Consider the following 144,179-nt stretch of genomic DNA (forward strand, 5'->3'; position numbering starts at 1 on the left):
TCTTTCAAGCTTTTCATTTAAAATTGGCCGTCTTTATTTTGCCCTTTATCGTATATTTATAAAGTTAATGAACATTATTTTATGGATATTAAATATTCATTAAATGACTCTACATTTACTGAATTATTAATTTCGTCATTACCCTAATTTAATGAAGATTTATTTTTTAGTTGTTCTTATTTAATGTAAAAAGGAATGTTTATTATTCATAAAAAATAGTTATCATTATTAAAAATATTTCACAATAAAATAATAAATAAAAATTGCCAAGCTTTTTTTAATATTCTCATAAATCAATAAACATTTTTAAATTTTTCATATTCTGGTACTTTTGACCATGCTTTTTTTCTTAGTGTGAAATCTTGAAATACACAAAACCATCTTTTTTAAAAATCCTAAGTTTCTTTAACGTTTCAAATCAATTTATTTCGAAATTTATTTATAATCATTGTACCTTTTTAAACTATTTGACATAAATAACATTCGAATAAATAACATTTTCAACTTTATAAGCTTCCCTGTGTTCAATAAGTAAGCATAATCTTTCTATTTTGATATTGTTTTTTTTTCTATTTTCTGCTTTCATTGAACAAATTTTCATTCTATATCATATTATAGAATACAATTAGATCGTTTAAAATACGAAGTAATTAAAATGTTGGCATTCGTTTCATTTTCACAGTCAGCGTAAATTTTTCTTGTACACAAACTACATATATACACATTTTAAAACTGAGATTTTTGCTAACTATTGCAGTATTTACGATTATTTCTCTATAATTATTTCTTTACAATTATTTTTATTATTGCTAATGATTATTACTAACGATTATTGGGACGTTTATTGTAGTTTCAAAGTACAAAGTGTATTGTAGTATGAAGTAATATATAGATACTGTCACATTAATAATTATACAGAATAAAGAATTATACAGAATTTTTGAACCTAATCTAATTCAGCCGCGTTCCGCCACAAAAAAATCAATAATATCGTGAGAAGATATTATATTACTAAGTGTTAGCTCATAAAGTATACTTCTTCCATTATTTGTGATTTATAATATACAAAGCCGCGTGCATAAATGAATTGAGGGTGTAATATGCTCAATAATGGTTTGAAAGACTCCTAATTATAGAGACAGAGAAACCAAAGGTATCATTATTTTCTATTACTTTCGCATAGTTCTGCATGAAAAGGAAAAGATTTCGACTGCGAATAGGCTTGAGTGGGCTGTTACTGGCCCAGTAGAAGTTACTATGGTTACTAATGTCTGATCACGCATTGAAATTAGAGGTAATAAATAAATATTAATGTTTGGAAATGATTATTCAATTCTTGTTTTGGCATTACTGCGCAATCAACTAGATATTTATTTCTCGTAATTAATGCTTAAATTTTCATAGAGTTTCTAAACAACAATTTATTAAAATTTTCCTGGTAAATTCAATTTACCTTTTCTCTAAAATGAATGAGATAATCTTATAATCTTTCAAGGCTTTGTTGCACTTGTTATATTTTATTTTTAGTGTTCCGTTAGCTTTTGAGTGTGAGAATGCAATAAACACTAAATTCATTTTATTAATATTTAAAGTAAATAATTTTAATTTTAAGCTAGGCGAACTTTATTTGCTTTGAAGCTGCATTGAAAAATTTGATCAACCTTGAAACGTATAGAATTGAAACGAATATGCACTGTAAGAAAACACAGAACAAATTACCGTAAAAAGCATTAGCACTTGGAAATTTCAGTATTTTTTACCGTAAAATCTATTTTTACTGGAACATGCTACGGAACAAAAAATTACCTTAATTTTTACAGTTATAATTACAATGAAGTCGCTAAATCACTCAACTGAAATAAATAATACGATATTACGATAACAATTACGATATATATTATTCTAAATATACTTTTAAGTACAGAATTGTAGTTATCATGCGAAAATTTATGTAAAATTAACAAAATAACAATTGTTTGGAAGATTTCGTACCTATCTATATATACAAAAATGAATGTGTGTCTGTCTGTCTGTCTGCCCTTCATAGACTCCTAAACCAACCGACCAAATGCTATGAAACTTGGCATGCAGATAGTTCAAAGCACGAGGAACGTCACTGTCGACATTAGAACATTCTGCGAAAAGCCGTTCCTTTGATTGTTTATTATTACAAAATTTTCGAATTCACATTCATTTTACTTCTTTCATTTAAAAAATAGATTTTTGTTTTAAATTTTATCATTTTTATATTTCTTATTTATTTCATTTTTATAGATCCTTTTATTATTTGAAATATATATGTGAATTTTCGATTTAGCAAATTTGCGACCACTGTCAACTTTTAAATTTCTTTTTGTTTGAGAGAGAATATTTGCAAAAATATGCCGCCTAAACGCAGGGCCCGACTTAGCCTAATTGGGGCCCGGGGCAAAAACTTCTTTGGGGGCCCCCCCTCAGCTTCACAACTTTAGTAATGAAGAACCGAACTTTATGGAGGTATTTAAATTTTCACCTCATTCTACACATATAAGCAAGAAAATTAACTAAAATCTTAAAAAAGCTATTAAGTCCCCCCCTCCACCAATGGTCTGACGAAATATCGTTCTGCCCATTTTAGTGATTTTTCTGACGATTCTATGTCCATTATGCCGAATGCAGTTTTCTAATTGTAAATTTTGTCATCTAGCTGCGAAAAATTTATATCCTTGCTGACATTAGGGCGGAATTCAGTTAAATTTTTGCAATTACGATGGCTCAATTACGCTAATCAGAATCCTGTATTTTCGTAAACATATCCCATTTTGCGATATGTAAGAATACAGTCTTTTGATTGGCCAAATTTGTCCATCGTAATGGCGAAATTTACTTAAATTCCGCGGTAGAAAGCCATGGATTAACGAAAAAATTCATTTTTGTGTTCATACGATAGATTAATGAAGAAGCTAATATAAAAATGACGGATTTTACACTGTACTGATATTTTGTTTAAAAAAAGTTCATTAAAGAAGGAAACCTAAAATAAACTTTCTATTCTATTTGGGGGCCCCTCATATGTGGGGCCCGGGGCAACTGCCCCGTACGCCCATGCCTTAGTCAGGCTCTGCCTAAACGAATCGTTCTGAGTCGATTGGCATCTCAAGCACGAAAAAAGAGAACTGCCCGTGTTTCGGAAGCATCGGAGCAACGGGAAAGAGGACTTGAAACTAATCGAGAACACAATGCTATATCCCGTTCCTTAGAAAAGTCTGGGCGACAGGAAAGAAGACTGTTAACAAATCAACTACGCACTACTCAAGCCCGTTCGTTGGAAACATCAGAGCAACGGGAAGCAAGAATGAAAATCAATCAAGAACGCACTTCGCTATTCAGACGCTCAGAAGAACACATTCATTTAAGGCAGTGTTTCCCAAAGTGTGGTACGCGTACCCCCAGGGGTATGGGAACAGTTTAGCGGAGGTACCAGAGATGCCAACTGCTCCGGACACGCCAAAATAATTAAAAAGACGGTAAATAACTACAAAGTAAATTTTGCAAGTATTTGACTATTTTACTTACTTTTTAAGAGGTACAGCATGACATAAGTACAATAAAGTGGCGAATTATATAAGTCTACGAATTATTTAGAAATAGTGGTGGATAAAAATCTACTAAATTGAATTTATTAAACCAAGAATCACAATTGATAAACTACCACTTTAAAATATATATTTGCTGTCCGGAGCAAGTTGGCATCTCTGGGGTACGCGTTCTTATGCGAAATATCTTGCAACAAACGAAAATTTCACAAAATTTTATTTAAAAACAAAGCTAGCTATGAAAATTTACGATTACGTATTTTTCTATTGGCTATTTTTTGCAGAGTTAACAGTTAATAATGAGTGGTGTCAACAGCCAGTTGTGATTTTTAACTTTTGGCAATTTTTTTACAGTAAAAAATACATTCATTTTGTATTAGTGGTACACAGCGTTATTAGTGGTACACAGCGTTAGGAAAAATTTAGAAAGGGTACACAAAAGTCATAAGATGGGAAACACTGGTTTCAGGGATGCAATAATTAATGATGGTAACGTTAATCTCAATGACGTGGGGAAAATAATTATACTGCCGGCTACATTTACTGGGAGTCCAAGGCACATGTATGAATTCTCGCAGGATGCAATGACATATGTTCGCGCATATGGGCTCCCGGATTTATTTATTACATTTACATGCAATCCTGCTTGGGTTGAAATTAAAGAGCTTTTGTTACCAGGAAAATCATCATCGGATCAACATGATATTACCACACGTGTGTTCAAAAAAAAAATTTAAAATCTTTACTACTTGATTCCATTGTGAAGCGTCATGTTTTTGGAGAGACACGGCGTTGGAATGGTAAAAAAGAAGATTGCCACATGCACACATTCTGATTTGGCTTATAGAAGAAAATCACACCATGCCAAATTGGTCAACTCATATCAGCAGAAATACCTGATGTCGCCATTGATCCAGATTTATTTCAGATCATTATCCAAAATACGTCTCCTGGTTCGTGTGCATCACCATACATCTCTGTTTTAAAATGCACTAACGATATCCTAGAGAATTAACTGCTGAAACTATCACTGGTTTTTTCACCATTAAGTAAAATTATCATTTCAAATCATAATCGCAAATCTCATTTACACACTTAAATACAAAATTAAAATTCAAACTGAAAGCGTTGCAACGTACGCAGGGTACAGCTAGTATATTACAAAAAAGTACTTGTTTTTTAAACGAACTATTTTTGCAATGAACCCATTTACTAGATTCTAATGCGAATGTAAATAACCAAAAAAGTTAATAAATAAAGAAACTATAACAGTGAAGAAGTAAATTAATAATGAGACTAAATGCACTGTAAAAAGTTAGTGAAGTTAGTTTTAATCACTAGTTTAAAAGGGGCAACTATATACCAAAACTTTTTACAGAACTGAATGAGTTCTACATTCTGAAGAATAGTCAGCCTTAAGAAAATTTGTCTTAAACCAACCTATATACTCTATGGTAACCTCTGGAAACCATTGTAATTTTTATGGGAATTATGTGGCAAGACACTATAAGCGTATGGTAACTATAGAAGTCTGTATAACATTTTTGTGGTAACGCACCATAAGCCCACGTTAATCATAAAAATTTCCACGGTAATTGTAATACCATAAACTTATGGTAGCCATGGAAATTTGCATGGTATTTATGTTGCAAGCCACCATAAACCTGGTAATTTTATCCTGCGCCTTCAGGTTATGGCGAGAGAACCATTTTTCTGAAAAATTTATTTTTCAACTTTAAATTATTAGTAAATGTGTGGGAAAGAAGAACTTTAATCACGTCAACTAGAATTTTTTATATAAATCGTAACCATAACGAACATAAAAAAACATAAAATAAATGACTTAAATTCCGCAAACTTGGTGTTTTACTTCCTGAATTCCGGGTGCTTTTTTAATGAAAAAGAGCTTTATCATACAGACATATTTTTTTAAGGAATTTTTTCTCATTGAAGTGATAAACTTTTGCAGTGTTTTAAATATAAGTTAACATTTTCAAAATTATTCTTTTGATAATAAAAGAAAAGGCTTTAACAACACAGAATTAGCGTTTATATTGACGTAACATAATTATAGATAAAAGTAATTAAATCAACTTAATGTATTATTTGAAATATGTGTAACCATAACGAACATAAAAAAACACAAAATAAATTACTTACATTCAGCAAACTTGGGGCTTTACTTCCTGAATTGCGGGGGTTTTTTTTAATGAAAAAGAGCTATATCATACATATGAATTTTTTTAAGGAATTTTTTCTCATTGACGCGATAAATGTTTGCAGTGTTTGAAATATAAACCAACGTTTTCAAAATTATTCTTTTGATAATAAAAAAAGGCTTTAAAAACACAGAATTAACGTTTATATTGACGTAACGTAATTATAGATAAAAGTAATTAAATTAATTTAATGTATTATTTCAAATATATGTGAATCATAAATATTTTCTTTTAATGAAATAAATGACAGATTTCATTTAGCGTGTTGCACAATAAATTAGATAAACTAACGTAAAGGTATGAAAAATATTTAATTGATTTGAAAATTAAATTTTATTGCTTTAGAAGTAAACTTGAAAATAATGATCTTCAGAAAACGCGTCGAATCTGCTTCAGGAGTTTAACTTATCAATAAATAAAATAATATGACGAAACTATTTTCATTGTCGTAAAAGCATACTGTTGTTTTTCAAATATTATAATAATAACACGATTTTAGCTCATTTTGAGTTGTTATTTCGTGCATATAACATACTTCCTTTGCGTGTTTTCCTTGTACAGAAATAATTTTAAACACAATGGCAATAATGTTGATATTTAATTAATTGTTAAGATCCTCTACAGTATTTAAATCATCTTTTATTTTAAATAATGAAACATTCCTCCAATCACATTTAGAAATTAATTAATTGAACTAATAAAAAATTATAATTATAACGCAAAATTGAAATTTGTAATACCCCATTTACGAATGAATTTCCTACGTCGGTTGAAATCCATCCATTAGAAATTAATGTAGATAACGCATTTAAGAATTTAATTAAGTCATGCTGTGCTTTAAAGTTAAAGGCTTAAAATTATTGAGTATTTTAGTATGGAAGAGCTTAATTAAACGAGGGCAGTTTAGTAAAACTGTAGATTGATAATTGATTGCTTATAAAATATTAATATTTTTATAAAGTAAGCATAACTACATTTTTCATTATATGTAGATTCACTTTATGTAAGTCAAATTAAATTTGCTTCCTCAAATCCGCGTCTGTCGACATAAATTTAAATTTACGGACAAGAGGAAGGTAGAAGCAAGGGAAATTCTGAATTATATCAAAAAATGTTTTTTCGTTCCTAAAAAAAAACATTAATAAAATTAATAAAATATATCAACGTCTAGAAAATCGGGCCACGCCTCTTTACGACGGATATATTTTAGAGAAAACTCAATTTTAAAATTATCAAAAAGTCTACAAATTTTGATATAGAATCATTATAATGTTCTCGACTTGGTCTAAAGTATACAGGAGCTACAAAATAAAATAAAAATATCTGAATAATTTTTAATATATTAGTCACATTTGTACGTACTAAAATTCCCTGTTAAAGGCTTGAAGAGTAAACAGTAAATATTTGAATTATTTAGAGCGAAATCAAGGAAAAGATATATTAATTTGACCTGAGATGAGAGGTAGCTACCATCTGGAAAATATGAGACTAATATTTTAGTCACAAAAGCTGTGGGAAGTTTGAGCAATAATTGTNATGGATTGGTTCGAGGAACATTCCAGTGACTTTCAAGTCATGTCTTGGCCCCCAAATTCACCTGATTTTAATCCAATAGAGCATTTGGGGACCTACTTGGAAAACCAAATTCGTGCTGCTACGCTACCCCCTCGCAATATGAGGGAATTGCAGGACCAGTTGATGAGCGCTTGGAACCAGATACCTCAGACTACCTATCAGCACCTTGTGGAATCAATGCCACGGCGGGTGCTAGCAATTTTGAGGGTTAAAGGTGGTCCTAAATGTTATTAGCAGGGTGGTCATAATGTAACGGCTCTTCGGTGTATGTAGATTCACTTTATGTAAGTCAAATTAAATTTACATCCTCGAATCGTCGTCTCTGTTAACATAAATTTAAATTTACTGACAAAATTAGGGTAAAAACAATGGAAATTCTGAATTATACCGAAAAGTGCTTTTTGGTTCCAAAAAAAAAACATTCATAAAGTTAATAAAATATATCAAAATCTGGAAAATCGGGCCACGTCTCTATACGACGGTCATATTTCTGAGAAAACTCAATTTTAAAATTATCATTAAGTCTACTAACTTTGATATAGAATCATTATAATGTTGTCGACTAGGTCGAAAATATACAGTAGCTACAAAATAAAAATAAAGACTCTAAATAATTTTTTATATATTAGTCAGATTTGTACGTACTAAAATTCCCTGTTAAAGGCTTGAAGAGTAAACAGTAAATATTTGGATTATTTAGAGCGAAATCAAGGAAAAGATATATTAATTTGACCTGAGATGAGAGGTAGCTACCATCTGGAAAATATGAGACTAATATTTTAGTCACAAAAGCTGTGGGAAGTTTGAGCAATAATTGTTAACTCTACTTTTTACGCATTTCGATTTTAAACTCATTCATCTAATAAATGGAGAGGAAGTTATTATCAGTTTTCATAAATAATCACATAACATCTTATATTTAATAATTATTAATTATTTGTCTTTAAGCTTGCTCGAACTACGAGTGGACAATAATTTATAATTTTAAGTGACTAAATCAAAAATGTCAGTAGGCGCAGTTGAGAAATATCTGATCAGTAAAATTTCTTACATGTCGTAGTTTTTGATTTTCGGAAACTACACTATAAAAAAAAGATACTCAAATATCGCCAATTTTTTTTTCATTTTTGACGAAACCGTTTCCTGGTATGTGTTCCGGACAAGAATTTCGTCACGGTGATTTCTTCAAGAGAACGAATTTCTTCAAGATTAAAGAAATGTCTCGTACTTCCATTTTTTTCAAAAAGTAAAAACCTCTTTGTACCTAAAGTATCGAACTTTTCGAATAAGCACTTTTACATGGGCACCATTTAGGTAGTACAACACAATAAAAACAAAACAGGGAGATAAATTTCATCCATGCCCAAGACGGGATTCAAACCCCGGAACTTCTTGGTATGAGGCCGATTCCTTGATCACCGCACTGGTCTGTCGGCTTAATTCGTCACTATATTTTCGATTGTCTAGTCTTTATTCAAGTTTCGTCATTCTAGTAAACAACCTCCCACAATGCAGTACGATGAGGCTTCTAGTTGGGGAAACATTTTCGTCGTGCATTTGAGAATTCGTGAATTCACAAGTCACGTGAATTCATGACGAAATGATTCTCAAAATTAACAAAATACTGCTCAAAGATAGCTGAATCATCAAAAGTGAGAGTTTCATTTCTGAAAGTGTATACCATCAATTATATCTAATTTTATATCACTTCAATTATCGATATTATATGCATAATTATATATTATACAGAGATTTTTTTAATTTTAAATTTAACTCTATAAATCTCGATTATATAAATAATGTAAAAAATTACTCTTAAATTTAGTGATTTGGAGATACCTAAGGTATGTCTAGGATCACATTTTGTGGGTTGGACTCAAATGAAATTTAAAAAGCAAGTAGACTCAAGAAGTTTTTTCACTCTATTTACCACACCGAAAATTCACAAGGGGTGTCCAAATTCACTCATCGTTGATGAGATCTAAATAAAATTTAAAAACCCAATAGGCTTACGTAGTATATTTTCAGTATATTTATCATGAAAAAGATTCAGAAAGTAAGTCCAGATTCACAAATTGTTGAAAAGACCGACATAATTTTAATAAGTCACTAGACTTACATAGTTTTTCCACATACTATTTACCACACAAACGATTAACTATCTAAGTCCAAATTCACAAATAGGTAATCAGATCTAAGTGAAATTTGAAAAGCTAATAGATTACGTAGTTTTGCTTTACATTCTTTACCAAACAGCCCAGCCAATTCACTATGTAAGTCTAGATTCAAAAATTGTTTTCGTGACATCCAAGTGAAATTTGAAAAGTCAACAGATTTACGTAATTTTTCTCCATACTATTTACCACACTGAAGACTAACTAAATATGTTCGACTCATAAATCGTTAGTTAGATCTAATTAAAATTTGAAAAGTTAGTAGACTTACTTAGTTTTTACCCACACTGTTTACCAAACTGAAAGATCTAATTTCATATCTCTGGCTGGGCTTTTCACAAATCGAAACAAGTAGATTGTTCACAGCCAAAAATGAGATGAAATGAAAACGAAAATGGTTATTGCACCAAGCTCCTCATTTTAAATATCTCACACTATAAAATTAAAAAATAAAAACATGTTTTTCCTAATAATTTATTTTCATAAATTTCTGAAACCAAAAATGAGGTACAAAATGAAATTGCTGAATAAATGAGCAAAAAGTTGTTTTTTTTTTCTTTCTCCTTTACGTATTTCCCTTAATACTATATGGGGAACTGTAAGTTCATATCTACTAAAACTAGCATTAATATCATCAATAGTTGAAGAATTGTTGTTTCAGTTTTCTTCACAAAGACGAAACTACTTTATTTAAGTGGTCTTTTCTTCTAAAAATATTTCTGAGTTTCGAAGCTTTATCTTTAGAAGGTAATTAAATGATTGATAAAAAATATTTTCATCTTCATTTACTTAATTACGAAATTTGGATTTACTGATATACACCGAAGAGCCATTACATTATGACCACCCTCCATCTATAACAATGCTCTCACCCAGGTTTTCATGGTTTCTCGCCCAGGAACATTGTTTTCATGGGGTACATTAGGACCCATAATCCTCATAAAACAATCCCTGACGTCTGTAAGCTACTTGAACATAGTTGCAGACCAGGTTCGCCCATTCATGGCAACAGTTTTTCCTGCGGGGGATGGTCTTTACCAACAGGATAATGCACCATCTCATAAGGGTTGAATCGTCATGGATTGGCTCGAGGAACATTCCAGTGACTTTCAAGTCATGTCTTGGCCCCCAAATTCACCCGACCTTAATCCAATAGAGCAATTGTGCTCCTAATTGGAAAACCAAATTTGTGCTGCCACGCTAGCCCCTTGCAATGTGAGGTAATTGCAGGACCAGTTGGTGAGTGCTTGGTACCAGATACCTCAGACTACCTATCAGCACCTTGTGGAATCAATGCCACGGCGGGTGCTAGCAGTTTTGAGGGCTAAAGGTGGTCCTACATGTTATTAGCAGGGTGGTCATAATGTAATGGCTCTTCGGTGTATATGCTTCCAATATTTTTTAAGTAAATATAAAAGATCCGGATTTATTTTAAGAGTAGAATCAATTTTTTTATAGTTTAATAGTGAGAAAATTTTTAAAAAGAAGATATTTCTGCCAATTGTTTTTTTTCGGTGGAGGGGGGGATTTTGTTTCGATTGTCAGTGCATTAGCACTCTCCGCTGTTATACTCTTGCACGGAATATTTTCAGACCTAAATTTCAAATACTCTTTTCTTTAAATTTTAATACGGTTGGTACTTATCAAGCATTTAGTTGATACAGATTTTTTTAATTTTCAAATTCAACTCCGTAGTCGTTTCTAACTATCTCCAGAAAAAAGTACTACACTTATTTAATTCTTTATAAATTAATTAATTTGAATTTGTAGAATATTTTAGTAGAAATTGTGCAAATTTTTTTGGACATTGAAGTAATTTAAAATTAATTGTCTATGAAATTTTAAACTGAGTTTTAAAATTTATATAAATTTTTTGACTACTTAAAAAAAGTTTTCGTGTAAAATTGCATTAACAATTTTCTTGTTGCTTTCTCTAAATTTAATTTGTAAAATATTACTGAAAAGATTACAACTTTCGCGTTTTAATAGATTAATATTTCTATTTTATTTCAATGTGGGTATCCAAATAAATGTAAGAGTCCTACGTCAACGTATTTAGTCTTTAGAAGAACTACAAATATTTAATTCTAACAGCAAAAATAAATAATGAAATCTTAACTTTCTATTATTTTTGTAATTATTTCTCATTGAGAATACTGATGCTGAAATACTAATGATAAACTTTGCAGAACTTTAAGTGCATGTCAAATACTGGTAATTGACACTGATCACAAAATCAAGAGCTAATCGAAGTGGAAGAAAGCGTGTTCACTTGTAAATCTTCTTATTGAGTAAAACTAATAAAATATTTGCTCAATCATTCAATTACTCAAATATGATACTTCTGCTATCATTATAAAGTATTTACTTCCTCAGCTTTCCTCTTGTTATAAATTAAGAAAATAGAGTAAGTGACATTGTCTTTTATAACGGGCTTATAGGTTGTTGAAATAAAGAGTTATTTGTATGATATTCTTCATAAATTATCCTTATTTTTATTCTTCAGTTATTGAGTTTACTTTCACTGGATTACTCTTCAATATTATTTTCACTTCAATTATTCATTTTCAGGTCATTTCATTGAACTTCAATAATTTAGTTACACTTTATAATTCCATTAATCTTAAATGCATTAAATTGCTATTTACTACTCCAATAATCTCCAACTACTCAAATTTTCTGTTTATTTTTCTGTAAGTCTTCAATCATTAAATTACTGTTAACAATTCCACTAATTTTCAATTATTAAATTGCTGTTTATGATTCCATTTATCCTCAATTATTGTATGTCATTCTGAATCAATAGAGATTGCACAGTATTGTAAAATAGATTGCATAGGAGAAATTATGAGGTCGGAAAGATTACTTACAAGGAGGATCAGAGGGAAAGAATACAGTACTCTCGTTGCGATATACAACGAAGAGCCATTACATTATGACCACCGTGCTAATAACATATAGGACTACTTTAGCCCTCGAAACTGCTAGCACCCGCCGTGGCATTGATTCCACAAGGTGCTGATAGGTAGTCTGAGGAATCTGGTACCAAGCGCTCACCAACTGGTCCTGCAATTCCCTCACATTGTGAGGGGGTAGCGTGGCAGCACGAATTTGGTTTTCCAAGTAGGACCGTAAATGCTCTATTGGATTAAGATCAGGTGAATTTGGGGGCCAAGACATGACTTGAAAGTCACTGGAATGTTCCTCGAACCAATCCATGACGATTCGACCCTTATGACATGGTGCATTATTCTGTTGGTAAACACCATCCCCCGCAGGAAAAACTGTTGCCATGAATGGGTGAACCTGTTCTGCAACTATGTTCAAGTAGCTTACAGATATCAAGGATTGTTCTATGAGAATTATGGGTCCTAATATGCCCCATGAAAATATTGTTCCTGAACGAGAAACCATGAAACCCTGGGTGAGCCCATTGTTATAGATGGAGGGTGGTCATAATGTAATGGCTCTTCAGTGTAAGGTATCTGTGCTAGACCAATACTGCAGTGAGTACAGAATTGAATGAGCAAGTTGATTAATATGAACGTCAAGGATAAAATATAAATATTTTGTTTTATTTTCTCACAAGTGCCTGAATTTTAGTGGATCTTCCTCTTAATTTTCAACAGAATGCCACTCTTGTGAAATAAAATAGTTCAAAATTAAATCATTTCTCATACGCTTTAGACCAGCTTAACCAGATGTGAATGGTGGGCCTTGAGACTCTCTTCCTTGCCTATGATATATCCTTTAATCCTTTTGGTGGTGTTTCGGTCATTATGAATTGTCGTTGAGATTATGTTTTCTTTTCTTTAACAGGAATTATTCATAAATTTTAATGTATATTTACACCACATTTCTTCTGTGGAATAAAAGCTTTCTTAAGGAATGACAGTTTTAATCTTTTACTTTTTTTCAGGGCCAGCAATGTTTCTAATTTCTTTTGCGAGAAAAATTCACCAAGTTTAATATTAATTTTAATTTGGAGAACACTACTGAAGTTTGAAATTATTATTGGGTCAAGTTTAAGACACTTTCAGAGGATTAATAGTGACTTTAACATTAATAGACAAATACGTGTATTTCAATTCTCTGTTTTGTTTGGAGAACAATCACTAAAGTTTTAAATTATTATTAGGTCATGCATAAGACACTTTTAGTGGATTAATAGTGGATTAATACACAAACACGTGTTTTTCAATACTCTATTTCGTTACACATTATTTGTACATAATTAATTTCATGCTTTTTCGTTACATATTATATTGTATAATATGAAAAAAAGTCTATAGAAGTCTTAAATGTACATATTATTGTCCTTAGGTTCAAATATTACTCATCTATAAAAATACTTCTCTTAAGTATAATAAAAAATCATAATTTATAGGATATTATTGCATCGTAATGGCATTCTTCCCTGCTCTAACGTTGTAACAAATATAAGATACAATAAGCAAATGATACTGATAATTCTGGAATAAGAAGACGTGTGATATTTTATTACCTATTGTTCACTGGTTCGAAATATATAAAAGTCTTGAATAGTAGTAAAATTGTTCTTTGAGAATGTTACCTTTTGTAATAGCATGGAATGCGCTACCAAGAAGTTAAGTACATTTCTTCATCGAAACCACCTTGAATTATCATATCAAAGGTAGATAGCTTTAATGTCTTTAAAAATATTAAAACTTAATGGAAAAAATAAAGAAATCAATAGAAAATCAAGAAAAGAGTCTAATGTTCATTCATAAAAAAATAATGAACATTACAGTCTATGATAGAAGCGCTAAAACAATTGCAAAATCACAAAAGCCTTTTCGAAAACGGGACAATTTCAACGGATTAAATCATTTTCAATGTGTGAATAAAACAAAATTGTAAAAAAAGGGGTGGAAATAAACCCTTTTCTTATTTTTATTAACCCTTTATTTTGAATTAACCCTTTTCTTATTTTATTCAAAATTTAGGATAATATCCCACAAACCAGAACTGAGTTAATCACCAAATTTTATTAAAATTTAATTTTAAAAATCACTATTTATTCATTTTAAACGGATTTCATAACTCAACAATCCATCCCGAGCATGTCGCAAAAATAATATCTTACATCACAGTTCTATTTTCTAATAAAAAACTTGGGAATTCAAAAAGAATGAAGATAACCTTGCATTTCTTAACCAATTTCCATAAAAACATTTCACGGACTGGCAGTTTTTATTGATTTGTTTCACAATTCATTATCATTCCATTATCAAATTTAATATTTCAATTTTAATTTATTTAAACGTAAAGTAATTAAATAATATTTTTGGTTTTTGATGTTGTATAGATTTGAAGTGAATCTAGTGTAATAGAAAAAGGGAAGATTTCATAGACTGAGGAATAATTGAACGTATTATTCTTGAATTAGTGGAGTTGTTGTGTTTTGCTTTTTAAAATATTTAATATGGGTTATTTGTTGATTTCAGTACCTTAGAAACGTATTACTTATGGTGGAGTTTTTTTACTGTAGCATCAGTTACAAAGTCCAACAATCTTCCAAAAGCGAAGTTAAACTCTAGAGACTGTTACAAAGTGTCCAAAATTAGCATAAATTTAATTTTAAAATTTAATGTTTGCTTGTCAGATAGTAAGAAATTGTCTGTTTCACTAGTGGAAACATTCCATTAACCATGAAATACCCCTCTAAACTGTTAAGAAATTGTATTAAGTAGGCTTTACTTAGATAAATTACCAAGTCTAATATGTTTTATAAGTCAATAATTTATCTACTCATGGCCTAAATAAGCTTTGAAGAACTTGAATGACACGAACTTTACTTATGGCAAATTGCCATGTCCTATCTGCAAGCATCGTATAAATAGAGTTATTTCGATGTCTGTGAACTGAATAAATTTTAAAGCACTTTAATAAAATCAGCTTTACTTATAGTAAATTGCCATATCTTATCTGTATTATGAAAAGAGTCAGTCAATTACCAGCAAACTTAATAAATTTTGAAGAACTCTAACGAAATAAGCTTTTCTTAAGGTAAATTACTGCTAATATGCTTCATGAATAGAACCCATAGATTGCTCATACGTTTCGAAGAATTTTGCTAAAATAAGCTTTACAAATTGTAAATTGTCTGTTTTATTTTTCATGAGTAGAATCACTCTCTTGCATGTGAACATTTACAAAATTTTGTCAAATAACCTTTACTAATTTTCTGCCCCGTATTTTTTTTATGAATAGAAATACTTCGTCACCCATGAAATGTCGCAACAATTTAAGAATGGTAATCGAATGAGTTTAATCAGAGTTAATTACGCTTTCTTTCTTTGAAAAGAAATATTTAAAAATCTTAAAAATTTCGAAAATGAACACAGCTTAAATTGCGTATTTATGAAAGTAGACAAAGCTCAAAATGCGTGCTTATAAAAGTGGACAAAGTTAAAAATGCGTGTTTATGAAAATGGTTGTAGTTGTAGTTAATTTACTTCGCACTAGAGCTGCACGATGGGTTATTGGCGACGGTTTGGGAAACACCCCTGAGGAAGATCCGAAGACTTTCCATCACAATTTTGATCCTCTGCAGAGGGGATGGCACCCCCGCTTCGGTAGCACGACCTGCACGCGAAGTCGACCACTTTACGGTAGAACAGTTTAACGAGGACCCATACCGCACACCCTCGGTCCCTACGCAGACTGATCCAAGTGGTCACCCACTCCACACTGACTGTAGCCAGTGATGCTTGACTTCGGTGATCTGCTGGGAACCGTGTCTAAACGATCAGTCCACTTCGGGACCTATGAAAATGGACATGGCTTAAAATGTGTATTTTAAGTTATTAACTTAAAATCAGCAACTGAAAGGAGAGTTGCGTACTAACTTTTTTATACTTATTTAAACGGAACATAATCGTTACAGAGATAAGTCCCGGACTTCGGAGTCTTGGTGGCTAGGTATGATACAGATATGACTTTCTCGGCGATGCCTTAGTATTTGGAATTCTAATCTAGGGTTTCTTAAACTTTTTGGTGTGGGGATTCCATAATGTTTACCAAAACTTTGTGGGACCCCATAATATTTATGATAATTTTGTGACAGCCCATAAGCATTTCACAAATCAGACACATGCGTGAGTAAAACTGTCGGTTCTTTCACTTGTACTGCAATATACTAATGCATTTTTTTTTGTCATTAATTTTAAATTTAAGACATAGGACTATGTGAAATTTTAAATAAAAGTAACAAACATTAGTACATAATACATTAAAAATAAATCCAGTTATTTGAGTAAATTTCGATATATTCTGTAAAAGTATTTGGTAATTGTAAAATTATAATTAAAAGTTAAGGAAATAACAAAACTTCTGAAAGTTTTGGTGCCCCTGCTGCAGGCCCTGCGACTCCAATTACATACGTGAGCAGCAGTTTAACAAATTCTGTTCTAAACGATAAAGTGAGTTTGAAAACACTAAATTCCTAAAATGTTAATTTACAATGACTATTATAAGTTTACCTTATTAAAACATCAGTTGAATTTTTAAGTCTTTTTAACGAAAGACTAATTTAATAAGATGCATTAAGTGATTTCTGCATATGCACGATATAACTTCACGAATTCATTTTAATTAATTAATTTATTCTTAAAAAAAGAGAAAATCGTCATAAAAGAAGTTTGAAAATTGAAATTAAGTACTGCATCCACTTTCGTAAAGTGTTATATCCGTTTTTGCAAACATGTATTTCGAGCTTTGTTGAAATTTAAAAAGTTACCGACATTTTTCTTAAAATAAAACAATAATATTCATTACTTTACTCTACTTCATTATTATTAAGGTGAATACAAAATAAAACTCCCTAGACTAACATCATTGTTAGCATCATTAGCTACAGATCTATACGTCTTAGAAAGCAATAAAACAAAATATAAAAGCCAAGCAAACAATGCCTTTAGTGACACTTTCCATTTTAAAACTGCTCAGATAAAACGCTGACAGAATATATAATTAGATATTAGCATACAAATACACGAAACTTTCTACTCATTAATCTCAGGATATAAATATATCTTAAACTCGTAATTCCTTTCTTTTTGGAAAATACATTCGCAAAGTTTGTTTGTTTTTTTTAGAACAAAAAAAATTGCAAGCTTTCTTAATGTATGCCACGTGCATACTTACTTTTTTATGAAGGCAAGTATTAATTACATTAATCTTAAACATTTTTAACTCTTTTGTTAAATATTCATGCTTAGTAAATGGCTTTGAAAGAAAAGAAAAAGGAAAGAAAGAAAAATGATGTTGCGTCTAGTTAATATGTTTCTTTCTTGAACTAAAGGATAAAAAAAAAATAGTTCATTTAACAAACATATCATAAACCGGATTTTGAATGACAGTTCGTTATTATATTATTGGTTTTTACTTTTGTTAATTATACAGTGCATTAGGAAAGAATTTAGATCCGTATATAGTTACAAGATGAATAGATATACACAGTGAAAAATTTCGGATCAAATTCGGGTAAAAAAGGAGCAGGTATTTTTTACCGTAAAACCCATTTTTACCGGAACATGTAACGGAACAAAAAAAATCTGATATACGGTAAATTTTATAATAATAATTGCCGTAAAATCACTGATTCACTGTATTTAAATAAATAATGCTGAAAAATTTATACGGTATGAAATTTAATGGTAAAAATGGAATTTACGGTAAAATGGATTTCATGGATGGGGCACAAAAAGTTCCGGTACTTTATACCGTAGTTTAATGCAGATTTTTTTACAGTTTAGCCATAAGAAATTGTACAACTTAGCTCTTAGTAATGAGTTTCGTTTGTAATTTAAAAGAATTCTGAATAATACATATTATGATAATAGAATCAGCTTTTCTTCGTTCAATTAAATGCTAAACAATTTTCACATTATTTGAAACAACTAATTTTGTAATATTTTTGGAAAACTATCGTTTATCACATCAACAAAATACATAACTTGTGGATCAAAAGTTTGAATCAGTGTTATAGACGTTAGTGAGCGATTCAAGGGAAAGAGAGTAAATATATTATGATTCTTTAATAAACAGAGGGGGGGGGGCTTTCTTCTCTTCATGCAGTTGTCTTGTGTCTTACACTCGAGACAAACGATTCTTTTAAACTTTATATTCCATCTTGCTGTAAAAAATCATCTGGTATTTAGGGCGAGCAAATAACTTAAATATTTTAAAAGTTATACTTTTTCAAAAGTTGCCATTTTGCCAGGTACACGAAAAAAAAACATGGTTACTATAAAATACATAAGCAAATAATAAATGTAAGTTAGGTATAAAACGTAAAGGAGAAAGAATCATATTTCAAAAAATTCGATGTGCGATACTGTGCTGCATTTAATTAACTTCAAGTTAATTAACCTTCTAACTTATGAGTATAAACTAAGCTTAACTTAAACACACCATTTTGCTTATAAATATCAGCTGCCGCTGACGTCATCGGTCACATGTCTGGGTATCCGTGATATCTTTTCCTCTTGAAGTGCAAGTACCCAATAATTTTTGGTCTAGAAATTACATAATTTTATTTCATATTGTTTCGTGCTTTTCAAACCTTTAGAAATAGTCTTTAGTTTAATTATTATTTTACTAAAGCTTTTTCTCATTTCGGAATTTATTACATTTTTATAAAACTAAAATCTTATAAATTTATCATTTTCAAAACAAATTCTAAAGCTTGAGAATTAGTTGTTCAGGTACAACCTACTAAAAGAATGGCCATAACCATGACACCCCATCTCAAAATATTACACGCATAGTTACAGCAACTGTTTTCAAAGTGTGTCATTTTATTTGAGTGAAAAACATGTTTCTGAGTAAAAGCTAAGATTGAGATTCTCGATAAAATACATGCTCTGAGCACTGTTAAAAATTACACAAAAATTTGTTAATGAACTCTTTGTTTAGTTGTTATTTTACTATATTAAAACAAAACAATCAAATAACCCTGAATAAGATGGTAATCAAACTGTTAACTTTGAGAAAAACCATTTATAAATTACTTTCACCTAATACGGTTAAATAACCTGAATTTTATAGCACCAACTAGGCCCACCCTTTAATGAAGAAACTTAGTTTCTTGCAGCTGGGTACATATTATCACCGTGAGGGCTAATCTGTCATACTCATAACCGACAGAACGAGGATTCAAGTCCAAGCGTCGATATCCCAATATTTTCTCTTGGTAAACCACAACCTAAGTCCAATGCAAATTACTTAACGAAAAGAATGGCTCCATTGTCCAGTTAATTCTTTTACTATTTTAAAACCATTCTAGTTGTAAATGGTAAGTTGTAAATCGTAGTTTTATATTCATAGTTTTTTAACCATACTCATAGTAAACGGTTTCAGGACCGTAAAGGAAAAAAATGTTCTTTACCGTAAACTTTTCTGTTAATTGCATGGACAGACTGCTGCGGGATATTTTACCATAATTTTAGAATGCAAATTCTAACAGTCTGATATATTGATCTCTTTGTTATGCTACAGAATAATTCCTTTCTTAATTAAAAGTGCTCACAATAAAACTCGTATTTGGTTTAGTTGGACTATAAACTAGGAAATTACTGATATTATAAATGACTACCCCATTAAAGAGCTTTCGGCAGTCGACCCTAACTGCATTCGTCAGACGAGAGAGGAAATAATCTAGCATCCGATTCAATAAACGGTAGAAATTTTTACGTGGGAATAAGAAATTTATAATCTGTTATAATTCATAATCTGTTATCTAATATAGATAATTCTCTTTAGTGGCTCCCAAATTTTGGCTGTATTTCTTTTCCGCTGGTGGCAACAGTTTTCATTTTTGAAGAAGTACTTTGTACAACTAAATAAGATTCTTTTAACCACACTTAAATATTTACTTTATTTTCCTCATATATACAGAGAACAGTCGGCAAAGAATTCTGTTAGGTTAAAAAACATTTTGCTAAAAAAAGAACAAATTCTAAAATAAATAAAAATAAACAACTTAAAAAATAAAAATGCTGTTGCCAGCCGTAGAATTTTCTGAAAGTTAACTTAGCAACATAAATCAAAATGACATAGAAGCGCAACTAAATCAAAATTATGATACCTGGACGTAACAAATCCTTCAATTCTATAAGTGCTGTATCGCCAAATGCCCAGATTAACAATTGTGTTTTTAAAGAAATTCTATAAAAAGTTTTAAATAAAAAAAACTTCTATCCAGCTACTTCTACAACTGCTTCTTGAAGAACTTGGCTCATTAATTAAAAATATTGTTTTGATTTTACAGTACTAACTTTACTTCTACTAACATTATTGCTATGACCCTCTTTCATTACATTTTACAACTTCCTGCTAAATTTGAGGACTTTAAGTTGTTCTGTGGTTAAATACTAACATTTAGAAATGTGTACATAAAAAAAATAATATTTAGAGGTTAAGAGTTGCCTCAGAAACATTTGAATTGTTGACACTGAATTTAATAATGGAAACAATCGCTTTTGTGAAAAATAGAATTGTATTGCTGACATCAAAACTAAAAATATTGTGTTTCAACTTAACAATACTACCTTAATTTTACTGACATTTTGAACAAAATTAAGGTTTAGAATTGCCTCTGAGAAATTTGTATTGTTAACAATGACTTAAACAAAAGTTTTATTTTAATTGACAAATACTATATTATAATTTTAACTTTTTCTACGACTATACTCATTTTCTTACTCTTTTCTTTGTTTTTTATACATTTTATATCTTTGTGATAAAATAAAAAACTTATAATTGTTCTGCTTCTAAACACTGATGAAAACACAAAATGAGGGGCTTCATCAACAATCAAAAATATATACATTTATTTTACAAATTCCATATTATTAGGGTGGCGCCCTTCAGAGAATTAAAAATACAAAATTATCTTTATCGAAGCCGATGCTTCACATCCGGCGTTCAGTGGCAGACTACTATTTCATATTGTTTTACAACACATGGCTTTAGCCCTCTGGTAGGAAAGACTTTAAAACAAAACTTACAACAGTTACTTTTCTCAACAACTGAAATTTAGAATAGTGTGATGAAACAAAATCTGTGAACTGTTTGCAATTTCAAATTAATATTGAAATGTACAGGTTTAGAATTTTCTACAGTGAAAAGTTTTCGGAACTTCTGTATTCAAAAAAGTATACAAAAGCTAGACGTTAAGAACGTGTCCAATAAGCGAGCAAAGCGACCATTGGATTGCGAAGCAATCCGAAATGAACTGCGAAAGCAGTTCCGGGGGAGGGCGAGCGCCAGCGAGCAGGGGGCGAAGCCTCCTAGTAATTTATAATCATTTTGTAGGAAAAAGTCCAAGATTTGCGATGGAAAAAAAACTGAAATTCTACGATGTTTCGTTTAAACGTCATGGGCAGAAATAGTACTCAAGTGCAAAAAACAAAGCTATATTATCTATTACATTTACACATACACAAAGGAATGTTTTATTCCGTCATTCTGGATTTTGAATCCAGTATAGAAAACCGAACGTGATGTCCAAGTGCAGAAATGTAGAAAATATAAATAAATAAAATGCACCTGCAATCCGGTATGCAGACATATACAACTACAAACACATACACACACAAATACAATATTTTATTGTATGTGTATATAATTTAATTACTTGATATTGTCTTACTATGCAGTATTTAATAACGAAGATAATTGATTACGATCTTACCACTATTTAACAATAGTTTTATTTTTTCTATTTTTAAATAAGTGACATTTACTTTTAATATTTTTTATGAAAAAAAGTGTTCAGACAGGATCAACTAAAATAATATACATAAAAAATAACTATTTAAAACTCTGAAATTAGATTAAAAAGATTATTGCTAAATAATCTCTTAGGCGGAACAAAATTTAAGTAAACAAAAATTAAATAAGAAGTAGGAAACAAGTTTTCATAGGAAGTTGTGATGTTAACCGAACAAAGCAATTGAAAAGACGAGTTCGGAAACAGGTCATCTACAGTGGATTTCCTATAGAGATGACTTGTTTTGGATCTCATCGATTCAACTATTTACAAATTTTATTCCATTATAAACAGAAGCTATAAACCTATGGTATCAAATATGAGTTTATACTATTGATAATTTCAATAGAATAATTTCAATTTTTAATGTTACAATATGCTTATCAATAAAAAATTTAAATTGATTGCGAATTAATAGATGAGGTTGGGGCTCCATCTTGTAAAACATATGTTCATGTGAATAAACTTGAGAAGATTCTTATTTCAAATTGACGAAAAGAATATTTTTTAAGATCTAAATGATACACTGTTTTTTTTTTTTTTTTAACATTCTGTTTATATCTTTTCGTAACAGTAATACATAGTTGAATAATAGACAACATCTGATCCATCGTTACAGTGAGGTGCAAAACGGCTTCCAATTTTCTGACTTGATCTTAAAAGTCGGAGAATTCTCGTAACCATGACAACGATCGATTTCGTGGTTCCTTTTTCAGACACCTTCACACCTGTGCCTCTCGAGGACCCTTTTGAGAACGATAGGGGTTGACATGGGTGCTCCAATTGTTTTCTGGCCACTGGGTTTTTCATCTTCTTTTCCGTCAAAGTCTCATTCAGTCAACGTTCGCCGCCAATCTTTTAACAAAAGTGAATAAATAGACTACTACTATTTTTAGACACTTTGAATGAGTGCTTAGAAAGCCAAGTTAACTTCATGGTTATTTCAATTTTATAGTCATGAGGATGTTATCTATCTAATATGGTCAACATAAATATTCTTTGATAAGTACAGAGAAATCGAAAAATATGTATAATAATAAAAGGAAGAGTTTCTGTTCATACCCATTTGGTATGGAATTATCAAAGAGTGTAACACACAAATCTGAAGCTACCTCCACTTTATTTGTTATTTTAATTGCATGTAAAGTTATTTTAATTGCATGTAAAGTTATTTTAATTGCATGTAAAGTTTTTAATTTACATGCTGAAAGTTAGTTTCATTTATTAGAATAGCAATTGTTCTTAAAGCGTAAAGACAAATTTAAATTAAGAAGTTTCTGAAGTACACAAAGAACACGTACATTACACGTATGCAAAGTACATCAAAAAGTACATAAATCTGAAGACTTATATATTGTATATAAAAATTTATCTTATTTCTTCTTACATATTTAATTGTGTTAGCATTCTGAAATTTGTAGTGTTTGCGAGGGGCAAATTTAATCCCCAGTTCTAAAAACTGCCCAAAAAGTTCATTAGTCTATTCCAGAGGGACCTATAAAGAATGATTTTTTTCATAGCATGTTTATGTTAAGCATTAGACATTGTTACAAATTAAACTGCGATACTTTTTCTTTTAACTTTTGTAAAAGATAACATCAGTGATGTCTGCCTGTTTTAAGCTCTGTTTAATCAAAATTAGAGTTAATTGCATTTTTTGCAATAACTACTTATTTTTGTGTCTTTCTGTCGTGCATGTTTAAGGAAAATTAATGTAGGATTGCATCAACCGATTAGCAGTTTGAAATCTATCTGAAAGCACGGGATTAATATCATTATTACTTACGCTTAGGAAATGTGTTTCTATAAACCTTAATATAACCATATTCTGATATTTTTGACCATATTTTCTCCTCAGTGTTTCATCAACATTTTTATCAACTAATAGCCATTTATAAAACCTTCGTTTTTTCATTATTTTTAGTCACGTTAGTGTTGCGAAAAATAAATTGCTATTTGCATTATTAGACTAGATTATATTGGAACTTCATAGGAAAAAAATCAATTCGACTATTATTTTGTTTGTTTTAGTACAATTTTTTTCGTAAATTTTGATTCGTAATTTTTAATTCTAACAATTCATTTTTAATGAAATTAGCGTATTTTGTTATTTATTTTTTTAAAAACGAAAAGTTTTTCTATGATTTTATTCATAGAATATGAATCATTATATAATTCCCCTTATTCCAAACTCAATTCGATTCTTCACTTCAAATTTTGATTCAATTATTCTATATATTTCAATTATAAAAACTAAATTTTTTATGGTTATGGTAAAAACGGTTTGCTGCAGCACATTTGCATAGTTAAAATATAAGTTAAATGAATGGCTAAAATGTTTAAAGTGTTAGAGATAATTTTACAAGCTTCTGAATTTAAATTTGTCGTTGCTCTTTCAAAGAAGTATTGATTCTAATAAACAAAATTATTTTTTTTATTCAAAACTACCTATCCTCTTCACGCTAGCTGACACCACCAGTCTTTTTTTTTTCCAGACACCCCTGTCTTGAGCCAATCTTCTTACTTCTTCTGATCCATTTAGTTTTACTTTGCTAAAATCTTCGTACATATATCGCTTCCAAGAAAGTCTCGGCCTACCTCTTTTCTGTTTTTCCTCGGGGGCGCAAGTAAGTGCAATATCAGCAGGGGTATCTCCTTTTAAGCTAAACATATGTCCTGTCCATCTCCATATCATCTCTTCAAAGTTTCTAAAAAAATAGTTGATAATTTTGTCTAATTATTGAAAACTCCATTCGATTAAAACAACAAATAAAGTTAAATTTTTAAATTCATTTCATAGATTTTTGTAATTCGACCAAAAATATATTTTAAAATTATTTTTCTCCCGAAACTAAAAATTCTGTTTGAGCGATAAGCAAATGCACCTTTATATTTCACTGAAAGTTAATATTTGTAATTTGGAGAATTATAAATAATTGTACTGTTTTATCTCTGTTTGTAAAACAATATATATTGATCTATTGGTCTGATTGATCTATTGATCTGATTGATACAGCTAATCACAAAGCAATAGACTGATAAATTGCATATAATTTGTAAACTCTGGAGTTCTAAATAAAAACTTATAAACCCAGCGTTTTTAAGTTATATGTGATTAATTTAGTACATCATTCTAAATTTTACAAAGCAATGTAATTGTATCTAAATGACCCAAATTACAAATATAAAAGAAGAACTTGCGTCAATCTATTTAACCCTTTCAAGCATAATTTTTATTAAAGAAATTTTTCATTATTTTATATTAATATAGATCAAAATAATTGAAAAATATTATATTTATCATTTTAGTAGTTTATAGCTATGGAATTCTTGAAATTTCTTTAATTTAAAAAATTAATCATCGACAAATTTTTGAATATGAATGAGAAAGACTAATTTCAAATTATTTTTTTTTGGATTTCATATTTTAGTACAAATTTGATTTCGATAATCTAACAGATTTTTTAATCCAATAGATTAATCTAACAGTATCTATTAGACTATTTTCTACAATTTAAAAATAGCAAAATATATCTTTACCTGTAATCAGAACATCTGAGAAAAATATATATAAAGAAAATCAATGTCCCATCTGCATCAAAGGGTTAGTAAATAAATTTCAATAAAATATTAGAAATATTCAGTCATTAGTCTTAAAAATGATAACAATAGATGATTGACACATAAAAATCCTATTTATATAAAGTTATTCCTTTGAAATCTTTTGAATTTATATTGGCTTGAAAAAAAACATATGTTGCATGATAAAAATTTCGCTTAAAAATATGCAACCGTAAAAATTGTATAAAAAGCATACCTTTTTATTAAATAAATAAAAAGAAGATAAACCAAGCTCAAGTAAGCGTGTGTCAAAGCAAGTATTGAAATGATTATTTTTTCAAAGGCAATTAAAAAAAGCACTATCGAATATAAAAACTTAACGTCATTTGCTTGTCAGTAATAGCGCATTCTTCTATTTTGAGTTTAAGAATATTGAACACTTAAATTGCAGTAAATCAACTTCGTTGATAGGTTTTTGATTTATGTTAGTAAAACAATACATTACTACCGTATACTATTTATTCGCGTGTTATGTTTTATTATGTTTATTGAACTGGTAGTATGTTAAATATGAATATCTTTTCGAACAATTTCTTTTTCAAAATTAAATATTGTCATTGAATAGACAACAATGATTTTGGTTTTTGTCTCCGAAAAATATGCCTGATTTAAAGGATGTTCAGTTTAAATACAATCAAACGGTATCACTTAGGCTACTTTCCAATTTAAAACTAATTGCCAATATAAAAGCATTTGTTTTAGAGAATAATTAATTGTTGAAAACTTGGATCAACACTATGTTTACATTTTTAAAGGTTTTCAAAACCATTTATTTAAAGACAAAAAATTGAAAAAAAACATGATATAAGTTACCCCATAATATGAGGTAGCTTGGTAACTTAAATCATATTTTTTTCGACAATTAGAACAGAAACAATAAGAACAGCATATCATTAAACAATTTTCAACAGCATTGAAATTTCAATATTTGACTTATTTCAGTCCTGTCTGCCAAGCTGTTTTGTTAGTTTTATACACTAAGAAAAAAAATTAGTATCTAGGATATTATTAAAGTTTGTCCAGTGGAGTACTGGTAAAAAGGTTCTTGAAGTTAAGAGATTCAATATGTATAAGAACCGAGTATTTCCCTTGATGATTTTTACAAGATTTCACACTTTTTTTTTCTTCTACGAGCATTCCATTGGACAAATTTTTTCATACTTTTATGATTTTAATATTCACTCTTATTTCGTTTTAGTGTTATTCCTTTTTAATTTTTAGGATGCTTTTTCCTGTTACAAACTCTTAAGCATCTCCAGTTGTCGTAAGTAATATTTAGTGTGTTATTTCCTAGGTAATATTTAGTATGTTATTTACAACTGTTAATGTTTTTCGGATTTCTCCTATTAATTATATATATGTAACTTCCGTATATATATTGTCACTTCTGAAATCCAGTATATATGTTAAGTTAAAAGATTTTCTGGTGACTATCAGGTCAGTTAAATACATCCAATTTTATTATTTCGATGTATATACAAGACTGTTTATTTTTTATTAACTTGAAGCGAAATTTAAATATCATGTCTCAAGATGTTATGCTTTTATTCAATAGAGAAAAATGCCTTATTAGGAATTTTTGCAAGAACGCGTTGGAAGAATACTTAGTGTTCCGTGAATGCTGTTGATCTAGAGTACAGATATTGATAAGTGTTGTTGAAAACTTCAAGAAATTACCACACTACAAACAAAACGTGCATTTCTGAATGACAATGAAAACTACCTACGCATCATACAAGTGTGTAAATATTGCGCTATCACAATCTAACCGAACTCTTATTAAGCAATTAGCTCTGTTTTTACATTATTGAAATTTAGACCTTAATAATGCAGTCAATAATGTTTTTTTATTATTATTATCCTTGAAATTAGGAATACATCATTGAAACAATGTACAAACAGTACTGACGTGAAGCGTAATTTTATTGACTTGAAAAGTGTTATTAGTTGACGTGGAGCATAATCTTTGTTGACGTGAAAAGCAATCTTCATTGACGTGAAACGTAGAACTATATTTTTGTATTAACTTTCCTAGAGAAGATAGTAAACTTCAAAGTAAGTAAAAAGTGATGAAGGGTTTAAAATTTCAAAAAATAAATTGTTTTTATTATTTTTCAAATTTGAAAATTTAAAGTGCCCTGTTTTTAAACTACTATTTTGCATGAATTGTGATGTATCATAATTTTTAAACCAAAAAGAAACTAAATATCATTATATCTAAATTAAAATAGCAAAATGAGCTCTGAAAAATATCTTATTTTTATATTTATTTATTATTATATTATTAAAATATTTATTATTATATCTGAATTTAATCTTTGAAGAAAAAAGAAGAATATTATATTTAAATATGTACATTTAAATCAATTTCAGCAATATTTCTTTTGTTAAAAAATTACTTTTTCAATTATTTGTTGAAGTTATTTAAATTTAAATAATCTTATTAGAAACAAATATATAAATCTTATTCCAATAAGTTCATTGTTTCCGTTGTAAGTTAAATGGGATAATGTTTCGATTTTTAACATAAATATTTGTCACGTGTCTGTTATTAAATATATAAAATTACTTGCTTACATTAGAAATGTAAATTATAAATACAATAATGTAGTTTTGAAGTTTATTTAGAAAGTGACCAAATATTATTATACTAAATTAAAAAGCAGCAAAATTAAGAGCAACATTTAAATCTTATTCAAATTTAAAAATCACTGTTTTATTATCTTATAATTGGAAAATGTTTGAATTTTTTTGATGAATGTGAAGTTAATTAGTTGTTATTTTATATTCAAAATACTTTGTTTACAAAACAAATATTACATATCAACGAAAATAACATAGTATGAAAACAATAAAAAAAATATGCTAGCTTTTTTCGTAAACTGTTTGAGTACGCGTTGACTTCAATAAAAATAAGCGAAATGAAAACCTTAAAGTTTATAAGGCTGTAACCATTTATACTAAAATCCCTTGTTTAAATTCAGCTTTTAATTTGGTAAAAAATATAAATTCATTGTTGAAATTTGAAAAAATCGAAAATATTGAATTTCTAATATTAATATTTTATTTAAAATGGAATGGTTACTGTACATAAATTAATTGTCAATCTGTCCATATACTTAAAAAAACTAGCAATTGGGACTGAGACATTTACTCAAATCATTTAATGCGAAATAATAGCAGCGTAAAGGAATTTATATTTTTTTAGAAAAAAATGCCTTAGAGTTTGTTTTTAGAAAAAATGCGAATTAAGAAAAAAACGCGTAGCATTAAAACTTTGCTTGACACATATAACTTTTCCCTCTTTCATCTCATGTTATTTTATTTTCCCCTTTTCATATTATTACTCTTGATTATTTTTTTGAAGATTATTTTTTTAAGGATTATTATTTTTGATTATTATTTTCTAAGGCATATTTGTTAGCTGTATAATTTAAAAAAACCACATCAGTTTTTCATTAAAAGTGTAAATAATATAGTTGACAACGACATACGTTTAGGTACTGTGAGAAACATCATCAATCATCAGTGCCAAGACACTGAGCCAAAACACAGATAGAAAATAAAACCCATAAGTTATAAGAGTCTGACTAATGAAGTTAAGGAAGACAAAAGATCATTTTGGTACTGTGGGGAAAACCACCAATCATCAGTGTCGAGACAAAAAATGAACCTAAACACAGGCAAAAAAATAAAACCCATAGGGTTTAAAAGCATGACTAGTGAACTTTAGAAAAACAGGAGATCATTTTAGTACAGTGAGGATCATCATCAATCATCAGTGTCGAGACACAAAATCAGTATAAACACAGATAGCAAATAGAACGCGTAGCATATAAAATCATTAATGAAAAAAATCAGAAAATTGTTTCGTGTGCCATCAATCATCAGTGAGATTATGATTGTGACTGATGTGATTGTGAGAAACGCCATCAAATCATCTGTGTCGAGATTAAGCACAGGTAGCAAATAAATTGCAGAGACTATGAAAACACAAATGCTATTAAAAAGACAGACTGTATAGTGGGTACAAAATTATTCTAAATACAGTTGACGTCAACTGTATTTAGTTGACATGACATGACACATGACAGTTGGCGTCAAGTATAACGGATTGAAGCTCATTTATTGAAGTTAACAAATGGTAGATTATGGTCTCTATACTATATGAAGCATCATCCATAGGTTGATCAGTGAGGAAATTCAGTGTCTAGATACAGCATTATAAAGAAAATAATCATTCTTAAAAAAACTTATTTGATGGACTTACTGTGTAAAACAGCTTGAATAACCATTTTGTTAAAGACTGTAAGAAAAGTATAAAATTTTAATGGTGGAAAACAAAATAACGTATTCATGATTAAAATGTCTGTAATAGAGATTCAAAATTCAAATAAATTAGTATTGTTAGATTTTTGTAACCAAGAAAATTCACTAATTCTATTGTTTAAATCAAAAGCGTCATATTTATCAAATCATAAATTATTACATTTGTAGGGTGGCCACGTTTATTATTTGGCGATGGTTAAATACTTTACCATCCTGTTTCCTTTATTGAAGTATTATGTATCTCAATTGCTTGAAAAGATTATTGCAAGTTCTAAAAAATATACAATTTCTTTAAAAAAAACTCATTTAGATTAAATCAGAGTAGTCGGGAATTCGCATTATTATGAAGTATGATAGTTCTTAGGAAGGAGGACATTAATAGGAATTTAGTGTCTTAATCTTATTTAATTCTAGTTTTGATTGTATAAGGATGAATCATAAAAACACACTCCAGAGCGTAATATTTATCATAAGAAATTTATATCGAGTAATTGGTGATCTATCACCCTGTTGGAATTTTTGTTCTAAAATTCTGATAAAGCCAAAGGCAGCAGTCTGTCCATGCAATTAACTGTAAAAATATAAAATTTTTTACCCTTGCGGTTTTTATTACCCTTACAGTTTTTTGGCACGGATAGAATTCTGGTTATTAAATCGTATTAGGTAAAAGCAATCAATAAACAATTTTTCTCACACTTAACAGTTTGAATATCACCTATTTTCAAGCGTAATTTGACTATTTTGGTGAAATATAGTAAAATAACAATCAAATAAATTGCTATTTATCCACTTTTACGCAGATATTTGTAACAGTGTAAGCAACTGATAAAACTGAAACATTCATTTAATACTTTATGCTTAATTAAATGTAGCATTGAGCTAATCATGCGGAAATATTTTCTATGCCGGTGAGACTGACAACATGATGAAAAATGAGCAGTCAAAAATTAATAAATGTATTCAAACTTTTCCACTGCACCACACGTTTCTCGCCTTTTGTTATGATTAATGAAATATAGCAAAAAGCGAGCCACGGGTGGTATTTTAATATATGAAACCTTTGTTGATTTTTTTTCTACCTTGCGAAAGAATATTAATTTGACTCAATAAACAAAATGGTAATAGTTACGCGTAGATTGGGTTACAGAAACTTGTGTGAAATTTTATTTTAAGGACAAAAATTAATTCCTGGTGAAGAATAATTATTATTATCTGAATTTCTTATAGTTATTTTTCCTCTCAAATTATTCATTCGATTTGTTCATTCATTCATCAGATCAATTCATTTGATCTTTTCAGAACTTCATCATAAAATTTTTATTCTGATTAAATAGTTCTCTAAGGAAAAGAAAGCATGATCAAAACTGCCAAAATATGCATATTTTTAGCATGTTCCTGGCTCTATGGGAACACCAGAAAGCTTATTAATTTTAACCGAAGGCGTCAATAAAGATTTTGGTAAAATTAACAATAAAATGCGATAAAATTTTGTGAATGCATTGAAACTTAGTGATTTTATCATGATACCTTAAAGCATGGTGTAAAAGCTATTTATTCCGTTAAATTTGCTTTTTGTTTCGTATTTGTTTGATAAATGTATGGTACTAGCAACTATAATCTTGAAAACCAAAATTTACAGTTAACCGTCACCGTATGTTGTTAACCGTCACCAAAATTAAAAAATGAAAGGGTTTGTCTACCTTAAATTTAGATTATATTAACTAGAATTATTAATTTTTTCTCAGAAATGTTCCTGAAAATTTCCTGAATTTTTTTATCTGTGTTGATAACCGAATTGCAGATAATACTAATTGCTTCTATACTTTCAGAAAAAAAACGGTTCAAACTCGAATCATATTATTAGTACTTTTATAACCAAAATTTCGTGCACAATGTCTCAACCTTATTAGCCTTATTATCGGTATTTTAAACCATAATATCATACAAATTATTTCAACCTCATTATCTTATTAAGATCAGCCGTATTAGCCTTATTATAGTTCAAATATGCTTATTTCAACCACAATAATATCTTATTTAGATCAGCCGTATTAGCCTTATTATAGTTCAAATATGCTTATTTCAACCTTTTAGTCATGATTCTGTTCTGGTTGAAATATACCTTTGAACAATCTACTTCAATAGCGATTAATTTGTACTATAACAAGGAAATTAATCCCTATCAATTAGCACTACAATAGGGCTTAATAATAGGACAACAGCATGATAACATCGCACATAAAGTACGATGTGAAATCATCTTATAAAAATTATTAAATGCGTTAAGGAAATGTTATTTTATTGCGGCAGTTTAATTATATTTGTAAGATAAGCAGCACTAATGGATGAATCTATTGATAAAAATATATATATTTAGCTACTGAATAAGTTAAAAGCATAAATTTCAGCCGTGATGGCTTATAGGAGATAGAGCGCTTGCCTCCAAATTGGGTAAGCCTGAGTTCGAATCCCAGTGAGTTCGGTTATTATTTCTTGCAAGCAGTTGCTGTCTTGTGGAAGTATTTTCATGATTTCATTAAACAAAACATTCATTTTCTAAAAATTATAATATATTAATCGTTTTAATACACTATATGCGTCTATTCAAACTACCATTTGTTAAGTTTAACTCCAAAGTTTAAAATATAAAACTATACTTATATGGAATTATTTAACAAAAAAAATTATCTTGTAACTTACGTGAATAAAATTAATTAAATCTTTATTTAATTAAAACTATCATCTCTCCAGCCATAATATAAAATTTAAGTAAAACAAGAAACTTGAAAGTGTTTTTTCGTCACATTTTTGCACATTTGGCCAGAAAACCTAATCCACGAATTTAGCACATACTACACAGATAATCACATTTAATAAAATTAATTAAAATGCAATATATTTTGCTTTATTTTTTAAAAAAATTGCAAAACAATTAAATTCCGGATCATTACGGTTCAAAGGATATCATCAGGAGGGACTCAAATATGTTAATTATTTAGTGATAATTATTAATTAACCTGAAGAATCAGACATAAAAACTTGCTTTCTCTGAATAAATTTGCCTTTTTCTTATAGTTTTGGGGTGGTGCTGTAACTTTGCCAAAGATAATTCCACATTGAAAAATATTGTAATGTTTTTTTTATTACTTTATTTAATAAAGGTCGAAAAAAAATTAATTTAAGGCATACAATTTTTATCATTTTAAACTATGTTATTTTAAATAGCAAAATACAAAATTTGAGCAAAATTAGACGAATACCTAGGAAAACACAATCTTAAAAATATGTTATTTTTTAAGTTTTTCAATCCTTATTGCATAAATTATGAAAAATAATTTTAAAAAAATATTAAAAATTATATTTTAAATAGAATAATGTTTGACTAAACTAAATAAGTAACTATCTGCGAGAATTTTTTGTTTCTAAAAATGCAGAAAAAAAGTTATCATTAAGGGCTCAAATTTTTGACAGGTCAGGCAAAATTCTCGCGACCATATTAATATCCATATTGCAGCTCCCCCCCCCCGTCTTTTGATAAAAAATCTAACAGTTGAAAAAAAAGTATGTTTATTCAGATACAATGCACATTTGTGTCTGTTTTTCTACGTTGATTAAAAGTTAGCACTAATTAATAAGCACATTTATAGTCACTCTTTTGAACCATTAAGATCGACATATAGATTGTGAAAATCCAATCATTAGAACAAAAATTACTTAAGGTGATATCTTTATTTCTTTTGCACAGTGTGCAACTTTCACAGCAAACTGCGTCACAGAAATTTATTTTGGAAAGAGTTAATGTCTCCTATAAAAACTTCATGTAAAGCGCAAACTGTCTTCTAAATCAAGGAGGTAATTTATATTCATTTAATGACGAGAGAAACAAAGACAAAATTCAAGTTATTACCGTAATATCTTGTCATTTTATAGCTCGATTACGTCTAATTTTGTCGTCTCAGCAAGAATAGAGCTTGGTTGAATCAAGTAACTGTAGCAGTGGTGAGAATTTTAACAACGAGGTCAGAGATGCTGTAAAAAGAAACTAAAGAGTTTTTTTTCTTTTAAAGGAAACCTTATATTTCGCAGTTATTATTCATTAACAATGTATTTATTTAACAGTTAACAGTTTTTTTAATTAAACAATTTTTTTTAATTTTCTGACCGTGGATTAACAGTCGATCCAGTTCTGAGTTTACGACTATCAATGTTCAAACCCCTTTTAAGAAAACTTAGAAGACAAGGGAACTCCTGGATCAAGCATTGGGACAAGCTAGTCTTAGTGGAGGACTTTTTGAGGGAAGTTACCCGCATTTGCGTTACATGGAGCGGAAAACTACAAAAACCTCCCAAGGTTAACCTGAAAGCAAAGGGATTCTAACCCATGATCCGTCAAGCACTGAGGACATTTTACGTCATTACTGTGGTCAGTATGAGCCGGTAGCGGAATTCGTATCAAATAGACGTCACTGGGATTCGAACCTAGGTCGCATCATTAACAGGTGAAAAAATTTATTCTAGCACTCGTAAATTAAATATTTTGACCAAACCTCAAACTAACAAAAAAAAGATACTTCAATTAAAATCTCTAAGTTTTTGCATCTAAACTAGCAAATTTACGCCCCTGCTCGCTCATCTCGTCAACCCCATCGATAGCCTCTCATTCTTTGTTTCTTCCCTTAAAATTCAATATTTTAGAAAAAGATTATTTTGATTACATAACATATCATTTTTACAATTATTTTGAGCATTTTGTTAATACTTTGATCATAATAAAGTGATACAATTAATTATTTGAAAAATGATTAATTGTATTTTAAGAAAAGTACTTAGACATAGGAATATAGAATGCATGTAATAGTCATATGTAATAAATGAGAAGTTAACACTCAATAACGACAGCCTTATATAGTATAACTGTTAAATTTGTAAATGACTTTTATCTTTGTTGAGATATTTATATTTTTAAAAGATTTTACATCAATATTATGATTTATATCTGGCAATATCTGATAGCTTTCTCTTTTTTCTCTTATATTATTTGCCCATTTTTAATTACTTTTTACATTAAGTCAAGCACGAGTTAATATAATCTTGAGGGAGATAAATTCTTCAACAACAATTGGCAAGTAATCATTATTTAAGGCAAAACATTGAAAACATTCACGAAACAAGAACGTAAAATTGCAACGATTTTCAAACAAAATGGAATTTTGAGAAATGAAAAGAAAAAACTCGCTTTAAGTTCATAATTGAAAATGGTCCTTTCAAGCACGTCAAATTTCAACTCTGTAGTTGCATTTCAAAGGGCTGTAGTTCGAGCAACGCAGAGTTTTTTATTTCAATTTCAACAGTTGATATTTCTGAAACTAATAATGTAATCTTAATTTTTTTTAATCCATTGAACTCTTTGTGCATTTTTCTACATAGCTTTGTGATCTCAAGTATTTAAGTGTTACAGATTTTGAGCAGCAAAACAAAAAGAACGTAACGAAAAAAAGTGAGAAAAAATTCCCAAATAAGCACTTTAAATTACAATAACTTTCAAAGAACTTGGAATGTTTTTAATGAAAAATGCTCATGTTAAGTTTATAAACAAATATGACTTTTTTAATAAGTCGAATTTCATGATACAGTTTCTGTTCTATTCGAACCATAGAAAGCTAGTTTAAGATGGTTTAAGTTTCCATATAATATAGTTAAACTAAACATTGTATTAAGATTCCAGCAAATGAAAGCAATGTTATGGTTCTGTATCTTCTGAAATTTCAGAAAGTGTAAACATTTTAACTGTCAACAATTTAGGTATCTTAATACTACTTAGATAGGTTAAATTGTAAGCACGTTAGCCTTTCATTTTTAAAACCATTTAGTGGTCTACAAAAACTCCTGCTTACTGTTGTTTCCCATATTGTATAAGATTATGGAACAAAATTTTATGTTCAAAAGTAACTAGCTTCAATCATTAAATGGTCTAGAACAGCAATGAAAACGCAGAATCATGACAAAATTTTAACTTAAATCGTGACAAATCGCGACTTAATCGTAAATAAACCGTGACTTAAATTTTTGATAGTATTATTAATTTGATCTTATTCAATCTTATCTTATCTGATCTAATTTTATCTTAGTAATACTAATTAACAAGCACTGTAAAACATGGAAACTCACAAATAAAGAAACTTTCTTCAGTTTTGACTAATTTCATTCAGGTGACATTTCAATCAGCGGAAATTTCATTCAGGTGACGAAATAGCTATCGCCACTTCTTCGAAAAATCGAATTTCGTCAAAATTAAAGAAATATTTCATCAGCCTATTTCTTCCGCACCCCCCTCCCTCCAAAAAAAAAAAAACTTCAAAATGTCTAATGTATCTATCTTTTTTAATAATCACTTTATCGTGGGTACTGTTAAGGTGGCATTACATAACAAGGACAGACATATAGAGGAGGACAGAGTTGACTGACACCCATGGATGAAGCGGGATTCGAACCTCGGATCTACCTGGTGCGAGGCCAACTACTTGATCATCTTGCAACCAGATCGGGCTAATTTGTTTCTTTATTTTCGATATTCTGGTCTTTTTTCTGGTTTCGTCATTCTAGTTAACAATATTCCACAATAAGGTTTGGGTTGAGGAAACATTTCCGTCATATATTTCAGATTTCACGTTTCGTCACAAATAATGTCATTTCGTGACGAAATAATTCTCAAAATTAAAAGAAATACTGCTTTGGGATTGTTGAATCGTCAAAAGTTATAGTTTTATTTCGGCGTGTGAATTTGAATAGTGTTTAATGCACTGTTGGTAAATTTTTAACGCATAAACCATTATATTGTGCAAGTTTGCTGCAACCTTAATATGATACCAAGTTAAAAAATTAGATAGAGAAATCTTTCTCACACGTGACTACTTTATAGTATGGTTCAACTTGATTACAAAGTTGGTTCAATTCAAACCAACTTTTATTAAATTGATATAACAACTGAGGAAATTTTTAACTTCAGGTTGCTGAAAATTTACTCTGTGTTATGGTTCAAGAAAAAGGTTCAAGGCATTAATATTATGTTTCAATTTTCTTCCGAATATTCTGAGAGTGTAGTTCGCTTTTTAATCATTAACCTAATTTTTTTCCCTAAACTATAAAAAATAAAAAATAAAAATTCATTATGTAAACTTAAAAAACGCAAGTTATTTAAACATGTATTTTTTCTCTTATTAATTTAAGAGTTATGTTGTTCCATATTTTGTTGCCTTATATTTTTGCTTCTTTTTAATTTAATTGATCCGTACTCTCAGAAATAAAACTTCTCTTTAGATGATTTAAACATTTTTAAGTGGTATTCCATTAACTTTGAGAATTAGTTTGTCCCAAAACCACGGTATTTGTGAAGAAACACAAACTCTCAAATATATCACGAAAATGTTTTTTCGACTCGAAACTTCATCGTAGGGCATTGTGGAAAGTTGTTAATTAGAATGATTAAACTAGAATAAAGACTACACAATCGACAATAAAGGTACGAATTAAGCCATCTGTTCTGAAGATTCCATCTACTAGAAAGATTCCGTGTTCGAATCCCGCTTCAATCATACTTGTAATTTATCTCTTTGTTTCATCTGTTCCTGTTGTGTTAATGTGAGATTGACCCATCTATATGGTGCTAAAGCTAAAGCGATTGTTAGAAAAGTTAGTACATTAAGCGCCACGAGGATTTTTTTGGGGGGAAGGGGCAAATAGAATGACGAAATATTTCTTTAATTTTGACGAAATTCGTTTCTTTGAAAAAGTAAGGATAGTTATTTTATCACTTAGCCGAAATTTTTACTAGGAGCATACTGCAGGAAATGGTTTAATCAAAAACGCAAAAAGTTATGTGATATTTGAGTATTCATAGCACAGTGGGGGGGAGCAAATAGAATGATGAAATATTTCTTTAATTTTGACGAAATTCGTTTCTTCGAAAAAGTAAGGATAGTTATTTTATCACTTAGCCGAAATTTTTACTCGGAGCATGCTGCAGGAAATGGTTTAATCAAAAACGTAAAAAGTTATGTGATATTTGAGTATCCATAACACAGGGGGGGGGGCAAATAGAATGACAAAATATTTCCTTAATTTTGACGAAATTCGTTTCTTTGAAAAAGTAAGGATAGTTATTTTATCATTTAGCCAAAATTTTTACTTGTAGCATAATGCAGGAAATGGTTTAATCAAAAACGAAAACAGTTAAGTGATATTTGAGTATCCATTTCTTACAGTGCACAAAACCACATGTTCATAATACTATCAGACATATTCTTAATGTCTAATTTGATATTTCTTCTGCCTCTTTGTTTAGGACCCTGGATAATTTCGTGTTTCTTCAAAATAGCATTACATGTCATCCTAATTTTGAATAAGATATTTCCATTGCTCCCTCCCATTTCCTCCAACCAAACTTCTTTATCTTTTTCCAAACAATCGCACTTAATATTTTCTCCTACTTAATGATTTGCAATCATCTTACCATAAACCCAATTTGACTCATATTTTTAATAAAAATTTCATTAAAATGGTTCAATACTACGGAAATACTACTTTGTGTCCCATACATAAGCTCAGAAAATAAAATAAAAATTTCTCGTTCATAATGCGCACGTGTTTTGTATAATAAAAGACATTTGCTTAGAAATAGAGAGATTTCAAATTGTAAGAAAGTTGAAAGAAAGAAAGGATTTTTCCAAAAAGATACGAAAACTTATTCTTTTTGTTCTATTTATAGCTCTAGATTTTTGAAAGAAAAGGTTTGCTCGATGATAACTTGTATGAAGGGGAAGCTTCTTGGAGGGTTTCTGGGATAAAATAAATTCACCGAAATACTGACAATAGAAATCATTTCTTTCCTTTAAAAAATAATAGAAGTAAATGTGTCCGATTTAAGGCTTTAGCAATAAATCTTACAGATAATAACCGTACTTTATCAGATACTATTGCTATTGAGTGATTTTCGATTAATATAAGTTCACTACTCGGGGCGTTTCGTAACAGACATTATCGGTTGAAAAAGACGTCAAGCTTTTTGCAGCAGGACTAAAATCTTATTTGTTAGATCAATTAATGGTTGACAAAATGGATATATTTCTTTTCGAGCTTATTGCACTGATGTTTCTATGCGTCATCACTCGATTATAGACAATTGAAAGATAATTCAAAAACATACATCATTCGAAAGAGAAGATTTTAAAATGTTGCGAGGAATACATTAAAGTTTTAGATGAGGTTTATTAATTGAGTTCCATAGTTTTTTACGTTTTCGTCGTGAACGGTAATACTTTAGGTCTATCCACTATGACGTCACAACGACGCTTCTATTAAAGTTTCTTCTCGCCCAACAGACCGCTGCGTCCTCTAGAAAAACTTAATAATTAGTTGATACTGTAAATTAGATAGTTGATTCTACGGCTTATAATTTAATGTCACTGTCATATTTTTGTTTACTTCTGTACGATTTTATTTGCAGTATGAATGAATAATACTGTGGTTTATAGTTCTAAATCACTGATTTATTGTTCTAAATCTGTGATTTACAGTTCTAAAGGTAAGTACATTTTTTTTTTGCTTCATTTCATTAAAAATTATAGTATAATGACATGATTGCGTGCGTTTATGTAAGCGTTTTGACATTTTCAGCGTTGCTCATTTGCATAGAAACATAACATTTTCTAATCAATTACAAATTTCTAATCAATTCTAATCTAATCAATTAATCAATTACATTTGATTTCATTAAGACAAGACATTTTTAAAGATTTAACTGCAAAGTATTTTATGGAGCTAAAATAAAACAAATAATCAAACGGGCTCCATAAATTCTTTTAAAAATAATAAAAGTAAACAATAAACTCATTAATCTAGCTAGAAGTTATTAGTGAAGTTTTGTTGTAAACTTTCAAATTTCGTTTAGTAATTTCATGTTCAAGAATTAGAAACAATTTTTACCTTGTTTAGACTGCAGCGTTCCAGATATTGACATTCATTGTAAATTTAATAACGAAAAAGAATATCGTCTTACACTTTGAAAAAAGTTCTTAACTCGTAATTACTTAGTTTTTTTTGTTTTTTTTAAAGTTGATTTTCATATTTCCTTTACCGAGAAAGTGCAATTTCAATCTTCGGTTATCAAAGTTGCAACTCCTGCTCTTCCTACTGAATTCTCTTTATTCCGAGTTACTATGGCAACCGATTATAAGAGCGCGAGTTCATAAGAAAAGGAGAAAGCCAGTGAAAATATTTCGTAACTTTTTTTTTAAGTGCCGACGATTTATTTTTCGTTATTAAATTCTCTAATAACTTTGCAAAAGAATACACTGAGTGTAGTTAAGTAAATAAGTGTTTTAACTAGAAATAAAGGAAACAGTTTTAAAATCTGAAGAATCACTAAAAAAAGAGGGAGACGAAAGCACCAAAACCAGTTTTATTGCCTGATGAAGCTCGTAGATGTAATTTATAACCACCTTTTAGCTACTCCCCTGTCTCCTTTGGTAATTAAATAGGTTGTAGTGTTCTCAGTTTCGCTTTCCTAAATCGTGATTAGTTAGATTTTGATTTTCCTTGTTTTAATATTATTTTGGGACCCGTTATGTTCATACTTTTTTTCTTACTTTTTTATATGGATTTTTGAAATTATTAAGAATGATGGTTATTACGGAACAATCGGTATATTAAGATAGGTTAAAGTCCCCGTTTCAATTAATTCAAAAACAATGTATGTTGTTTTGTTTTCATTAACCTACTTGTTAAACTCATAAATTTTTTAAACAGGTTTGTAAAAACAATTCCATAGAAGTCAGAGAACATTTTCGTGATTCAAACATAGATAACTATAAAAAAAATAATTATGATATGATCAGCTTTACTTTAGTAATTGAAGTCAAATAAAAATTTATATTCAGCTAAACACATTTTGATCGTACAAAAATTTTAATTCATTTTGTATTTAATTTAGGAATCTCTATTTAAACATACTAGTAAATAATGATTTAATAATTGCAGCTTAATCTTGTCATTATGCATTAAATCAAAGATACCATGCATAAAAATTGAAATATTTATTATAGCATGTGCAGTAGTCTATTGTAAACATTTTTTGCAATTAGATTTTCAGATTATAGTATTATTAATACGCTTAAATACCATACATGGTAATAAATTTATATTTACTTCACTTGTACCTTTCTTTGTACAACTATACGTATTGCATTATTTATACTTTAATCAATTTCTTAATTTATTTATATATATATAGATCTATAGGCTTTCAATGAGGTAGTTTATGTACATTATAAAAATCCTGTGTATTTTACATTATATCGTATTTCACATTAAAACTTGCTACCAGTAGCGGATGTAAAATTTACAAAGTTGATGTTGAGAACAATTCTGTTAATATTTCAGTTGATTGATGTAAAAGACTGACAGTGTGTAACACTGCAAAAACAGTAATAGAATTGACAGAAGTATGCTGTTATATTCACAGCATACTCAGAAACAATATATTGTGACATTAACAGCAGTTTGTATTATTCACAGCACTTCGTGAAATTTACATTCAAAACAGCAACTTTGTTGTAAATTTTACAACCGTCAACAGTAATATTCAAAGCAGCACTCAGTAAATTTTACATCAGCATGCTGTGAAGTTTACAGCACTTACTTGCAGTCGCGGTGACAGCAACTTTTGTCATAAGATATCAACGATTATTTATATAAACAATATACTATAAATCCTTTTATTTAAGTTCAATTTCGTATAAAAAAAATTGCCGATGACCAGGAATTTGAGTGTATTTTAACAAAATTACAACCAAGCACAAAGAGAGAAAATGGCAAGCTGCTTTAAAATAATTGCTTTAAATCTAATTTAAATTATTATAAATTCTGTTATTTTATAAAGTAAGCGACATTTTATATTTTAACTGTTTAGGTTTTATTTTAATTCTATTATTTTCTTTTTAGAAATTAGTTTTCTATAAAAATTGTCCTCAAATATTTTCCTATTTGTTCAAGCATGCATTCTCTATTTACACTATATAAATTTTAAGTATAAAAAATATGTCCAACAAAGGGAAGGGTAAACTTTGTGCTATGTAAACAACGGACTAAAGTAACAAACAACGTGTATAAAGTTCAAATGAATGTACTTATATTGACATACTATTGTTTCAGTTCTATAAGCAAGAATCTTCCACAGTGTCTGAACTAAAACTATGGTATATCAATATATGTACTTTTATTTGTGCTTTAAAACTTTGTTTTCTAAAAAAAAAATTTTTTTTTCAAAAAAGTTTTCAAAAATGCTCAGTTAGCTTTATAGTTTCTTATTTATATAAAATATTTCCAGTTTTAACTTATGGAGTTCTACAAATATTTAATTATACTGCTTAATACATTCTATAGAAATTTTATATACAAAAATTATGAAATTTTCAAAAAAAAATTTCAAAGATTATCTTTTTCCTTAAAATATATAATTCGAAATTATCAATGTCTAAATATAGATTCAATAAATCGGTTCTTATATTAATATCATATTGCAGTCACACACAAAATGTTATTATTATTATTCTTATTTGGAAGAGAGAAAAGAAAGTATTAGTTATTATTTTTTTAATAATTTATTAATGAAATATACGGCTAAAAGGCATAAAAAAATTAAATATACGGCTAAAAGGCATAAAAAATTAAATATACGGCTAAAAGGCATAAAAAAGTCTCAATAAAGTCTAATTCTAATGGTAAATGGTATTAATTTTCTAGAAAAAATTCGCGGCTAAACACATTTGAATAAAACATATTTTTAATATATTTTTGTTAAACACTAATGTATTTTGGTTTAATACTAAATACTCATTGTTATTAGTATTAAAAAGCGAGAAAATAAAGTATTAATCTTCCATAGAACTGTTAATTAATGAAATTTTTTATCTGCTAAAAAAAATTCAAAACAAATTTTCCAATAACAAGCCTAATTCTGATTATAAATGGTATAAATACTCTTGAAAAGAATTCATTGCTAAACATATTGCTATCTAAATATATTTTCATACAATATTAATGTAAAAACTTTACTTCAATTAAGCAGAAAAAACTTATTACTGTTTTTATTTGAAAGGGAAAAAACAAAAAATCTATTATTGATTTAATTGTGTATTAAGAAAACTTTTTAGCGGTGGAAAAAAGTCTAAAAAATTTCTCACGAACTAGTCTAGTTCTAATGAAAAATGGTACTAATTTCCTTTAAAAAAAACTGATTGATAAATATATTATTAATATGTAAAGACATATTTTGATATTTTATTGGTATATAATAATATATTCATACATGAATAATACATTTTGGTCATTTACAAAATACTTCTTGTTGTTCTTTTTTGGAAAAGAGAAAAAAGTAGTAATTATATATCTAATTATTTATCAACAAAATTTTTAAATATGTAAGACGTAACAAAAAACAGCCTTAATAAGTGGCCTAATTCTGATGATAAATGACATTAATTTTCTTAAAAAATACTTACTACTATTATTTCTAATATATTTTTTTATATAATTTTTGTAATACATTTTCTTATACATTTTCAATATATTATTAATTAAAATAAGGTTTTAATAACTTTAATAATATACTTTTGTTAAACAGAAAATACATAGTGCCATTCTTATTTTAAAAGAGAAAAGGGAGTAGTAATTATCTATTCAATCGTTTACTAACGAAACTGTTTTGAGCAACTAAAATAACAGAAAATCGTCTGAATATCAAGTATCATTCCACCAATAAATAATCTTGCGAAAATATGCATAATCAGACGTAACCGTCAATTTAATGAAAATTTCCTGCAGCATCATTATTATTCACTCGATTTCTTTTTCCGGTGATAATGTTTATTTCAAGTAGCACATACGCGGTCATTAACAGCTTATAAGGCAAACGATTTTCCAAAGCAAAGGTTAATTATCGTGGCAACAGCTTCACAGCGTAAAATAGGTTGCTCAGACACTTTAATCGTTTTCAACCCGTTTCATTTTGAATACAATTTCTAATCCACCGACCTTCTTTTGATATCGCTTGCATAAAGTAGTTTATAGTCGTTTCAAGGCTTTGTTTGGTTGTCATTTTCAATTCATGTTCATTTTGTTCATGTTGCGAAATCAGAAACTCTGTTTCAATTTCAAGGGCTGCAATTTAATTCTTACGTTTAAAATCAGTAGTTTATTGTCTAAAATCTTATCTTTCTGTCATTCATATAATAAGAGGTTTATTATTGTTAATTACTATATGTAAAAAAAAACCAAGCATAATTTTATTCTTTTATGATTTATCATTTCATAGTTTTGTTTTATATACAATTATTTATTTTACAATTATTAACATCAAAATTATTTTAAAAAGTTTCCAATTGTCAAATGGGGTTGAAAATATCTGTTTTATGAGTGATTCTCACAAAAAACGACAAAATTTTAAAAAAATACCTAAAAATAAAATTCCTTTGTAAATAACTTAAAAAATTGCTGATGATTATTTAATGCTTTGCAGTTAAACTATAAATTTCAAAAAAATAAAAATGATTAAAAATGTTTATATAGCTTTCATGATTTGTTTTGAGTAAATAAGTTATTTATTAGAGAAAATATTCTGCATTTTATTTATCAGTTAAAGTATTTTACGTCACTTTCTGGCATACAATACATATTTCTTGAAAAGAAATATCTATTAATAGGAGAGAGGTAGTACAAAAAAGATTTACGACTCAATTATTGGTTTGAGAATTATCAACTTTTAAACTTGCAGTTAAAAAAAAATAATCCCGTTTGCCTATTCTCCGCTGAAATGCAACTATACAATGAAAAAACTTTACCTCTGCTAATAGAACCATTTTGAATAAACAAAATTACCAGAGTTTTTCTTTTTTTTTCTTTAGAAACTCTTATTTGTCTGAAAGTTAGTTCAGTTTCAAATGATTTTTTGCGTTTTTTTTTCAAGTAATAATTATTTACCCATCGTTATAGAAAAATTTATCTATCTCGTGGTTTTCATTTTTTAACCTCAGCTGCTATCAAAGGTAACAAAAAATGAATAAATAAAAAATAAGAGAGCTGTATAAGATGTTGCCAGATATAAATCTTAAAATTTATAAAGAAATTTCGAAAACTACAAAGTTTAAAGAGAGATAGATACTGTTTCCGACGCGAACTGTTTTATGATATGTTAATATAATGTTTTAACGCTCTATATTGTTAACAAGTAAAATAGTTTATCATTTATTACTTCTTATTAAATCGCCTATATTGTATCCCTAAATTTCATTCTTCTTTTTTTTTAGTGTACCGTTGATTATTTTTAAAATCCAGGTATTCTTTCATTTCAAGCATATTGATTGATATTTTATGAACTAAATTATCTTTTTTTTTATCTACTTTTAAAAAGAAAAAACGAAAGAATGATGAAGGAGAGCAAAGGGGGTTGGTACGAGGAGAGAACCTCTTGGTATTTCAGAAACTCCATTAAAAATAGACTAGTAATAGACTAATAAAATCGTATAAGAGAGTTATTTTAAATGAATTCACAAATGAATTTGAGGAAAGAAATTTAGAAAATGCTATGAATTTGTCTAACAAGAAAACACGACACCTGCCATCTCCAAGACGTGACACAATAAATGTAAATGATCTCATTACTTTTACAAGGACCACGATACTTTTTTATTAACAAATACTACTAAAAAAACTCGTCTGCGAAAGATACTTATCTAATAGAGAGATCTATGATTAATCCAAAAAAAGAAATTAATTTTAAATGCACTCTTGATTTAGAGTGCATTTTTTTAGTTCATTTTTTTCACAAGTTTTGAGCTGAATAAAGTGAATTATTAAAACATATTTCGCATTTCTTTTAATGTACTAAAATGAAATATAAAATACTTTCCTCCAAGCATTTATTATTACCTCTGTTTTAATGCCTATTTTACCCATTCTCGCGAAGTTTTTTTCCCGAACTATTTCGCGCTATACGACAACATTGCAAAAATTATTTAGAGACAATATTTAAGTAAATGCGTTTTTTAATTTAACTATTTAAACTTTTTCAATAATTGTTATTTTTTATAGTTCGAAGTAATAATTTTTCATTTATTTTAAAATCATTTTAAAGGACTTTGCGAACATTAAAAGGTTCATCTACTTGAGAAGAACCTAAATCATATATCTTCTGTTATTTTTACTAGCTGTATACGTAATACATAAATGATTATGAATTAATTTTAAAAATAAGTTTTTATACATACAAATATCCATACTGATTGTGCATGCTTAAAAATTCTTTGACCGAATTCTTTGACTTCAGAGAAATTCAGATTGTGTGCCCATTTTGAGAACTTGTATTTTTGACGACTGATTTCATGGCATGCGGTGGGGAAAAAATTTAAAATCAATCAGACAAAAACTCTCTGAAAGATGAATAATTATGTGCAATAACGTCGATTATCTCAAACTTTTACAAAAGGTCTGTAGTCTGGTTGGTAGGGTACTGGGGCCATGTCCAAGAGTTCGTGGATTCGATCCCAGCCGGCCGAAGACTCCTCATGTAGTAAATGCTGACTGCTGGACAATAAATCTGTCGAATGGCTAAGTCCTCCATGTTTCCATAACAAATCAATACCTCTGGGGGTACTGATCCATGAGTTTCTTTGTCTTCTGGATTGGTTCAAAATTACAAGGCTACGGAGTTGAACATTAGTAGTCGAAAACCCAAAATTCGGTCGGCTGCTGAAGGACAGATATAAAACAAAATAAAAACTTTAACAAAATTCTGAGTTTATTATTTTACATAAAGGTAAAAAAAATACTATTTGTTCTGAAATCTAAGTCGTTATGTTTAAAATTTTAAAAAATGATGACAGTTAAATGAGTTATTGTGTTTGTTAATATGCAAACAATGTAAAAGTCATGAATGCTTCTCTGTTATATGAGCATCAATTTTTTTCCTTGCCAACAAATTATGCCCAATATTTTTGAAATAGAAAATTAAAAAATAAATCATTTTGAAATTTTATTTTACATTGATTTATAAAGAAATAAAAAATATTATTTGCTTCATTATTTCGAATAATTTATGATAAACGGTTAATGTCCGAAAATTGAATTTAGCATTACAACTATAAACCATAACCGTAATTATTATGATAAATTTTGCACTGAAGTTTCTGAATCTAGAAATGGTAAGAGACATGACTGTCTCATTTCTGAAATGAACCTTAATAAATTTCTGAATGTATTAATCAAGAAACTCTAAATTTCATTTCCAAATATTCAATGGATTTAAATTATCTTCAAATGACTCTAATGTTCATTAGAAAGCTACAAGTCGAATTCTCAAGATTAATTTACGGTTACTCAAATCGATTTTCTTGCTCTGGTAGACAAAATCCGTTTCTCTAAATGCCACAAACACCTGCTCATAAATTTATTATTGTTTGATGCTCTTTAAGTCTTTGCTGCGCGATTGAATATGAAAATAAGATGTTATATGTTTACTTAAAGCTATCATTGAAAGGTTGAAAATACAGCTGAATAAATATATTTCACTTTTGACAGCCTCAGGTATAAAAATCAACTCACATATCTCGCCATTTCTGAGGTTTTTAATTTAATACTTTTTCAACTTCATTTGTGAATTTTACTGATGCAGTTATAAGCAACAATCATTAAGTTCGTACAATGAATTTAGATTTGAAATCAGTTAAACAAATATTTGATTAACGTAAAACATTGTACTGTTCTTTATTTTATTGCCATTGATATCATTTTTGAATTAATCATATAGCTAATTTCAACAAAAAAAATAATAATAATAATTTTTATGACCAAAAGACGTGTTTTAGAATATGTGTATTACGATTCTTGAGATAACTATATTTTTAAATTTAACATAACATTATTTTTTCTTTTATACTTTTAAAATATTAAGTAAATTTTAATTTAAAAAATCATTTTTAATTAATGCTTCAAATTTCAAATGTTGCCAAATTCAAAGCAAATAAATTATCACATATGAATTAACTAACTCTGTTTACAAAATTGTACTACCTTCCTGCACCATCAAATATTAAATTATATAATAATTATTAAATTCATTCGGAATTTTCTCAATTACAAGAAATAATAAAAATACTCTCGACGATTAAAAAAATTTCCGAAAGTTATAATAAATTTTAGTTCATAAACTATAATATAACTATAATATATTCCCATATCAGCCTTAACATATTTAATCATAAAAGTTCTCAAGTTAAACTAAATTGAATATATATATGGGTCATTCTCACAAAAACAGTCATTTTCATGTCCCCAGTATATTTTATGCTTGTTTTACAGCTTACGAAGAAAAAAAATTCAGGGAAAGTGTCCTTCAGAATGCAAGCTAACAAAAGAATAAAAATAAAATTATCNTATATATATATATATTGTGTGTTATTTATTAGAATCTATTTTTAACATTATTTTTAACAACACATATATAAATAACAACGGAAAATTAAAATTAAGAAAATCACATTAAACGTTTTTGTTAATCAAAAAACAACAAAAAAAATAAGAATTTTCAAATCCATTTATATGTTTGGGTAAACTAAAAGTAGTCATTCTTGGCATCTGAAAATAAAGTTTTTACTAAATTAAACTAATTTATAATGTTTCGTCTTGACGCTTAGAGGAACTTTCGTGTAAGACATATTGTTCACAAAATGAAAGAAAATGCAAAAAAATAACAAACTTCATGTGATGTAAAAAAAAGAACACTTAAAAATAATAAATGTCAAAATTGTGTCAAGAAATAAATTTTTACTGTGCAGTTTCTAAATCATTCAAGACAAAGAATACTACTCCTTAACTTATTAAGAGCGACACTGCAAAACTGAAATTCAGTCTCATATCTGCGTAAACATTAATTAATTAAAAGGGTTCCCAAATTAGACTTAATTTGGAAAAAATATTAATATACTATCCAATAAAATCTATTTTGAAACATTATTTTTAAGAATTCATACATAAATAAAAAATACAATGAAACTTACTAAACTCCATTTAACGGTTTTGTTAACTAAAACATAAAAAAGAAAATATCATAAGAATTTACAAAATCTAATTATATGTATACAATAACTAAAATTGATCGTTTATTGCAAATAAATAAAGTATTTACTAAATTAAAAGAACTTAGCACGTTTCATCTTGATGTTTAAAAAAAACTTTTCCTGTCAGACTTGAAAGTAAAATAAAGGATTAAGTCATCAACCAAACTACGTGCTGCCATTGATAAAATGTTGAAGAAAAGAACACTTAAAAATGTTATATGTCAAAATTGTGTCAGAAAATCATAATTTCTTATCATGAAACTTTAAAATTGTTCAAAAAAAGAAACACTAGTCCTTGACGTGTTAATACAGTTTTAGAGCATCTTGAAAAACTAATAAAAGCATGGCGAAATTTTTACTTCTTTTTAAGTCCGGAAATTTAGATACATATTTTTGGAGAATCATCTCGGGGATCGAATCTACTAAAACATTAAAAGAAAAAATGTAAAATTTGAAAAAAAGGGTTTCTAAAAATATGTCAAATAACTCATTTCTTACGATACAATTTTGAAAACTATGAATAAAACGGGATTCTGTAATCTTTAATGTGTTATTAGTGCTCTATGGTATTTTGCGAAACTAATAAAAACATTTACGAAAATCTTTCTTTTTTATATATAGCTGATTTTAGATATTTGACTTTGAAATGTTAAAGAAAAATAATCTCCAAAAAAAAAACTCAAGGAAAAATATAAAATTCAAAGTAGTTAAGGATTAAAAAAAATTTTATCAAAAATTTTTGAATGATTCAACTAAAAACCATACACAAAAATTAAGGCTATGTTCATTCATGTGTTGCCAGTGTTTCGAAACATCTTGTTAGACTAATAAATATAATTATATATAGTGAAAATATTGAACCTTTATTTAGTTAAATGATTTTCGATATTTAACTTTACGTTATGATTTCAATATATGTTCGTAGAATCTACTAAAAAGCAAACTAAACGAAGATGGCAAACAAACATTTAAAAAGTTTTCGGCTCTTTTTTTTTTATTAGATCAAGCAAGAAAGTTAAAACCAAATTTTAAAACAAATGGCAATTTTTTTTTAAATGGCGGACACTTGGGGTTTGTCCCATTGGTCACAGAAATGCCAGAAATGCTACTCTCTTCTCGTTACCCAGTGGGCACCTGTGGTGAAGCCACGGCGGTGGAGCAGCGTCGCCCACGTCACACAACCACAAACCCGTTTATAGGGCGGACACATTCATACAAAGAGGAAAGGACATAGAACACAGAGAGAGAAAGAAACATCCATGCCCTGAGCAGGATTCGAACCCGCGGCCAATGGCTCCGCAGTCAGACACGCTAACCACTCGGCCACCTTGGTCGGCTGGCAAAAATTTTAGTTCTTTATAAATTGTGGATATTTAACTTCAAAACATTATTTTTCAGTAAAAAATCTGAAACATAATTGACTGAAAAACTAAAATAAACAAATACTTTAATTGTTGTCAATAAATAAATACTTGAAGAATTTAGTATAAATAGAAAGAAATACTTGAAACTTGAATAGAAAGAAATACTTCACACTTAAATCGAAAGAAATACTTAAAAATTGTTTATGTCAAAAAATTAATTTCTTAAAATGCAATTTTAAAACCATCCATATAAAGGAATGCTATAGTCACTTTATAGTTACTTGTATGTTACTTGTGTGTTACTAGTGTTTCAGAGCATCTTGTTATACTAATAAAAATATTGCGAATTTTTTTTTTCTTTATTTAGTTCAGGTTTTCAACTTATTAAGTTATGATTTCCGACGTAAAATTCACTAAAAAGAGAACTAATTCGAAGATAGCAAATATAGATATAAAGTTTCAGGCTCTTCTTTTGACTAGATCAAGCAAGACTGGTAAAATTAGAGTTTGAAACGTTGCAAAAAAAAAGTCCTGCAAAATTTTTTCTCCTTTATAAGTCTTTATAAATTTCAGATATTTTGGATATTTAAATTTTGATGTCATTTCAGACAAAAATCTCCAAAAAAAAACTGAAAGAAAAATGTAAAGTATGATATAAATAAATACTTAAATAATTTTTTTCACTAAATAAAGACTTAAGAAAATTTGTATAAGATTAGAAAGAAAGAAATATTTAAAAATAATGTATGCCAAAAAACTAATTTCTTATGATACAAATTTTAAAGCATCCATAAAAGAGAAGGCTGTTAATACTTATGTGTTACTAGTTTCTCCTAGCGTCTTGTAAACTAATAAAAATATGGCAAAATGTTTGCTTTTTTATTTAGTTCAGGAATTTTAGATAATTATGTTTACTCTATATATGTTTTCAGACGTAAAATCTACTAAAAAGAACACAAAATTTAGATAGCAAATGCAAATATAAAATTCCCTGCTCTTCTTTTGATTAATTCAATCAAGAAAGGTTAAAACAAATTTTGAGAAATTGCGAAAAAACCATATGAAAATTTTGTTTCTTTATAGAGTTTATTAATTTTTAATATTTAACTTTGAAAAGTCATATTAGACAAAAAGACAAATTCAAAAATAAGTAAATAAATAAGTAAAAGAAAATTTTTAAATTTTAACAAAGTGTATACTTAAAAACATTGTTTGTCAGTAAATAAATATTGAAATATTTTTTTAAAGAATTCCAATGAAAGAAATATTTAAAAATAATTTATGCAGAAATATTAATTCTGTATGCCACAATTTTAAAATCATCCGTATAAAAGAATGCTATAGCTGCTTATGTGTTACTAATAACTCAGAGTATCTTGTTAAACTAATGAAACTATTTCGAAATTTGTGCTTTTTTTATTTAACTCAGGGATTTTAGATATATAACTCTAAGGAGATAGCAAGCTTAGATTAAAAGTTTCTGGCTCTTCTATTGATTAGGTCAAACAAAAAATTTTAAAACGGAGTTAAAAACATTACGAAAAAGCACTCTATGTAAAGTTCAGTGATTTTTGATATTTAATTTTAAAATATCATTTCAGACAAAAAAATTTCTAAAAATATTTCTAAAAAATTACTTAATACTTAAAATAAATAAACTTAAAATAAATAAATTCTTAAAATAAACTCAAACTTAAAATGAAAAATCTTGAAATAAATAAATTCTTAAAAACAATTTTTATTTTCAGTAAATAAATACTTCAATAATTTTGTTAATAATAACTTTAATATTTCAATAATACTTCAATAAGAAAGAAATATTTAAAAATAACTTATAATAAAATTTCAAAACTATCCCTAAAATCGAAAGCTATAGTTAGTTATGCGCTACTAGTCACTCAGAGAATCTTGTTAAACTAATAAAAATATCGCGAAATTTTCGCTTCTTTATTTAGTTCAGGGATTTCAGATATTTAACTCTAAGGCATGATTTTAGTCATAAAATCTACTGAAAAGCAAACTAAACTGAGATAGCAAACATAGATTTAAAGTTTCCTTCTCTTCTATTGATTAAGTCAAACAAAAAATGCTAAAACGGAGTTGAAAACATTGCGAAAAAACACTCTATGTAAAGTTCAGTGATTTCTGATGTTTAATTTTGAAATATCATTTCAGACAAGAAAAATTCTAAAAATATTTCTAAAAAATTACAAAACTTGAAATAAATAAATTCTTAAAAACAATTTTTATTTTCAGTAAATAAATACTTCAATAATTTTGTTAATAATAACTTTAATATTTCAATAATACTTCAATAAGAGAGAAATATTTAAAAATAACTTATAATAAAATTTCAAAACTATCCCTAAAATCGAAAGCTATAGTTAGTTATGCGCTACTAGTCACTCAGAGAATCTTGTTAAACTAATAAAAATATCGCAAAATTTTCGCTTCTTTATTTAGTTCAGGGATTTTAGATATTTAACTCTAAGGCATGATTTCAGTCATAAAATCTACAGAAAAGCAAACTAAACTGAGATAGCAAACATAGATTTAAAGTTTCCGGCTCTTCCATTGATTAAGTCAAACAAAAAATGCTAAAACGGAGTTAAAAACATTGCGAAAAAACACTATGTAAAGTTCAGTGATTTCTGATATTTAATTTTGAAATATCATTTCAGACAAAAAAAATTCTAAAAATATTTCTAAAAAATTACAAAACTTGAAATAAATAAATTCTTAAAAACAATTTTTATTTTCAGTAAATAAATACTTCAATAATTTTGCGCAAAATTCGAAAGAAAGAAATATTTAAAAATAACTTATAATAAAATTTCAAAACTATCCCTAAAATCGAAAGCTATAGTTAGTTATGCGCTACTAGTCACTCAGAGAATCTTGTTAAACTAATAAAAATATCGCAAAATTTTCGCTTCTTTATTTAGTTCAGGGATTTTAGATATTTAACTCTAAGGCATGATTTCAGTCATAAAATCTACAGAAAAGCAAACTAAACTGAGATAGCAAACATAGATTTAAAGTTTCCGGCTCTTCTATTGATTAGGTCAAACAAGAAAGGTAAAAACAGAGTTTGAAATAGGGTTCGCAACATTTCCTGAAGATTTCTAGACAGTGATTGAATTATGCCTGCGTCAGGTGAATAAATATTAATGTTTTACCAATTAGAAGAACGCCAAGCGTTCTATTTGGGAGATGGAAATCGATTTTATCAGCCAGGCTTTTACATGTGAACAGATAAATTGGAGTCTACACTGATTGTTGGGTATTTTCGGAATTGTGAGTAAATTTTTGTGTTGCTTTGGAAATAATGGTTATCTGTCTTTATTCGAATAGGGAAAAAATATTTTGCTTGATGATGACGAAGTTTTGGCTATTTATCGAAAACATCGATAAAAGGATATTCGTAAAAACTAAACCAATCGTGAACACAAAAGTTTCACATAACCGTTATAGGAAATTTGTATTTTCTACATAAATAATATTAAAATGAACTATCAAATTTCGCACTTTTGTTGATATAAAATTATTTTTCGTACAATTTTTTTTTTGGTTAAGTGTTATATAGTTCCCTAACAAAATTAAAAATAAAATTAAAAAATGTTTCTGAATGCTTTTTATTTATGAGCTCTTTTGCTCAAAAACTCATATTCTTTTTTTTTTCGCTTTAAAGTATCATTTTACTTTTAAGCATTATTTTTTTAATGAATAAAGGCATATTGAGGACTTTTTAAGCTATAAATTATTTTATAAAAAAGAATACGTATTACTAAAGCATTGCCTTATTAAGAGTATCAATACTGATATTTCCTTGCACTTCAGCATTAGAAAAGAAAATAATAAGGAATTAATACTCCATTGGTAAAATTCTATAAATTTTAGAAGGCTCTGAATTTTTACTTTACATAGTGCCATTCGGAATTAAATCAGAGACTTGAAAATAAATAAATAATAATAATGTACTTTTTAAGTGGTAAAATGCTTATTTTTCTTAATTTTTTCTTAATTGCAATAGTAAAGTAAAATTGAATTGAATTTATATATGCGATTTCCACGTAATTTACTCAAGCAAAACGTTTTCCAAATTTCTGTTAAGTCTTCTGTGTTCGGCCAAAAACCCGAATCCCTTATAAATATTTTGTTTGCATGCAATAGTGGTTCGAAAAAGGATACTATCTACTTTTTCACCATTTTCATGTGTAAAATATGTAAATTCGTTTTTATTAAGCAAATTAATATTATGTTCTTCCAAATTTTACCTCACATTAAGGAAACATTATTAAATAAAATTAAGAATATAATATGAATTTTTCAGTGAAAACAAAGCAATAAAAATAGTAAAAGAAAACACAAAAAAGCTAACTGTTATTAGCGGCTTTTACATGAAAAAGATTCAAAAAATTCTTTTTACAATTATGCAACGATTTTAGAGACATAAGATTGCAGTTAGTAATGATTAATCAAGCAATCTGTGTACATATAAATTTAGTATGCATATTATTTTATGCATATTAAATTAGTATACACATTTATGGAGCTTGAGATGCTCCTCATTTCGAATTATGAATATTATGTGGTATTTAAAAATATTTTATTTTACATTGTTAGATGAAACCATAATGGATCTATCTCAAATATATGGCTATAATTTAATTAAATTATTAAATTCATTTTTATATTTTATTTTACGTTACGCATAACAGCTCCCCTATTGGTACTAATATGTGTTAGGGTTGACCCTTTGAATTGAATTAATTTTCATTAAACCAGAAAAACAAAAGCAGAATTTTTATTAGTGATACTTTTTCCAGTATTTTGTACTATTTCAGGTCAGATTAAGTGAAAAATATTATAATTAGCATTTTGATAATTTATGATTATGAAATACAGCATTTAAACGCCACTGTCTAACACAACGCTAAAGGTAATATCTTCCAAATGAGGCTCACATCCAAACAATAATTTCACAAAATTGCACTTATTTAGATAGAAGAGGAATAGAATTCATCACTGAAATTTCGTGAATTTTCAAAATCAATTATTGACAAATTTTTGAATATGAGTGGAAAAAAAATTTCCAGACAACTTTTTTTGAGATTTTATATCTTAATGCAAATAAAATTTCGATAATATAACAGACTCTTTTAGTAACTATTAGACTCTTGTTTTTTTTTGTTTTTTTTTTTGTCATTAAAAAAATCCCAAAATACATTTTGCTTGTAATTAGTGCGACAGAAAAAATATTTATAAAAGGGATACCAGTATCCCACCTGCGTTAAAGGGTTAAGGCCTGGATGCACAAACTTATTCCTCCATGTTGACCGAATTCTAACCCATAGTCTTTGAGCTACCCATAGTCTTTGGGCTAAACCTCATTCATTTTTATTAGTATGCAAGTGCTTCATTTACATTAAAATTGCATTTAAGTACCTGCAAGTGACGTCACGCGTGGGTATCGAACCTGATTGGCCACTAAAACGCGCGATCGACGCCTACGCGTGACGCCGTTTGCATGTACCCAATTAAATCTGATCCAGAAATTGATTCTGCGTGATAATAAACTAAACTTAGCTGTTACATAATCTTTTTAATGCACAACCAGCTGATTTCTGCAATTTTCTTCCATAGTTGCAGGTACCCGATGTGAATACGTTTACACAATAAAAATTATTATAAAATCCTAATTGTTACAAAAACAAGGTTAGTACTCCTCCTCCATTTCATAAGTTAATTATAAAAATATTTTAATTGTGCTAATTATTCTTATAGATGTTATGTTGATGGCCCGCTTGATTAAGCTGTGCCTATTAACTCACGGCCTGTTGTGACCAGAAATATGAATTTTGTTAATATTGTATTCAATTACTTTGAGAGAGTAGTTATTTTTAAGTTTATTATCCTATACATGTTTTTCCTTGATAAAAATTTTATGCAGAAGATGACTTTTCCGTGTAGAAACAAAAAAGTAAATAAGAAAATATTTACTAGAGTAGGGAAATGCGTGTAGAAGGAAGAACATGATCCGCACGAAAAATATATGTCCAGCCTATTGAGTTTGCTTGATGACAACTGTCAAATTCAGGTTTTTTTTTTTCCTGAAACAATCTTATTTAATGAATATGTTTATTACAAGCACACTTTAAATTCACCAGTAAAGAATAATTTAAGTGCTATTAAAAATAGTAACACATAATTTAATGCTGTTTTTTTTTTCGGTTTATGTGAAACTCGTGCTGTCGTAAGAAATAATCAAACTAAAATAAAATCCTGATTGATTATTTTTGTTTGAAAAAGTTTAGACGTGCCTAAAATTTAGAAATTTACCTAAAATTTTAAAAAAAAATTTAAAAAATTTCTTACTTTTTTTTTAACTTTAAATTTCTCTAACATTTTTTATTTCCCTTAAAAATGGATATTTCCGATTTATAAAATTCAATATGTTTATAAATTTACATAAAATTATAATTCTGCATAAGAAAATTCTGCTAATATGTTAATTAGAACAAAATAGTAATAGGCTACCAGGATTTAAAAAATAATCGACTGTACTTCTAAGTACTTGTAGTAATTTAGTGTAACTTGTAGTAATTTAGTAAGTATTTGTGGCAATTTTACATATTAACAATGTAAAACGATAACCTTATATCATATAACGATTAAAAAAATTGAAAATGGTTTTTCTCATTTTTGAATCTTTTGTATATTTTTAAAATTTCGACATAAATGTTCAAATTTATATCTGGCTATCATCTACTCCCTTTATCTCATTTTGTTATTTTATTTATTCATTTTTTTTTTGTTACATTTGAGATCAAGTCGAAAGCAAGTAAAAACAAAATCTTATAAAAAGAAAATCTTGCGAGGGAGAAATAAAATTTTCCACAACAAGAGATAAATTAGCATTATTTAAACCAAAAAAATATTAAAAAGAATTAACGAGAAAAGCACTTAAAATTGCAATAATTTTCGAAAGAATTGGAATTTCAAAAAAAAGAAAGGTGGAAAGAAAGCCGTCATAAGTTTATAAGTGAAAATGGCCCTTTCAACGCGTTTTATTTCAAATCTGTTGTTGCATTTCAGCAGGCAGAAGATCGGCTCTCGTAATATTTTTTGAAAGTTTAACATTAATTTTTTGAAAGTTAATAAATTGCTTCTAAATCTAATAGAAAAATGACTTTTTCTAAAGTTTAATAGTTTTTAAAATATTAAAAATATTTCTCGTCTTACAGTTCAGGCAATTTTTTTAAGCAGAAAAAAATTTATCTTAAGCACTTAAAATTTTACTCCTTTTTTTTCGTCGAAACTCTTTTAAATTCAATAAACCCCTTTAAATAAAAGCTTTATACAATAAAGTGCGTTTTTTACTTTGCTTTTTCCAGCACAAATTAGACTATTGTTCTTTTATCCCATTATATTTGAAAGTGTTAATCACAGTAGAAATGTGATCATTCTTGTTTCTGAGACATACATTTTTCAAAAAAATACTTAAAAGAAAATTCAAATCCTGTATTCTTGTAATAGTTTACATGAAATCTCTGGCACCTTTGCAAATAGATCGGTCGATATTTTACTCCTTATAGCGTTTCGTTGTTTATACAAGAGGAAACAGATCTGCTGTATGGGGAAACATTCCTGTCGAAATGTGGTTTCTTACATGTTTGCAGGACCGTTAAAACCTGCTTTGATTTAAACTTAAAACTGAATTATATTAAATTGAACTGTATGTTCAATAGCATAAGATCTAGAATCGACTGGGAAGAGCCAAAAAAAAAAATATATATATAGATAGATAGATATATGAAGCCCTTTGGGGAGGCGAGGAAGTGTTGCAGAGATTCTAAGTGCCATGTTTTATCTGATTTTTTTTTTTTTTTTTNATTTTTTTTTTTTTTTTTTTTGTAAATAATGTTAATTTATCTATAGTCCTTATTCTAACTTAAATTTATTTAGTTTATAACATTTTATTGTGTTTAAATTTTACTGATATAACATCGCTTTCGCAAACTTCCCTATCCCTTTTCTCTTTGTTTTATTTAATTTTTGAAGAAGGAGCAGTTATCCTCTTGGGCTGGTACCCCGTACCAAAGTTCCCATTTGCATTGTTCTACTGGCAAATTTTTGATCAACTTAGCTGATTTTAAAAAAGTATATCGAAAAACTAATCGTACTCTTTAGTGGCTACTTTTATCGTTTTATCTTTATGATGACAGAAATTGAAAACTGGAGAAATTTTATATAATATTTCAGAATTAAACATATAATCAAGTAATACACCAAAGATTTTTCTCATTGTGTTTATAAACAAAACTTAAAATACAAATAATACTCATTAAATATCTAAAATGACGAACTCTTTCATTGACGAATTCCTTTCAATTGCGCTTGAAACTAATACTATTAAGAGCAATACTATTTTATTTATTCAAAAGCTTTAACTAGTTAAATCCAGACACATCGACTACGCCCTTTAATATTATCTGTCTCTTGAGAATTAACTTTACTATGTCTGGTTTCTTTATTGTTTGACAGTGAATTGGTTTAGAATACATATTCAAAAATTAACCTAATTAGGATTTCTTTTAAAATAAGCTGATTTAATTTCTTTTTTTAACAAATCTGATCTCATTATTAATTATTAAAATCGAAAATATATATATATATATATATATANGGTATAATATATATATATATAAAGTATATTTTATGTTAATAAATTAAATCTATTGATTTTAAATCTCGTAAAATAATTTAATGTGAGGTGATTCTCCATATTATGCTCCTTTCGAAACACAAAGTTGTTTTAAGTGTCCTAAGAGAGTTTTCATAGAGTGACATTTCATCATTTTCGCCAATAATATCTCGTGAAGTTCCTATTTTGCTTTCTTTGCTTCGCCTCGATCCTTATTTTTCTACAATATTTTTCTATTTGTACACATTTAAAAAAAAAAAACATTTTTATAATTTAGTTATTCTTTCGAAAATTAATGTCTGGAATATAAAGAAATTTCTAATTTCACTGTATTTAAATTTTAATGTCCTTGTCATTGACTTTTTTATTACTGCTTATCTGTGTTGATATCATATATTTCATTATAGAAATATTTTATCTTGAAATCGAAGAAGAAATGTTTTTTATACGACTACCCAGGCACTACTATTGACAAAAATACTTTCACTTATCTTAATAGCAAACAATCATTTATTTTTGAAGTTTTTTATATCATAAATATTTTTTATTGAACTCAAGTGAAAATCTTTTTATTCATGGATCTCATTTTGAATTTTTAAATATTTTTACTAATATTAAACTAACATTATTTACTTAGAATAGAAATATGAAGCTAAAAAATGCAGGGTAATTTGTAAAGTAATTCATGTATCGGGTCATGCCTTACATTCAGTGCGTAAATGTAAAAAGAAGAAGAAGAGAAAGGAAAGAAAGAAAAATTTTTACTCTTCGAATAATTTAATCTAATTATCAAATTTAGAAAAATGCAATCTTAATGCATGGAAGGGCATGTTTGAATTATATTAATTGATTAATGCAGACGTTATCTTAAATTAAAAAATCAGGCACTCAAACGTATTCTTTATCTAAATAAATAGTTTTTAATTATTATTGTCCTTCAAAATAAGTGAAGTCTATGCTCGCGATAATTTCATCAGAAGAAAAGCGAAATATTTCTTCGATTTGGTTCAAATCTTAAATATTATTTGAAAGTACAGTGCGTTTAAAAAAAAAGGTGACCTCAAGTATGCTAATTAATTTTGGTCACCATTTTTTTTAATTTTTTTAGCATATTAATCAAAAAATAGAAAGTAAAATGCAAAACTTTCTTCCAATTTATTATCTATTTTTTCTTGATATATTTTATTTCGTATATTTTTTATTTATTTTATTTTCAATTTTTTGGGTGCTCCCCACACTATTTAATAGATATATATTTTGCTTTGGCTATATTAATACGATATTAGAAAGCACTCCTTTTCGCAAATATAATCGAGATTATATTGTTTCCTTAATTTGTTTTCCGTCTTTTTAATCTTTTTTAAGCATTTTGTTTTTAAACATTTAAAAAATATTTCATTTCAATAATTTTTCTTCTTCTTTTTTCATTAATCTTTATTATATTAGAGAGATAAATTGTGGGTTTAGATCTTATAAATATCTTTCCCATTTATAATTTAAATTAAATTAGCTTTTTTTCGTCACCAGGGGTCATACTCCTTCTAAAAGGGGTATCTAATCAAGGTGCTTGCCCATTGCATTCTTGTACTTTTGTACGCCACTGTCAAAAATTTAAAAAGATGGGATTGGTCAAACTGTACATGTTTTCCACCACAGAACTACTCCGCTCACAGCGTAAAATGTATCAATATTTTTCAAGATAATACATATAATAATAATAGTTATTATTATTATAATTGTTTATACAACAAATTCGCAAAACTTTCTATTTTCAATTTTAATTTCTTTCCAACACTGTCAGAAATTCCTTAACAAATTACAATATAAAATACCGACACATTTTCAACGCATCATCTGTAAAATCCATTAAACAGTAAAATAAATTTTCTTCGTAAAATATTATACCGTAATCTATTCAGTAATATTTATTTAATTGGAGTGATGAAATGATTTTTGGGTGATAATTACAGTAAAAATTATGATATATAGGGTTTTTTGTTTCGTAACATTTTCCGGTAAAAATGGATTTCACGGTAAAAAGTTTTACAGTGTATATTGTAAAAAATTTTGGTGTATAGTTGCCCCCAATTTTTCACTGTGCCGATAGTCAATTTTTTTTTAAAACTTTTTTACTGACTTTTATTTATTTATTTATTTACTTTTTTTTTTACTGATAACACAAATTTTCATGCAAATTATAATCAATTTATGGCTTCATGATAAAGACATTTCATTTAAAAAACAAGTACAATATTAGTAATATATTTTTACACTTATTCTTTCAAACAATTTTCATTTTGTCAATTTTATACATTTTTTTTACACTATTGTTCAGTACTTAAAAATGTATTTAGTTTACCTTTAAACCACAAATGGCGGCAACTATACACAAAATTTTTTATAGATTATTATTCTCTAGAAATGTACATCCGAACACATCATTTTACGATCGCCGGATGTTTCAACGTGTTACTCAGCAAACTATTAAAAGGCATTTCCATCTACGAAAGTAAAATTTATATTATTATTTTTATTTAATATTTACCAATCTGTTGTCTTGTCTTTAAATCTTTAGAATCTACTGTTGTTAAATGCTTCTCATATCAATGAAGTGAATTTTCATTATTTCGTGAGATAAAGCACATAACTTTATCCTTTATCTCAATTCATATTTTTAACTAAATTGGTTAAATTATTATTTCAGGCGTCCGGTTTTAAAATCTACTTTAACCATTTTTAAAAAATTTGTTCGGAAAGTCAAAATTTTATGTATATATTAAGCATTTAAATGTGAGTAAATGTTTTTGTGCATAAATGCTAAATGTTTTTGTGCATAAATGCTAAATGTTTTTGTGCATGAAGGTTAAATGTGCGTAAATGTTTTCGGAAAGAAGGAACGAGGTTCATTACTGTGTCAAGATAATTTTTATTGACAAAAATACAGATTTTATAAACAAAACAGTGTGTTTTTCCATTGACTGATTACTTATATATTTAGTAAAGAAAAAAGAAAAAAATTACAAACAATTCCTGTCTTATTTTGTGTTCGAGTAACATTTGAAAAAAATAATAAAATTAAGCAAAATATAACTAAAAATGCTTAATTGAAAATTTTTGTTAGCATTTATAATTTAATGTGTTTCTGAAAAATAACTTTGTGTTCTCTAAGAACATAATAAATTTAAGAATCCTAAATTAAATCTCTATTTTAGGATAAAAATGGATAGAAATTTTAATAATATTATAATAAATTGCATAATAATAATAATAAATATAAAGTTGCAATATCTTTTAAACTTTAATGCGTAAATTACAATTACGTCATATTCCTTATTCTATGCAAGATAAATATATGCTTTTTGTACTTGCACCATTTGAAAGAAAATTATTAGTATGTACTAATCCTCTTTTAAAATTATTGTTATAAAAATTCTCGCAATTCTTAATATTTTTGAGTTAAAAATTTTTGCTCAAAGAAATTAAGTATTCATTGACTAAATTTTGTGTATTTGCGAACTTCAAACTGCCTAACTCATACAATTTTATTTCAAAGCAAGATAAAAAAAAAAGATGAAAAACTTAAAAATTATTTTTTTATTTATTCAATTATTGCCAAAATTCTGTAGATAGTTTGTGAGAATTTATGTTTCAGAAACAGTTCAAATTTATCCTCGAAATTTAAGTTTATTCAGTTGTTTGAAATTTCTTACGCATTTGTTCTTGTATTTTCTTGAACAATTTGAAGGAAAAAAAACTATTTTTTTTTACTCCCAGAAATATTTAAGGAAATATTAAAAAAAGAAGAAGAAAAAAAAAGGAAGAAAAATGTATAAAACTTTTTATTTTGCAAATATATAATATCTTTTTAGAATAAAAAGGTTCTAAAAAATTTCAGGGTGCTTAAAATGTGAAATAAATTAATTATACTTTAAAATAGTGATAACATGTCCTTCATAGTTTAAAAACTATTTCTATTGGGCTACTTCTATAATTATAACAATAATTTAATAATTATTATTATTTTACGTCTAAGTTTGAAGGAAAGTTACCGAAAGTAATTGCATAAATTATTTCAATTAGTTTTACGAAATATAAACATGAGCAATTAAAATATTGCAACTAATTGAATTTAAATATTAAATTCATTTTAATGAGAATCGTAAAATGATCCTTTGAAGTTTCTTTAAAAAAACGTCTTTTGTTTCTATAGTACAAATTCTGAATCTATAATTATCAAATCTTGCTTCAAAAACACAGGGAAAAAATAAGAGTTTTCTTTTTTTTTAATAATAATAATTGAAGAAAAATAATTTTTTTCCAATGCTGATAACAGTTTAAAGTCATTTTACCGCTACAATTCTAAAAGAACTCATTATCAATGTCAATATTATTCTTCCATTAAAAATAAGATAAACAAATTCAAAACTAAACACACGTTAAAGTAAAGCATTTTTTTAACGTTTATAAAAAAAAATGTAATTAAAATGCGAAATATGACACTATTTATATCGATCAATAACGAAATATAAATACGACTTTTGATTAAATTTTATCTGCGACAAAAAGAAAAGTTAGTCTAAAAAATGATAATAAGAAAAACGAAAAAGAAAAGGCGTAACTCAGTTAAATTCCGAAACTGGAACTAATGGAGCACACGGCTGTAGCAGACAACCGAAAATAACATTTCCGTGAAATATAAATTCACGAGTCTTATTTACAATACTTAATTTTTAAAGAATACCATATTCTTAAAACTGTTTTCTCCGTTATCTCTAGTTAATTTGATGTTAACTTTTCGAATTCATTTTCCAGGAATTATTTTCCAAGATTATGCTTTCTAGTGATGGGCTACCATTCTTCGTTTCATGACGTCACCAATGCCCATGTCCTGCTTCTGTCGGCTGTGTGTTGTATTCCGAAACGAAAAGTGTGAGAGATGTCTGTTGCTGAGAAAAGTAGTTGAGTGTATCCGTGTTTATAGTGAATAAGATTCGAAAATATTAAAATAATAGTTAGTTTAACTAAAACAATAAGAATGCCTCTCTTTGGGAAAAAAGATGCTCAGAGAAAAAAAGAAACCCCTAACGTAGAAGATAAATATGAGTTTAAGGACTTACTTGGCACGTAAGTATTCGATGTCGCATACAATTTTTCTACTTTGTTTTATTAAAATTGATTTGACTCACAATCGTTATTGCAATTTACATTATGCATTGTTTTTCATATCGATTTTTTTTACAGTTGCTACAAGGTAACGTGCTATTGATATGTACCTATGCTGTTGTAAACAATCCTTTCCATTTTGCTATGAAAGCATTTTATGCATTTATATTTGCTAAAAATCAACGTAATATGTAATTTTTTTTACCTCTGATTGATGTTTGTGCAATTACTCATTTTTATTATGATCAAAAAATCCCAAATTAATCTAGATCACAAAATCTTATTCATGATGTCTATTTTCAACTAATCACGTTGTTTTTGAAAAAAAAACATGCTTGATGTCATTGTATTGTATTTGTCCTGTTTCTCGATTTTGAAGTATGATTGTTACCTTTAAAAATATAAATTATTCATTATGGTAAAAGAGGTCTATTTAATTGCATATTAAAATATTTTGACTACAATAACTTTAATTGTGCACCTATGTATTAAACAATTAATGTGCAACAGATATCAAATTGTTAAGATATAAAACTTAAAAGCATTTAAAACCCATATAGATTTTTTACGAAAATTGTTCGCCAAAAAAATTACAACTAATGTATTTTAGTTCGCCGGCCACAGAAAAAGGCTTCACGGGCCTCCAGTTGGTATTAACCACTAATCTAGAACGTTTATTTTCAATTTACTGCTTTCATAAATTTATTTTACATTTTATTCATTTAATCATTTGTTTATGATAAAAATTTTTATCTCTATCTACTTGAACATGCACAAAATTGCTTATTATAATTTAATATTGTATACCAATAATGTTATATGGGGCAAATATTTCATACAATCAAACTCATTTACTTACTGCTGTGAAATGACTACCTACTGGCATAACTATTACAGGGCTCAGAAAAACTCACTAAGAAAAGTATTTTTGCCATTTAGGTTATATTTTTTACCATTTCAATTGTTTACAGAAGTATAAAATGAATAATGTCCATACATTTTATACTTTCTCTCTTTTTTTGATCCTTTGACTGTGTATCCCATGATTTTCTAAAACAATTTAAATTTTCCTAAATTTGCCTACCTTGCAATATCGGCAGACCTGCATTTACTAAATTTACATATCGTTTCAGACACACAAAATTGCCCCCCTATTTTAATACTTATCCATAACCATCGGGTAATTTTTGGATCGTAAAACGATGTGAGCTTTAAGTAGCTATAATGTTGGACATTTTGCAATTCATCTACTATTAATCAAGTAAAATTAATAGCATACTCCACCACATTTTGAATTGCCCTACTTTTCAGAATTTTTTTTATAAAACATTATCAGTAAATGCTGATGGTTTATTTTACGTTTATTATTATTTTAATCAATCTGTTCCAATGTATATTACATTATATGCAGAACATATATTACATTATATTCATTTTTGTTTAAATATGCATTTATAACGAAATGGTTAACGTTGGCAGTAGGTTGACTTATTTTACATTATGTTTTTTACTATTTTAGAAAATTTGTAAAAATGTGGATGATTTTATTTTTGTCTAAATATGTGTGCCCCTGAAAATTTTTAATATTAATATTACTTGTGCCTACTGAGCAGATGGAACTTATATAAATCATAAGAGTATTTAAATTGATCAGCATCTGAAGTGCATTTTTCTTTTAAATAACTGGTAATAAAGTTTCTAAAAGGCTGTTCAAAAAATCACTGCTTTGCCTTCACAATTTAATATTCTGAAAACAGAAATCCCTGGTAGAAATTCTATAATAGAATTTATTTTTTTAATAAACTTGACAACCAGTTTTCGGTTTTTTTCCCCGAAATGTTAGTCAGCTTAAATGTGCCGATTCTATATGCGTGTAGTATTTAGACAAACTTTTAAGGATAAGTCATTGTAAAAATTGTTATTTCTAACGATGTTTAATGAAACACTTGTTTGTTCCCTTCAGCTCTATTGTTGTAGCCAATTTTTTTTTCTGCTTAATAGGGCCACTACTGATATTAAAAAATGTTCTTTCATGCAAAAATGCTCTTGCACATGTCATATTATTATAATGTAATGATTCTCATTTAACAATAGTTATTTCACATATTGTTTATTAATTTTGGTAAATTTTGCTTTGTTCCTATCTTCTTAGAGTTCAACTATAATCTTGAATGCAGCTGGCAATCTGGCAATGCAACAGCATAATTTAAAACCATCATTCGTATCATTATTTCATGAATTTGGTAGCAATTGATGATTAGATGAAGGAATATTTTCCGCAAGTTAAATAGTTTGGGTCATATTGCACCAACATTTTAAACAAAAGATCAAACACAAGAATAAAGTATCGTCTGAGCCTCCTAAAAATGCAGGCTTAAAAAACTTGATTTTCAATGTCAAAGAAAATTTGCCTACTGGCTAACTAAAGTACTATCTCTGCTGAAAAGTAGTTTTATACAGAGAAACCTCTCGGGAGCAGCCACTCTCTGCTCCAAAGTAAAATGGAGGTTGACCATTCTTAGGTTTTACCTCTCTAATTATCAAAGGAACATGGTTTTTTGCAAAAAATTTTATTTTAGTCAGTGTCATTTTCTTGGTACAGAAATGTCACTTGTGTTGTCGTTATGAAAACCAAATTGATGAACAAGGGCCGTCAACAAGGGTCTGTCCAGACATTTTGTGAAAGGTCCTGTTTTTATAAAATTGTGAAAAAACTACTCATAATTTGTGAATATAAAATAAGCATTAAGTCACATTCTTTCAACCAGGATCCTGCTTTTGTGAATTTATGTAAATAGGGACCTGTTATTCCAAAAATTGCTAAAAACCTTTTCAAGAAGTTTTGAAATTGTAAATAGACACAAGATTCTGCTCAACAATTGCTGCTACTAAATTAGAGATGCAACATACAAATATTTGGTATTTAGCCTATACTGCTGGCTCAACACAGAATATTCATTTTGGACAAATAATTGAAACAAAATCGCTCACCTTTTTAATAATTTCAATTGACATCTTTTAAATAACCCAGCTTAGTTATGTATCACTTTTAATCTGTTACGCATTAAGTAAACTTAAACAATTCTTAAATTTAAAATATTTTATTTAAGAAATTGCCTTTAATTATTTTTTATTTACATAATATTCTATTAATTAATTTTATGAATAAATATAAATTGATCAATTAGGTATTTATTTAAAAAAATATGTTATTTAATATCAATAAGAATGTGCACATGATGTTTGTAGCAGTAGAAATATTTTCTTAGAATACTACATTTGGAATTTAAACTTAGGGAAACTTAGTTCATTTCGAGCCGTCTTTCTTTCTTTTCTTTTTTCTCTCGGGAAGGGTTTATTCGACTAACAAAACAATAATGAAGATTGAAAAAAATTGTAAAGGGTACGTTTTTATGGAAAGATATTTTGTGAAGGGTTTGTTAATGGACCCAAATTTCTTCTAAACAGACCCCTGGTCAATAAAAATTATCCCTACTGATGTAATTATGTGTAAAAACAAATTTACCAATTATGAATGATAGAACTATTTTAAACAAATGAACTATTATGTTTTTGTGTAAGTTAGCATTTAATTTTAAATCATAAAAATGAGTTAGCATTCAAAAATGAGAAGAGGTTTGTTTGTTTGAGATGCTAAGTTTTTGTTCTAAAATAACTTTTTTTTCTCTTCTAATTTGACTTTCAACTCTAAAAATAAATCATTAATGGCATCGTGTTTAGTGCATTTTAACTGCAGCATGAGGTTTGTAGATCTCTTTCGGATATCATTAAAAAGCGCTCTCTAAATCAGAACCTCACACAAATATTTTGAATACCTACTTATTTGTATTGATATATATATTTTTTGTGTTTCCTTATTAGACCTTTTCTGCATTTTGTGCAGAAGTCTGTCTGGTCACTTGGAGAGGTTTTGATGGTCTCTCTTTTAAAGGTTTACTTTAACACCAAGTCTATAGAAAAAATTCTGTACCTCCCAAAAGTGCTTGCTACATAGAGTTAGTCTTTCATGGAGGTTTCACAATCTTTGCTTTTTGTTTGAAAAATAAAAAATTATTTTCTTGCATTTTCGATTTGCTGTCACTTTCTTTTATTTTGACTGCATTTAATGTGGAAACCAGCATATAGGATAATTGTATTGCTTTACCTGAGCCATCTTTCAAAAGAGATATTATTCTTAGCGATGTTCCTATTTTAATACCTGAATCTCTTCTTTTTATTTTAGAATAACTATAAAATCATTCAGTCTAAATAATTTCTGCCAAAATCACAAAAATAGGTATGATTGAATTCTTTTGTAAATTTTTCTGTTTTTCTAATTAATAGCCAATCTACATTTTCGTGCTTGCCTTCTAGCACCGATATTTATTGTAACAAATACTGTATGTCTCCATACATGCAGCCTAGAATGATTTGTTGCAGAGAACCAGTGTTCTTAATTAGCAGAAACCCTTAAAATATTCCTAATACCATCTCATATTACCATTAAATTCTAGGTATATATATTTTAGTCGAACTAACTTTATTACCATTATGACTTTTTCTTTAAGTATTAATTTGACAAGATTCACATTTGTGATTTTGTAAACCTAATCTCGCCATTTTTTCCACACTTTTAATATAGTTATATTTAGTTCAAGTTTGTAACAATAAATTTTTATTTATAGAGTGACGAGCTTATACTGAGATATTAGTGATGTATCCGTAAAGAAAATAAAGATAAGTTCATTAGAATCTCAGATTTGGGCATAAACAAATTTAAACTATCAATAACACTTCATTGCAGCACTGGAAAGAAATGAAAATAAATTTATGATTAATGTGTTTACTATAAAATCTGTGCATAGTTGCCAAATCATCTGTTATAATCATACTGAAGCATACCTTGTTACAAAATAATGATTTTCCGCATGTGCATCCTTCTGTCGTTATTATTTAAATAATGCAATGTTGCTGCTAGATCATTCAGGTTAAATACTTTTTTCACAGGGATGGTAAATTTATTCCACATTGGAATGTTTATTCCGCTTTGAAAAGTTAATTCCATTTTGGAATAAATAGGTTTCTTCAAAACCAAATTTAAGACTCTTTTCAAAACTCTCGTATTTTTGAAAAAGATTATCAAATATTAAAATATTGTTTTAAATAGTTTATTAATGAAGTTTAGTTTAAATAATTTCCAAGCTATTTAATGTATTATTTCTAAATATGTAATAATAGTAAATAAGTTGTAATAAAATAGTAAAACCTAAAATGTAACAAATAGGAAAAAGTAAATTTAATGCATTTCTTAAGAAATTGAAATAACTGTAGTCCTTCAATATTTTAAGTAAATAGGTATAGCAAAGCCTTATTTTATAATTATATAAAGACATTTTAAAATATCATAATCAAACTTTATGAATAGTACGTATTACTAAATTTAGAAATTATATATTAGGCATATATACTACTACAAGTCACATATTGAAATCACAGTTACAAATAGCATACTGATTTTTATAATCAAATAATATAAGTAGGAATACTCAATCTGACTCTTAAATAATATGATATACTGTTTTTTCAGTATAAAACTAAAGTAAATAATGTGGAAATAATTATTTTTCTTTAAAAAAATATGTTAAATTTTTTGACTTTCTGGTTCTCTATTAAGTTTGATTAATTCAATTTTAAGCTATTCTTATAATATTGCTAAACAACTGTATTAATCACGTTTAGTCCCTTCCAGTTTTTCCACTTTTTCAGTTTTTTTTTTTTTTTTTTCTTTCTAGTTTTTACCAGTCACTTGGTACAAATAGGAAGACTCTTAATTTATTTTTCTTAAAAATACCATATAGTTATTATTTTATTTACTTTAGGGGTGCCTTTTCTCAAGTAGTACTAGCTGAAAGTAAAGAGGAAAGTTCCAAAATGTATGCGATAAAGTGCATTGACAAGAAAGCTTTGAAAGGAAAGGAAGATTCTTTAGAAAATGAAATTAAAGTTCTTAGGAGGTAACTAGAAATTGAAATTCGCTTCATCTTTTTTCTTTTTTTAAAAAAAGATTATTAATGTAAACGTACTTATCTGTCTGTGTTAGCATATGAAAGTTTTTGATGCTTAAATTAAATATTATTTAATATTAGATCTTATTTCTAACATTTGTTTACATATGAATTTAATTTTGCTAGAAAATTTCTCAAGTAGGGAAATAAATTATTGGCTGGATATGCATTTGAATAACAAAATGTATGAAGATGAGGAAGAAATGTTTAAATTTAATTTGAGCCTCTAAAAACCTGAATTTTGATACAGTAAATAAGTTGGTCTTAAAATTTGTTCAAAACGATTTTAAGCTTCTATATTGTATATGTTAAAACTCTTATTGTAATTTACATTGAAATGTTGAAAGATTTTATCTGATTTGTAAAATACTTTGTTTATAACCATTTGAGATGGTAACTTATCCTATCTTTAAAAAGTTATAGCAAGCATTTTTTAAATTGTCCAAATTAGAATTGTGAAAGAGAATGATAGTGGAATAAGTTAAAATACTTAGTGAAGTTTCCTTTAGATCTAATTATTTTCCCTCTGTGTCAAAATTATGTTAGCTGTACCGTATTGAGCAAAGTTTCATTTTTTTTTTTTAACAGCCAAAGAGCAAGTAACTACGCTAGAGTTGCATACATTATTGCTTAACTGATTAAGGTATTTAAATATGAAAATTAAAATAAAGTTATATTTTTAAAGTTTTCTACTTGAAATTATTTCTTAGCATGAAAACTACCCTTTTATCTTGGTAAGGGTGCCAAGTATAGTTATCAGTTTTTTAAAGCTCTTTATTTCTCAAAATATATAATTATTTAGTATAGTTTTGTGTAAAATAAGATGCTTAAAATAGTTGAGATTAATATTAACAGTGAAAGATAAATTCCCCTTTTTAATTTTGTAATTTCATCCGATAAAGATGCGTATAGGATGCTATGATAATTTATCAGTATAAATAACCAATTTTGTAGCTCCTTTTTGGTAAAATTTGGTTTCCAGCATATCATAGATTGCTCATGTGACATAACTCTCTAAACCACAATGATTTACGAACCTTTACACACAAGTAGTGTTTGTGTTAGACAAGCTTACAATGACCACTTTGACTCTTGATTCTACAAAGTTTAAGTGTGATTGCCCGGTACAATTATTCTGAATTTGTTTCAAATAGTGCTAGGGAACATGTTTGCTGTATAATTAAAGAGTTATATTTATTGTTAGGGAAGAGATTAAATATAGCTGTGGAGTTAATTTTATAATTGAATGCATTTATTATTTCTGTGCATCCACTAAAGTGTTGATAAAAGATTGGCTTAAGTTTATGAACAATTTTGTAGGGAAAAAAATTGAATGTGTGTTTTATATGTAAATAACTTCAATGTCTTTATATTTTGTTGATTTTTATGTGTTGATTATTTTATCTTTTTTTCTGCAGTGCATGTTTAACATGCAAGTTATATTGCTATATTTTTATGACATTTGCTGCAGAGTGGTAAAAAACTAACATTTGATCTATCATTTTTTATTTAGGAAATGCATATTTTTTGTTGTTAAATAATAGTTTAGTGTATGAATATTGTTGTATTTTTATGCAATTTGTAGCTCTCATTTTTTAGTCTACAAATGCCTAATAATACATTTTTGTTAAATCTAATAATGTAATATATTTTTATCTTAGTGTATTATTTAAAATTAAATTAAAATATATTAAATTACTATAAACAAATTTTAATCATTTTTATATTGTAATGAAGAAAGCATAAGCGTACTGTATGTTAAAGCATGTATATTGTGTAAAAAGGAGTGAAATTATTCATAAAATTATATTTTTATCAGTATGATCAAAAGGTTTCTTATCATACATGATGCTTGTCTGCGAAAGATTTTGATTTTCATTCATAATTTATCTAACTATGCCTTGTTTTTGAATAAGCAAAAAATTAGCTAAATCCCTCAATAAAAAATTGTGTGGAAAAAAAACCTTAAGACAGAAGCTTAAGATAAGCGTATGGCGACCAACATCCTCTGTAACTATAATGTTTTTAAAAGTGAGATATGTTGAAAATTATTTGAACTAGTTAAAAGTGTTTTGTTTAAGATGATGCAGGGTGTCAATTCCATTTACTCCAAAAACATTATCTTATCAGGAGCCTGTTTATATTTGTTTTGAGTCCATTAACAGGCCCTTCAAACAATAATTTTTTTAAAAGCAGACTTTTCAAAATATTTTTAACTTTAAAAATGGATCCTTTACAAAATTCTTCCATTGAGAATTTTGTGAGATTTTTCAGAAATAGTCTATGATGTCCCTAATAGACTCTCTGTTTCTACTAGAAGAGAAGAAATATTTGTAATTAGTTTTATATTAATTTCTTATGTATTTATATGAATAATTCCTCTTTTTATCCCAAAATTACATTTTAATTAGTTAAAATTACAAAACAGAAATATATTTGCTCATAAACTGGACATTGGTGAAAGAAACTTAATTTAAGTCTAAATTTAAAATCATCAAATGTATTAGTATATTTTTGAGAAATTGACAAAGGCAGAACCTTTCCCCCTGCTTAGTGTTTAAACTTAAACAAACTTTATGAAAAAAAACTAAATTGTGTGATGTTTTTATTGTTTAACATTTTATGTACCTTTTTTTGTAAAAATAAGTTAAAAATGAAATATTTTGTTTACTTATTTAATTATTCACAGATTGAAGCATCCCAACATTGTGCAACTTGTGGAAACTTTTGAAGATAAAAATAAGGTTTATCTTGTTATGGAATTGTAAGTATCTACCTCCTAAGTTGATGCGTCTCAAAATTATATGCTGATAGCAATAATTTAATTTATTACATTTCATAACTCATTTTATATTTTTCATAGAAATCATATAATGTTTCTTATGAAGCTCATTTTATAATCTATGATAAATTGCTTTAAAGTAATAGTTTTCCCTAATTATATTTTTAAAAAATTATTTTGTTTTCTGAAAATCAACGTAAATTTTAATAATTTTTTTCCATTCATTTAAAAGTAAAGCATTTATTGTTCCATTGAAATATTAAATTTTATTTATCTATATTGGGATCAATCTTCAATTTCGTGCATGATACATTTTTGCTAAGAAATATGTTTTAGAATTCAATGCAGTGTATCATAAGTATATTTCTATGCTATATTCAAGAGGGATTTAATAATATGTGTATCTAATGAAGTTTATATTTTTTTACTAATTATGTTTCATATCTAACCAATTTTTTTACATTAATCTAAGAAGGAAAAATCTAAAATAATAATTCCTTTAAAATAGTATAAATGTATTCATTATCTTTAGTACAGTATAATTTTGAAAACCCAAACTTCTCAAGTCTGGAAATCTTGAAAATCCTGAATTTTTTTTTCAACTCGTGACTAATAAAATTAGCTATATCAATTATCTTCACTCCTCATTTACGCCAACGATAACTAAGTTAGCAGCAAGGATATTCAATGCCACCTGCATACTGCAGTTAAGGACAGAGTCTGCTTATATGTATCTTGTTGCATATTTAACCTATCAGAATTGAAATTTGCTCGTTGATAATTTCACTATCTCTCAGTGGCGTGACAGCCCCTAGAGGGCCAAGGCCTACTGGGCCCATCTCAGTTTTCTTGACCTTGCGCTCTGGGGTGCAGGGGCAGATGTTCCGGTCAGGTGGTCCGCTGAACGTGGAACCCCCAGTCTTTAGTTCCCAAGCATGTTTGGCACTCATTTATCGACCCACTGAAGGGATGAAAGGCTGAGTCAACCTTGCCTGGCCCAAGGATCGAACCCAGGACATGTGGCAGGGGAGCCCGAAGCTCGCCCACTCAGCCACCGGGCGTCTGATAATTTCACAGAGAGTGAAAATATTGCTTTTAAAATGTTTGTTAAACCTGTTATTTCAATCTGCAGTTTATCAAAAAGATTTCTTGCTAAAATTAGCCAATTAATGTTGAAATAATAACAAATCTGAATTAGTTACTGTTGCTTTAATTCTGTCAATACATTCAGCTGTTTTTGAAAGATATTTTAAAATTTGGAATCAAATAGAATTCCAAGATTTTGTAAAGGACATCTTTTTTATGTCAGTTAATAAGTTGCAAATAATAGAATCAAACGTTTTTATTTTAAGGAAAATATGTTTGTGGGTTGGGGGACAATCAAGAGAAGAAGAAAAAACTGTTCAGCTTACATTTCCTGGAAATTTCTTGTTTTATGTAGTGCATATTCATTCCATTTCAAATTAGGCACTAAAAACGGGTAACTTAAGAGGGCAGTGCATAAATGAATTTCAAATATTATTAATTTATATCTTTTTCTGTCTGTGTTTGCATTCATACATTTTACATTATGAAAAATAATTATTACAATTTCAAGCAAAGATTTGGTGTTCAAAGAGCTACTGATTATGTTTTATATAGATATATTACACCCTACTCTAAATGACTATCGTTGTTCATATATTATTTATTATTGCATTTCATACAGTTCTGTTCTTTCTGGTTTATTTACATCTTTTTAATATTTTTTTCAAGAGTAACTGGTGGTGAGTTATTTGATAGAATTGTTGAAAAAGGGAGTTATACAGAAAAAGATGCTAGTCACTTAATTCGCCAGATTTTAGAAGCTGTAGATTACATGCATTCCCAAGGTGTTGTCCACAGAGATTTAAAGGTATTTTAAGTTCTAAAATAATTTAAAATGTAGTTATTTTTGGAAATGTTATACAGTATAGTTTTATTTATTTATTCAACTAATGCATTTATTGATCATTCTTATATTTAGTATAACTACACCATAGTCAGCTGATCCATTAATAGTTTTTAATTTGATTTAAGCAGAAAACCACTTGTACTTACTTTTAGTAATTTTAATGTGTAAACTATTGGAGTCTCTTAATTATATCCTTAGTTCAAATTCATCTACAAATATTGCCTTGTTGCTTTCAAATCATCACATTTCTTCAATTAATAAAAAATATATTCCAGAAGTTTCAAGTAATTTTCAATAAAAAAATAAGTAAGGGAAGTAATTAATAGAGAAATAAATGAAATTATTTTTATCTTGTCTCAAACCTGTTATGCCTGTTTTTTTTTTCTCTTTATAATTGAATTAAATATATGGCTTTATAGTACCAAGTCCAGAAAAGACATTTTGCGCCAAACAAACGGTTTATAAAAACAAATCAAACGGTAAGATACAAACCTACAAATTTATCTCACTAAAACACATGTAATTGTTATCACATTTCATAATGCACAAATGTTTTTAAAAGTTAATAAAACTAGATAGAATTGTGAACAGATTAAAATTGCGCTAAATAAGTTGAAGTGTTGCATAGGTAATGTGATATGAAGTTAATTAAAAACAGTTATATATAGTGTCAAACACCAATAGTGTGTAAAAATACAACGATGTTAACATTCTGGGCCTCATCTAACAAATCTTTCTTACCTAAAATAGAGCAACCGAAACAAGTAAGTGTTTAAAATATGGGCAAACAATCAAATTGTTATGAATCTTGAATAAAATGTTACATTTGAGTGAAGGAGGTTCACCGAACAACAAATGAACATGAGTCAATCAAGTCTGGTTGATTCAAAGGTGGGTCAGCTTATGTAGACAATGCATGTAAAAGGTTAAAATTTGCATGCAATTTGTTATTAATTTTAAGAATCCACTGTTTTTGCTATAGAGATGTTATAAACTGTCAAACATGTAATTTTATGTCTGAAAAGGATGCAGATTTAAATAGGGCAATAGTGGCAAATTGAGTTTCAGAATAAGTCTAGATCCCATCGTTGTCTAGAATCTCAATGTAACTTGAGACCCAGGAAAACTAAGTATCAAACCCACGTTTATCAAGATGAATTAATAAATGCTGAAATTTTTAGCCATCTCTAAATATTGGGACATACTGTGAAAAGAGGTGTCAATAAAGTTGAAGAGAGCTCTAATTGACTATCTCAGAACTTGAAGTTTTTCACGTATCTTAAGTTAATATATTTAATTTTATTTTTAGCCAGAGAATTTACTGTATTATAGTCCAGATGAAGATTCCAAGATCATGATTAGTGATTTCGGTCTCTCCAAAATGGAAGATTCAGGAATAATGGCTACTGCATGTGGTACACCTGGATATGTAGGTCTGTGAGATTTTCCATTCATGTATGATTTTTCCTCGCAATCTTGAATGAAATTAGTTTTCTTTCCGAATAAAATATTTTGTTAAGTCAATTGATGATCTATCTCCCAGTATATTCAGATAAATATTTGGTGTACCAGTTCTAAAAATCACCTGAACAAAACAAAAATTATGTTTTCAAATGTAAAAGAAATTAAATCTTAAGCATTACATAAAAAAGGAATTCCTTGAGAGTGATGTTAGACAAAATTTAATGAACTTCTGTTATGTTACTATATTTTGTCATTAACATATAGAGATCTTCTAAGTACAAGCTTAAAGGAGAAATAGGGCACATAAAAATTGACATTTAAATAGCAACTTATGTCAGCAAATGTCCTTGTACTCCACTTGGAATCCTACACATCATAAACTGGCTGTTCATCCCTATTTGAACTGGTACTTTTATTTATCTAAACTACCGTAGTTTTATATAATTGCATTATAATATGTCAAGATATTATAACATTGTAATTTGATTATTTTTAAACTTATCTTGCTGAGCTCACCAAATCATTGAATTATGATAAAACAGCATTCATTTGAAAATTAAATAAAATTGATTTAATTATTTTTTATATTTTAGTTATTTAATAGTATATGACAACCCTGTCTCTCGTTATGAGTCTAGAAAATAACAAATTTGTAACTGACTTGATTCTAGAATACCTTATTTTATGGAAAATATGAAGATCCATTTGTTTCATTAAATTATATAGTTACTGCCTCAATGTTTGTGATTTTTCCAGCAATATTGCAATGCAACCAAATGAGGATTTAATTTCATTGAATCAATGTACTTTTGAGAAGTCATGATAACAGTGCTTTAAATTTCAAATTTCTTGCATCTCAACATGTTTTATATTTCCATTATTACATGTGGGACAATATCTAAGTTTGTTTCTTGTTTCAGCTCCTGAAGTTCTTGCACAAAAACCATATGGCAAAGCTGTGGATGTTTGGTCAATAGGAGTCATTGCTTATATCCTGTAAGTAATGATTGATGTGTGTCTTGATTAGTTGTATCGTATAAATGAATTTTATTCATTACCTTGTGAAACCTCTCTTGTCTTCTTTTTTTTTAGTAGTAGGGGACTAACAAAAGGAAAAAACTTAAGAGACTTTTTGCCTATTTATCTCACTCAACAGAAAGAAAAGTATATTCCTCATTTTATAGTACAGTACAGAACCCGTTATCCGGAAATCAGAAAACCAAAAAACCAGAACAAAATTCGATAAATTTTCCTGCCATTTTTTTTTAAAAAAAATGCTTTTCCCTCATGAGATTTTAGGATTTTTCTTTCTTTTTTGAAAGATGTTTACCTTACCATCATTTTGGAAATAATCATTAGTGTATTACTTAATCATTTTTTCTTCTTTTTAAGATTATTTCCAAATATTTTTTTTTTTAGTTGGGTTTAACAATAAAAAAAAAACGGTTTTTTGTAGCGATTCAGAAAACCGGAAAAATCAGTTATCCTGAATAGCGATGGTCCCGATCGTTTTAATCTGTTTCCTACTGTATTTTACAATCTATCTTGCAGAATATTTGCCAGAGTAATCTGTTCAGTTGAACCGACATTGCAATAAAAAATTTTACTATCACATGAAATAGTTAAACTATCCATTGTGATAGTTATTCTCATTATAAAGTTATGCTTGAAATGAAACATAGAGTGTTCTAAACTTTTAATTAAACATTTTATTGATTAGATGGGAGGTTAAAATTTGTGCTTTAAGAAATGTTTGAATAAATTAAAATATTTTTCACTTGCATTTTTATTAGAATATAACCTATATTTAGACTATAACCTTATATTTTTGTTAAAATATTTTGATATAACCTATTAGAAATATGCTAAATTTATAATTTTAGCTTTTTCTATCGTTATGAAACACTATCAATGTGAAAGAATCAGGCATTAAAAAAAACTTGCACTAAATTTATAAAAATTTATCCTTATGCTCCTTTGTAAACTGGAGACGTCTGCTCTTGTTCAAGGCTGACAGCAGAGGCTTTTGAACAGGTCGTCCGCTCCCATGCAGTGCAATGTGCGGCTCGCAGTTCATTCAGAAAAGTTCGCAATTGCATCTTCATTAAGATTCCCCGTTATTTGACGCACTGTTGCTCTGCTGTTGGACTGGACTACTATGGCAAGTCTCCTTTCAGCATGAGCATTCAGTAGCCTATGGAGATTGCAAGTCTGACGTTGAGACTCTGCTTTTTGCTTCGAAGTCCACTCTCTGTACACGTTAATAACTGCTGCTGTCAAACTCTTCACAAGAGCAGTCGTTTTGCTGATACTGGTTGCAGCGCTTCGAGCTGGTTGCAGCTGTCTCACCCCCTAGTGGCAACACTGTTACGCAATAGCTCATTATGCATAAAACTGTCAAGTAGTCATAATAATTTGACTTGTTTTTTTAACTTTGTTAAGATTTGAGAATTAGCATGTCCTTCTTATAAGTGAACATATCTCTTTAGCGAATATCTAAATTTGAAAATATCCTTGTAGCAAATATCTCTGCCCTAAACCATGTATCCATTTTACTAAGAATTCTCTAAATTAAATTTTCACACAAGAATAAAATATCTTATGCCTAAACCAAATATTTCAGCTTAATTATTAATAACATGATTTTATACAAGAATTTCCATAACGAAGACTATTTTTATGAATAGGTTTATGGTTACTAAAACTCTGAATATGACTGTGCTGAACACAGATGAATGTTGCCTCGCAAAATGCCCTAGTCTGTTTGCAGAGTAGTAAAAAATTTCGCCTTGCCGGGTAATGACAGACTAATTCAAATTTGGCCGAGTGCCAAGTAATTTCCTGGGTACCCAGTATATCCGTGGTTTTAAATTAACTGTTATATTATATTATACTTTTCTTTCATTTCTCTCCTTTTAGTTGTATTTAATTTTAAATTAAATTTTAATTAAATTTTATTTAAATTTTATTTAAATTTTAATTAAATTTTATTTAAATTTTATTTAATTTTATTTAACTATTTTTGAGTAATTTTTATTTAAATTATTTTTGAGTAAATTTATATTATTACTAGTTTATATGATTTGAATTTGGTTTTAGCTGCCTTGAGCGCTATTCCAATTTGAATTAATGTATTTAAGGTTGTTTTCATTTTTACCTTCTATTTAATTAATTTCACTTAAGAATTTGAATTTACGTTTGGATATACTATAATTATATAATGAACTTTAAAATATGATTAATCATATGATTTTGAAATCTATTCTGCTGATCTTAGCTTTCTGTTTAATCTTAAAAACTTTTCTATAATTTAACAATTAAATTTATTACTCTTAAAATTTTGACTCTAATTTTTTCTTCTTATTCTCAAATAATTGGGAGATGTTTTAAGTATTTCTTTCCTCTCTTTAAATCTTTTTAGTAAGTAAAAATCAAGATTTAAAAAATATTTGTTCCGTTGTTCAAAATTACTAAAATTGAACATTAAGATTTTTTTTAAATTGTTTTATTCCAAGTGAGCATTGATCCTAATTTTTCTCATCCAATATGTAATAAAAAATAATCATTTATCAAATTTGTAATTTATTTTATGATACTTATGTTGATCTAATTTGATTATTATTTTTTAACATTTTAATTTATGTTTAGCGTAGTTTGCTTTTGTTTCTTTAATTTTCTTTTAATTTTAAACTTAATTTTACTAAACACTTTTTAATGAAAACGGGTTTTCATTAAAAAGAAACTTGTTTGATTAAAAAGTTTGAAACACATTTGTCAAAACGTGTTAAATCATTTAAGATAAGTTCAAAATTTGTGTGTTTTTTTCTTATTATTTAATATTTTATGATTAGCTTCTGTTAAAAAAAAATTTTTGAAAAAGATATTTTGGATTTTTAGCTCAAAAGTCTAAAAATCACGGAAAAGTTGAGAAAGTTTCTTTCATATTTTTCCCAGATTCTTTTGTTTGTATGTTTTTAAATCCTCTTGATATTTTTAATAATTTTTAAATTTATGTTTAAAGCCTTTGTGGATACCCTCCATTTTATGATGAAAATGATGCCAATTTATTTGCACAAATTCTTAAAGGGGAATTTGAATTTGACTCACCATATTGGGATGAAATTTCAGATTCAGGTATTAATTTTCCCTTTAAATACACTACTTGTTATTTATGTTCATCCGTGCTTTTCATTAAAATGTAATTAATTTTTAATTAAGGCAATTTTTTTTATTATCTATGTGCATGGAATTTAAATTTTTCTGTATTATTGCAGTTTTGTATAATAAATCAGCTTTTCTCCCTGCTATATTTCAGAAAAATGATGGTAGTTTCTCTGCATTTATGTCCAGGTCCTTAATTATAAAATTGAAATTGAACATTTTCTAGTGTTACTTGAAATGTAAATTCTATTTCTAAATTTTCATTCTAATAGGTTGTAATTTTATAACTATGCAGAGAAATATAAAATTTTAAGCTCAGCTGAATATTGAATGTAGTTTGTATAATTGTCCTAAAAGAAAGAAAGGGAAAAGTAGATTTTAAGTATTAGTGAGAATGTTAATGAATTCATTTAACTTAAATACTTCATAATCTGTAGTTACATGTAAAAAATTGCTCAAATTAAGTGCAATTTTGTATAAAAGGACCATTATAATATTAATAGAATTAAATACAAAATGCATATTTAAGAATCGTGTAGGTATGTTTTCAATGTAAATAGGATACCATTTGTCACCTTAATAGGTTTCTTTGCATCTTAATTAAAATACATTATATTTCAAACTTGATTATTCATTTATTTTAATGTATTATGTTCTTTTTTGTTTATCTGACAGCAAAAGATTTCATTAGACATCTAATATGTGTCGATATGGAAAAAAGATACACGTGTAAACAAGCATTGGCACATCCATGGTAAATTCTATATTCTTAAAATTGAAATACGATCTATTTAGTGTACAATATTATCTCTTCCATTTTAATCTTAAAACTTGTGATTTCATTTAGGATTAGCGGCAATACTGCTAGTGACAAAAATATTCAAGCCAGTGTCAGTGAACAGTTGAAGAAAAATTTTGCCAAAACTAAGTGGAGGGTATGAAATTTTTAGCAACTTTTTAATAATTTTTTGTGTTTAGAAATATAATTAATATGAATATTGCTTTTGTATTCATATTAATTTCATTTTCTCTTTTATATAGTTTATTTTATTAATTTCTTTGTCCCTTTTATATAGTTTATTAATTTCTTTGTCCTTTTTTATGATCTGGTCATATAGTTGAAATCAGTATATCCGAGAAGAAACTTTTTTTCTTTGAAACTCTTCAATTCTGTCTTCTTTTTTTTAAATTTTCAGCTAACTTATTTTAATTCAAGGCATAGATTTATAAAGACTAATTCAATTTTCAACTTTTTAAAAATGTTTGTATAAAATACTAATAAGTTAAAGTTAAGTAGTAATCTTTAAATTAAGGTATTTAGTTAACACTTAATTATATTAAATTGTTATATCAATTTTATTTAGAAAACATTAATGTTTCATAATTTTAACTTTAATTAAATTTAATCAACTAAACTTTAAAAGTATATATTTAAAATACTATCAGCTTAATTATTATTTTGTCATGCCATTCTTATTTCTGTTGTTTCATGTTATCTGTTCAAAACATAAAGCAGCCTTTAAAAATACATATCAACATACAGTGACACATGAATAAAATACAAGTGATTAGATGAACAAACAAGGTAACGTACTAACAACTACACATCATAGAGTCCTGTGCGAGACTCCTTTTCTAGAAAACTTACATTGCAACTTTATCAAAACAAAAGGAGAGAGAGCTCTATTAAGTCTCTGCCTTTTAAACATCGAGATTCAACGTAATTGACCAATTACAAGCTATACTGAGCATCTTACATAAATTATCTTTACAAGCAGGTAAAGAGTTGAGTAGTAACTGGCTTCAACCCATGAGAAAAACATTTTTTCATGAGCGCAGTTTGTTACCACTCCTGATGAACACCTGACATTGAACTTTTATGACATCAACCTATGACTTTACAAAAGGACTGACTCTACAAAGCAACGAGCATAGATTCGACTGATTTGACGCGATTATCAATCATATTTCCAACAGAACTAACCCACATTTGCATAACATGGTGAGAAAAACCAATAAACCCTACCACGGTTAGCCTGGTGGCAAGGAGACTCTTGACATCATTATAAAATTATAACATCAGCACAGTGGTCGGTACGAGCCAGATGCAGAATTCGCATCAACATGCCATCGCTGGGCTTCAAACTCTGGGTCATTAAGAGGCGTGCATTCTATCCAATGAGCTATCATGGCACAACTTTTAATATTTGATCAGGTTCTTCATATTTTGCACTCCTTATTTATGTTGTTTATATTTACAGCAAGCTTATAATGCCACTGCCGTGATTCGCCAGATGAGGAAGTTAGCAATGTCAAGCACTGGGAACTCAATGGACAGCAGCACAAACCTACTCGGAACTTCCTCACAGGCTCTTAATTCGACAGCTGGAGCAACGTCTCTTTCCAACAAAACACCTAGCAGCACAGCAACACCAACAAATTAGGTTGTTTATTTATGATATGTATAATGAAGCAGTCAAGGACATATGACTGAGGGTTATTTGTGAAAGAGAAAAATCTGACTGAAGAGTTATGCAGACACATATTGCTTCAAACTGCATGCCCTTGGTGTAATTTACATTGTAATTTAACAAAAAATATATATATACTATAAATATGTATACATACAGTACTATGGAGGCAATGGAAATATTAGGAAATCCGATTTTTTCCCTCTGAATGTACATAAGAAACAATGCAATACTACTAGTATTTTATTTCTTGTTATCAACCTTTCCTTGCCATTTGTTTATGGGCTGGACACAATTTTAATACATTTAAATTTATTTACAGTGTTGTGAAGAAATAATGTATTGTTCTGACACTAACCGAGTGGTTATGTAGTATTTCTAATTATATACATAATTTTTACCTTATGAATTTAATCGCTGGTTTCATCAATTAAATTGAACTGTTCTTTTTAAAAAGAATTTGATTTTATTCATGAAAATAAGCTTTTTATCATCTTTTTTTTATATCAGAGCCTTAGATCTTGATAAACATGGGGACAAATATTATTTTATTAATGCCCTATTCTGCTCCAATTGTGTTGAAGCTTTTTAGATAAAAACTTTTAAAAATGACGTAAGAAGGTTTTAAGATGAAACCCTTAATGAAAGGTAAAAGTTTGAAATTGCTAATGTTATCTGCTGGGTTTTTTTTTTCTTGCTGATAATATTTATGTATACAGTCTTGTGTAAAATGGATATATACAGAGTTATACTACGCTGTTACATATGGAATTGGGTTATACTTTCCAGAAATTATTATATTGCAAATATAGTATGTATGAAAAGTAAAAAACACACAAAAAAAGTTAAACTTTATGGGCATAAAGATTATTCTGTTGTAAAATGATTATGAATGTGCAATGTGTTATTGCAAAATTGCTTAAGTAAGAATAAGAGTTTTTCTGATAATAATAATTAAAAAAAAAAGCTCAACTGAAATTCCACCAGTTGGTCGAAAATGCATTTACTTTGCTATATTTTTGTATTATGAAAGAAAACTCACTTCTTACTAAGCATTTTTGTAATAGTTATCAAGATTCAAAGTAATATAAAAACAATAATTCAGGTTGATTAATTTTATAATTGTCATATTAGTCATGCCTAAAATTCTTCCTTAGTCGTGATTTGGTGCATGACCACATCACACATACACAGTTTACGTCATAGAGCAAATGATGGTAGTGATATCCCTATCTCTATACAATGCTCTGCAACCCTTCAACTGTGAATAGATTTTTCCTGCCCTGGAACTTCCGAAACAGTACACTAAAATGGATTCTGATAATCTGAGATAGTTTAGAGAATGAACACTACTTTTGTGAGAGGTAATCTTTCCTGTATCAAGTACTGCAAAATCTGTAGATGATAGACCAGTTGGAAGGCCAGACAAATTTGAGAAAAAAAATCACATTTAGTGGATTAATGCAGTTTTTGTGGGCAGGTCCAGATGGATATTGGATTTTTCAAAGTAAATGCATTTTTAATCAACTGGTGGTTTTCAGTAGAGTTTATTTATTTTTTATAGTTATATTTAAAAAAAATCCTGATTCAATCTGTACCTTTCTTTCACGACTGCATTTTTCTAATATAAATACGTAATAATTAAAAACTAAACTGAACTCAGTGACGCGACTGTCCCTGGTGAGCCATATGCCTACTCTGTTCATCTTAGTTTTCTTGACCGTGGGCTCTGGGGTGCAGAGCAGAGATGCTCCACTTAGGTTGTCAGCCAAATGCAGACACCCAAGCATGCTTGGTATACTCATTTTATCTACCCATTGAAGGGATCGGAGGCTGAGTCAACTTTGCCCGATCTGAGGATAGAACCTCGAACTTGTGGCACAGAAGCCTGACCTCTCAGTCGTTGGTATCGCATAATATATATATTAAACATTGTGTTCTCATTTATTTCTTGCCTTTGATCTCAATTATTTTATTGGTCTCATCATGAAGACAAGATTTTTTAAGTATAAATGCAGTTTAATTATTGCAAAAAAAATATATTTTGTAATGTTTAATTTTTTTGTCACAAATATAAAATTTAATATTCTGTTTGATAATTATATGGCTTTACAGTTGTACATTTTCATTGCATTTAATGTACATTTACTGAAAGTTTTGTGTGCAGTCCATAAACAATGTACTTGTTTGTGTTTATAAATTTAAAATATACTGTAGAATATAAAAATCCCAAGAATATAAAACCTGGGAGAGTTGAATTTTTAAACAACCATAAATATAGTGATGCATATATAAATATATCTATATATAAGGAATTCAATGCCATTTACTATTTATGAAAAGTTCAGCTAAAAATATCTATTTTATTTCTATGTTCATTTCAAATGCTGCACAACTGTTTTTTGATGTATATTGTATCTGTGATGTAAAGTGTGTTCAAGTGCCATTTGCCACCCTAACTTGTTTAATAGAAGGTGGATTTTATTTTTAGTACTGTGTAATTGAAATTTAATTCTCAGTAATTGTTAGTTGAATTTACATATTGTCTATAAAAATGATTTCTGGTTTTAATTTTATTAACTATTTCCTTGTTATGCTGTGTAAATAAAATATGAGTGTTAATTCATATCTGGTTCTTAAGTGGAAAAAATTTAATTTTGAAATTAGCCATAAGATTTAACAGTGTCTTTGAAAGTTCTTTTCTCAAACAAAATAAATTTTTTTTAAAAATCGCAGTTTAAGTGCCTTACGTTCGAGGCAAAGCTATAATTAGCTTTATATATACTATTTGGCTATGAAGAATTATCTGGGTTTTAAAATGGACAAATAACTTAAATATTTTAAAAGTGATGGAAAAAAAATTTTAAAAATCACCAATTTGTAAAAGAATTTTACACCTGAATGAATATCATTAAAGATCAATTAATAATTCTTAATTTTTGCAAATTTTTATGAGTATCTTCCTAAATCTTAACAAATTAGATCGAAATTTTTTTTTCATTTTCAGAAATTTGCTTTATATTATCATTTTGCTCCATTTTCATAATTAGCCAAATGGCGCTAGTTAAAAATAAGCATCTGTTATATCTGACTTATCTGTTATAAATAACTATTACAAACTCTCAATGTTATATAAATGGTATATCATGTGCTAAAAAGTGTTATTTCATATGGTGTCAGAGCCGTTGGGCGTGGTAAGATTTATCCCTTAGGAATTATCTTTTTTAAAAATAAAAAAATTACCCTCAATATCTTAGATAAATTAAGAAAATTTTCATGAATTATCATCGATTTAAACTCATAGGTAAAATAAATAAAGAAATTATTCTTTTTGTAGATGTTTGGGAAATTGTAAAATAATTTTTTTTTTTTTAATGTGAAGTTAAATGAACTAGTGTGACTTTGTATTTTAATTTAGTTCCTTTCATATTTGAATGCTAGTTAGCCATATCATGGTCAAAGCCTTTGGAAGACAGCCTTGTTGTTATTAATTCATGCTTATACACAAAATGTGTATTATTATGGTGATTTTTTTCAATAAGGAACTCTTTTTCTTTATGTGCCCTTCTTTTTAAACAGCCTGAAAGCAACCAATTTTCAAGTTTAAAACCATATCATGGTAAGCCAATGAAATATTTATTCAGTTAAGTCTTTAAATCGAATGGTATTTTGTTAAGTCCTGATATTCAATACATTCAAATTTTTAAGCTAATTTTCCAAAATTCACAAAATATACTTCTTAATATAATCTTTTATGTTCTTCTATTCTTGTTAGTACTTTTTTAGAATTTCGCTAAATTATTTTGATGACTAAAGGGAATTTGTATTGATCAATTTTTTGTGGATCAAATGAATTATTTAATCTAATTTCAGAATATACAGGATAACTTAACACTTAAGGAAGGAAGCTTTTAGGTGTAGAAGACCACTTTATAAGAATTGTGAATTGTATTGCAACCTATGACTGCAAATCCCGCAGAACTAAGGGTGCTTCATTATCATGGACTGTCTGTTAGCGTGCATTTGAACCGGTATTTTTATTTATATAATTTTGTTAATTTTATTTTTTCTAATGAGAATTGTCAAAAATTGCTCTCAATAGCCTAGAAATAACTTTTTTTATCATAATTTAATAATTTGGCGAATTGTGTTGTAGAATTATTCCCGTCAAGGGTTATTGTGCAATTCTTTCATCTATCTTCCCTAGTATTTTGTTCCTCAAATTTTGACTCACTCTACATTATTGTTAAAAGGTACCAAGTCACAAATTTTATGGATATCATTCTAGTAGCTTAAAATTTTATATATATTTTTTTTGATCCCTTCATTTATGTGGATGCCTTTCCTATTCACTCTATTTTGGTCTTTCTCATGTATTTTAATTCAAACTTAATTTATGACATTAATTTTATTACCATGAATATTTAATGTTATTTGAGTTAGTTTGTTACAGTTTAATTCTTATTCAAGCCATCAATTCATAAACATCTTAACGAAAAATAATTTTCATCTTAGGTTTCAGTTTCATTTCTGGTGACTTTCTTTCATTTGTTTTTACTCTCATATCTCTTTGCGTTAACACTCATATTTTAATTTCACAATTTTAATATCATGTAAAACTAGAACTTTCTTGTTGCTAAATTAGGTTGTTAAGAAGTTTATTGCAAATGTGATATTAATTGTGCAATTATTTTAATGTTTAGTTTAGAGTTTTAAAACTTTAGTGACACTAACATACGTAATCTTAGTTTATATTTATCTTTGGTTTTAAAGGTTGTGAAATCTATTTATAAATTGTTATACTGGTATTTCTTCAATATTCTAAAATTTGCATTTTATTTTTTGCTTTAAAAATAATGCTTACTCCAAAAATTACTAAAATGAAGCTGTATCTCTGTTATCATTATAGAAATATTGGTTATTTTCAAAATGATTATTTTATCTTCTCCAGTACAAATGTCATTTTGATAACTTTTTAAATCTCTCAGAATAAAAAAATTTAGTTAGAGCTTTCATTGCTGGCCTATTTAAATGTTACAAATATATATACTTTTACTTTTTTTTTTCAACATTATTCTTTTTTTGTAAATTTTATTATTATTTTTTAACAATCTCTCCTTATAAATGGACTTTTTTTAGTTTTTCCTTTCTTTATAAGTATTGTAATATTTTTTCTTTAACCACTTTTAATCTTATGCTAAGCCCTGCGCCAAAATATTAAAAGATGACTTATGAATTTTAAAAATTGACTCATCATTATTAAGGTGTTACTGGCATACGTAAATAAAGTTTCAATGGTCTTTAAAAAATATTACTCCAAATAACTGCTTTAGCTCTAAGCAAAAATATATCATGAATTTTAAAAACAAGCTTAGTTTGATTTGAAAAAATATAATATTAACTCCCTTATAATTTTTTTGCTTTTTTTTACTTTTTGGGTGCAACTGGCGCAGGTCTTGAATTCATGGTAATGCTGATGTGTATTGTGGTTTTTAAATCCCTGCTGCTTATATAAAATAAAAGATGGAGAATTGAACTGGCATCTCTGATAGATTAAGTTTTAAACTTAAATCAAACTTACATTAAAGCTTATATGCAAAGGATATTATAAGTGATTTCAATTAATGACCCATGTGCACTTGTTATATAAAAATAGTTTAAGTATGTCTGATTAACTTCTAATATTTGGTACTCTATAATTAAAATAGTGCTGTTATTTCTGTTTAATAGATTAAACAGAAATCTTTTGCTTTATAAATTGTTTTGAGAAGTTAACAAGCTTACTGGAATTACATTGTAGTTTAGTAGAAACAGAAGAACGTGAAAAACAATATTAAAGTGGTTTATCGTTAACCCTAGATAGTTATAAATAATTTAGTGTAACTCTGTAACTTATCATTTGGCTCACAGGCAAGAAATTAAAGTATATTTATCTTTGTGTTTCCTTTAGTCATGTCAAACAAAATAGTGTGGGTTCAAGAAAATATTTCTTAATTTTTATTGAAATAAAGTAAAGTGAAGGAATTAAGAGTTTATACTCTTAATCCTTCGATGCAAGTAGGACAATGGTGTCCTTTTTTTACGTTTTGTTTCTAACGCTCTAATTACAAGAAAAAATATATTTATTTTGGTATTTAATTAAATATAGCAGTCTTATAGTTACTAAAAAAAATCTTAAATCATTGGAATTATATTTGTACTAAAATTTAAAATCCAAAAAAAGTAGTTTGAAAAGAAGAAAAAATTATTCATATTCAAAAATTTGTCAATAATTGATTTCGTAAATTAAAGTAATTTCAGTAATGAATAACTATTTCTCTTAGATCAATATAACTACAAAAAAGTACAATTTTGAAAAATTATTGTACAAAGTGAGATTCATTTGGCTAATTTTACCTTTCACATCGCAAAGACACCTGTGTTTCATGCTATTTTTCATTAAGATAAATTATTAAAATGCTTAATATATTTTTCACTTATTTTGACTTAAATTAATGAAAAAATATGAAAAATATGTTTAATAATATTCTGTCACAAAGGGTTAAAATGTTAATAAATTTCTCAGTTATAGAGAGTTAAATAAATGTTTAGAGTTATCTAGGGTTGAATATAACTATCTTTATTTAATTGTGTTATATATTCTTTGCAATTTATATAAGCATATCATAATATCAATTGTAACACCTCTTGTGACGCTTTGTGTATACTATAAAATAAATAGTGGAAATGATTTGCATGTGAATGATTTCAACTGTCAAAATCACAGTTAAGATTGAGTGCTTTGTAATTATGTAAATAGAGAATTTCTCTTCCTGGGTCAAGCATTGAATTTATATGTTGCACTCATTTGGTGAGAAAGCTAATGTTCATATCCCTGAATGTCTGTGAAAAAAAATATATTGATTTCTTGTGTCATTATTTCACATGTAATGTATTTTTACACATGAATTTCGCATTGTTAAGTGCCAGTGATGCAATGCTCATGTTATTTTGATACATAATCTTTTTTTCCACAGATGCCACCAAAATGTCTTAACTGGCAATTCAGATGCGCTCAATTTTTTTACCCAAATCTTTTAACAATCGTATAAATGTTACTGTATGGTTATTCAGAACCCTTGAACTCACTTTTATTTAAAATTTCCTTCAATAATTTCTTTGTATTTTGGCATGCCTGTCCTATGCAATTTCCTTGCACACTTTTATTGTCGATGTGAAGTATGACCAATTAGTTTTAAGATGTGTTTGTCATGACACTCTAACATTTATTATTATTATTATTTGTGCGTAGAAGCTGTCTTTGTACACCTAGTTGTGAAATATGTTTTGTTGGAGTTTTTTTTTAAGTTTAATGGAGGAATTGTTAAAATTTACTGCATTGTTGTGTATCATTTCCCCCCTTTTGAAAATTTAAACTCAAGCGCTTAAAATTATAGATATGTCTAAAAAAAATTTTAATTCCTTTTTTTTTAAGTAAAAGAGTTTTTATTAGTTACATTAAAATGGTTACTTTAAATGCACAAATAGTTTCACACTTCTTTATATTTTATTGAATTAATACTTCTTTAAATTTAGGAGTATTGAAATTTACTTCATTGCTGTGTATTATTTCCCCTTCTTAAAATTTATGTCCAAGTACTTCAAATAACAGATTTTTTTTTATTTTTCCTAAAGTTGGGTAAATTTTTTCATTGATAGTGTTATAAAGTGGTTTCTTTAAATGTACAAACAGCTTTACACTTTATTATACTACATTTAATTAAATGTTTTAGTTTATAATTTTATATTGCATTGTAATGTATCAATTTTCCTTCTTTGAAAATATACTAACGCATATGTTTTAACTTATAGATGTTTCAAAAAATGTAAAATCTAACTATTTTTATTAAATGGAATTAATTTCCATCAACAATACTTCATTTTAAATGGGCAAATAATTTCGCACTTAAATACATAATTTTTTTTATTGTTGATCATCGAAAAAATATATAATTAAATTGATTTACGGTTAACTTAGAAATATAATAAAATGTTAATATTTCCCTATAATTCGAAGAAGCTGTATTTTTATGTTTTAGTCTATAAAGTATTTTCTATTTTTATTATTAAGTATTGGATTGAATTTTAGTATTATTCATTATTCTTAGTTTATTTTTATGCAATTAGGAAAATATATTCCTGTGTATTTATTAAGTTTTAAATTTTAAAATTTATTAATTTTTATTGTTTTAAGTGTGTATATATTCGTTATACCATTTTTGTTCAACAAAAATTTGTAGTGGTGGATTGTATTTTTTAAAAAGAATTTGACCCCTCAACTTTTTGTTGATATTCTAAAATTCAATAAAAATCCTACATAAATAATACTTATAAAAAAAATATCTTTTTACTACTGCAAATTAAAATAAATTTAATTTTTTTTCTTTTGTGTCTATTCTGAATTCACAAACTTTCGATTGCTTCTCACACCTATTACTCTTTAATCCTACTAATTACTCTTTAAGAAATAAAAGCATACAAACTAGCTGAATGTAAAAGAATAAATCAAACGTCCCCAAAATTAAATTGCAATGCTTGTTTTTTTTTAAAAAAAAAAACTTATCCATATATTTTTACTGAAAACATTAAAATAATATTTATTTCAAAACTTAAAATTTTTTTTCAAATACGTTTCATTCATTTTATTTTATATTATTGTTCATTTCTATGAGTGTACAAGANTCTTCTTTTTTTTTTTTTTTTTTTTTCTTAAAAGACGTATCTATATATTTTTACTGAAAACATTAAAATAATATTTATTTCAAAACTTAATTTTTTTTTTCAAATACGTTTCATTCATTTTATTTTATATTATTGTTCATTTCTATGAGTGTACAAGACTATTTATTAAAATGCATTATTACCAATATTGTTTAGCAATATTGTATTGGGTAGGGGTTCATAAACGAAAATGTTTTTCATAATCGCCTTTTGACTACACAACTTAAAGAAAGCTTTAGGTGTATAATGTTTGTAAAACTTTTTAATTTGAAACTCTTATTTACCAAAGTTTTTTTTTAATTATTGAAGGAAGGTCTATTATTACATGAAATTGTAAAATTCTTGCGAAAAATATCCGAAATATAAGGGTTTTTTCCTTTCTATTCATGCATGTATATTATGAAATGTTGAAATTACTCATATTAAAATTACATTTATCATAAACCTATTCAGCGCTGTGCCCTTTTTTTTAGAAAATGAATTTAAAAAGTTCCCTCTGCTGAAGAAAATTTTTAACAATTTTGAGCTTTGACTATTTTCTTTTCCAAACTGCAATATGTCATAAAGATAATGTTTTTGCTCTTGTTTACAGGCAGAGACTCTTCTGCTTTTGATTAAGTGAGCGGGCATTTTTCGTTTGTAACACTGTATTGGTTCAAAAAAATCAAGAGCCATTTTGCTATCTATTTTTAAGAGAATTAAGGGTTATAAGTTCATGTCTTTAAACTTAGTGTTTTAATGATAATAATTTAACAGCACAAATTAATCTTTCATAAAGATATTACATTACATATACAGAAGAATTATGCGCATGTTTGAAACAAATCCCAATTTTATTGAAGTATAATTTGTTTTAAGGAGAAAAAAAAATCATTTGATTTCGGTCAAGGTGCTCGCAAATTTAAGTCTCAAATCAATTTGATTTAATTTATAATATATACTTAGGCAATTTTATGTATAATTGAGTTTTCTAAAAGGAACTCTTATGCATAATCTGAATTCAATATTTCCTCTTTGAGATTTAAATTTTAAAAAATAGACTATTTTGTAAAAAATATGAACTTTTCTCTGATTGATGCATTTGTAAGGCAACTGTAGTAGTATGTGCCAAATCTCTTGAATAATATTTTTAATGTGAAATTTAAAAAAACGATCAAACAATTAAAATTGTAAAATTTCTATTAAAAAAATCAATAACTTTTTAACTCTAAAACTTTAAATTTTAAAAGAAAATGTTATATAAGGTGGTAATAGCATACAAAACTGGCCAGTTTGTTTTTGTATGTTTTTTACAAAATTTAAGTAAATTATTCTTGATAACTAATTTTATGTAAATTCGATATTTTTCTCATACTGATTGGAAATTTATAAAATTTTTTGTTCTTGTTAACTTAAAAGCTATGATGCAATTAATCTCTTTATAGAAGCTTTATATTTTTTTAGCGCATATAGCTTTAAATAATGCATAGAAATAAGAATTATTTTATCCTTTTAATGTTTCCTGAACTCAAACTTGGTGCAAGAAATCATTTGAAAATTATATTGTTGCAATTCAAAATGATTTTTTTTTTTTATTAAAAAAAAGTTTTTAAATATATTTTTAAACTCTTGAAGGAACAAAACTTTCTTCATTTTAAATTGAAACTCTTCTAGAACTATTTTTAAAGTCTGTAAGATCCGAAAATCTTTAACATTTATAATTGTCTGATATTTATTTCTTTAATATAAATTAAATTTTATAACTACAGGAATATAAATTAATTTTTGTTTAAGATTGAATCAAATCGATACAGACCAGGAAGCTTTATTATAAAAAAATCAGTGTTTTACTAAATATTTTTAGCCTTTATTTCGATTTAATATTAAAAATAAAAATTCTCATAAGATTGCATCTAGTATTTCGGGCATCATATTAATCTTCTAACTAAATATATTCCAGTCTTTGAATAGCTAGGTGTAGCTTTTTTTCTTTCTTCTAGGCTCTCATAAACTCCATTTACCTTAAAATTATAGTAGTTTCCTAAGAAACGTAATTTATAAACATACTCCTATTGGTGTTTATCTTGCAAATGTTTGAAATGAAAATGATTTATTATTCATATGAAAAGTTTTTGTGTCGTAGGAGGAGTAATTCTTTTTTTTCAGTCCTTATGTATACATGTATGACTCTCACATATAGATTGAATGTTATGTCTTCCTGCTTTTGTTACATTCCTTTGCTCATTTTGTCATTTCAAAGCAGTGTACAAATAAAACGTTCCTCCACTGTTATTTAGTCTTCTTTCTGGTGTTATTTTTAATTTTTATCTACGTAGAAAAAGTTGTTTCAACAGAAATAGATAACAGTTAAAAGTTTATAAACGGCGATCTCCAGAGAAATAAAAAAATAATAATAAAACGCAGAATAAAGGCTAAAATAAGGACAACGTCGGTTTTGGGGAAAAATTGAAGCATTTAAAAAGTATTGGAAGAGATATTTGAACTAATTATAATGCTGAAATATTGGAGCCGCAGTGGCTCAGCGTTCAAATCCCAGTCGTGACTCGTTGATACGAATTCTGCTCACTCCGGCCACAGTGCTGACAAAAATATCCTCTGTGGTAGACAGATCATATGTTAGAATCCCTTAGCAGTCTGTCTAACCGTGGAAGGTTTACGTAGTTTCCATTTATCGCAAATGCAGGTTAGTTCCATAATAAAATCTGCAATATTTGATCCAGGAATACCCTTGTCTTCTGGATTAGGTTTAAAATTACAAAGCCACTTAGTTGAACATTGATAGTCGTTAAACTCAGAATTGGGTCGGTTGTTCAACGCCGGTTATAAAATAAAATAAAATGCTAAAACATTAACTTAGCATAAAAATAATTTGCAGTAGATGGCATTCTGAAGCTTCTGTAAAAGGATGCTATCACCTTTTTTTGAAATAGTAATATGAGTATTTATTTCAGATGAAGAAGGATACAACATTTTTACAATAAGGGCATGAAGGATGCATATATGAAAAGGCTAGGTTTGGCTACCCTTCTGAAAACACTAGTAAGAATACTGTTGAGGGAGCAATTTTTCAGACCAACAGCACATTATGGAATAAATTAAAGATTACATAATTTTAGATCTGATGATAACAGCCTACGGGAGCTATCTAAATCCAATTTGAATGTAACATGTTATATTTAAACATACAAAAATTTAAAAAAAAAAAACATAGTTACAAGGATTCGTAAGCGATTAATGAAATGTCGAAAGTTTTCAATAATATTTTGTAAATTTGTATTAAATATTATAAAACCAATAGAAAAATTTATTTCTAAAACATTCTTTTTTTGAAAGTTTTTTGTTTAATTTGAAAAATTTAATACAAAATTGTATTTATACACATGAGATTTCAACAGAAAGGCTATTATCATAACTATATTTACTAATATATTTGCTGACTACCAGATAATTAATTCATAAAAATGAAATAAGCTTGAAATATTTCTTTCGGACATGAAGGAAAACAAATTTCTAGTCTGATTTTGGAAATTAAAAAGGCTTCATTATCAATCGAAGGCTTAATAAATGGAATTAATAAAATTTATAGAAGAATTAATAATATTAGAAGAATTAATAAAATTTATAATGAAAGGGCACTTAAACTTCAGAAACTTAATTCCTGAGAGCTGATGATGCATGTTTCGAACCATCCCTAAAAAGGGACTGTGGGTACTAACCTTTACTGCTCCGTTTAGTGAAAAGTTCGTAATTTAATTTTCGAGGTCGTGAAGCCGAGAATTTTTTTGAAAAACAAAAAGCATTATTCGTATTGAAATAATTAATGCTATTTTGTAAAGGGCGTTTAATGCAAGACCAAAAAAATGCTTTAGACCAGTGTTTGTTAATGTAGCGGGGCTCGCGCTCCTTTGGGATAGAGCAATTATTAATATTTACCCAGATTTTAAGTTAATTGTTGTTAATGTAAATATCTATCACCAGAAAGTTTTATCACCCAATATAAACGACAATCTGATTTTTAAAAAAATTTTATCCTCCTACTTGGATGCTGCTGCCAATGTTAGTGAATTTGTCTGATACTTTAAAAAATGCAGCATGTAGAACTCGCAGAAATGCAAAATGATGAGCCATTTAATACAACAAAAGCAGTTGCTTGAAGCTTTGTGAGGAGACCAAAAGCGAATAAGCAAACGTACAAGAGAATTATTGGTACCGGTTCTATCTTCATACTTTGCTGAATTGTGGATTTGACGTCGTAAATTATTGCCGTGGGGAAGAAAAAAAAGTCAGCTGCCTGTAACAAACGAGCAGATATGAGAGTTAACTACATCTGAACCTAAAAATCTAGAATATTTTCTCATGAAAATTATTTTGTACTAGGATTTCAGTCACCATTATATTTTTTGACTGGTGTTGACTCAAATTCATATTGATTCCTTCATAAAACTTATCTTTAAAAATAATTCAATTTTTGAGTATTAAAATACATGTATATGTTTGGGGGAAATAAGAATTTTAGAGAGGCTAAGGTGGCTGTTGAGCAGGGCCAAAAAGAAAAAAGGCTAGACTGCAATTTTCTAGACCGTTTATTGTAGTTGCGAAAGTTAAAAAGTTTTCATTTTTACTTATTTATATTCCTCTCATCTAGTTATCAACTTAGTCTTGTTCTTTTGGAAACATCTTTAACAACCCACTAATTGTGTCATTTTATTGTAGTTTACATATCAGAATTGTAAACATCAGATGTATGGGTCACGACTTAAAAGGGTTAAAAACTCTGGCTTATAATACTAAACACTTTAAAAATCAATTCCTCCTTGCAAATTTTTTTCTCTTTGAAACACAGGATCATAACAAATAAGTTTTAATTTACAATTGATTTTTATCCAAAATTCTGGCAGCCGTTATCATCGCAAAATGAGCCAATACGCATACTAAAGTAAAACAAATGGAAGATTCCAAATTCAATCCGTTACTTCTCGATATGCGACTGCTGTGCCTTGTTACTGGGAGCGGATATATTACTGTCCGTGGTGTCCAAGCTGGTGTCGTGTAGGATACTGCTCGGCTGTTCAGGAGGAAAGCTGAAGTGGACAGAGGACCAAAAGATTGATCGATGTGCCTTAAAGCCGGTCTTGCTTGATATTCTTGAGTGTCTTGAACGGGTGTCTCCATTTGACAAATTTTGTCTTTTGACTTCAAGCTGAAAAATAAATTACGGTTTAAAAATAAACATAACATGTTTATTTTTAATACATGTTATAACTTGTTATGATACATATTATGACTTGATTTGGTTAAACTAAGAGTCCCTATGTCTAACGTAGTTGGACAGTTACGACAAACAGCATTAAAATTTTCATAACAAAAAAGAGAAAAATCGGGGTTAGTAGTGTCACACTTGCGTAATGTAGCTAAGTGACAATATTTGGGAGTGGGCGGGATCCAAAATATTTTTTAGAACATTTCTGACCGTATAAATATATATTAGGGGGACCGGAAAGTAATGCCGTTTCTGTGCATTAGATATTCGTTAGTCTTAACCAATTCATTTTTTTTAATTCATTTTCGATCCGGCATTAAAAGGTTGTTGCTAACGTGGGTGAATACATTATTGATTAAAAATAAAATCTTGATAACAAAAATAAAATGCACAGAAACGACATTACTTTTTGGTCCCCGTAATGCATAAAATTTTTGATTCATATTATTAGATGATTAAGTTTTTTTTTAGAGGGGAACGCCCTCCCTTTGCTACATAGGTTTTTCTCAAACTTTCACCTTTTAAATCCGCTTCTTTATGATGTTAATTGTTTTCAAGCTCCGTTTCGTTTACTTCGAAGTTGTGTAAAATATTGATTCTTTTTTTTTTTTTTTACATAACTTCATTTCTAGGTCGTTTACAAAATTTTCTACTGGAAAAAAAAACATTTTAACAAGCAAACTAAGATATGTACTAAAAACTGCTTTTGGCATATAAAATAGCTTGACAAAAGTGCCAAGTATGGTTGGTTTATAAAATATTATTTAATAAAATCTGTAGCGATTTATCATTTTTGTGTACACTAGATACTTTGAAAAGTTAAAATAAAATTAATAGTTAAATAATAATTAAAAATAGGTACTATAATTTCGAGATTCAAAAATTGTGTAAAAAAATAGTGAAAAATACGAGTAACAAAGATCGAAATCTATATTTAAAATATAAAAAGCGTTATCGAAATTTGACGAATAATTATGAACTTCAACAACAGTGAAGAAAAGCTGAAGAATTAGAGCAATCTGGAAAAAAATTATGATGCATTATTATTTGTGAAGCAGTAAAAGGTACTCACGACTGAGAAACAGCATCACATCTTGATTTTAAGGATGACATAGAATCATCTAAGATATGCAACGCTTGTGGTCCGCACATCCTTTGAATTGGATCCGATACACATTTTTCATATTGTCTGTATGCACTGTAAAATACATAAGTATACTTAATTTTGTATAATACGTCACTTAAATTACTTAACTCAGACATCGTTTATTATGAAAAATAATCAATTAATTTTTTAAGTAAATTTTAAATTCTTTTAAGAAGGTTTTACGAAATGTAAGGTTACAGGTGTGGTGGACCAAAAACATGACAATTAGACAACTATTTTGCCAACTCTTTTAAATTTAAAACTTCTTTTTTCAGTAAAATTATCGTTTGATCAAAAAAAATGTTTTTAATAGCTCGTAAATTGCATAACTGAGGCACCGTTTATTATATTTTGATCAGAGGGAAAATATTTTTTTTGTGAATTATAAACTCTTTTTTTAAGTCTTATGCAATGAATTGTTTTTAAAGTAATACAAAGAAAAATTATACATGCCAACATATCTGTACTTCAGAAGAATGAGGGTTATAAGCGCTATCAACCATTTTCTTAAAATGATTTCCACAGCTGTCCATTGATACTTTTCTGTAGCAAGTCGCATATTCCAAGTAATCTGAAAGGTTATACAGGATATTAATTCATCAATTATTGTTCAAAAAAAGCTAACTGAAGTAGAATTGAAGTTATCTAATGATAATCCACATTTTCAAACAGCTCAAAAGAGCATTTATGCTCCAAAACATAATTTCGAAAAATATTCATCATAATATCCAACTAATGTAATCCTGAATATCGTATGTGCTGTAATCTAGTTGCTTAGTTTAGTTGTCTAGTTGTTATAGTTCATGCGATTTTTCATACTTAGTAGTGAAATTTAAAGCTTTTGGGAGACCGACTATAAATTACGAAAGAAAGCAAGTATTTTTGAACACCCTATGACCGAAAATCAAGCAATAAGCTTGTACCGTGTATCGAATACTTTAGTTGTTAATTTTAATAATAGTTACTTAATACTTTAGTTGTTAAATTTAATAATAAATTTTGTAAGCCTAGAGTAAATATTTATTGCAATATGGACATTTTTATAAAAAAAACTAATTTTTTTGCCTTGCGTTTTTCTGTTATAACTTTGTAAATATTCAATGGAATCAAACAAAATTTTTTGCAGCAGTTTAAAATTAATTACAAAATAATTTATTTAAAATTTTTAAAAAAATCGTTTAAACTGCTCATGCTATAAGTATTTAAGGTCGTCCTTTTATACTGCTCATGCGACTAAAAATTTTCTTAATTTTGTAGTGAATCGTATTTGGCAACTAATGAAAAAAAGTATTATTGGAATATCTTAAAAATTTAAAAAGTTTCTAGCCATTTTCAAAGTTTTTATACTTTTTAAAAGAAAGCTCAAAACGTTCTTAGGGGTTTTCCACAAATTATATTTTGTATCATAAGACAAAATTTTATAACAAATGATTAGAAGAATCGTCCGGAAACCAAAATGAGATGGTATAAGGAAAGAAACCATACTTTTATGGGAGAGGGGGTGATTCTACACAATGCGATCTGATTGTTAGCCAAATCTTGTTTAATAGTACAAAAGGAAATTTCAGGGTCGATTTGAGCTTTATTTTAAAAAGTACAAAAATTACTTAGAAAACTGCTTGAAACGCTTTAAATTTTTAAGATATTCAAATTAAACTTTATAATTAGTTGCCAAATACGATTCACTGTAAAATTAAGAAAAAAAATTCTTAAATGGCTTCCGCGCATGCGCAGCATAATAAAAGAACTACCTTAAATATTTATATCGTGCCCAGTTTTAAACGATTTTTTTTTAAAAATTTTAAATAAATAATTTTATAAATTTTAAACTGCTCCAAAAATTATGTTTAATTCTATTGAATATTTATAAAGTTATAGCAAAAAATGTAAGGCAAAAAAATTTGTTTTTTATTAAAATGTCGATATTTCCATCAATATATACTCTATGTTTACAAACTTTTGTGCAGTTATTAAAAATAACAATTAAAGTAATTGATACGAGTTACAAGCTTGTTAAGTTTTCTTGCATAGAGTGCTCAAAAATACTTGCTTTCTTTCGTTATTATTTGTTGGTCTCTGAAAGCTTAAAATTTTGTAGGTAGATAAAATCGTATGAACATCTCTAAAGTTTTAAAATAATCCTTTAATTTTTTCTTTAGAAATTTAAATAAAATATCAAAAACTCAAAGTGTCGCTTCCAAACAAACATCTAAAAATCCTTTTTTGGATGTTTTGGAGTCACTATTGACTGGTATCACTATGATGGTTTGTTAATTATTATTACTTTTAATTTTCTGTGCTTATCAAAATAATAACTATAATATATCAAGTTAAATTACGGTTCTTTTTTTAATATATTGATATAGTTTTTCTCAATCATATTTTGTAACAGTTTCGAATCAAATAAAGACAATGTGTTTCAATTACTGAAGTTAAATTTCGATTTTTAATGTAAATGATTCTCAAAATGTTTTTGATTTCTAAATGTTGATTTTTGCATTTTAAGAGGGTGCATGGATTTTTAAAGGCGAAAAAAGCAAATTTTCATATTTTTTTTAATACATGAGAATTGATTTTTTAAAAGCTTTAATCATATAAAAACGCAGCATTTAATAATATTTTTAAACATCGCACCGACCACAGTGCTGACGAGAAATATCCTCAGTGGTAGACGGATCGTGGGTTAGAGTCCCCTTGCCTTCAAGTTAACCGTGGAAGGTTTTCCTGGTTTTCCTCTCAATGTAACGCAAATGCAGATTAGTTCTATCAAAAAGTTCTCCAAGAAGGAAAATCTTTCCAATTCCTTGATCCAGAAGTTCCCTTGTCTTCTATATTGGGTTAAAAATTACAAGGCTAGGGAGTTGAACATTGGATAGGAACAGGGATTGTGCTATGTAAACTAAAGCAAAAAGAGAACTTGAATAAAGTACAAGTGAAATTACAGTAATAGGAATTAGTACTATAGTTTCGATTCAATAAACAATAACCTTCCCTAGTGTTTAAACACTGAAAAAGGTTCTTCTTTATAAAACCGAAACTAATGTCTATTTCTGTACTGTGATCTGCGTTTTATTCTAGTTTTTCCCCCTTAATCTACATAGCACAAAGCATATCCTATCCTTTTTGAACAATTCATTCCAGTTTCACCAAATTTAGTAATTGTATGTTTTTCTTTATTTAAGAGGAAAAAATTATATTAAAAAAATTTTTATTACCTCTTCTGTATCTCTCAGAACTACATATAGCATGTACAGAATCAATAGAGTTGCTCACTGCTTCATTGAATTTCGTTCTCTGCTCTTCTGAGGAACAATCTATTACATATTTACGAATACAGTCCATGATGTGACTCCAGACTCTAGAAAGAAAAAAAGATTTTTTTAAACGCACATTAATATAAAGACTTTATGTTAAAAATTATGTGATTTACATATCGTCGGTGAACTTTTTATTCTGGACACAGTGCAAACTGCGTGTTTGCAAAAATGAACACAGCCATTTAAGGCTGTTTTTCGAAGGCTCCGTTGTAATATGAAATGATGCGTTTTTGCAAATAATAATAAATAGCTATTTTTATAACTGCTGTGAGTTTGCAACTGCTACTCATGACTGTTAAGTCAAGTTTAGCCTATCTAAAACCAGCGCTGTCTACGCTTATTTTGAAAATGGCGCAGAACGTCAAAATGAAGAAAATCCACAGTTTTGTGAAAATGAAAAGCGTTTGTGGTCTAATTTTTTAATATTTAAAAACTTACTCCAATTCTGCATTACCTGGGCTCATAAAAACTTGAAAAAACTGAGAATACGGCAGTGCACTGCCGTATCAAAATCATGATTTTGACTGTTTTCATCTAGGTGGGAAAATGTCGTCAATTAGGCGATTTTCAAGAAAAATTTAATAACATTTAAAATATTTAAGTTATTTGTCTGTTCTAAAGCCCAGAAAGTTCTTCATGGCAAGATTATATAGCATTTCTATCTAGATATACGAGTAAAATCGTAACGTAGTTATTACATATAGGAAGAGATTTTTAAACACAAGCCTATTCATCTTAAATTTCCACGCAATGATGTTGAAATTAGTACACAGATTTGTTACCTAAAACTTCATTAGCAACTCTCAAGTACCATTTCAACTACAGATTAACGCACGAATCGAGGTATAATATAATATTTACTACGTATAAGTCACCCTTATTTCACCAGAAAAAGAACAATTTTTACACGTTAACGATATACTCTCTTCTTTTCCTGTTTAGAACATACATTTAAATCGCTAAACATGTTCAGATTTATTCGGAACGTGACAATGTTGTGAAACCGGAAGAATATCCCCAATTGATTAACTCTCGCTGCTTTTTTAAAGGACATCCTCATTTACCTGCCCTTTTCACAGTGAATTCAGATTGTTTGTTTTTGGCGGTGTGCCGTGTTGTTCGTGGGCGCGGCATCCACTCATAATAAAGCACTGCACTTTCATCACACGGGAAAGTGAAGTTGAATGAAAATGTTGAAAAGGAATGATGCCAATTAGGGATGTGCCTTTAGCAGATTGACTGTCATAGTAATCTTCTCTGAAGTACATACCAACGTCATAGCCAAAGAGCTAGGCAGTCATACAAAATAAATAAAAAACTGCATAGGAACATTTGGTCGCAAGCACTGTCCTGAGTCGCTAGATTAATAGCAAATTATGTTTTATTCACAAGCACAAAACAAAAATCATTCTATAGCATTTTTTTTTTCGGCTGAGAACAACCACTAGAAAAATCCTAAGGAGGTGAGAGGAGTAATCTTGTGGCTAATTAAAATACCTCTATATCAAATTGTAAGATTAGGCTTACTAACTTCACATAAATCTATTAAAACTTATTTCCCTATAGCTAAGCCAGGCATTTTCATTTATTACCATGTTACGACCAATATTATTACCAAAAAAATGCTCCAAAGTTTTAGCCAGATGTCAGGAGACACACATATCGGCGCTGCTTGGAATGGCGCAAATTTCAAAACCTGCCAATGATGTTTTTTAAAAGCATAATAAAACATCAAAAAATCATAAAATTTAAACAAATTTAAAGTTTTACTTAATCAAGCAAAAAATATAACATACTTACTGGCACATTCCCTCTATTTCTAATTGCGTAGTCGGAAACATGTACCGCACCTCATTCAGTATTGGTTGCATCATGCTCGTACAGTTATTTAACTTCTTTTCACATGCTTCTTTTGACTCAACGATGACTGAGAAATCTAAAAATAAAATAAGCTGTTTGTTTAGTGAAAAAAAGCTAATTTGACGCTAATTTTTTAAAACCTTATGAACACTTTTTTTTTTAGTTTTCAAAAAACAATTGTTTTTTTTTTCTTTCCTGGCACTAAATAAAGAAAGAGTCATGTCTAACCTAGGTAATTATAGAAAACTGCAACTGATACCGTCAAAACAAAGTTAAAAAGGTGTGTTTGGCTCGATTAAAATAATATATTTAATTTTTATTTCAGTAAGAAAAAAATTCTTCTTTTGATCTCATTTTTATTCTTCCTTTTTTCAAAAATAAAATTGAAACATAGATTTTAATAACAAAAAAAATTTTTTTTGCAAATCATAAATTGAAAGAAAGAAGTTAAATTATACATTTTAATTTTTGCTATGATGTTCTTAAATTGTTCCAACATAAAATTCTCTTGTTCATAAATGATATTTGATAAATAATCATCAATGTTTATTTATCGTACATCATTTTTAACATACATCATTATTTATTATGCATCATCATTTATCATACATTATTTTTAATCTTTTATCATTATTTATGGTATATCATTATCCTACATTAGTTTCTACATAATTTCTGTTTGTTTAAAATATAAGAAACGAGTTCTGTTTAATTCTACATAATTTCTGCACAAGCTTTAAAAATGGTACCAAAAATGCTTTGTGATTATGTAAATTGTTTTAAAAATTTCATAAAAAACGAAAAAAGTAAAAATAACATAAGACCCGCATTTCTGTCAGATCTCTTGACTTAAACATAAAAACCTTATTTTCCATTACTCCATAATGCTTTACTATTTTAGTAGCAGAGGGTCTGTAATACGCAATAGTCAGAAATAAAAGATTTTTTCTTATACTTTCTTATTTTTGCTGTATTAGTTTTTACTTACTTATTTTTTTATAGTAGTACTTTCAAGTTTAAATACCGAAACAAAACAATTTTTGAAGTTTAATTCAAAATAAAAACAATTAAATAGCGTCATTTGCCGTAAGGCCATTTTTCATTTTAAAACATTTTTAAATATTTATTTATTCAAACATTTTTAGATACATATTTTAAAACATTTTAATTTATTTTATAGTTAAATTAATTTTTATAACACTCGAATGAAAGTTTTCTAAGACATGCATGTTAATGACAATCAATAAACAAATAAAATAAAAAAATAGAATAAATAAATAACGCATGGTGATTTAAAGTTACCGCTATATGTGATAGCTTAAGATTACAGTTTCCATATTTGGCTATATTGCTGAAGGGTTGCAAAAGGCTAAAATGAATGTGCACGTTCTACTAAAAGTATTTATTAGAAAACTGAATAAGTGTGAAATTTTTTTTAAACATTTTTATTTCATGAAGCTTAAGAGTTAAGTAAAAACCAAACATGTTTTTATATTTATCTTTTTGCTTTATATGAGTAAAATAATAGCGACGATAAAAAAAAAATTTCGAGGAACTTGAGTTCAACTATGAGTTAACTAAATTTTTTTAAGAAACAGTTGTTTCATGCACCTTGTTTCCTGTTATGCAATTTATTAACAATAAGATTATAGACAACCGAAAGTAATCCGATTATTTAAATAAATTTCGAGTTCTCTAGAATAGAACATTTACTATATCAATTAAAGAGAAAGAGTTTAAAAAATTAACATATTGTAAATCAAGTCATAAATCATTTATTTAAAGTTATAAAACAACGAAAATGATCACAGATTTTAAACTGATGCATAAAAATGAAAATAACTAATTTTTAAGAATCCCTTTTGGCAATTATCCCACACTTCTTATATGACACAAAGAAGAATAGTCAGCTTTTGGGGGAAAGTTTGGAACCCTTTGTTAAACAATACAGCATAGCAAACAACAAGAAATTTAAGAATATGTAAAATAATAATAATAATAAAATGGAAATGTAGTTGATTAAACAAACTAATCATAATAGAACATTGTTTGAAATTATTTTTAAAAATATTTCAGAAAAATCATTTTAAATTTAGGACTATGTGATTAAAGTTATGAAGCTTATGAAATTATGATGAAATGTTTTATATAAGTAAAGGTTTATAAACTTTCCTATAAATCTTATACATTTTATTTAATATGTGATCGAAAACTTCACTAAAACAAGGAATTTTGGACATAAAAATTCACAGTCAAAATTAAAACTCAAAACAGCGTTGCAAAAATTAACGTTCGCTATTTACACAGCAAAAGTAGTCCTAAATTACCCCCGCAGTCTAAGTCACCGGTTCCCAAAAGATGTTTCATGGAACCCTAGGATTTCGTGAATGCATCGATGGTTATGGGGGTTCCGAAAGTTAGGTTTTTTGTAATTAGTAATAATTATATTTATTTGCAATTTATAATCCTTAATTTATATCAATGAGATCAATATCAACATGAGATTAATATCAATGAGAAAAATTAGCAAAATTTGAAAAAGACTAGTTAGTTGATTTGAAGTTAATTAGCTAATTACTAGTTAGTAACTAGTTCATTTGAATATTGAATAGAAAGAAAGTAAATTAGTTGATTAATAGAAACATATTAATTGTTTTGCATTGAAAATGGATGATCAGTCCTGATTTAATACCGAATAATAATCGTTTGCTACTTTTATTTCTTATTTTTCGTTTGCCAAACGATTTTCCGTATTTAATAGCTTAGTATTGCGAGGAAGAATTTTCTTCTTACGCTTATCAGTATCTTTCAGCTGCATTTGTTAAAATTCAAATGATGCAGTATTTAACCCTTTTTATTTTCTTTAGAGAATAAAATGTACTGAAAGAAGTAAGTGTATGCATATAATTTTTTGATAGTGTTATTTTAAAAGAATTGTTTATTTACATATTTCAATATATACGTACTATACTTTTATTGATAAAACTGTTATTGTGTAGAATAATTACTTTTCTTAAGTCTATCTAATTTCGTTAAATAAAATTGTTTTATTTAATTACATATAAAAGAGGAGGCATAATTTTATGTAAGATCTTGTGGCGATTACATTAATCTTTGACATTCGAATTACTTAAAACTCTTAAAATATTATTCTAAATTTCATTATTAGCGTATTTTGATGAAAGAATTTATGGCATGCAAGTACTAAACACGGATTGTAATCATTTACTATTATTTTTGATCATAGTAATTACATTAAAAGAATTCGATTTTTTAAAAAAAAATAATTATAATTTTAAAGTAGGAGGATTATCTAATTGGATAGTTACATAAAACTAAACAATCCAGTCTTTGGAAGAACTACATTCCCAAACGGACTGCATATCTACGTTAACATATTATAGAGAATTTTATATATTACATAAATTTTATTTATTACATATTTTATATATTACAGAGAATTTTATATATTTATCTAAACTATTTAAATAGCGTTTGAGATGGCAGAAGTTTTATTATTATTGTTTTTAAGCAATTACACTGCAATGCAATTTAATGCATGCAATTTACTTAAAGAGCATCAAGCACTTTCAATATTCTTTGTAAGAATATGGAATCTTTAATTTCATATTCTTACGAAGAATCTTTGATTATTCGTAAGAATATGAATCTTTGAATCTTGAAGAATATCTTTGTGATCTTTGATTTCGTTCCAAGTCTTTTCAACTTTCGCAAATTTAAGAAAATTGAAGGGAAAAAAACTGACTGCTACGGATATAAAACTCACATAAATGTTAAAATTGCAATTTGAGTAATTAATTTACACAATTCTATGAATTATATATAAACATTTTGAAAAACAATTTAATGTAAATTCATGAGATTATGATGCTTTTGAAATAATTCAAATTTTAAAGATTAATTTTTAATAATTATGAAAATCACAAATTAATTTGTTACGAACGTAGTCCTTGTTGTTACGGATGTAACAACAAGGCTTATGACTTTTAATTATGAATTAGCTTTTACAAAATGGAAACTACAAATAAAACATTACATATGGAAAATGATTTATTGTTACGAATAGCGAAATGAATTTATAAACATATTTGATAAGCAAGAAAGAATTTTAGTAACATATTTTAGGACTTCACTTTCTGTATATTTTTATGTATTTTACTATAATTTTTTGTACTATATATTTTTTTCTATATATTTATCGTAAAGCAAAATATTTTTATGCATGTTTTTATACAGAAATTATTCGATTAAGTTTTTTTTCTTTCAAATTTTGTTTTTCACCCATGTTTTCAATTAAATTAGTGTTTATATTTAATTTCTAAGTACGAATTTATTCACAATGCCGTAAAGAACTTTACAGGAAAAAATCATAAAACATTTTCCCTTGAATCTGTGATAGGCTTAATTAATATTTTTTCATATTTCAAATTTTTTGATAATGTTTAAGCCTTCCTTCTCTTCCACCCCTATTTATTCTAAAAACTCTTTCAGAAATTTAACTTTACCAGAGTTTTCGGAAATTCGTTCCTGCGCAATTAACTTTAGTGATGTGATATAAATTTGACCATGACCCACCTTCTAAATTCAATCTCAATATTTTGAGAAATTTTAGAGCCATTGGGCACGAGTGATAGAGTTTTGAATATGAAAGCAGTTCCTTCTCTGTCTGATGAAGTAGAATATTTGATAACATTTATATTTTCAGTTATGACACTACTGAATATTTATCTATCACAATCACTTCATGAATATTTGGTTTGCCAAATTCCATCACTTTTCAAACCCTGGGGAAATCTGAACACTAAATTAGGGATTAAGGGATCCTGGCATAATATTTTTTTTTGTTTATAGATATTTATATCAATAACAATTTTTTTCTTTCAAAATTCCAGCAAAGACAAATCCAATGGTTTAGCGTTCGCAATCACAAAATACTGATAGCCTGCGATCAATTTTCTGGTAGTTTTAACTATAAAATAAATGGCTGACTTACAGCTACAGTCGAATCACAACATTGGTCTTCGCTTAGTCAGCACTTCATAATTCTGCAAAGGCTACATAGCCTGCAGTAGTAGAACAATTACCCACCACTTTTTGCTGAATTATCGTCAATGAACAACGGTACATTATCAACACCCTGTCACTGAACCAATGATTATTGGCCTGCAGTCTATTAACCCCCAACATCATTTTAACGCTTTGATTGGTGCCCAGCAGAGATCACTTGACCGAAATCTGCTGAGTGAAAAGAAATTCTACCTGCCCCCCCAAAAAAAAGAAGTTTCAGAAAAAATATTTTTAGTTATTTTACTCAATAGTGGTACAACTCTTTAATACAGTTTTGTACTAAAGTTTATTAAGAATTTATTTGAAAACCTATTTCGAAATAGCTGGCAATTATCAAATGCTCTGTACCATTTTTAAAAAAATTTAATTAGTTTTTTTAGTACTTCTTCATTTCCTATATAGCTATTTAAAAAATTATTAATAGTGCGTTTTTTCAGTTTAATAAAATTGACTAACGAAACTAAAACGACAATGAGATAACGAAATAAAAACTTAAATAAATATTCAGAATATGATAAACACTTAAAAATAGAGAGATTTTCCTGCTTTGTAAATAGTAGATGCATAAAAGAGCAAAGGTTAAATTCTTTGAAATTGCCTTTATATAGGTCATTTCGTCGCTTAGGTGTCATTATATTCGTAAATTACTTCGTTCTATTTAAAAACTTAACGCTGTCTACCGTTCGTATACTTCCTTTATGATAACTACTCTGTAACTGAAAGTAAAACTGAAAACTAAACAAAAATTCAAAAACTTGAAATTGTTCGAATGTGGTCTGTAACTTAACTTCCTTGATTTTGGTTCCAATATAAGAAAACTTATTCTGAAGGAAAATCGTTTTCATTTTAGAGGAGAGGGAAGACAGAAATAAGGGAAAGGTTATTTATTTCTCATATTTCTTGTTATCTACATAATCTAAAATAAACATTTACGTAAGCTCCGAGAATATTTAAATAATAAATTTGATGACATCTAATAATCCAATACGATACCCATCGAAAATAAGTAAATAAAAGAAGAGCGCACTTTTTCGAAATGTGAAACTCTCCGAAGTTTTCGAAAACAGATGTTTTAAAACGATTGGAAACAATTACAATCAATCCCACACTATACCTAAATTTTCTAAAATTATTGATGAGGAAGGACATTTTCAAAAATAAATTCCTATTCATTTATTTTTCAATTGATTATTTGTCAAAATTTACCTTTTTTTAAAAATTAAAAAAGCGATAACTCATAAAAATGAAATAAAAAAAAATAGGTGTTTGAATGAGAAAATGAAGAGGTAATAAATATATGAATAATTGAGCAATAATAATTTAAAATAATTGCAACAATAATTTAAAAGAACTGCTTAAAACATTGAATTTCTAAAAATTGCAATAATGTTTTTAAGGAATAAAAATTTATAAAACAGTTTAACGTACAGTTTTAAAATGGTTTTGAATGTAAAGGAAATAATAACTTGATGAATATATTATTATTTACTTTACATAATAAATATTTTCATGGAAATTGAGTCTGTAAAACAACCTGAAACTCATTTACTTTTAGAAATGTATTGTATTTATATTAATAAAACTGTCATACTTTTAGTGCGTTTAACAAAAAAATGAATTTTTTCACTGTGCCCTACTCGGTTTAACTTTAAACCGATTAATTTATTCAAATTTTTATTCACTTCAGTCCTATATATAGTTTTGATGAGCAAGCATTTGATTTATTAAATTATATTTCACATGTGAAAACAGAACTGATCTTTCGAAGTTTTGAACTTCGTTTTAGAATAAATGTGCTTGAAATTATTATTATTATTATTTTAATTTAGTTTGTTTGCCCTTGAGTTTCGAGTCATTTTACAAAAAAAATTACCTGAGAATTGATATCAGATGAGGTTAGATAATTGTAACTTACCTACAAAATAGATTCAGGCCTGTAGTAGCGAGTTGGACAAAACCAACCCGGCACTTTCGACTAAACGATTGCTATCATTTATCAAAAATCACATGCCACTAGTTTCAGACAATCACTATGTTATTTATAGATGACTGAAAGGCAGTGTTTATCAACGCCAATATTTGAAAATTTTGATTTCAAAAGTTTAATTTTTACACCCGATTTAACACTGCAATTGCTAATTGCTTGAAGATTCATTTCCAGTAAGTCAAATATTTGATAACATATCTTTAACCTAATATTTTAAATTGTTAAAACAGGTTTGACATCATGCTTAAAATATTGAAAGTCTTCTTTTCAGTAAATGGCATTGCCCAAGAAAGCTAGGATGTTGTCAGTTGGACGAATTCGGGTAGTGCAAAGGGCAAGGGTAGTAGAGGCAAGGCCAAGTCAAAGTCCAAACAAAGTTGAATACGGTACCTCAACTATAAGGGATGCACACATGAAGCCTGTAGCAAACCAGAGAAGCATGATCAAAGTTTTATTTGTGATTTCTGTTCTTTCAACTAATCAACAAACTTAATTTACTAAATGTAACACATATATTAAATTCGAAGTTACTGATCCTCGTTCATCTTAAGACCCTAGTAGGTTTCTTTGTACTAAAAGGTCTTAAGCTTTTGTATTAATTAAATACTATAAACAAATATTTCAGTTAAACAAAAGTATGCTTTTTATTTTTTTATTAAATCAATATAAACCCGGTTTGATAATATTTATTTTTTGAACTAAAGATCGATTTTATCATTCCTGCTTTTGTCCAATTTAACCAAACTAACTTTTTTATGCGACTATAGGTCACCGAGTATATGAAATATCTAAAAAGATAAATTGCAACTTCGACACTCGGAAAAAATCAGCATGAAAAGAACAAAACAACAATATTTAATTCATTTAGATAAAACTGCCCTAAAGTTTGTCGAAAGATAAAATGAAGAAAAAGAAGACTTATTTTTCAGTGCTTGTATTCAAAAAATTTCTAATACTTAATTCTTAAGAAACTTGGGCAACTTTGTATGAAATTTTCCATGTTACTCTATGGAATAAAATTGAGACAAATTCGGTTTGTTTGTGCAGCAAAAATTTCCATTACCTTACCTGAACTCTCAGTTTGAGGCCAGATTTATTAAGTACAAAGTTTTTAAAATTGAACCGCTAAACACATATGTATCGACTCTAACAAATATAAAATTACCTTAACACTTTAAGAACCAGTTCTACACTCATGGACTTGCAATTACTAAAAATATTACAAATTCGTAAATTTGTGCTGTCTTAAGCGTTTGCCGTCTAGATAAACTCATCATAAATTCTTAAGAGGAATAGTAGGAATATAATTTCTAGGTCTTACTTCCATATAAACCAAACCACAGAAAGAAATATCATACTTACAAAACAACAAAATAATGAGTCCTTGCAATCCCATTTTTGAAAGTTCCATTTTCCTCTGGTTACCAGGAATTGTTAGATGCCTTCTAATACCAAGCAACACATTTGCTCATCTTAATAGATCACCAATCGCTGCCCACAGCAATCCTCAACGAACACGGAAAAGATAATCCTGAGTGGTAAGGTCAATCGATTGACAGATCCAATAAAAAAATTTTACAAGTCTTCAACACATAAAATATTTAAGCAGTTTGAAATTTTTCACACCTGATGAATGAAATGAACACTGTTATTAAAAGGTGTAATAAGTCAAAATATCCCTTTTTGAGATGGGCGCGGAGTGTGTGATTTACAACATCCACTATTGACGGGGTCAATCGTGCTCTTCCAGCTGCCCATCGCACAAAATGCTTTCAGCTGGATGTCCAGCGGACCGCACTTCCAGGATGTCCGGACACATTGTCGAGGTATAGAAGCATTTTTCAGAAAATATTTCGATTATTTAAAAAAAGAAAAAATAGACGGTGACATCGAATGGTAACTTCTGTTAAGTAATGAATGGAATGCGTGTATCTGGTGAAAGAACAATTTACCGACCTGATATAGAAATAATGTCACCCTAAAAGCCTTGTCCGAAAAAAGTCAGGTTATAGGCGTCCACAAACTAGATGGATGAATATGAATTATAATAAATACACCTGCCAACAAATTGCATGTGCTTAAATTCACTGTGGACAGTAGCACTGTGGACAGACAGTTAAGTTGACTGTGGACAGTATCCACAGTCTTGACTGTGGACAGTCAATCTCCGACTAAACTATATATCCAGATACAAAAACTAAATGGATTCATAAAATGTTCACCAGACACTTATTACTATTACGTTATTGGGTATCAGTTATTATGTTAGGCATCTTATCATAAAAAATAAAATTCGAAATTCGTAATCCTTTTCACATGGTTTAACTTGCGCGCGATTCTCATTGGCTATGAGCCTAGTTGGCACGAATAAAATTCTGGCATTAGATGAAACCGTAATTAGGTGAAAACAATCAATAAACAATTTTTCTTATGGTTAACAACTTGAACATAACTTTTTATGGCTACTTGACTGTTTTGGTTGAATATGGTAAAATAACAATTAAATAAATTGTTAGTAAATCATTTTTTTTTTCTTAGAAATTTCTAATAGTGTGGTTTCACAATTTCCAGTGCATATTCAAACTGATCTGTGATCTCTAACATCATCTCAAATATGATCTGTAACAGTCAATAGAAACTGCTTAATGGTCATGGCAATAGTGCTTTAATAATAATAATTTTTAAAAAAATTCTGAGCATTGATTTTTATTATCCAAGGATAGATTTTAGTCACATTTTTTAAAGTCTTTTCAGGCGCTCAAGTTTTTTTTGTAGCTATATATCATTATTATATAAATACTACTTAATTAGATATTTTTTGTATTTTCCGTACAGTAAACATTCGTGATATATAGGTTTAACTGAAAGTGATAAAAATACACCAAAGATGCAGATAAAGATATTTGTATTGACGTGATTATGGAGTAAATAAACTTTAATGCGTTATTTTAAATAACGTTTTTTTTTAATACAATAGTTTTCCTACTCGTAGGTCCAATAATTTCCTCAACATTCAATTGGTTTGATTAAAAAATTGTCAACCTAAAATGTCAAAGCACATAAAAGATCTGAATTCTACGTAACTTGTATCATAAAATAATGCTAACGAAAAAATAGAAACGCTAAACAGCTGATGGTTTAGTGTAAGCGCTCCACGAAGGAACAACGCATTTAAGCATTGTTAGACGTGTAATATTCCGTTTTGGTAATCGGAATTGGCCGCCCAGATCATACAATTTCACTCCATATGAGCTCCCCCTCCGTAATCTATGTATTTTGCTAACAAGTCTCCACAGTAGGAAAAGAGGAAATTAAATATAAACGAAACTTAGTCACATTTATGCAAAACGCTTCTCAAAATTTCAACGCACAGTGCACTTGAGTAAATAAAACTGTGGAGGTGATTTATCCATTATGTTCTTCTATACATAACCCTATATTTTTTTTAAATCAATTGAAAATTTCGCTCTTTAAGTAAAAACCTGCATTTTCTATAAATGAAATTTGTGTCGTGGATTTTAAAACACCTGTCAGCTTAGAAGGTGTGTGTTCCAATATTCTCGAAAGACTTGAATTTTACGCTTTTCGCTGCATAAAAATGTTGCCAGCAAAGCAGAAAGTGCAATGAAAAAGAAAAAAAAAAATTGCGAGACAGTTAATGGTTCATTGTAATCAAATGAGGAGTGCAAATGTTGAGAAAATACGGCGTCATTGTCGAACATTATTTTAAGCATTGTTGTATCTATCCCTAGTCGTGTACTATCCCGTTTTGGCCGTCAGAATTTGCCGCCCAGATCATACGATTTAACTGTGCATGTTTTTTTTTCACCAATCGAAGTATAAGGTTTATGACAACAAGCCTATAAAAAAGAAAAGGGAAGAGAAAACTGAGTACTGAATAATTTAAAAACACAAATGCGAAACGGTCAATGTATCAAAACCATGGAGACGATTCACCCCTCCATCCATACCCTATAGCGTATACTTTAAGAATCAATTGAAAATCTCAATTTATTTATTTTTTAAATCAAAATCTTGTGTTTTCTGCAAAAATATTTTCTTTCGTTCATTTTGAGAAACCATAATGTTATAATAAGTATTAAATTTTCTCTTGGGCGTAAGATTTTTTTCTATTGTGCTGAAAGTTTTTAATTGATTAAATGATACCCTGGACTTTTAAGTAAATATCTTAAACAGTTGAGATAAAAGAAACTTCTGTGCTGAAAATCATCGCGATAATTATTTTCAAATCAGACATACAAGGAAAACATTCGATCAAAAACAGTTATTTAGTTTTCATGTTTTTAATCTTCTGAAGGTAAAAAATAATTTGCTATGAAATTTCCTTAAATAATACTTCTACCAAGCGGAAGTTTCATGATATGCACAATACAAATTTTTCTCTAAGAAATTCATTTCTATTATGTAACGTGCTTAACGTGCTATTAAGATTCAATGTTAATAGCATTAGTTATGTTCATTAACTTAGTATTTTCCAATAATTTTCGTTCATTTAAAGCGTTTTCTCAAATAATGATTTTTAAAGAACAATACACCATTCTCTCCTTTTTCATTCGTAAATGCTTTTTGAACACTTATTATCGAGCGAAATGTACTCATAATATTACATATTGGTAAATTACTTCCTTATATAGTTTTGCAGTTCCTTATATGTTCTAAGAGAAATAAGAAATTTTAAAATAAAAATAATTCAGTGTTTTTCAAAATGAAATTAAAAAATAATTGTAATCCCTTAATATGCGATTTTTACTATTTCTATTCTCGCCCAGTTACTTTTTTAATGTTTAAATCTTTCAATGCTTGATGATAGTATTTAAAAAAAATACATATCGTTTGAGACATAAGAAGTTACTTATATGCAATGTGAAAGACATTTAATAATTAAATAATATTTTAGTTTTTTGAAAAAATTTATATTCGTTAAATGTAGTAGTTTTAGTGAAAAATTGCACTTGTTTTCAAATAATTCTAAAATAAAAATAATGTAAAATAAAAATAACTCAGTATTTTTCAAAATGAAATTAAAAAATAATTGTAATCCCTTAATATGCGATTTTTACTATTTCTATTCTCGCCCAGTTACTTTTTTAATATTTAAACCCTTCAATGCTTGATGATAGTATTTAAAAAAAAAAAATACATATCGTTTGAGACATAAGAAGTTACTTATATGCAATGTGAAAGACATTTAATAATTAAATAATATTTTAGTTTTTTGACAAAATTAATATTCGCTAAATGTAGTAGTTTTAGTGAAAAATTGCACTTGTTTTCAAATAATTCTAAAAAATTCATACTACTACGACTGCTACCTTAGAACCAATATTACATTTAGAACATAGTGGATCCTAAAAGTGGGTGGATCCTAAAACGTGACATTTGTTAACGTTAGCAACTGTTCTTACCATTCTATTTCGAGTAAGCCGAGCCCGTCAAGTATCAATTCTCTTAAGAGACACATTCTTTATTCTTACATGAAGATTCTTTCACAAAGATTTAAATTCTTTCACAATATAATTCTTACTTAACAGTAAGACGGGCATAAAGCGACGTAGAACATAAACAAACTAATTTTGCATCGAAGTTGCCAGGCACACAAAACAAAAAATATGTCATGGTTACGGGAAAATACATAGAAAAATAATAAATCTAACTTAACTAAAAGACGTGAATGGGAAAAAATTATATTTCAACAAATTCTACGTGCAATATGGCGCTGTACTTAATTAACTTAACGTTAATTAACATTCTAACTTGTGTGGAGAAACTTAGCTCACTTTTAACACGCCATTTTGCTTATAAGCGATCAGCTGGCACTGACGTCATAGGTCACATGTGAGGGTATCCCTGATCTTCTTCTTGTAATGCAAGTACCCAATTAATTAAAATGATTAAATAATTATGCATTTTAATCACTCATAAGTGCAAGTCTTATAGATAAATTAGAGGGGGAAACAAAATATAGAGCATAATTTGAACTTCAAAATATTTAAAAAATTTTAAAAAGGTTAAATGTATAGATCTCATTTTTAAATTTTTATGAAATAAATTTGTGGAAATTATAAGAGTGTCCTTGTAGAGAAACTATCCTTTCTTGAATTAAATGAGGAAACGTCCTTTTTCTTTACAAATTCGTTACATTCAATGACATCGTTCACAAATAATGTTTGTTAAAAGAAAATTTGCTTCTTTAGTCAAACAAGCAAGAGGTAAAACTTGTTCGCTATTTACTTTAGCAATGAGTTTACAAATGTTTTGTAAGATAAACAAGTTAAAGAAAAGCTATGGACGTCAGAGTCGCATTCACTTAAGTTCCTTAGAATCTGCCATTTATTTAACATGTCCTGCAATTCCCTTTCAACATATTTAACTTTGTTATCTTCAATGCTGTCCACTACGGGCTAAAAAAAGTTAAAAATTAATTTTAAGTTTTACACATTTCTCTAACATTGCATCAAATTATTTCTCAAAACATACCTTCATAATCATAAGTATCCACGAACTTGGCAATTTCTGCCTCTTTTGGGGAGAGATTTTTCTTGAATATTAAAGCAATTTGCTTTTGATTAATTGAATTCCTTTTACAATGATTTTAGTTACCATTATATTAAAAAATAATAATAAAATAAAATAAAATAAAATAAAACGAAATAAGATAAAATAAAATAAAATAAAACGAAATAAAACGAAATAAGATAAAATGAAATAAAATAAAATAAATAAATAAATAAATAAATAAAATAAAATATAATAAAATAAAACGAAATAAGATAAAATGAAATAAAATGAAATAAAATAAATAAATAAATAAAATAAAATATAATAAAATAAAATACTTAAACAAATTATGTACAATCTTTAATTATTATATCGCTACCGTTTTAAGTATTGTAAGGGAGCTTACTTACGGGTTGGAATTTATGAATGGGTGAAGAATATTGAAATTAATGTTCTTCGCTATTTGTGATGTTATATCTGATTTAGTTCCTCTTTTTTTTAAAATACGGCAGGTATATTATATAACATGATACTGAGGAACATTGCTTTTTTTTAGTAACTAAATTCTTTATTGAGCTCCCTGTGGCAGAATTTTTTCTGACTTTCTGCGACAAACCTAATTAGAACCAATATCTTTCTGCAAGATATTTTTATCGTTATAAATGTATGTGTAATGAATTTATAATAATAGATGAAATTCGTGTTTATAAAATAAGTCTACATGCATAGAATAAAACTGTGTAGGATTTTTTTTCTTAATTTCATAATATAAGTTTACATTTCTTAATAAGTTTAAATTGTTTAAGTATAAATTTGCATAATCTTCGATAATAACGAAAAGTTATAAATGTATAGATCTGCAGACAAAAATGCTTACTAGAGCATAAATAAAGATTACCCAGAACCTGTAATAAGATAGAACTTATAGAAATAGCTAAGAATGGACAATAAGATTAAATTTATAAAACAAGATAACTGAATTTGAAGTATCAGTTTAAAACAGTATGATTTAATGTTTCACTATAGTAGTTATATCAGGTACAGAAACAAATCAGGTGAAAAAATTAATATTGAAGTTGAGTAATCAAAATAATAAAATAGTATTGACTATAACCGAATTCTAAAAGCAAAAAAATTAAAGCAATGTTTGTTTCAATTTTTTCTACATCTAATTAATTTTACCTAATTAATTAGATTCGATTAATATTGTACTGACTTATTGAAAGATTTTTTTTTTAAAAAAAAGGAGGTAAATAAAACTTTTTTCGTGATCAGATTAAGTTCAGAACGAAAAAAATACACAGCGCTTGTGATTTCGCACTGTATTGTGTAAATATATAGCACTGATTCCACACGAAGTATGCAGAAGCAGTTTCCGACTCAATATGCTCAAGTCTATTCAACATCTCGAAACGAAATAGTCTTTATCAGTACTGAAACATCGGTATTAGAGCCATATTCATTGGATGCGATTTTTTTCGCATGCGTATAAAATGCTCTGTTCTCATAAAAAAACACAAAGCAAATTACTGCGCCAGCGATAGAGACCGAAGTTGGCAAATTTCCAAAAATAGCTTAATAAAGGGGAAAAAAATTCTCCCCTTTTTATCCAGTAACAGTTTGTGTTGGAGATTAACGGAGAATTACGAGCGCTTTCTCCTTCCGCGGTACGCTAGAAAAAAAAATATTTAAAACAATTCTGTAAGAAAAAAAGTTTGCAGAACCATTATTGCTTCTGCAGAATTTTTTTGTTTCTGAAGAAAATGATTTTTTTTGTTGGTAAAACAGCTTCTGTTTCTGCAGAATTTATTTTGAGAACTTTTGTTTGTGGCAAACCAAAAATTTTTATTTCCCAAATAAAAAAAATCTTTCTGCAAGAACTCAGTCGCTTTCTGCGACAATGTCGCTGTGTCGCCGTGTTTCTGCCACGGGGATTGAGCTTATCTCCTTTGCTAATATATTAAACTTTTTAGAGACATTGTCTCTTAAAAATGGGTTCTTGCAGTAAACGAAAGATAATTTTTTTTAATTTTAAAGCGTGGAAATTTGTTTTTATTTAAATTAGAAAAAATCAATATCAAATTTATTATCGGTATGAAAAGAAATTAAAATAATCGATCTGAAGTTTATGATCGGTATGGGAAAAAAATTAGATGCTCGTTTTACTAAAAGGTTTAATTCGTGTATTCTCTTAAAAAAAATGGAATGAAAGAGAGATTAAAATGACGAACCAAAATTTAAAGAATCACGTTATTTTAACTTAAGCAACAAAAAAAAAAGTTTTTCTCTCTCATAAAATGGGGTAAGTAACCTTATTTATTTGAAATCTGTAAGACAAAACAGCAACAAAAGAAAATAATAAATAAAAATTTTCAGTGAATTGAAAAAATTTTGTCCCTAACTTACAATAAATTATCAAGGTTTTGCTACAAATGAAATCTGTATGAAATGATACAAAAGTAGCAGCTGGAATAATTTCCATTTGCTGAAAAGAATACAAAAACATTTTTTCTATTGATAAAATTCCTTTATTATTCCGTGTCTATAAATGGAATCAAAATAATAAGCCTTCCATTTATTCATTCTACCGGAACTGGTGTATTGCAAATATAATAAGTCTTAGATGTTTCATTGTCGCAGATAGATAACGAAGCGAAAGTGCTTAATAGTTCATTATTTAGCTTCCGAATCATGAAATGAATGATAAATAGGTTGATTAGAATTTTCCTCGGCTGTCAGTTTGACTGACAGAAAGCTGATTAAAAAATTCGAGACCAACAATGACAACAATCTGCAGCAATTAGGAAACTCAGTCGAGAGCAAATTGCAAAAGCCTACACCCTTAGACTCAAAATTTTTATTCAACATATGTTTTCCTTATTTTGTATGAAGTTAGGATAAGTGAAAATATTATATTCAGATTATATATTAGATATATATAAGTGAAAATATTATATTCAGGCCTTTTAATAGTTTATGGTTATGAAATACAGCATGAAACACCGGTGTCTTCTTATGCCTTAAAGGAAAAGTCTTCCAAACAATAAGTTCCTCAAATTTGTACTTATTTGCAGTTATTTAGATTTAGCTTATAGCTTACATCGAAGTGAAAATAATTTACCAAAAATTAAAACGAACCAGCATTTATTAGTTTAAATAGAGGTTACTATAAACTGAACATTTTTGCATTTTCTCAAATTAAGCTCGTTTTGTAAAAATTACCTAATTTTACCTATTTTACTTCCAACTCAGTATGATAATAAAACCATATTTTATTGCTAATTTTACCAAAAATCGTTACCTAGGCGTTAGGAAAAAATTACTGTTCTTTTTGGTATTCCTATAAAGCCAAAAAAAACACGATGAATGTCACCATATTCTGGTAGTTTTGACCATTTTTTTTTTATCAGAGCAGAGAAGGGCAGAATGAGAGACAATCTATATATTATATAAAGCGCTAATACGTACGTATGTATGTATCAATAAAACCGATGATATTTCTTTTCTCGCGCTGGCAACAGTTTTCATTTTTAATTGATTGGATTCGGCGCCCAAGAGCACATAGTGAGCAACCAGATAACAAAAACCAGAGTGAGCATTATCAGGTTGTTCAATTCAGATTCATGCACTAAAAACATGACAATATTTAATTTAAACTCAATTAGGAATTAATTAATTAATTGAAGTGAGAATGCTTTAAAAGGCCGCTGTTGAATTGATATTTTTCTACTGGGAGCTACCTAAACGTCTAAAAAACGTTTAAGTGTTTGTATTGAATGCATTGAATTTTTTTATATTTCGCGTTTATTTATGCATTGAATTTTCACGCTTTAAAATGCAGAATATTAGTGAAGCAATATTTGATAATTTATTTTGCTAATATGTTTCTTATTTAGCTAATGTTTTGATTTTTTCACCATGTACAATCTAAATAGCTAATATACTTTTTTAAAAGCCAATAAGAACATTGGTAGAATTCTTCTACATAAGTACAATACTATGTCTTTGATGATAAAATACTATGTCTTTGATGATAATATATTATGTCTTTGTGCTAGAACATTGTGTTCATTGGCGAGCGAGCGCAGCGAGCCATGGTTCACGGCGTGAACCACATAGGATTGCGTAGCAATTCTCGAGGGTTGGCGAGCGTTAGCGAGCAGGGGGCGGAGCCTCCTAGTTATTATTTTATTTCTGTTAACAATGCAGATAAGTGAACACTATTCCCCCATCTTTTCTTCTTATAATCTTAAACTTTCGGGGTTATAAAGCAAACATGTAAGCGATCACCGGCCAAGTTATTTTCTTCCTAATTTTAAGAAAAAATTTTGTGATATTCTTAGGGAAACTGCACTTCAATAGAATGCCTCTTTTGTTGACCACATATATCTTCATGCACTGTTTCCCGTCTTGATAGCTTACTAATGAAATTAACATTCAGTGTTATCAATGAGGTAAAAAAAACTGCTGTTGTCCTTTATTTTATCTTTTAGTCCTTCTTACTGCTAATTTTAACATTAACTATCTGTATTTGCTTATAACTACAAGCTCGCTATAACGACAGTTCGACCAGATATTGCGAATTGTCGTTATAAAAGGACTGCACTTAGCTTTCAGTACAAATATATTAGAAAAAACGTGATATTTCGGTTGTATTCAATGTAATGTCAGAATATTCTTGCAAACATATAAAGAGAAAAATAAATATTGATCCTCATTTCAAGCAAGACAAAAAAATTACATGCTGAATATTTGACCAGTTGAATTAATGAAAAGTTTTAGAGATGCTTTACGTTCTAATGAAATATCTGTGGAGAATTTCGCGTGGATGATGACATTGATGCCATTCACCACAGAAATTTTTCTTAAATTTTTTCAATGAATATTTTTTCCTTTTCTTTAAATCTAGTCTTTTTTTAACGATGAAAATTAGAATTAGATATTAATTAACAGATTTCTTAAAATTTCTCAAAAGTTTGGCCAGAGGAAAGTCTGTTTCATCCTTACGATCAAACATAAACCTTTTCTCACAGCTATTTTTTAAACTAAATTATAAAAAGAAAATAAACATATCATTCAATAAAAAAAGTAAAAGTTTAAGAAGGTTTTTCTGTTGTTATCAGTTTCAATTATCATAGAAATTCAATTAAAACCTATTGAAGTTGTTAATGAAAGCGTTATGAAATCTAAATAAGTAATTTTACATCGAATCGCTAGTTCATCTTAAAATATTTGGAATTTAAAATTAGCAACATTTTATCAGAGTTTTAAAATTTATAGCTTGCAATTAAACCACCAAATATCCTGTTTCTTTCAAGACAAACATAAAGAGTTTACAGTTTACTGATTACAACGCGACTTGAATATACGTAAATTTTCGATACTTAAACAATCACATTTTCTAAAAGTCTTTTTGGTTTCGATCTCCCACCACATTTTCTGTACTATTCTTGCATCAACAAAAGGTCCTCTTTTTTTTGTATTAACGAAGCGATAGTGTTGCAGTTCGCCACGCTAATAGCTTTATCTACTTTTATTGAGATGAATTAAGAAGTTCTAATCTCAAGAAAGATTCGAATTCTGTTCTTGCGCTTCCTCCCATCCTTCTGATAAGTGTTAAGTTGTTGCTTAGAAGTGGAACTTCCAGTTAAGAAGCGTGACTCCTCCCACGTGTTTATTCTAGCGTTCCAAAATAAGATTTATCGTTAGTTCTTGTTTTCCTTTAATGAAAACCTGAGTTCAAAAGATTTGCTGTCCGGTGAGTGAAATGGAATTCAGTTCCTTATTTTTCCAAAATTTTACTTCGATTTTAATTATTAAAATTATAAAATGGCGTTATTTCTAACAATATAATTAATGAGAAACTAGTTTTCATTTTAACATTACAGGCGTTTTGAACCTAAGACTAGGAAACTCTGCTCGCAAACCCTCGTAATTGATTCGCATCCATCATTGATTATTTCTCCTGAAACGTTAATAGCTTCTCACATTCACACCAAAAAAAAAAAAAAAAAACGAACATTTTGGCTTAAAAATATACAATAATTTTAGCTTACGTAAGAGCATTCTGATCAAAAAAAAAGCATTAAAAAAAAAGAGCATTCTGAAAAAAAAAAACCTAAGGAACAAATTGTGAGATTGAAAAAGAAGATAAAAAATGAAAAGGAGTTTCACTTGTTGAGGAGACTTATAACAATTCAAACAGGGAACGGTTTTATCTCTATTAACCCCTTAACGATCGGTTAGTTTTCAAGAAAACGGTCATAAAAATTCTATTGTTTTGGCTTTTGTATTTGTATTACGTATTTGATTAGTGCTGAAATCTAGTTTAAAATAAACTAAATATCTACAATTTCCTTAACAAATGTCCTGGTACTGCTATCTGGTGTGTAAAATGAGAAATAAAATTTTTCCCGGCCAAAAGAAATGAATTAGTTTTATTCTTATTGGCGCGTTACTACTGAACACTCCAGCCCGTCAATATCACGGGAGCGAGAAATACCGGGTGAAAACTCACCCCGTCATTTTCACGGGAGCGAGAAGGAAGGGTTTAATGGAGTTTTCTTTTACTTTATTTTCCGAAATTTTTCATATACAATGAATGAGATATACCATGGGCGGGGGTTGGGGCAGTAACGATAGTTTTTTACAATGATCAATCATATATATCATTTATTCCATATTTAAAAAGTAAGTTGTAAAAGTTTGTAAGAATTAAAGAATGATTTCAGACATATTTCTTTTATTTTTATTAATTTATCCGTGCAATGATTTAAGCTTAAATGTCCTTAAAAACTTCAGAACAGTAGGTAAACATATTAATGTTTATTGTAACCGACTTAGGATACGTTGGATGTTAGTTAAAAAAAAGTAAGTTTTTGCTAAACTTACTGCATTTTAACATTCAACAACCAATGTATTATTAAAAAAAATTTAATTCCATTTTTTTCTTACTTTGTTAGAGCGTTAGTTTTGTTTCATGTAAACTTTTCCTTCGCATCGAAATGTTAACTGCCATATTCTAAATTTTAATTTCTTAAAAATTTAAAAAGGTATAGTTAAATATTAAACAAGAAATGCCTTTAAAAATTTTGGTTTTGTGAGATGGGGCACTCGAGGAAGATACTATTTTTTTGCTATTTATAACAAATATAAAATCAGGGGTACAACTCACAACTTTATTTGCATGAAAATTAAAAAAGAGTTACCAAAAATTGCTGCTTTAGGAAAGATTTTTAGAAAATTAGGTTTATTCGGAAGGATGGGGATTGACGGTTAAAACCTCTTCTCAGGGGTTGGGGATAAATTAATGGGGAAGATGAAAAAAGTTACATGAGTGTTGCTGGAAGTGTTTAAATTGAGTAAAAATTTGAGAATGTAAGCAAAACATCGAAAATGGAAAAGACTCGAAAAGTTCGGATTTTGGGAAAAGAAAAATTATGGTTATTGGGGAGTTGTTTTCATTCTTAATATGAATTTTTGGAGAAATGGAATTATGGAAAATGTGAAAAGAGAATCGAATTTAATCAAATTAGGAATCAATAATGTGAAAGAATTATCATATATTTGTTTGTTTATGTGATAATAAATTTGTTTAAAAATGTGAATATTTTAAGAAAACATCATTAGTTTTCAAAAACTAATTTCAAACTCGCTTCCATACAAAACCTCTGTTCTTCTACATGAATACAAGTTACAAATTTTACTTTTAAAGCAATATCTTCTTAACTGCACGATCGATTTTTCTTATGAATTTCATGGTGGTTTATTAATATTTTTAAACACGTTTCCTACATCTAATCTACAAGAACAGTCAAAACGTTCTTGTAGATTTCTAATATTCACTCTTCTAGGAAGGTTTCAGTGAATGTAGAGCGAAAATAAAGTTAAAGAAGCTGAAAATCCTGGGATTAGATGGGAAAAAATTAACGGTTCACTGAGCTAAGAATTAGCCATCAAACATCTTTTTAGTCAGACAGCAATCAGCAAGGTATCTCACGTTTCGAGTGCTGCTATTTTAAGCACTTATCGCATGAGTGATATGACAGAATAAATGGATTTGTGCGCATCGCTGTTGTAATGATTCTTTGAAGAGTTGGTAATAACAGAATATATAAATGGTTGCATTTCTGTCTATCATCTCCTCAGTTCATTGTTTTAATGTTATTCAGTCATTGATTGTTTAGATATTATTAATTTAGAAGAGAAGCACTAGTTTTTCTTTTTCTTTTATTCGATAATAAAAAACTTGAAACCGTTAGCTCACTTATTAACATCTTTTTAAAATAAAAATTAATGAACAATAGAAGAAAACACAAAGATTGATGGTTGTCTTTTATAAATGCCTTTTTATTTTAATATACCGATAATGTTGTATCTGTTTTAATCAGCAAGTAATCATTTTCGATCTTATTTTATTTTGATACTAATTGTTTAAAATTATTTCAAAGATTTTTTCTTTTAAGCATTTGTATTTGCAAATAATTCATTCATAAACGAATAATTATATTAGTTAGAAAACGACTCAAATAAACACAGTAGTCCATCTCATTAAATAAATAAATTACCCCTCGAAAGGGTTCATTAAAAGAATAAACAATAAAAAACTACCGTATTGTAGCCGTAAATGCAAATTAAGTTTCAGATTACCATTGTTATGTGGTACAAAATTCTAACAGCCAATAATTAAATTAAATTTTTCATAAAGTTTCCGTTTTTAACATTTTCTAAAATAAACTACATCATAGAACAAGAAATGCTTTTTAGATGCTTAAGAAAGCGTCAATATTTAACAATAGTTACAGAAAATTTGACAACTCAAACGTTTTAACGGAGTAGATAAAATTACGTTTCTCAGTTTTTTAACATTGATAATTTTACAAATATTATATTTTGTTATGTTCATTGTTCTAAGTGTACAATATTTTACACATTAATGAAGAAAGAAATGTGTCGTTCGACTCGATTAGATAATGATGGAACGTTTGGAGTTAGATTTGAAAGCTGAATTTCCTTAATTCTTTTTATGATCTTCTACTTCGATTACACAATCAGAGAGAGAGAGTCCTTTGAGTTTACATAAATAGCTCAGAAACATCGACCAACTTAATGGAGTTAGCTTCTTTTATAAGGAAAACATATGCTCTAATAAGGTTTCGTATCAAATGTAAATCAACCATGCTGTTTCTGTGAACTTACGGTCTCTTCTCTCCTCTTTTGGTTTCATTTTTATAAGTCGTATTATTAATTTGAAAAATAAAACAAATTCTAAACAACTTGGAAAAAAACAAAAACACTTTATGGTTCAGTACTCAAGAAAGAAGAAAATAAAGCACAAAAATTTCGAAGCAATTCATGACTAATATTACACAACGTTTGTGTGATAGTATATTCATCTGCCAATTTTTAAATATTAGGTATTTTTTAAATTTTTGTATTTTTAGTAAAATTTCATCGCTGTTGTAAGAAGTGAAAATATTGCCGAAAAATCCTAAAACAATTCACAAACAATATTTTACTTAATATTTAGCCTTTAAGCGGTAATTTTTTTTTCATCAGACAAATTTTGAGAAATTTCTGAATGTACAAATTTTTTTTATATTTTTAAAAAATTAAAAATTCTACAGCTTTTGAGCAGAAAGAAGATGGTCCTTATATAACTCTTGAAAGGTAGTGTTTTTTTTTAATTATCGAAAACCTTTATTTACTCTATTCTAATGAATATTGTCATAAAGATCGAAAAATAAAATATTAAACTAAAAGACAGGATGGCAACGGTTTGAATTAACTGATGTACACTTATCTGAATTTTATTTTGCTCCAAATGAACAAAACACCATAGAATACACTTCATTTTAGTAGAATTATGTACAGATTTCGCCGGTCTCGCGTTTCCTCTCACTTAGTGAAAGTGAAAATAAATAAATAAATAAAATAAAAACTAGCTTTTTAGTATGACCCTGAAAATTGTGGACGAAAGGTGGATTCTTTATTGTGTTGCTCTTAATGAACTCTGTCCGTCGGGTATAAGGTTTTTTGACGAGAGTGACCATTGTTTTGATTTGCCTCTTCTCCCATTGGTGCCCTTCAAGGTTAAGCCCTTCGACCTTCTTTTAATTGTCTCAGGGACACCTGTAAAGTCAATAAAGAATAAAGAGCTTAACACTCCAATTCATTATTTCAGATGGATAGGATTTTTTTTTTTAAAGATAATATTTTGCAACGATAGTATAATTCTATATAAGTTGATTTTCAAATGGGCTATTATAATAAGGACAATAATAATTATAATTAATGTTATTGTAGATCAGTGAAGACTAATTAGAGTCTTCGAGATCATGGTAAAGGAAGAAAAAAATAGTTTTTAGATGCTAAGCTTAGATTAGAAGAACTAACTGGTTATAATGTCTAATCTACAGTACACTAAGTGTGATACTGCATACTGATTCGAATCACCATCTAGCAACTGATTCGAATCACTAAAGGGAATTAATTCTATCGATTCGAATCACTTTGATGATTCGTTTTGCTGAACTCTAATCTACAGTTTTACAGATCGCTGCGGTTCTGGGGGGGAGTTAAATCATAGCCACCAAGAGTATTTCTCGGTGGCTATGGTTAAATACGCTTTTAATAATTATTAAATCCCCATATCCAATATTATACATCTCCACATTTAATATTATCTCATTATTTAATCCCCAAAAATAAACTGAATTCTCAAATAAACTGAACACAAATTTACAAGTAGAATAAAAAAAAAAATTTATATTTTTTCGTTACGGCAATATAACATCGTTACCTAATCAGTGTACGAAGGTTGACCTGGTATTATCCGAAGATTTGATTTGGTGCACCCTTTTCACTAATTGGTTTGGCGCACAATCAGATGAGAGACTGAATTAAGAAATATGCTTTTGGTAAAGTTTGAAGCGTCTTTTCTAATTTCAATAAATGGATACAAAAAAAAGTGCAATTTTCCTCTAATTTTTAAAATTATATTAATTTAAAATATATTCATATATTTATTTCAAATTTTAGGAACTTCTTCATATTGGTGGAAAAATATTTAGTTAGATTTTCCTACTCAGTTTTTAAATTATAAAGAGGTATAAATATAATACAATCGCGATTATCACAAAACATACTTATAATAAATGCTTAATTTTCATTATTAGTGTTGATTACTTTGTTTTGAGTGAAAAAAAGGTAGAACAAAATAATACATATATAAAACAATGCGTAAATAAAATAAATGATATTTTATCTATTTCGTTTTTAACTTTTAGCTAAGATGCTTATGATAATCTCCTTCATCAGAATGTATAATTGTAGTTTTTGAATTGAAAACTAAAAGAATAAAAATTTCAAAATGTATGATCGTATTTAACAACCAATTTTTAAGTTTCAGTAGGTAATCTGGTGACAAATTCTCCGAAGTTCTTTAATAGTCTAATAAGATACTTTATAACACATTCTATTCAATTATGTGAAAATTATTTTATACTAATTTATTTAAAAAAAACTTTTTTTTTTCAAATGAAATTTATTCCGACGACTGATTAAAAATATTAGGCCCATTAATTGTGAACTGATTGTATAAAACTATAAAACAAAAATAAATTAAACTCATACTAAAAAACTTTGACAGAGTATCTATGAATTTATTATAGTTTTAAGACAAAAGAGTAATTTTTGAGATATCACTGAATAGTGATAATAATAAAATCATTTTGTAAAATTACACATAAATCAGCTAACAAAATGTAATTAATCAAAAAAATTTTTGTGTTTAAAAAAAAACTATGAAATATCGAAAAAATTCTGAAACTCTAAGAAAATTATTGGGGGGGGGGGAGATACACGCACCCCTTTCATAATTTTTTCTGTAAAACTCCCGAATAATTTTTCATACATCTATTTTTTTTATTTTTAATTTTGTTTTATTTGTTAGTTTTTATTTTCCACCTATCGCACAAATAGGTTAAGAATAAAAACTTGTAGCAGAATAAAATACATACAAGCAAAATCAGTTTCCATTATACAGGGTGTTTATAAAGTCCCGGAGCCCGGACCCATTTTGATGTTTAATAACTCATAAAATAATAACGATAGATTAAAATTAATGCTTTCAGGTCATCAATGTTCGACACGATCCTCCTGTAAACATTGTCCTTTATAAATCCCCAAAGAAAAAAGTCGACGTAAGTAATAGTTGCCAAAAACAAAAGAGAGAAAAATGCAATTAATAAGCAGACGATATTTAGAAAAATACAGATATTTAGACAGACGATATACAAAAGTAAAGATATTCAAACCTGAAAAGGTTTGAATATCTTTACTTTTGTAAAGATATTCAAACCTTATAAGTTATTCCATCAATTAGTTTGATTATATCTTCATTATTTTATGAGTTATTAAATATCAAAATGGGTCCGGGAATTTATAAACACTCTGTAGATTGCTTTTAAGTATAAGCTAGATCAGCGATACCCAAATGATGTTTCGTGGAGGTCTAGGGTTCCATGGAAGAATTAAAGGGGTTCTGGGAGTTAATACTTCTTATAGCTATAGTGATGATTTTTGAAACTTCTGATAATATTTAGATGCAACCTATAATTCATAATTTATTTAGTCCTTCGGTCGCATTTATGAAATTATTTCAAGCGAAATTCCAAAGAAATAGAAATAGCATTTTTTTAAAAAGAAAATATAATATTTCTACTAATAATACATTAAATAAATTATGAAAAGAGCGAGCATTTATAAAATATTGCTTTAGAATTTCCTATCTCACTTTTCAAATCTGAATAAAATAATTAAATGATTTAATAAAGAAATATGCTTTCTTAATAACCTTTTTCAACGTTTATAACAGTTTTAAGTTTTCATCTCGAACCATAATTCGACTTATTTTAATCATTTTTTGTTTATGTATATACACCAAAAACGAACTAGAATAGACTCATAATTAGACTAATAGATATAGTACAAATTTAATTGTTCGACATTCGAATGCAAATTTAATTGTTCGTCATAAAACTTAATTGAAGATTGTTATCGATAAAACGATAAAAAAATTTTTTCTCTAATTAAATATTTTAAAAATAGTTTTTTATTAACTATAACGTTCACCATTACTTTAATAAACTTTATTTATAAAGTTTATGAAGATTCCTTCGAAAGAAGGTTGATTATTTAGGGATCCGCAGCCGAAAAAAATTGCGAACCGCTGAGCTAGATTAATTTTCTATGATCTGTTTCAATATATTTACAAAATACTTATTTAATTCCAAGCCCTTAGTTTATCATTAAATCTAATGCCGCTAAATAAAAATAAATAAAACAGTTACTTAAATTGGCTGAACGTTTATCTTACTGTATCGCTTTAAATAAAACAGTAAAAAAAAAAGATAGAGGTCATCAGCTAATTGAAATTCGATGAACAACAAAGCGAAGCAATACTTATGAACTTTTTAAAAAGTTGAAGGTTGCTACAACCTGGACGACTGGAATACCAAACACTTTTTTTTTTATGATGATATTTATTTAGCAAGAAAGTAGTTCAGCTTCATGTAGGGCAAGCACGGTAAAAATACTCTCACTTTCTGTGCTTATTTCGAACTGTTAATGGTATAATTTTAAGACAAATAGCAAATTTCTTTATACCTTTTTTTTCTTCGAGCATCTGGATCTAAAAATGGATGATGAGTTTTTAGGTTTTCTTTGGATTATTATTTCCAAAGATTATTTTAGCTTAAAGAATTTTTATATTTTTTAGGCTGAATATATTAGCTGGAGATAATGATCACTTTGCTAGAACTTGCCCTGTCACTTGTAGTTGTGGCCATTATCCTATACCTAACTTGGGCCTTACTAGCGACTGATTGTGATTTAACTCTGACTTTAGTTGAAAAATATGGAAAGCCAATTTGTAAGTAATATTGTAATATTTTATCTAATAATCAAAGACAGTTTGAATTTCGTTGAAAATTTGTTTAAACGTACTATCTTCAAAATATCAAGTAATTTAAGTTAGAGCATAACGTTAAAGAAAAAAAAACTTACATAACAATCCAAACTATATAATTTATTTAAAAATTTAATAAACTGTTATTTTTCCCATTCATAAAAATAGTTAAACTAAATGTACAAATTAACATTAATTATCATAAAGATGGAAATAAAATTGATTAGAACAGCTTCTTTGAAGGATGGAATCGAAAGGCACTTCGAATTTCAGTTTTCCCCATAAATAAATTAGTTTGGTTGATTTTAATTTTAAATTCATAATACAATCTGTTGTAAAAGCTCCTTAAACTGCCATTGACTTCTGTTATAAATTATTACATTTTGAAAACATTATTTTTCAGCTAAAAATGTTAACGCGTGATGCCTATTATAAACATAGATTTTCGCTTTTGATTCTGAAAATATATAAAAAGTGCAATTTATATCTATGCTGGAAAGCACTTTGTGTACATAAATATTTATATTTGTACACAATTATTCGATTTGTACTTAATTACTCATTATTATTTGCAAGACGCAGTGTTTACAATAATGTATGAAGTTATAAGTTAATGGATTTTCCGTTCATTGATTTTTTTAAAATCTAGCTTAGTTAATTTGAAGTTAATAGATGTCACGCTATTACGCGGTTCTTTAGTTGGGTCAGTAATGTTTAAATGGTGCTATTTCTACAATAACGAATTTATTGTAATCCTTTTTCCGAAGGAGATATAATTAAGTCCTAAGTTTCAAAGACAAGTTTACAGCTTATAAAGTAAGAGTGATCAACAGATAGAATCTTAACTAACTTATAGTAACGGTTATTCGTTTTGTGCAGTTAAATAATAATAATAAATTTCTGCCCATTTGTAGTAAAATATGGAAATATTATGGTCATTAAGTTTACTTTTAAAATTAGAAAATTCAAAAACTTAACTGTGAAACTCGATATTTTCTAGTGAAAATTGTGTTGTGCTCCAAGTATATAGTTTTTTCATACACGAGTTTAAAATCATTCTGATAATTTTTTAAGAATCTCCGTAAATAATAAAAACTATGAATTTCAATACCTATGTTTTCTAGTATTGGAGAAATGTATGTATGCAGAAATGTGATTTTAATGAAATATTTTAAATTGTACGCAGTATTTACGAACTTTTCGACAAAAATGCGTATCATTTCCAGTATAAAAGAAAAACAGTATTATAAATACGTTGTAATATGTTTAATGCTATTCTATTTTTGATAACATTTCTAATTCAATTTTAGCCTCATTTTCGGGACGAGTAGTATGGGTGACTGGAGCATCTACTGGCTTAGGTGAAGCAATGGCATATGAACTTGCTGCCGTGGGAACAAAACTGATTTTGACTGCAAGAAGTACTGACTTACTTCAAAAGGTGAAAGAGGAATGTTTAAGTATGTTTTCCTTAGCACTATTCTATAAACAGTTGCTATTAAAAAAAAAAAATTTAAATCGAAATTGCAATACTCATTTTAACTATATTTTATCTTTCTTTTGCAATACACAAGTTGTTTGTTACCTTTAAATATATATAGTAAAGCATGTTCGAAAAGTCCTTTGAGGAGTCAGGTGTTCATAAAAGTTAGCGCTTAACAATTTTATGATCAATGGCATGGTCAAAGTTTCGCACAGGCCAACTTCACCTTTTAGGCAAAATGGCACCCATCGATCTGAAGCTGGGTGAATTTCAAGCCATCGCAGGAGATCGAACCCCAGTCAATAACAATGACAGTTCAGTGTTTTAAGCACAGAACATGAAAAACTGCTAATTTCTCATGTTTTAGGTATTATTTTAATCATTATCCAAAGCTACTTGTTCTTCTCCCCTGGTAAGTTGCTTTGAGTATTTTTGACTTATTTGCCTAATTGCAGATTTATCATACTACATACAGCGCAAATTTTCGTTTCGGAATTAGCCAGAAAGTTGAATTATATAAATACCTTATTAAAATAGTGGGCCATCTCTTAGTTCATTTTGAGATGCCTCAAAGTCTTGTGGTTGTATTTGCTATCCCCATCTTTGTTGTGCACTCTGTGTGTTAATAATGCAGATAGCCCAATACTCAAAGAGGAATACGTCACTTATTGTTAGGGTTTAATGAAAACTTTCACAGCATTAATTATAATTAAAATGTTCAATTATATTACGTGTATTAGTTATTCTGCATCCTTTAATTATTACATTATAAGATTTATTTACGTTTTAAGCTTTATGATGTAATCAAAACAAACTATGTCGGATAAGATAGACTGCATTGACACGGACCGAATTTCTAATAATGGTGGGCTGGTTTTGGGTAGCAGTTTGGATACCCTTGACTTAAAGTATACGACTAAATAATCTTTTTTTTTTCCTAGGAAGATCAGAAGGAAAATTGTTTGATCATGATATTCTAGTCCTCCCTTTCGATTTATCAAACTTCGAATGCCATAAGCAAAATGTTCAAAGAGCGGTGGATCATTTTGAAAGGGTATGTTTTTGTGTTATATATCACACTGGTATAAGTAAATTGCAATGTATGTTTGGTTCAACAGTTAATGTAGCTCATATTTATTTTTGTAATAACAATCGAACTTAACATGAATGTTATTTTTATTTTGTCTTTTAGATTGATGTTCTAATCAATAATGCTGCACGTTATTCAGTAGGAGCCATTACTGAAACAGATATTTCAGTAGACAAAGCAATATTTGAAGTAAATTTTTTTGGCACATTATCTCTGACTAAAACAGTGATTAAACAGTTTTTGCAACAAGGTTATGGTCACATAGTAGTTGTTTCTAGCATCGCTGGCAAGTTCGGTGAGCACACATTATATTTCTTTCATAATAATATTGAATATTATCTTTTTATAATGTATGTCATTTAAATTTGCATTCTTCGCAAATGTTTTAAAGGAATTCCTTCCACTGGGTCTTATTCTGCCACGAAACATGCTCTACACGTAAGTTGTATTTTTTTCTCCATAAAAGATAGACATTAGAGGCTTTTAATTATAAATTTCTACTTGATATGAAAGTGCTTCAATAATGCAAAATAGCGTTTGCTGCGAAAATTTTTAAGAAAATTCTCCCAAATTTCTAACCTTTCTGAAACTACACGTGGCTTATAAAAAATTATTATTATTATTCTTTTTTAATTTGAATAAAATGAAGATATTTTTTCTCTCCTCAAATAATAACTGGAAAAAATAGGAGAGGAGAAGATTGGCCTAGGACAATGGTTCCCAAAAGGTGTTCTGTTGTACCTTTGAGTTCCGTGGGAGGTCAGAAGGGTTCCGTGAATTAAGACTTATTTCTTTAACCGGTAAATGATTGTTGAAACCTGCAATTATACTAAAATACAATCAGTAATGCATGAGGGACCGTTCAAAAAGTACGTACACAAAAATGGAGAAATTTTAAACCCCTCCTCCCCCTTCGTACGTTACCGTACATGAGGTCGTACCCCCCCCTAGAGTACGTACATTTTATTAGTCTACCCCCTTTTTGATGAAAATTAAAATAATTATGTTTTTAATAAAATTAAATATTTATTTAAAATAATTTATTCATTTAAATTATTTAAACAATAACACCCAACGGGGAAATACCACCAATCGGGGAAAGTTCGGTGTTTGCAATTTTTTATTTTGCGAGACAACTTTTTTTGAGAACTGATTTACTCATTCTAACAAGTGGTCGCCGTGTGAAAAAAAAATATACAAGAACAAACATATGTATAATACGTGCGTAGGAAAAAGTCAAATTTAAATTTGTTGTATGCTTATAATGTACGTACTTTGTATAATAACTCCCCCCCTCCTCATCGTACAAAATAACAAATCCCCTCCCCCCCTTTCGTGATGTACGTACTTTTGGAACGGCCCCTGATCTATTTAATGTTTCGATGGATTACATGAAATAATGTAAGTAAAATGTCAATGAAATAGCAAAATTTAACGATTTTTTTTCAATAATAATAATATATTAAATAAATTATGAAAAGTATACGCTTTTATAAAAAAATTCCTTCAGTATTTTTCAGTAAAATTTTACTTAAAAAAATAAATAAAAAAAGTCACATTTAAGAATATATATATACACCGATGAGCCATTACATTATGACCACCCTGCTTATAACATGTAGGACCACCTTTAGCCCTCAAAACTGCTAGCACACGCCGTGGCATTGATTCCACAAGGTGCTGATAGGTAGTCTGAGGTATCTGGTACCAAGCGCTCACCAACTGGTCCTGCAATTCCCTTACATTGCGTGGCAGCACGAATTTGGTTTTCCAAGTAGGACAACAAATGCTCTATTGAAGGTCAGGTGAATTTGGGGGCCAAGACATGACTTGAAAGTCACTGGAATATTCCTCGAAACAATCCAAGACGATTCGACCCCTATGACATGGCGCATTGGTAAACACCATCCCCCGCAGGAAAAACTGTTGCCATGAATGGATGAACCTGGTCTGCAACTGTGTTCAAGTAGCTTACAGACGTCAGGGATTGTTCTATGAGGATTATGGGTCCTAATGTGCCCCATGAAAACATTGTTCCCGGGCGAGAAACCATGAGAACCTGGGCAAGCCCATTGTTATAGATGGAGGGTGGTAATAATGTAATGGTTCTTCGGTGTATATTGATAACCATTCTCAGCGTTTCAACAGTTCTTTTTTTGAAAATCATCATTCAGCTTATTATATTTAGTATCAGTCTATTCATAAAAGCTCATATTAAAATACAACTCCAGAACTGGGAATTTAACTGTCTGACAAAAACCAAATTTTAATACTCTTAGTGATAAAAATATTTCGTATATAAATATATTTAAAAAAAAAATTGGGAACCGCTGTCCTAGGAGACTCAGGGTCACAGTCTACAACATTTAAAGTCGTATAGGTTCTGAGCCCCAAAGCCTCTGCAGAACTTAAGTAAGAGCTTAGTAGTTAAACCAAAAAAAAAAAATGGTAGCTTAAAATTTTATAAATGGTGAATTTTAAATGTTTTAATTTACTTTATTTTCTATTTAGTATCACTTTTAGAAAAAAATACTATATTAAGACAATTCTACGTCAGAGAGACAATAAAATATTCTTATTTTACTCATTTACAAAACATTTTTTAACAAGTATGAATTAATTTTATGTATCACGAGCAGGACTTACATGAAAGATCGTATATCATGATATCCTGGCAAATTTGAAGCAAAGACAAACTTGAGATTTTTCTAATTAGGTTTTGTTGCCTGATACTATAAACTGATTACGACTATATTTGATATTTTCCTTCCTAACATTTTGTTCTTTTAGCGTGATTAAATTACTAAAATTATTATACGTGATTAATAATCACAAAAAGTAGTTGAATTTAAAAGATCTTGGAGGAACCTTTAAAAATAGAGCTTATGAAGAAACAACTTTTTCCACATGAAATTAACTTAACAAAATGAAATCAAAATCAATTTTAAAATTCCTGGTAACGAACGTAATATTTTTGAGTCGCTGTGAAAATAGGATGTCTCACAACCTTGCTACTTTAAGGTTAAGTTGATAACACACAAGCCGTTTACACAATTGAATAAATTAGCATTCATAGTAAAGAGCAATTACAAAAACCACAGGGGCGAAATTGTGTGTAGTCCTGTGCTATCGGAAAAATCCTCATAACTATACATAGAAAATTTTGATAAAGATCTGATATTGTTTCAGATTTGATAGGACGTTTTTCAGCTAATACTGCGCCCATGCTGCATTTTTATTTGTATAAACTTTAGTAATTAATGAATTAAAAATAAGCATAAAATGAATTAAAAAATACGCATAAAATGAATTAAAAAATACGCATAAAATGATTTAAAAAATAAGCATACTAGAGGGCACGAATAGAATAAAAAAATCATTATTTTAATCAATACAAGTAAAGGAAGGAATAAAATCATCTGCAAAAACTTTACTTATGGAAGAATCATAAAAACCTGAAGAAGTTAACAAAATTCAAATGTATTCCAATATCACTGGACAGATAAGCTAGTTTTCAATGATTTTAAACCCTCTTTTGTTTTTCCTCGACATAAGTGCTATTTGGTTATCGTTTTTGTTCGTTCACTTAAATATTCATTAGCGACTCCTAAAGCAAAAACTTTTTTTAACAAAGAGAAAAAATAATGGTAATAAGAGAGTATTTATATATATGTTACTTTTGCGTCTGAATTTAACTCTGGATCTGGACGTTATAAACAAACTGTGCAAAATATAAATAAATACAGTAACAGTGCCATTTCTCCTCACAAAAAAAAAAAAAAAAAACGGCAATAATTTCGATACTTAACACTGAATTACTTAGTCAAAGAAACGAAATCAAACGGAACGGAGACTGACACAAAAACGAATGAGCTAAAAAATAGAACAAAGTAAGATCATTCGGACGTTTTGGTGTAGTGGAGAGAGCGTATTTACATGTAGAAAATAAACTACACGAGAGGGACTGTTGTAATTTTTCTTAACAAAAAGCCAAGTTACAATTCATAACGATAAATAGATAATTTGTAAAACAAACTGTATTACTTAATATATTTCCTGTAACATTGAGGCAATATTGCGCACGCAGAATCGAAACTTAATAAAAAAAAAAAGGATACATATATTTTTTCTAAACTGTTTTACCTCTGAATGATGTGGCAAAAACATGGGGAGGGGAAAGACTTGAAATTTCATACATTTTCATTGTGTTCATTTATCAGTTCAAAATGATTCTAGGGATTCTTTGACACTTTGCGAATGGAAGTCCAAAGATATGGCATAACAGTAACTACAGTGGTCCCAGGAATATTCAGTTCGAACATATTTGAAAAAACTATTACAACTCAAACAGAAAAGGTAAAAAAATAAATAAATAATAATAATAATAAAAAAACATTTACTGAAACTGATATTCACCAGTACGTTTTGAACACATTATTTTAAATATTTAACAGGTACTGGAGAAGGAATACCATCATTATGAATGCGAAAATATGACTTCAGAAAGATGCGCACATCTAGCTTTAGTAGCAGCCGCTAATCGGCTATATGAATCTTGGATAGCATTCCAACCGTTTTTATTCATGTTGTGGGGAGCACAATATACTCCAAACTTCTATAAGTAGTAAGTATGATTTTCATACAGGTCCCTTGATGTGTAAATATATTATTGCTAAAGAAAAGTAATCAGCAATTTCCACTGATAGTCTAAGTAATATGCGGATGAAATATGATGAATCTGTTAAAGAACTGAAAATTGTTTCATTTCTCAAATTTCCAGGGCAATCTGCAAATTAACTAGATCATTTGTACATTGATAATAAAGCACTTGTTGATCTGCACATTACCTACTTGGCACTCGTTAAAGTGGAAGTAAGATTTTTGTTGGATCAACACCGCAACGTTTTAATATTCTGAAATTAACAGAAATTTATTTATTTGTTTTTCGTTAGTTAATACAACCAACAAATTAGTTGATATTACCAATGTTCTATCGATTAAAAAAAATACAATACAAAGGATAAAAAAGTTTCAAATATTATTATAATTAAGGACTTTTGAAATTTAACTATGTGAAAGTTCCTTATGTGCCCTAAAATGCGGAAAACTCTAGATTCTGCACTTAAACGGATCACCGGTTGACATACCACATTTACGGTTTTTGAGATTTACTGAGAACATAAACACTTAAAACAACTTAGTTAAAATAAGTATATATTTTCATTTCAGTTCAATCACAATCAAGCCAACAAAACATCTATAAGTTTTGAAGTCCAATACTATAATTACTTGTGGGATTGCAGTGGGACTGAATAAAGAATATGACATTTAAATTATGTCCGTATCTTAACATTTAAGTTCGGTGGAATAGACTACTACTATGTCAACATAATGTCGTATGTGTGTTATCTTTATCAAAGTAATGGGCAAAATGTTTATAAAGATTTAATAAAAACACTTTATATCTAAGATTGATACATTTTAGAACAAAAAAAAGCAACATTTTTGGAATCAAAGAGCTATTTTTTCTCCTGATGAGATAAATAAATTTTTTTAAGAGCCAAATATAAGCGTATATCGATAATATTTGGGTTTGGATAAAATTAACTGATGTTAAACAAGTATTTGTTGTGAAACTATAACATTTTTTTTTTTTACGTAGAAAGGAAACTTATAATAATTCAATGTATTAAAGTGAACAGATAAATATTATTTTATACCTAATTAAACTAAATCTAACAGTAAAAATCCTAATTTAGCAAGTCTTATAGCTTTGCTTAAAATGAAAATTAAAAGAAACGCAAATGTCTACGATTTCCGGAATTAAGTAGAAGCAATACATATATACTTGATGTAACTTTTGAAGCTTTCTCCGTTAAACGCATACTTTAATTTGTTTTCAATAACAGTAATAAGGTGTAAATTCATAATTGTTAACAGTAATAACCAGATCTAAAAATGGACAATATGTCCAAAAGTATATATTTTTACATCTTAATCTTAAAAATCAGAAATACAGTTCCTTGTTTCAAATGCGATTTCAGTCTTTCTACGTTTTGAAAGATCATAATAAATACTAAAAAAAAAAATACTCAAGGGGGAAAATTTGATATTAAATTGATACTTATTTCCTCAATTTAAATATAATTTACTCTTAACTAACCTTTAGTACGACAGCGAGTTCAAATCGCTGAGAAACATTACTTCGCAATAGATTTTTTCTTATATATAACAGGGTTTTAAATATAAACACAGAAATTTCATTTCAGCATAATGAGTGTCCTCTACACCAAAAAGAGATTGGGAGAGCTATATGAAGGGAAGTGGCCAAGAGACCTTCCAGTATGGAGACCACTAACCAAAAAAGAAAACGTAATTCGGTAACTGAAGAATCTCATACAATGTGATAAATCTTATGAGAACTTTTTCATTTCAATTTTGTTTCGAACTTTTAACATGCTTTAGAAATTAACATTGTATAAAATGAAGGATCAAATTTCAACATGTTTAATCTGTAGAAATGCACGAGGGAAAGTGGCTAAGAGACCTTCCAGTATGGGGACCACTAACCAAGAAAAAAAATGTAATTCGGTAACTGAAGAATTATATGAAATGTGATAAATCATATGAGAACTTTTTATTTCAATTTTGTTTCTAAGTTTAATAATCTTGATATGCTCTGGAGATTAACATTGTATAAAATGAGGGATCAAATTTCAACACGTTTAATTTTTGGAAATGTATTCCAGTTGACAACAAAGATTGTTTGAGTAGATGACAAGCATTGATTTGCAAAATATTTTCTTTTTCTCCTTACTATTTCTTACATAAGACAAGATTCAATATTATTTGAAATTCATTTGGTGTTCGAATTTCCTTAATTTGTTCGTAAGTTGTATTTGAAAGTGGACAAACTCACATTTTTTAAGGTTACAAGTAATGCTACTAAAAAAGTGATAGTTTAGGATGAGAATGACCATTATCAGTATTTACTATAGTAATAGCATTCATTACTGAAAATGTTTTAGAGGCAGGATATTTTTAAAAGTTAAGTACATTAGGAAAAAAAAAAGGTGCGTCTTATGGATGGCTAAAAGATGTGAAGGGAAAAACATACTTATATTGTAAATTTTTATGACCCTATTATTATACTACGAAATACAAATTATATTAAGATAAAAATTATTTAATACAACGACCTTAAAATAAGATACACAATTTTGATACATGGTTTAACCTTACGATGATACACTTACTATGTACAATTAGAAAGACTTTTTGCTCCATCTAATGAACAATGTCCGATTTATCATAAGGCCTGACAGGCCCAGGCCTCCTTAAATGTTGCAAATGATTTCTTCGTGCTTCTTCTTAAGAATTATCTATTAGAATTAAGAGTAAATAAAAATTGAAATAAATATATGCTCAAATTTACTAATATATCGTAATTTACTTATGTTATTAATAATTTAAAAACACTTCATAACTAAACGACATGCAAATTTGGTTTAATATAACGACCACAGGACTCCTAACAGTTCTGTGTCTGGCGTCCATGTAGGACAGGACCTGAAAGTAAAATCGATGTTTTAATATGAATAATGTCATCTTAAAATTTTAGATGAAACTCTGATTGTTTTTGTACACATTGTTTCCACGTTATGTAATTGTATTGCAGACGCATAAATTTCAGATTTAAAAAAGAAAAATGCATTATTTTGCTCTTAGAATAATCCCTATATTAATTACATGCTTACAAGCAGCATGATATTAGGACGAAATATCATAGGTATCAAAAATTATAATAAAAAAATTAAATAATGTGTGAGACCAAGTTATTCATCTTGAAATCATTTGTAAACATATTTCAAAATTAGCCATTAAAGGTTCGAACAAAAAATTATTATAAAGTTTATGCTATTAAGCAGTTTGAATGCAATACATGCTGAGATACTTCATGAATGTAAAATTGAAACGTTAAAATACTTTTTTTAATGGATAGTCTAAAATTGAAAAAAAAAAAAAAAAAAAAAGTATTAGAATATTTGTTTGCAGACTTAGCTTTTTACAAGAAATAAAATTTAAACTGCAACAAAAATATCTTAACGTCTAAGTTAGAATCCTTAATAAATAAAAAGATGTTTATTTACAAATTTTTGAAAATGAAGCTATACATTTAAAGCATAACTCGCTAGTTTAAAGCTCTGTTGTATTAAATATTTTTAAATAGAGAATATTTTGTTTATATACGTTTCTTTTTAATCTGTGTACTCATTTCTTACTATGCCCCATGTTTATGTAAGTGCTGTAAAATGACATTAAAAAATGTAACAAAACATTAAAAGATGTTCTTTTAATCATTACTAAATAACATAGCATGTGCACTGCTGAGCAGGTGATGTATAGTTGGGTGCAAAGTTATTTCACACTTATATAAGTTATAGGATTGATATCTTAACAAAATTATTTAATTTCAATTTTATTTTTCTCATTTATAAGTTACATATAGTTGCTATTTAAGTGATCATTATAGTAAAAAATTTATTTGCTTATAAAGTTAAAACTTCTTTAGAATGTAAATTTAAAATTATTTTTAGAAAACAATAAAATGCTATGTGTCCAACAGTTCGTATATTATTTTCCTGTTAACAAAAAAACCAAAATGTTTTCCACACATAAAAGAAAAACATTTACTCATGAGATGATTTGATCATGAGATCAAGAAAAACATGAGATGATTTGAAGGTTTGGTCCAAAACAATTCTAAGCTTCCCCCTTATATGATGATGTAATTTTTTTGGCCAATCAGAGCTTAACTTTTTCCTATGTGGAGCTATTGGTATGCACTTGAAATCAAAATTTTGTAGTTTATTTCAAAGTTGCTGGTATGAACGTTAACGAACATATAAAATATTAAAGAACAGAAAATCGTAAAAAAATTAAACAAGCACTATGTGGGAAAACGAAAACATTGACAACTTAGCACAATAAAAGAAATGTCTTAAGTCTTACCGAATTTATTTTAACAATTTTTTCATTGATTATTTGTGCATGATTTAATGAAAAACTTAAGGATTTCATTTTCACTTGAATAAATAGGTCATTGAATTTTCAACAGAGAGAGGCCATATTGCTGTCACAAAAAATATCTATGAGCTAACTATAAACAAAGATATACCAAAACTGATTCCATCGTAAATCATTTGGCCTGCACAAGAAAAGAAAAAATTAATACAGAAGAGAAGACACTTTAATAGATAATTTAACCTTTTCAAAAATTAATAAGAGAAATTAATACACACTTTGAATTGTAATTTTAAAATGGATTAATTCATTTCAAAATGTAAGCATAAAACAAAAGTAAATGGAGGTAAAAGCTCAACAATTTTGTGACCAATTGCCAGATAGTGGCAATGTAATCAGTGCGGAGCACAAGACACATTTACTTTTCAGACAAGCTGGTACCCATCGATCTGAAGCTGGGCAGGTTTAAAGTCATTAACTGTGAAGATTGAACCAGTCCTTCAAAATTACAGTTCAGTGCCTTTTAACTACTGGGCCAGCCATAAAGGTTCACAATATGAGAGAGGTAGAAATCAAGAAAAATTACCCAACCTGATTATTTTTTTTTCATATTGACATACCAAATTATATTTATTAACTATAATAATGTACAAGCTAAGTGCTGAATTCTACAATAATTACTGATTATTTCTTTAAAATGAATCATTTTATTTCACATAAAAATTTAATTATGTTTTCCTTATTATTAATTAAATTATATATTTATTATGACACATATTATCACTCTATTAAACATAGCGTTTAATGTATTTAACTTAAGTTGAATCTCTAATCCTTTCCTTTCAAAAACTACATTTTGTGAGTGCTTTTGATTAAAAGGAATACAAAGCAAAAAGTATATTAAAACAATAACTTTATTTTGAACATGGTTCAACAAAAACCAATTATCCAAATTTTGGAATCAGGTAAATATTTTGGCATTCAACTATATTAAATTACATTGCAGTTAGTGGAACCATTTACGTACCTGCCAATCTTAACAGGTGGTTTTAAAGTTTTTGCAGCATATAAAGCAAATTTCATGAATGCGTTTCAAATTCTTAGCAA

General features: G+C 28.1%; 3 protein-coding genes and 1 long non-coding RNA gene across 6 annotated transcripts; 2 read left to right on the forward strand and 2 right to left on the reverse strand.

Moving 5' to 3' along the window:
* The first annotated feature begins 53,956 nt into the window (after nt 1–53,956).
* Nucleotides 53,957–86,187, forward strand: LOC107443193 (Calcium/calmodulin-dependent protein kinase I). Its single transcript, XM_016056982.3, has 11 exons — nt 53,957–54,119; nt 64,342–64,653; nt 70,572–70,706; nt 73,447–73,521; nt 75,295–75,433; nt 76,782–76,905; nt 77,857–77,932; nt 80,958–81,070; nt 81,773–81,851; nt 81,945–82,032; nt 83,359–86,187. The coding sequence occupies exons 2-11, from the start codon at nt 64,565–64,567 to the stop codon at nt 83,539–83,541; spliced, it is 1,101 nt and encodes a 366-aa protein (XP_015912468.1). The 5' UTR covers nt 53,957–54,119; nt 64,342–64,564; the 3' UTR covers nt 83,542–86,187.
* Nucleotides 86,188–96,893: 10,706 nt separating this feature from the next.
* On the reverse strand, nt 96,894–112,810 carry LOC107443189 (uncharacterized). Of its 2 annotated transcripts, none has more exons than XM_016056977.4 (6): nt 112,350–112,810; nt 103,853–103,988; nt 101,951–102,093; nt 99,189–99,306; nt 98,661–98,786; nt 96,894–97,528 (listed from the first exon to the last, which is right to left on the reverse strand). In XM_016056977.4, exons 1-6 carry the CDS (start codon nt 112,396–112,398, stop codon nt 97,195–97,197), a joined length of 906 nt encoding a protein of 301 aa, XP_015912463.1. In that variant the 5' UTR covers nt 112,399–112,810; the 3' UTR covers nt 96,894–97,194. The 2 variants fall into 2 exon arrangements, with proteins under 2 accessions (XP_015912463.1, XP_015912465.1); XM_016056979.4 differs by lacking the exon at nt 112,350–112,810 and adding an exon at nt 108,927–109,035.
* A 10,304-nt stretch (nt 112,811–123,114) lies between these two features.
* On the forward strand, nt 123,115–142,392 carry LOC107443194 (dehydrogenase/reductase SDR family member 7-like). 2 transcript variants are annotated; one of them, XM_016056984.2, is made up of 9 exons: nt 123,115–123,264; nt 131,287–131,439; nt 132,786–132,935; nt 133,900–134,012; nt 134,151–134,343; nt 134,440–134,486; nt 138,285–138,404; nt 138,503–138,672; nt 140,318–142,392. In XM_016056984.2, the coding sequence occupies exons 2-9, from the start codon at nt 131,310–131,312 to the stop codon at nt 140,430–140,432; spliced, it is 1,038 nt and encodes a 345-aa protein (XP_015912470.1). In that variant the 5' UTR covers nt 123,115–123,264; nt 131,287–131,309; the 3' UTR covers nt 140,433–142,392. The 2 variants fall into 2 exon arrangements, with proteins under 2 accessions (XP_015912470.1, XP_015912471.1); XM_016056985.4 differs by lacking the exon at nt 123,115–123,264 and adding an exon at nt 130,983–131,094 and having other exon boundaries at nt 140,318–140,694.
* LOC139425359 (uncharacterized) lies at nt 141,228–143,188 on the reverse strand. The gene is made up of 2 exons (XR_011636580.1): nt 143,061–143,188; nt 141,228–141,430 (listed from the first exon to the last, which is right to left on the reverse strand). It is a non-coding gene; the product is annotated as an uncharacterized lncRNA (long non-coding RNA).
* Nucleotides 143,189–144,179: the final 991 nt, after the last annotated feature.

This window comes from Parasteatoda tepidariorum, chromosome 4, assembly GCF_043381705.1.
Source record: "Parasteatoda tepidariorum isolate YZ-2023 chromosome 4, CAS_Ptep_4.0, whole genome shotgun sequence".
Classification (NCBI taxonomy): domain Eukaryota; kingdom Metazoa; phylum Arthropoda; class Arachnida; order Araneae; family Theridiidae; genus Parasteatoda; species Parasteatoda tepidariorum.

Excerpts from the sequence above, each read along its gene's own strand:
- LOC107443193 (XM_016056982.3), top strand. The coding sequence starts at position 64,565 with ATGCCTCTCTTTGGGAAAAAAGATGCTCAGAGAAAAAAAGAAACCCCT. Across the intron at positions 73,522-75,294 it reads GTTTATCTTGTTATGGAATT|AGTAACTGGTGGTGAGTTAT; the intron begins GTAAGTATCTAC and ends ATTTTTTTCAAG. Across the intron at positions 77,933-80,957 it reads GGAGTCATTGCTTATATCCT|CCTTTGTGGATACCCTCCAT; the intron begins GTAAGTAATGAT and ends TTATGTTTAAAG.
- LOC107443189 (XM_016056977.4), bottom strand. The coding sequence starts at position 112,398 with ATGGAACTTTCAAAAATGGGATTGCAAGGACTCATTATTTTGTTGTTT. Across the intron at positions 103,989-112,349 it reads ACTCATTATTTTGTTGTTTT|ATTTCTCAGTCATCGTTGAG; the intron begins GTAAGTATGATA and ends TTTTATTTTTAG. Across the intron at positions 97,529-98,660 it reads TGTGATGCTGTTTCTCAGTC|CTTGAAGTCAAAAGACAAAA; the intron begins GTGAGTACCTTT and ends TTTATTTTTCAG.
- LOC107443194 (XM_016056984.2), top strand. The coding sequence starts at position 131,310 with ATGATCACTTTGCTAGAACTTGCCCTGTCACTTGTAGTTGTGGCCATT. Across the intron at positions 132,936-133,899 it reads GGTGAAAGAGGAATGTTTAA|GAAGATCAGAAGGAAAATTG; the intron begins GTATGTTTTCCT and ends TTTTTTTCCTAG. Across the intron at positions 138,405-138,502 it reads TTACAACTCAAACAGAAAAG|GTACTGGAGAAGGAATACCA; the intron begins GTAAAAAAATAA and ends AATATTTAACAG.